Below are 144,179 nucleotides of genomic sequence, written 5' to 3'. Positions count from 1 at the left end.
ACAGATAAGTTCTGTCCTCCGAAGATTTCACTGGTGAGACGTTACGTCCGGCCATTCTATTATTTCATACCGTTTTTCGGCCTCCCGTTTCGCGTTTTGAGACGCAACCACTGACGACACATCTTGTCAAAGCAGAGATCGTGCCCCTTATTACGGGATTCTCATCAATACGGGTATGGAAAACCCAACCGTGCCGTTTCGCATGACCCCTTGAAAATAGGCGAGCTTTAAGGCTCGTAGGGGACTCATGGTATTTACTGCCTTTGTAAGGAGATAAGATTCCCCCCTTTTACCCCACGCCTTCCCCTTCCTAAGTCCACCCGCCCTCAAGCTCCAGCGCTAAAGCTTCGATCCACTCCGTTCCTAGAAAGTACTCCAGCCATGTCTGGATTTGGAGCGCAGGGCAAGTGGACGGCCTCCTCCGTCACGGAGAAAAACATGAAGGAACTTCGGGAAGTAGGGTATCTGGCCAAGTAAATCGCCCACCGGCTTCCAACCAAAAAGCAGATCATCCCCACTCCAAAGCCCGGCGAGAGGGTAGTGTTCATCCCTCATTTTCTTCGCGGACTAGGGTTTCCCCTTCATCCTTTCGTCCGCGGCGTCAAGTTCTACTACGGGTTAGATTTTCATGATCTAGCCCCGAATTCTTTCCTCAACATTTCGGCGTTCATCGTCGTATGCGAGGCCTTCCTCCGTGTTTCCCCCACTTCGGCCTATGGCTCGAGGTCTTCAATGTGAAGTCGAAAGTGGTGGACGGCCAGCGTGCGGATTGCGGTGGCGCTATGGTGAGCAAACTTCCCAATGTCACTTGGCCCAAGGGCACCTTCGTGGAGACCGTTGATACGTCTCCAACATATCTATAATTTTTGATTTCTCCATGCTATATTATCTACTGTTTTGGGCAATATTGGGCTTGATTATCCACTTTTAAATTATTTTTGGGACTAACCTATTAACCGGAGGCCCAGCCCAGATTTACTGTTTTATGCCTATTTCAGTGTTTTGAAGAAAAGGAATATCAGACGGAGTCAAAACGGAACGAAATCAAGTGGAGAAGTTATTTTTGGAAGGAAACACACCTGATGGACTTGGACCTCATGTCAGAAGATACGGGAGCTGCCCACGAGGGTGGGGGCGCGGCCACCCCCTAGGGCGCGCCCCCTGCCTCGTGGTGCCCCCGTGGCTCCTCCGACGTACTTCCTGCACCCATATATATCATCGTACCCTAAAACTTCCAGAATGCACAATAGATCGGGAGTTCCGCCGCCGGAAGCCTCCGTAGCCACCGAAAGCCAATCTAGACCCGTTCTGGCACCCTGCCGGAGGGGGCAATCCCTCTCCGGTGGACATCTTCATCATCCTGGTGCTCTCCATGACGAGGAGGGAGTAGTTCTCCCTCGGGGCTGAGGGTATGTACCAGTAGCTATGTGTTTTATCTCTCTCTCTCTCGTGTTCTTGATTTGGCACGGTCTTGATGTATCGCGAGCTTTGCTATTATAGTTGGATCTTATGTTTCTCCTCCCCCTCTTCTCTCTTGTAATGAATTGAGTTTTCCCCTTGAAGTAATCTTATCGGATTGAGTATTTAAAGACTTGACAACACTTGATGTATGTCTTGCCGTGGATATCTGTGGTGACAATGGGATACCACGTGCCACTTGATGTATGTTTTGGTGACCAACTTGCGGGTTTCATGACATTGGGAACCTATGCATAGGGGTTGGCACACGTTTTCGTCGTGATTCTCTGGTAGAAACTTTGGGGCACTCTTTGAGGTCCTTTGTGTTGGTTGAATAGATGAATCTGAGATTGTGTGACGCATATCGTATAATCATACCCACGTATACTTGAGGTGAAAATGGAGTATCTAGGTGACATTAAGGTTTTGGTTGATTTGTGTCTTAAGGTGTTATTCTAGTACGAACTCTAGGGCTGTTTGTGACAATTATAGGAATAGCCCAACTGATTGATTGGAAAGAATAACTTTGAGGTGGTTTCGTACCCTACCATAATCTCTTCGTTCGTTATCCGCTATTAGTGACTTTGGAGTGACTCTTTGTTGCATGTTGAGGGATAGTTTTATGATCCAATTATGATATTATTGTTGAGGGAACTTACACTAGCGAAAGTATGAACCCTAGGCCTTATTTCCACACATTGCAATACCATTTACGCTCACTTTTATCATTAGTTACCTTGCTGTTTTTATAATATCAGATTACAAATACCTTTATCTACCATCCATATACCACTTGTATCACCATCTTTTCGCCGAACTAGTGCACCTATACAATTTACCATTGTATTGGGTGTGTTGGGGACACAAGAGACTCTTTGTTATTTGGTTGCAGGGTTGCTTGAGAGAGACCATCTTCATCCTACGCCTCCTATGGATTGATAAACCTTAGGTCATCCACTTGAGGGAAATTTGCTACTGTCCTACAAACCTCTGCACTTGGAGGCCCAACAACGTCTACAAGAAGAAGGTTGTGTAGTAGACATCAAGCTCTTTTCTGGCGCCGTTGCCAGGGAGGTTAGCCCTTGAAGGTATATCTTTAGATCTTGCAATCGAGTCTTTTAGTTTCTTATTTTATCACTAGTTTAGTCTATAAAAGTAAACTATAAAAAATGGAATTGAGTTTGTCTCATACGCTTCATCTTTTTAATATCTTTCGTGAGTATGATGGAAAGGAAAATTGTGCCAAAGTGTTAGAAGAAGACATCTATAAAATGTTTGGCACTAAATATTTGAATGATGAGCATGATTTCAATGTTGTTAGTATGAACTCCTTGAATATCTATGATGCTAATGATATGCAAAGCCACAAGCTTGGGGAAGCTATGTTTGATGAAGATGATATTTTTGTCCCCCAAGTTTTGATGAGCAAATTTATTATGATGAAAGCATGCCTCCTATCTATGATGATTATTGTGATGACATGTATGCTTTAAAGAGTAATAATAACAATGAAACTTGTCATCTTGATTTCAATTTTCAATCCCATGATAGTTACTTTGTTGAGTTTGCTCCCACTACTATTAATGAGAAGAATTTTGCTTGTGTGGAGAGTAGTAAATTTTCTATGCTTGTAGATCATGAAAAGAATGCTTTAGGTGCTGGTTATATTGTTGAATTCATTCATGATGCTACTGAAAATTATTATTAGGTAGGAATATATGCTTGTAGGAATTGCAATAATATCAAATTTCCTCTCTATGTGCTTAAAATCTTGAAGTTATGCTTGTTTTGCCTTCCTATGCTAGTTGATTATTGTTCCCATAAGTTGTTTGCTCACAAAATCCCTATGCATAGGAAGTGGGTTAGACTTAAATATGCTAGTCATATTATTCATGACGCTCTCTTTATGTTACAATTCTTATCCTTCATGTGAGCATCATTGAAATCATCATGCCTAGCTAGGGGCATTAAACGATAGCGCTTGTTGGGAGGCAACCCAACTTTATTTTTGTTCCTTGCTTTTTGCTCCTGTTTAGTAATAAATAATTCATCTATACTCTGTTTAGATGTGTTTTTATGCTTTTAATTAGTGTTTGTTCCAAGTAGAACCTTTGGGAAGACTTGGGAAAAGTCTTGTTGATCATGCTGTCAAAAATAGAAACTTTAGCGCTCACGAAAACTGCTGCCATTTTTATTTGGAGAGTGATATTTAGTTAATTCTTTTTGAAGATGATTAATAGATAAATTCCTCAGGTCCAGAAATTTATTTGAGAATTTTATGAGTTCCAGAAGTATACGTTTGATCCAGATTACTACAGACTGTTCTGTTTTTGACAGATTCTGTTTTTCATGTGTTGTTTACTTATTTTGATGAATCTATGAGTAGTATCGGAGGGTATGAACCATAGAGAAGTTGTAATACAGTAGGTTTAACACCAATATAAATAAATAATGAGTTCATTACAGTACCTTGAAGTGGTGATTTATTTTCTTATACTAACGGAGCTTACGAGTTTTCTGTTAAGTTTTGTGTTGTGAAGTTTTCAAGTTTTGGGTAAGGATTCGGTGGACTATGGAATAAGGAGTGGCAAGATCCTAAGCTTGGGGCTTCCCAAGGCACCCCAAGGTAATATTCAAGGACAACCAATAGCCTAAGCTTGGGGATGCCCCGGAAGGCATCCCCTCTTTCGTCTTCGTTCATCGGTAACTTTACTTGGAGCTATATTTTTATTCGCCACATGATATGTGTTTTGCTTGGAGCGTCATTTTATTTTATTTTATTTAGTATTGCTTGCTGTTTGAATAAAATACCAAGATCTGAAATTATTAAATGTTAGAGAGTCTTCACATAGTTGCATAATTATTCAACTACTCATTGATCTTCACTTATATCTTTCGGAGTAGTTTGTCATTTGCTCTAGTGCTTCACTTATATCTTTTAGAGGATGGTGGTAGTTTTATTTTGAAGAAATAGATGAACTATCATGCTTCACTTAGATTATTTTTAGAGTCTTAAATAGCATGGTAATTTTCTTAAAATCCTAATATGCTAGGTATTCAAGAATAATAAAATTCTCTTATGAGTGTATTGAATACTAAGAGAAGTTTGATACTTGATGATTGTTTTGAGATATGGAGGTAATAATATCAAAGTCATGCTAGTTGAGTAGTTGTGAAATTGAGAAATCCTTGTGTTGAAGTTTGCAAATCCCATAGCATGCACGTATGGTAAACGTTATGTAACAAATTTGAAACATGAGGTGTTATTTGATTGTCCTCCTTATGAGTGGTGGTCGGGGACGAGCGATGGTCTTTTCCTACCAATCTATCCCCCTAGGAGCATGCGCGTAGTACCGAGGTTTTTGATGACTTGTAGATTTTTGCAATAAGTATGTGAGTTCTTTATGACTAATGTTGATTCCATGGATTATACGCACTCTCACCCTTCCATCCTTGCTAGCCTCTTCGGTACCGTGCATTGCCCTTTCTCACATCGAGAGTTGGTGCAAACTTCGCCGGTGCATCCAAACCCTGTGATATGATACGCCCTTTCACACATAAACCTCCTTATGTCTTCCTCAAAACAGCCACCATACCTACCTATTATGGCATTTCCATAGCCATTCCGAGATATATTGCCATGCAACTTTCCACCATTCCATTCATCATGACACATTCATCATTGTCATATTGCTTTGCATGATCATGTAGTTGACATCGTATTTGTGGCAAATCCACCGTTCATAATTCTTTCATACATGTCACTCTTGATTCATTGCATATCCCGGTACACCGCCGAAGGCATTCATATAGAGTCATACTTTCTTCTAGTATCGAGTTGTAACCATTGAGTTGTAAATAAATAGAAGTGTGATGATCATCATTCAATAGAGCATTGTCCCAAAAAAAGGCCAAAGAGAAAAAAAGAAGGCCCAAAAAAACAAAAAAGGGCAATGTTACTATCCTTTTTTCCACACTTGTGCTTCAAAGTAGCACCATGATATAGAGAGTCTCTTGAGTTATCACTTTCATATACTAGTGGGAACTTTTCATTATAGAACTTGACTTGTATATTCCAACAATGGGCCTCCTCAAGTGCCCTAGGTCTTCGTGAGCAAGCAAGTTGGATGCACACCCACTAGTTTCTTTTGTTGAGCTTTCATACATTTATAGCTCTAGTGCATCCGTTGCATGGCAATCCCTACTCCTTGCATTAACATCAATCGGTGGGCCTCTCCCAAGCCCATTGATTAGCCTTGTTGATGTGAGACTTTATCCTTTTTTGTCTTCTCCACATAACCCCCTCATTACATTCTATTCCACCCATAGTGCTATATCCATGGCTCACGCTCATGTATTGCGTGAAAGTTTATGAGTTTGAGATTACTAAAGTATGAAACAATTGCTTGGCTTGTCATCGGGGTTGTGCATGATGAGAGCATTCTTGTGTGACGAAAATGGAGCATGACTAAACTATATGATTTTGTAGGGATGAACTTTCTTTGGCCATGTTATTTTGAGAAGACATAATTGCTTAGTTAGTATGCTTGAAGTATTATTGTTTTTATGTCAATATGAACTTTTGTCTTGAATCTTTCGGATCTGAATATTCATATCACAAGTAAGAAGAATTACATTGAAATTATGCCAACTAGCATTCCACATCAAAAATTATCTTTTTTATCATTTACCTACTCGAGGACGAGCAGGAATTAAGCTTGGGGATGCTTGATACGTCTCCAACGTATCTATAATTTTTGATTGCTCCATGCTATATTATCTACTGTTTTGGGCAATATTGGGCTTTATTATCCACTTTTATATTATTTTTGGGACTAACCTATTAACCGGAGGCCCAGCCCAGATTTGCTGTTTTATGCCTATTTCAGTGTTTTGAAGAAAAGGAATATCAGACGGAGTCGAAACGGAACGAAATCAACTGGAGAAGTTATTTTTGGAAGGAAACACACCTGATGGACTTGGACCTCATGTCAGAAGATACGGGAGCTGCCCATGAGGGTGGGGGGCGCGCCCACCCCCTAGGGCGCGCCCCCTGCCTCGTGGGGCCCCCGTGGCTCCTCCGACGTACTTCCTGCACCCATATATATTGTCGTATCCTAAAACTTCCAGAATGCAGAATAGATCGGGAGTTCCACCGCCAGAAGCCTCCGTAGCCACCGAAAGCCAATCTAGACCCGTTCCGGCACCCTGCCGGAGGGGGCAATCCCTCTCCGGTGGACATCTTCATCATCCCGGTGCTCTCCATGACGAGGAGGGAGTAGTTCTCCCTCAGGGCTGAGGGTATGTACCAGTAGCTATGTGTTTGATCTCTCTCTCTCGTGTTCTTGATTTGGCACGATCTTGATGTATCGCGAGCTTTGATATTATAGTTGGATCTTATGTTTCTCCTCCCCCTCTTCTCGCTTGTAATGAATTGAGTTTTCCCCTTGAAGTAATCTTATCGGATTGAGTCTTTGAAGACTTGAGAACACTTGATGTATGTCTTGCCGTGGATATCTGTGGTGACAATGGGATACCACGTGCCACTTGATGTATGTTTTGGTGACCAACTTGCGGGTTTCTTGACGTTGGGAACCTATGCATAGGGGTTGGCACACGTTTTCGTCGTGATTCTCTGGTAGAAACTTTGGGGCACTCTTTGAGGTCCTTTGTGTTGGTTGAATAGACGAATCTGAGATTGTGTGACGCATATCGTATAATCATACCCATGGATACTTGAGGTGACAATGGAGTATCTAGGTGACATTAAGGTTTTGGTTGATTTGTGTCTTAAGGTGTTATTCTAGTACGAACTCTAGGCTTGTTTGTGACAATTATAGGAATAGCCCAATGGATTGATTGGAAAGAATAACTTTGAGGTGGTTTCGTACCCTACCATAATCTCTTCGTTCGTTCTCCGCTATTAGTGACTTTGGAGTGACTCTTTGTTGCATGTTGAGGGATAGTTTTATGATCCAATTATGATATTATTGTTGAGGGAACTTACACTAGCGAAAGTATGAACCCTAGGCCTTATTTCCACACATTGCAATACCGTTTACGCTCACTTTTATCATTAGTTACCTTGCTGTTTTTATAATTTCAGATTACAAATACCTTTATCTACCATCCATATAGCACTTGTATCACCATCTTTTCGCCGAACTAGTGCACCTATACAATTTACCATTGTATTGGGTGTGTTGGGGACACAAGAGACTCTTTGTTATTTGGTTGCAGGGTTGCTTGAGAGAGACCATCTTCATCCTACGCCTCCTACGGATTGATAAACCTTAGGTCATCCACTTGAGGGAAATTTGCTACTGTCCTACAAACCTCTGCACTTGGAGGCCCAACAACGTCTACAAGAAGAAGGTTGTGTAGTAGACATCAACCGTGAAGGGATGGCAGCAGGGGTGGTTCTATGTCACAGAGCCCCGTGACTCCACATGGGCTGCTCCCACGGAGTTCAAGTCCGGGCCCCCAATGTGGCTGACATCCTGGCTCAACAAGGGCCTGGACTATGCGTCGCCTGATGAGGTAACGATTCTGGAGAAGCGCATCAAGAGCATGGTAGATAAAAATACCAGCCTCGCCAGTGTGATACAAGTGATGCTCTTCCGCCGGATACTCCCCTCTCAGGCGCATCAAGTGCCCATGTGGAAGTTCGAACCGGCCGGTCCCCGGACCCTGCAGCGGTTCTTCGTCACGAAGCACGAAGACATGTGGAAGCTGCTCTTCAAGAACCAGAAGTCATGGCTAGAGACAACCGAAGACCTCGGCTATGACAGCACCCATGCTGTGACCCTCGTAAGTTCTTTGCTAACATTATTTTGTGAGCCCAAGGAGTACACTAAACTCTCCATTTTCTTTTGCAGGGCTGGACCAAGAAAGCGGAACGGATTCACTGTCCGGCTCCGCTGCCCGAAGATGAAGGTATTCCTCTGTTGACAAGGATGCTAGTCCCGGCACCGTACTAGGTGCGGGAAAAGAAGGCCAAGGAAAAGGGTAAGGACGCCAAGAGTGGCCTCTGCCGTAAAGGTGCCTCAGACGTAGTGTCCGAAGACACAGAAACTCTCTCCTCCCCTAACGAAGAGGAAGAGGAGGAGGAAGAGAGCGATCCGCCACCCAAGGGGGAGAAGAAGAGGGCAGCTTCCGCCAATCTAGAGGCGGAAGTGTCCAAGAAAGGGAGGACCTCCCTTACGGATGACTCCGAGTCGGACGCCGATGACTGGTGCCCCAGGCCGAAGCCCCAGGACAGATCGTAAGTACTCACAGGTGTGTGTATATATATATATATATGTCTGGCTTTTCTGGCTTATAGTTGTAATGCATTTAAATTGTATGCTGCAGTCCGGTTAAGGTCCTTCCCCAACGATCCTCCTCTTCCGGGAATTCAGTGGGTTTGCATATGATGCAGAGTGATTCGCCTCCACCAGTTTCCTCCCCCACTGTCGCGGATAACACCAAGGTGTCGTCCCAAAGGACCCTTCCGGAACAGGGAGAGGTGCCGGAGGCCGCCAAGAACATGGGGGAACCGACCCCCATGGAGACAGGAGACGGGGGCCATGTCCTGTTTGGCCCCCAACCAAATGCCATTCCGGAAACCCACACGGTTCCGGAGTCAGAGGAGCAACCCTCTTCGCGAGAAGGGGGCGTGCCTACTATATCGGTGAGAGCACTTCAAAGCGCCACCATTGTGGAAGAACATCGTACCCTTATGGGTATGGTGATTGAAAAGGTTCGCTCCACAAAAAGCGGACTGAACGAAGCCTACACCAGCCTTTTAAGAGGCTTTGAGGTATGTGCTTTACAATATCTTTTAAAAGAATGCCTGTGTATAGATAGTAGCCCCTGAGATTCTGTTCGGTGTTCGGAAAGACAAACCGAACAGAGGATCTAATAACTCATGAGGGAGACTAACACACATATCTGTTTGAACAAGCAGGATGCGAAGCAGGCGTCAGCTGCCCATGCTGCCGAAGCATCCGAGCTAAGGCGGAAGCTAGAAGAAACGCAAGGTATGTAATACCGAATTACGTCTGCAATGATGCCAGCCATGATGTAGCATCTCAATGAGTTTCATAATTATGTTTGCAGCAGACACATCTGAGGTTGAGGCCCTCAAGAGTGCGTTGGCCAAGGCCAAGAAGGAGGCGGAGGAGGAACGAGCCTCTCGCCTTAAACATGAATCACGGGTGGAGGAAGTCCAACAAGAGCTCAAGGACGCCATAGGCAAATGCGAGTACTTAGAGCGCAAGAGTTCGGAACAAAATTCTGAACTTGCCAAGGCACTACAAAGTGCACAAGAAGCTCGTGCCAAACCCCAAAGCGCTGTCCGGGATGTCCAGGAGGAAAGGAAAATTGCGGCGGGTAAGGCCTTTAACATGCCGAGAAAAGTTGTGAAGAAAAGGTACATCTTTCTAACCCGGATTTGCCGCGGAGTGTTGCTGATGCCACGGAATTCTTCCAGGCCAAAGAGGGGAGCTCAACGGAGAAGTGATACGTCTCCAACGTATCTATAATTTTTGATTGCCCCATGCTATATTATCTTATGTTTTGGACATTATTGGGCTTTATTATCCACTTTTATATTATTTTTGGGACTAACCTATTAACCGGAGGCCCAGCCCAGAATTGTTGTTTTTTTGCCTATTTTAGGGTTTCGAAGAAAAGGAATACCAAACGGAGTCCAAACGGAATGAAACCTTCGGGAACGTGATTTTTGGAACGAACAAGACCCGGGAGACTTGGACCCTACGTCAAGCAACCAACAGGCAGGCCACGAGGTAGGCGGGAGCCCCTACCCCTCCCCCCCCGACACGCACCCTCCACCCTCGTGGGCCCCCTGTTGCTCCACCGACGTACTTCTTCCTCCTATATATACCTACATACCCCCAAACGATAAGATATGGAGCCAAAACCCTAATTCCACCGCCGTAACTTTCTGTGTCCACGAGATCCCATCTTGGGGCCTGTTTCGGAGCTCCGCCGGAGGGGGCATCGATCACGGAGGGCTTCTACATCAACACCATAGCCTCTCCGATGAAGTGTGAGTAGTTTACCTCAGACCTTCGGGTCCATAGTTATTAGCTAGATGGCTTCGTCTCTCTTTTTGGATCTCAATACAAAGTTCTCCCCCTCTCTTGTGGAGATCTATTCGATGTAATCTTCTTTTGCGGTGTGTTTGTTGAGACTGATGAATTGTGGGTTTATGATCAAGTTTATCTATGAACAATATTTGAATCTTCTCTAAAAAATTTTATGTATGATTGGTTATCTTTGCAAGTCTCTTCGAATTATCAGTTTGGTTGGCCTACTAGATTGATCTTTCTTGCAATGGGAGAAGTGCTTAGCTTTGGGTTCAATCTTGCGGTGTCCTTTCCCAGTGACAGTAGGGGCAGCAAGGCACGTACTGTATTGTTGCCATCGAGGATAACAAGATGGGGTTTTCATCATATTGCATGAGTTTATCCCTCTACATCATGTCATCTTGCTTAAGGTGTTACTCTGTTCTCTTGAACTTAATACTCTAGATGCATGCTGGTAGCGGTCGATGTGTGGAGTAATGGTAGTAGATGCAGGCAGGAGTCGGTCTACTTGTCTCGGACGTGATGCCTATATACATGATCATACCTAGATATTCTCATAACTATGCTCAATTTTGTCAATTGCTCAACAGTAATTTGTTCACCCACCGTAAAATACCTATGCTCTTGAGAGAAGCCACTAGTGAAACCTATGGTCCCCGGGTCTATCTTCATCATATTAAATCTTCCAATACTTAGTTATTTTCATTGCTTTTATTTTACTTTGCATCTTTGTCATAAAAATACCAAAAATATTATCTTAGCATATCTATCAGATCTCACTCTCGTAAGTGACTGTGTAGGGATTGACAACCCCTTATCGCGTTGGTTGCGAGGATTTATTTGTTTTGTGTAGGTGCGAGGGACTCGCGCGTAGCCTCCTACTGGGTTGATACATTGGTTCTCAAAAACTGAGGGAAATACTTACTGAAAGTGCTAGTGATCGACTAGAGGGGGGTGAATAGGCGATGTTTATGAAAGTCTTCTAAACAGGGAAGTTTTGAAGACAAACGATAGAAGTAAACCTATTACCATGCAGCGGAAGGTAGACTACACTAGGCAAACCTTAGTCAGGTAATCAACGAAGTGAAAGCACAATGACTTATAGTAGCTAGGCAGTAAGGATCAGGTAGGAAGATATTGTGAAGCCAACCAGAACAAGCAGTCACTCAGTGAAGACAAAAGATAATGCAATCATGCAATGACTTCACACGGACCAACAGTAAGTAAAGGGAAGGGAAGGATGAAACCAGTGACTCGTTGAAGACAATGATTTGTTGGACCAATTCCAGTTGTTGTGACAACTGTACGTCTGGTTAGGGCGGCTAGGTATTTAAACCTGAGGACACACAGTCCCGGACACCCAGTCCTGAACACGCAGCTCAGAACCCTTAGTCCTCACCGTATTCCCCTTGAACTAAGGTCACGCAGACCTCTCCCAATCACTCTGGTAAGTCTTCAAGGTAGACTCCCAAACCTTCACAGACTTCGTTCACCAGCAATCCACAATGACTCTTGGATGCTCAGAACGCGACGCCTAACCGGCTGGAGGATTCATAGTCCTCAAGTGTAATAAGTCTTCAGATCACACAGACAGGACGACTTAAGTGATACCTAACACTCTTTGGCTCTGGGTGGTTAGGGCTTTATCCTCGCAAGGAATTCTCTCTCAAAGGCTTCGAGGTGGGTTGCTCTCAAATGACAACAGCCGTACTTTAACTCTGAGCAGCCAACCGTTTATGGTTGTAGGGGGTGGGCTATTTATAGCCACTAGGCAACCCTACCTGATTTGTCCGAAATGAACCTGGGTCACTAAGGAACTGACACGTGTTCCAACAGTCAGATTTCAAACACACACGGCAACTTTACTTGGGCTACAAGCAAAGATGACTTGTCCAACTCTACACAAGATTCGCTCTCATAGTCTTCACTCGAAGACATAGGATTTTGGTTAAGCATCACTTCAGTCATTCTGACTGGTTCTCTTGGACCCCACTTAACAGTATGGTGGTTCCTATGACTCAGCAAAGAAGAAAAAGAACTATGAAAGATCTAAGTCTTCGAGCTCCATAGTCTTCATGCGATGTCTTCTCTTGTCATAGTCTTCAATGTGAATATCTTCACATACCACCTTTGACTTCAGTGTCTTCATACATTTTTAGGGGTCATCTCTGGTAGGAAAACCGAATCAATGAGGGACTTCTACCTATGTTATCCTGCAATTCTCACAAACACATTAGTCCCTCAACTAGGTTTGTCGTCAATACTCCAAAACCAACTAGTGGTGGCACTAGATGCACTTACAATCTCCCCCTTTTTGGTGATTGATGACAAACTAGTTGAAGTTTTCAACGGGGAATATAATATGTGAAATTGTAAAGGATAAGGAATTGTCTTCATAAGTTGTAAGGGCTCCCCCTGAAGATGTGCATATAAGTAATTTGCTTTTGGAATGCAAATGCACATGGCAGGTTGTACTTGTGGAGATCCTCTTCAACTTATGATGACAATTCATCATGCATGAAAAGTATGTGAAGATAATGACATGCATAATGGAAAATGGATGTCTGCAAAATGATCTAAGTGCGGAATTTATCATCGCATCACAAAGTAGCAAATGAGTAGTAGATGACCATCGAGTTTAAGTGTTACAACTCAAAGAACCAAATGTATCAAAATGAGAGTTGTAAACACTAGGCAAAACATAAAGTAACCGCCCATATGGACCCGCTTGAAGACTATCAAACTCATATGCTTCTCCCCCTTTTGTCAGTAAGGACCAAAAAGGTTTGAAGACATAGAGCATCTACTCGTTCCCATGAGGAGTAGGTGAAGTAGCAAGGTCGTCGGTGTTGTTTGGCGGTGCAGACGAGCTCGTGGCAGTGTCGACGCGTGCTGAAGGAGGGGCGGTGAAGTAGCATCGTGTTCGTCCTCGATCACTCTGGCATTCACGGTTGCCGCAGAGGAAGAGAACTCAGAGTCTTCAAGTGAGGGAGTTCGTCGCAGCACAGCCCTTCAGGGAGGTGTGGAGTCAAACTTGAAACGTTCAGAGAAGTCATCCTCTTGAAGATCATCCTCAGAGCACATAAGCGTCAACCCTTCCATGTACTCCGAAAAGTTTCATGGGCAACAAAGGCATTCTTGGTGGCAAGGTTGCGAATGCGGTTGACATCCACCAAGAGGCTGTGCATTTGGCGCTGCAGCCAGTCATGATGCCTATCCTGTTTCTGATGAAGAGCAACCAGAAGCTCTCAGTCATTGAGAACACGAGATCGCTTCTTGGGCCGTTGGGCAATAGTGCTTTCAGTGGCTTCAGTGAGGGCATGATGAGGTGCGTGTGTAGTGCCAGCCAGAGGATAAACACGAGTGACTGCTTCAACTCCTTCAATGTTCTGAGAGAAACTTTGATGCTCCGCATTCTGAAGACTAAGAGGCTCCTTGGCAGGCTCTAGATAGAGGGCTTCAACGGACATATCCACGTCAGGCATAAAGATCCGATGATTGTGAGCAGAGGGCTGATATGAGATAGCTGAGTGGAGTTTGATCGGCTGCATTATCCATGGAGCATAGAACTTCAAGCCAAAAAGATCAGATCCTGAAGCAGCAAGTTGGCGGATGAAGAAGTCTTGTGCGTTGAAGCATTTGCCGTGAAGAATATAGAAGACCAAAGTCTTCATTGCACCTTCCAGCTTTGCATATGAGGAATGTCCTTTGATGGGCCAGAGAGATCGCCTTAAAATGTGATAGATGGTCCTTGGCAGATACTCCAGGTCTTCAACAAGGAACTCCTTAGGATATGCAGCGTCTTGTGGCAAAGGCTTCATCATACTGAGCATCTGACTCATGTTCGGTTCAGGCTTCTGAAAGATGCTCTCCATAGCTTCACTGTGAAGTTGACATCCAGGTTCATAGAGATCTCCAGGAGTGGCCAGACCAGTGAGCTCAATGATATCAAAGGCTTTGGCTTCGTGATGAACATTTCCTGTCATCCACTCAAGGACCCAAGTCCTCGGATCTCTGTTGTAACCACGTATGTGAAGTGTGGCATAATATTGGAGCAGCAACTCTTCGTTCCAGTGCTCTTGGTCGGTGACGAAAGGCAACAATCCAACCTCTTTGAAGCAGTCTAGAGCTTCTTCCAAGCAGGGCAGACCAGCTATTGCTTCGGTGTCAAGACGCATATGTGGGAAGATGCGACCTTGATTGTACAAAATGCAGGAGTAATAGCTTCGCTGTGGATAGCTCCAGAACCGATCAGAAGATATTCGTTCCCTCGAGTAGGGGTTCTTGGAGCTATTGAAGAAGGTGTTGTCTGCTTTGAAGCTATTGACATTGAAGGATCCAAGTGCTGATGCAGGACCTGGAAACCTGGGCAACCTTGGCATTGGCTTCTGTACCTGAGGCCTATGCTCAATATGATAGTCAAACTGAGGACCAGCAGCAGGCGCAGGAACAGAAGTAGTAGCATCATTGGCTTCGCTGACTTCTGGTTCTTGGGTTGGTGTAGGCTCCACATTTGCTTCAGCCATGACAGCGTCAGTGGCTTCATTGGTGTTGGTGGTGGCAGCCTCAAGATTTTCTACCTCCACTTGATGAGCTGGAGGGTCAGGCACAGACACGTTCTCCTCGAGAACAGCTTCATCAGTAGTTGGGGGAGTGGGGACACGTTCTTTTTCTTGGGTGTCATCGGTTGATGCAGCCGGAATGTCTTCAGCAGCTTTAGCTTCAGATTCGGAGACTGGAGGCCTTGGTCCTTTGCGAAGCCTGCGTAACGTTGGCGACGCCTTTGGAGATGGAGTTGGCTGGGCCTCAAAGTCATCTTCTTCTTCTTGCTGGGGTGGTGTGACTTGTTGTTGTGGGTGATCAGCCCATGATGCATCCTGAGCAATTGGCGTCAGAGGACGACCAATGCTGATGAGTTCGTTGTGCGTAAGCACAGGCGATGATACCTGTTGGTGCTCGATCTGAGGAAGAACTGCATCATCTTCAACATGGTCATGGTGACCAATGTCTTCAGCGGCGATGGGATCAGCTGCTGGAATGTCTTCAGCTTCATGAGCCTCTGTGAAAGCAGGCTCATGGACAGTCAGTTGGCTCTCTTGATGTTCAGCGGCAGGGCGAACCATGGAGATAAGTTCAACAATTAAGGGCTCTGTGGGAGCAGCCCGTTCCTTCTTGGTCTTCTGCTTCTTCTTGGAGGGAGCAGCAGCAGAGGCTTCAGGATGTTTCCTCTTTCTGGCTTCAGCCTCAGCAGTCCTCGTCTTCTTCAGTTCTGAAGCGGTAGACCTGGATTTTGGCTTTGAGCCAGTCATGCTGGTTGGGAAGACAATGGGATGTGCTTCCTGCCTTGGTGCGTCGGGTTTGGCCATAGCGGGGTTCTTCTTCTTCTTCTGCTTTGCAGCCATCCTGGGGTCGATGCCAGGACGCCCAAGGGCCTTGCACTTCTCAGCCTCATTGTAGGCTTGCACACACTTGTTAGCCAGGCTCTTCATGCGCTCACGAGAACCTTGAGCTTCTTCATGCTTCTTGAGAAAGGCTTCTTTGAGCTCGTGCAGCATGATCTTGAAGTTCTTGACCTCTTGCACGCTGAGCTTGGCCATATGCTTCTTGGTCTGAGCTTTCTCAAAGCCAATCTTCTGCTTCAGTTCAACGATGCGCTGGGCTATAGCTAACTCTGAAGCAATGGCGCCATGGAAGGCAACACTGAGGCCAATGGGAAGTTGCAGATCTTCAAAGCTGAGGTTGGGCGTGTCAAACCACTCATCGATGAAGTCGTGGATGATTGCCACGTCAAAGAGAGGCAAATTGTTGAAGATTTCTGCTTCTTCTTTACTCTTGATTAGTTGCTCAAGAGCGTCATCTGCAAGATCTTCATCACTGGACAGATCAATGGCATCGTTGTGCAGAATAGCAGCAACAGTCAGTTCTTGGCTGGGGTGTGGCAGAGGCATCTTGACTTTCTGGGGCTTGGAGATGCGTGACAGATCTTCAGACTGCACACTGTCTTCAGGAGGTGCAGTAGCCAGTGGCTTCGCCCGTGAGATTTTTGGTGCTGAGGCAGGCTTTGAAGCTTTAGGCTGCTTCAGTTTCTTTGGCTTCGGCGCTGCAGGCGCTTCATCTGATTCAGCGTCATCTGCAGGCTCATCCACGGCTGTCCCTTGAACCACGATATGAGTGATGAGACCTTCTAGGTTGTAGAAGGGCCCAACAAGATTGGGTTCAGCTTCGCGGGTCCCATCGGCACGGGGAGCAGAGGGACCAGGGTTGAAGTCTAATCCCAAAGACTTCTTGTTCTGCTTCGCTGAATTCTGGGCAAACTGGAAGTTGCGCTTGAACAGATTGTCGTCACGACACCATAGCAGTGACGATGGGTCAGCATCCGCAGGCTGTGGTCCACGGACCATGCAGGGATAGAACCCTTGTTCAATGGCTTCATCTCTGGACCTGGGTTGAAGATTTTTGTATAGGATGTCTCCCCATGGTCTCTTGATGGCATTCTTTTCAGCATATTCCTTTGTCACAAATCTGTACTTGAACCACTGTTCTGCCCAATATCGTCGAATCCATTGGATTCGTGTCTTGCGCTGATTGTAATCCTCTTCTGGATCTGTCTTGTATAGTTCTGAGAGGTCATCGGGCAGATCTCTTGATGTCTCACCTCGACACTTTCTGCCACCCTTCCTTGCTGATTTCTCTGCAGCCATGAACTTTAAACTGAATGGCTTCAATACGTTCAAAGGCTTCAAGGGCTTTCGCTTGCTGGACAAACAGGAACTGGCTTCGGGAGGATTTATGTGATGCTGTAAGAATTCTGCAAATGAATGCAGACTATGAGAACCAAGGGATTCTCCCATGGACATGTACCTGTGACAGCATTAAGGTGCGAGGGAAGGGGAAGAGGTCATATGCATTCTCAGAAGATTTTGAAGATAAATTAGTTTAGAAGACATTGACCTCATCGTGCGAAGACATTCACTCATAGATAAGGAGTTGGTTCCAGATTTGTATGAATCCACAGATCAGTACAAGTGAGGAATCTAACTACTTTGTGAAGCATAAGTGAACATACTAGGCATAATATGAGATGCAGTATGAAGTGGATCCAACTTGTGTGAACAGAAACTGCTTGTGGTAGAAAGTGACGAATCTATAGGATCAAAGAGGCTGTAAAAAGGGAGTTTTATTTACCACACAAGAAACTGCTAGACAGAGTGGAAGAGGAGGCCGAGCAGTTCGATCGTCCGTGCCCTAACTTGGCGACGAAGGACACCTACGGCGACGGCGGAGAAGATGATGTCCGCGGTCGGCGTGAAGACGGCGTCGGAGAGGTTGCGGCAGCTAAGCGCTTCATCGCCGGTGTCTTCGAGGGCTAGCGGTGGCGCTAGGGTTCGTGTGAGAGTGGAAGAAAGGATAATGAATGAGGTGAGGCGTGTATTTATAGGGACAGGGACGGCTCAGTGTTATTACACAGGTGCCCCTGGCGATTCACATCTGAGGAACACGTGGCCATCATGCAGCATATCAGAGGTTGTTCCACGTTCCCACGCACGCCTGGATTGTCGGGTGGTCGTTCCCACTTCTCTGGGTTTCAGGTGAAGGAATTAGCATTGAAAACGGACTTAATGTTTGTCTCTGTATCTTCCGCTGACAAGGACACAGAGAAGACATTCGACAGTTTCAATAGAATGCATATGATTTGGAGAGATAGAGTTTGAGATAGAAAGCATAGAGAGGTTAGGGTCCGATCACATTCACTTAGTTCAAAAGATTCAACAAGAAGACATAGCTATAAGTGAATGCTGTAGAGGACAGAACACTAGTATATATATATATGATCAACATAATGAAGATAATCATGAAGACATGTTGAGATTGAAGTCAAACCAAATGTGAAGACACAGCAAATGTAACGCCATGAGTGAAATACTTCAAACAGAACATTGGGTGGTGGCGTTACCCACCGTACAGGAAGTATTAGACCTGGACACGGTGCATAATTATCGTGGCGCTCCGAAGTCAAATTCCTCATTAATGTATTCACACTTAGAATGTATGTCTTCATAGATTGAAGATATACTTTACTTCATGTGTTGCACATCTAAGTCATCAATACGCATAAGTGTTAGGATGTGTGCCTGATCACAGGACATTTGAGGATTCCAAGATATTTAGCTCACACCATAACTTGCAAAATCTCTTCTCATCCAAGGGCTTGGTGAAGATATCTGCCAATTGCTCTTCAGTGTTGACGTGTATGATATCAATATCTTCCTTCACAACATGATCTCTGAGAAAGTGATGACGGATCTCAATGTGCTTTGTATTCGAGTGCTGAACTGGGTTGTTGGCAATCTTGATGGCGCTTTCGTTGTCGCAGTAGAGTGGTACTTGCTTCAGATGAATGCCATAGTCTTTGAGTGTTTGCTTCATCCACAAAAGCTAAGCGTAGCAAGATCCAGCAGCAATGTATTCAGATTCAGCAGTGGAGAGAGATACACAGTTCTGCTTCTTTGAAGACCAACATACAAGTGATCGTCCCAGAAAATGACATGTGCCTGATGTAGACTTGCGATCCACCTTGTCACCAGCATAATCAGCATCCGAGAAACCAACCAGATCAAACTCTGAGCCATTTGGATACCATAATCCTAGAGTTGGGGTGTAAGCCAAATATCGAAGAATTCGCTTCACAGCTAAGTGATGCGATTCCTTTGGTGCCGCTTGGAATCGAGCACACATGCAAACACTAAGCATAATATCTGGCCTAGATGCACATAGATAAAGTAAAGAACCAATCATGGAGCGGTATACCTTTTGATCGAACTCTTTACCATTGTCGTCGGGACCCAGATGATGTTTGGCTGGCATTGGCGTCGTGAAGCCTTTGCAGTCTTGCATACCGAACTTCTTCAGGCAATCTTTGAGATACTTCTCTTGAGATATAAAGATGTCGTTGCGTTGCTGTCGTATTTGAAGACCAAGGAAGAACTTCAGCTCTCCCATCATGGACATCTGATATTGCTCTTGCATCATATTTCAAACTCTTCACTGTATTTCTGATTGGTGCAGCCGAAGATAATGTCATCCACATATATTTGGCACACAAACAGTTCACCATCATATGTCTTCGTGAAGAGAGTGGGGTCGAGGGAACCAGGTGTGAAGCCTTTGCTCTTCAGGAAGTATTTGAGTGTGTCATACCAAGCCCGAGGGGCTTGTTTGAGGCCATGCAGTGCCTTGTTGAGCTTGTATACCATGTCAGGATGTTTTGGATCTTCAAATCCAGGCGGTTGTGCAACATACACTTCTTCTTCAATCTTGCCATTGAGAAAAGCACTATTCACATCCATTTGATATAGAAGTATGTTATGATGATTTGCATAGGCCAGCAGTATGCGTATGGCTTGAAGTCGAGCCACAGGAGCAAATGTTTCATCGAAGTCAATCCCTTCAACTTGAGTATATCCTTGAGCAACGAGACGAGCTTTGTTTCTGACAACTTGACCATGCTCATCTTGCTTGTTGCGATATATCCATTTGGTGCCTATTATATTGTGCTTCCGAGGATCAGGACGCTTAACCAGTTCCCATACATTATTCAGCTCAAACTGTTGAAGCTCTTCTTGCATAGCTTGAATCCATTCAGGTTCCATGAAGGCTTCTCCAACTTTCTTGGGTTCTGTTATTGAGACGAATGCGAAGTGCCCACAGAAATTTGCTAGCTGTGTTGCCCTTGAATGAGTGAGTGGACCGGGTGCATTGATGCTATCAATTATTCTCTCAATCTGCACTTCATTGGCAACACGAGGATGTACAGGGCGAAGATTTTGCTCTTGCTGATCATTGTCATTGTTAGAGGGATTGTCTTCAGGCTGAGCATTGTCTTCAGGTTGATCAGGTGCGGAGATGATAAATTCCTCTTCAGGTTGAGCTTCAGAAGGTATGATTTCTCCAGTTCCCATAAGTTTGATTGATTCACTGGATGGAACTTCATCTAGCACATTTGGCAGGTGCTCTCTTTGTGAGTCGTGAGTCTCATCGAACCGCACATCCACTATTTCAACCACTTTATAATGAAAGAGATTGAAGACTCTGTAGGAGTGCGAATCCTTTCTATATCCAAGCATAAAACCCTCATGTGCTTTTGGTGCAAATTTTGAAGTGTGATGTGGATCCTTGATCCAGCACCTGGCGCCAAATACTCTGAAGTAACTGACATTTGGCTTCTTGCCAGTAAGGAGCTCATAAGATGTCTTGTTTAGAAGCTTGTGAAGATAAACACGGTTGATTGTATGGCATGCAGTATCAATGGCTTCAGGCCAGAATTTTCTTGGAGTCTTGTATTCATCAAGCATCGTTCGGGCCATCTCAATAAGTGTTCTGTTCTTGAGTTCGACGACGCCATTCTGCTGTGGCGTGTACAGAGCTGAGAATTCATGTGTGATGCCCAAAGTATCAAGATATGTATCAAGGCCAGTGTTCTTGAATTCAGTGCCATTGTCACTTCTGATGTGCTTTATCTTGGCGCCATAGTTGTTCATTGCTCGATTGGCGAAGCGTCTGAAGACATCCTGCACTTCAGTCTTGTAGAGGATTATATGCACCCAAGTATATCTAGAATAATCATCAACAATGACAAATCCATAGAGACAAGCAGTAGTAGTAAGAGTTGAGTAATGAGTGGGACCGAAAAGATCCATGTGGAGCAGTTCGAAGGGTCGAGTCATTTTCATGATTGTCTTCAAGGGATGCTTGGCCCTCGTCATCTTTCCTGCTTCACAGGCACCGCATAAGTGATCTTTCTTGAACTTGACGCCCTCGATGCCTATGACATGCTTCTTCTTTGCAAGGGTGTGCAGGTTCCTTATGCCAGCATGCCCTAGCCTCTGATGCCAGAGCCAGCATTCTGAAGCTTTTGCTAGAAGACATACGGCAAGCTGTGGTCCTGCTGAGAAATCTACCACATACAAATCATCTTTCTGATACCCTTCAAACACTAGAGACTTGTCAGATTCCATTAGAACAAGGCAACGATATTTTCCAAACATCACAATCATGTTTAAATTGCAAAGCATTGAGACAGACATTAAGTTGATGCCAAGGGATTCAACAAGCATGACTTTATCCATGTGCTGATCCTTTGAGATTGCAACTCTACCTAGACCCAATACCTTACTTTTACCAGTGTCAGCAAATGTGATGTGACTTTTGTCGGATGGACGTAAGGTTGAGTCCATAAGAAGGCTTCTCTTGCCAGTCATGTGATTGGTACACCCACTATCAATAATCCATTCTGAAGCTGCTGGTGTCGTACCCTACAGTGCAGTTAGGGGGATAGGCTTCACGAAGAGACTTGTGAAGCAAAAACATTTGACGAACCAGTGGGTTATGAAAGCTTAGATCGAGATTTGGACTGATAGGGCGAGTAGCAAGCGATTCAGGAACAAAGTACATAATAAGACCATTTGGGCATTTGATCTTGCGCCCTACAAGATGTTTAAGGTCCCCAGCAATAGCGTCAGATGATTTTGGTTTTCTGCTGGAGACCTTTCCCTGCAAAAGAGAGTTAAGCTTTCTTAGCCACCCACATCTTCAAGGGTGGCTTTGAAGCAATGAGTCTAAGTGCAGCATCTGAGAACTTTGGCTTTGGAGCCCTAGCAAAAAGTCTTGTAGGTGGACAATAGTACTCATAAGAATAAGCAGAATAGTTCTCGGTCTTATGAACATGGCAGTTTGATGAACCGCGCTCATATTCATAGGCCTGAGTATGGCTTCCCTGCAAAACATTTGCGTTAGTGCGACTCCGGTGAAGCCTGTGGACCATATGAAGCATGTGGTCTGGGGTTTGTCTTCTTCACCTGTGGTGTCATGATGACATTCACAGGAAGATTCTCCAAACACCTTTTCGGCACCCAGATCTTCTTCATAGGTGGTCCATTCCTACAGTTAGTACCAATATACCTGGCAAACACTTCACCATTCTGATTCTTAAACAGTTTGTAGTTTGCATCAAAGGATTCATCAATAACAATGGGATTAGCACAAGTGAAGCCAGATAGGGTGGATGGATCCACTGAAGGTTCCTTTGCAGCAACCCATGTGGTTTTGGGGTACTGCTCAGGTTTCCAGTAAGAGCCATCGGCATTCATTTTCCTTTCAAACCCAACACCCTCTTTCCTAGGGTTTCGGTTCAGGATCTGCCTTTTGAGGACATCACATAGTGTCTGATGCCCTTTGAGAATTTTGTACATCCCTGTTTCAAGCAGTGTCTTCAACCTAGCATTCTCATCAGCAATGGCAGTGGAATCCTCAGCAGAGGGGTTAGTTACCACATCAACAGGTGAAGATATTGCAACAATAGCAGCAGTAGAACATTCAGCAACAGAAGTAGCATTATCACGCTCAATGCATTTAAGACATGGTGGTTCAAATCCTTCTTGAGCTGAACTGATCTGTTTGGCGCGAAGTGACTCGTTTTCCTTTTGAAGATCTTCATGAGCCGCTCTCAATTTCTCAAGGTCTTGCTTCCTTTGAAGATAATCGTAGGACAGCCTTTCATGAGTTGTTGAGAGCGTTTCATGACGACTTTCAAGTTCCTCATACTTAACGTGAAGATTTTTTATGTCTTCAATTAAGGACTGAGATCGAGTCATTTCAGCGTCTAACAGATCATCGCTTTTGTCTAACAGTTTTTGAATGTGTTCCATAGCTTTCTGTTGTTCAGTTGCAATTTTAGCAAGTGTTTTGTAGCTAGGTTTGGAATCACAATCATATTCATCGTCACTGGATGTTTGATAGTGAGTAGTGCATGTGTTTACCTTGGCACCACATGCCATGAAGCAGTAGGAAAGAGCAGAGTAGTCCTTGTCATTTGCATCGGTGTCGGTGATGAAGTCATTGTCTTCAGTGTTGAAGATGGACTTGGCAACGTATGCTGTAGCCAGACTCGCAACGCCAGAATCGGACTCCTCCTCAGACTCCACCTCCGCCTCCTCAGAAGCAGACTCCTCCTCAGAATCCATTTCCTTGCCAACAAACGCACGTGCCTTACCAGATGAGCTCTTCTTGTGTGATTAAGACTTTGAGGAAGACTTGGAAGAAGACTTTGAGTATTTCTTCTTCTTCTTGTCGTCAGAGTCATACTCCTTGCTCTTCTTCTTCTTCTTGCTCTCATTGTCCCACTGTGGACACTCAGAGATGTAGTGGCCAGGCTTCTTGCACTTGTGACATGTTCTCTTCTTGTAGTCATGAGCAGAAGCTTCATCATTCCTTGAGCTTGATCATGAAGACTTTCTGAACCCTTTCTTGGTGAATTTTTGGAACTTCTTCACAAGCATAGCAAGCTCCTTTCCAATGTCTTCAGGATCATCAAAACTGCTGTCAGATTCTTCTTCGGATGAGGAGACATCTTTTGCCTTCAAGGCACGAGTTCGCCCATAGCTGGGACCGTAGATGTCTCTTTTCTCAGAAAGCTGAAACTCGTGTGTGTTGAGCCTCTCAAGTATGTCAGACGGATCGAGTGTCTTGAAATCAAGGCGTTCTTGAATCATCAGGGCTAGGGTGTCAAACGAACTGTCAAGTGATCTCAAGAGTGTCTTGACGACTTCATGCTTGGTGATCTCAGTGGCGCCGAGGGCTTGAAGCTCATTGTGATGTCAGTGAGTCGATCAAACGTGAGCTGGACATTCTCATTATCATTTCTCTTGAAGCGGTTGAAGAGGTTGCGAAGGACACTGATTCTCTGATCTCTCTGGGTGGAGACGCCTTCGTTGACCTTGGAGAGCCAGTCCCAGACTAGCTTGGAAGTCTCCAACGCACTCACACGGCCATACTGTCCTTTGGTCAGATGACCACAGATGATATTCTTGGCAGTAGAGTCCAGTTGAACAAACTTCTTGACATCAGCAGCAGTGACACCTTCTCCAGCCTTGGGAATGCCGTTCTTGACAACATACCATAGGTCGACATCAATGGCTTCAAGATGCATGCGCATCTTATTCTTCCAGTAGGGATATTTAGTTCCATCGAAGACGGGGCATGCAGCGGAGACTTTAATTATCCCTGCAGTCGACATAGCTAAAACTCCAGGTGGTTAAACCGAATCACACAGAACACGGGAGTACCTTTCTCTGATACCAATTGAAAGTGCTAGTGATCGACTAGAGGGGGGGTGAATAGGCGATTTTTATGAAAGTCTTCTAAACAGGGAAGTTTTGAAGACAAACGATAGAAGTAAACCTATTACCACGCAGCGGAAGGTAGACTACACTAGGCAAACCTTAGTCAGGTAATCAACGAAGTGAAAGCACAATGACTTATAGTAGCTAGGCAGTAAGGATCAGGTAGGAAGATATTGTGAAGCCAACCAAACAAGCAGTCACTCAGTGAAGACAAAAGATAATGCAATCATGCAATGACTTCACACGGACCAACAGTAAGTAAAGGGAAGGGAAGGATGAAACCAGTGACTCGTTGAAGACAATGATTTGTTGGACCAGTTCCAGTTGTTGTGACAACTGTACGTCTGGTTAGGGCAGCTAGGTATTTAAACCTGAGGACACACAGTCACGGACACCCAGTCCTGAACACGCAGTTCAGAACCCTTAGTCCTCACCGTATTCCCCTTGAACTAAGGTCATGCAGACCTCGCCCAATCACTCTGGTAATTCTTCAAGGTAGACTCCCAAACCTTCATAGACTTCGTTCACCAGCGATCCACAATGACTCTTGGATGCTCAGAACACGACGCCTAACCGGCTAGAGGATTCACAGTCCTCAAGTGTAATAAGTCTTCAGATCACACAGACAGGACGACTTAAGTGATACTAACACTCTTTGGCTCTGGGTGGTTAGGGCTTTATCCTCGCAAGGAATTCTCTCTCAAAGGCTTCGAGGTGGGTTGCTCTCAAACGACAACAGCCGTACTTTAACTCTGAGCAGCCAACAATTTATGGTTGTAGGGGGTGGGCTATTTATAGCCATTAGGCAACCCGACCTGATTTTTCCAAAATGACCCTGGGTCACTAAGGAACTGCCACATGTTCCAACGGTCAGATTTCAAACACACACGGCAACTTTACTTGGGCTACAAGCAAAGCTAACTTGTCCAACTCTGGACAAGATTCGCTCTCATAGTCTTCACTCGAAGACATAGGATTTTGGTTAAGCATCACTTCAGTCATTCTGACTGGTTCTCTTGGACCCCACTTAACAGTACGGTGGTTCCTATGACTCAGCAAAGAAGAAAAAGAACTACGAAAGATCTAAGTCTTCGAGCTCCATAGTCTTCATGCGATGTCTTCTCTTGTCATAGTCTTCAATGTGAATATCTTCACATACCACCTTTGACTTCAATGTCTTCATACATTTTTAGGGGTCATCTCTGGTAGGAAAACCGAATCAATGAGGGACTTCTACCTGTGTTATCCTGCAATTCTCACAAACACATTAGTCCCTCAACTAGGTTTGTCGTCAATACTCCAAAACCAACTAGGGGTGGCACTAGATGCACTTACACTATTTTGCTGCACCATCCTTTCCTCTTCAAGGGAAAACCAACGCAAGTGCTCAAGAGGTAGCAAGAAGGATTTCTGGCGCCGTTGCCGAGGAGGTCTATGCAAAAGTCAACATACCAAGTACCCATCACAAACCCTTATCTCCCGCATTACATTATTTGCCATTTGCCTCTTGTTTTCCTCTCCCCCACTTCACCCATGCCGTTTTATTCGCCCTCTCTCTCTATCCTCCCTCTCTTTCTCTATTTGCCTCTTTTTGCCCGTTTCTTGTTTGCTTGTGTGTTGGATTGCTTGCTTGTCATGATGGCTCAAGATAACACTAAATTGTGTGACTTTACCAATACCAACAACAATGATTTTATTAGCACTCCGATTGCTCCTCTTACCGTGCAAAGATGCTTTTATCTCTAAGTATTTTTCCTCTCGCTAAGATCATCTCTCTTAGAAACGATATTATGAACTTTAAGCAACTTGATCATGAACATGTTGCACAAGCTTGGGAGAGGATGAAATTAATGATACGTAATTTCCCTACTCATGGTTTGAATTTGTGGATGATTATACAAAAAATTTATGCCGGATTGAATTTTGCTTCTAGAAATCTTTTAGATTCGGCCGTGGGAGGCACTTTTATGGAAACCAGTTTAGGAGAAGCTACTAAACTCCTAGATAATATTATAGCTAATTATTCTCAATGGCACACTGAAAGATCTACTAATAAGAAAGTGCATGCGATAGAAGAAATTAATGTTTTGAGTGGAAAGATGGATGAACTTATGAAATTATTTGTTAATAAAAGTGTTTCTTCTGATCCTAATGATATGCCTTTGTCTACTTTGATTGAGAATAATAATGAATCTATGGATGTGAATTTTGTTGGTAGGAACAATTTTGGTAACAACGCGTATAGAGGAAACTTTAATCCTAGGCCTTATCCTAGTAATTCCTCTAATAATTATGGTAATTTCTACAACAATTATTATGGAAATTATAATAAGATGCCCTTTGATTTTGAATCTAATATTAAAGAATTTATTACTTCGCAAAAGAATTTCAATGCTTTGATTGAAGAAAAATTACTTATGATTGATGAGTTGGCTAGGAACGTTGATAGAATTTCTCTTGAGGTTGATTCTTTGAAACTTAGATCTATTCGTCCTAAGCATGATATCAATGAGTCTCTCAAAGCCATGAGAATTTCCATTGAAGAGTGCAAAGAAAAAACCGCTAGGATACGTGCTAAGAAAGATTCCTTTATAAGAGCGTGTTCTTCTAGTTTCCATGACAATAAAGATGAAGATCTAAAAGTTATTGATGTGTCCCCTATTAAATCTTTGTTTTGCAATATGAATCTTGATAATAATGGGACTGAATATGATCCACCTTTACCTAGAAGGCGTTGCAAAAATTCAGACTTTTTAGATCTTGATGCTAAAGTTGATAAAAGTGGGATTAAAGAGATCAAAACTCAAGATGTTAATGAACCTACTATTTTGGATTTCAAGGAATTTAATTATGATAATTGCTCTTTGATAGATTGTATTTCCTTGTTGCAATCCGTGCTAAATTCTCCTCATGCTTATAGTCAAAATAAAGCTTTTACCAAACATATCGTTGATGCTTTGATGCAATCTGATGAAGAAAAACTTGAGTTGGAAGTTTCAATCCCTAGAAAACTTTATGATGAGTGGGAACCATCTATTAAAATTACAATTAAAGATCATGAATGCTATGCTTTGTGTGATTTGGGTGCTAGTGTTTCCACGATTCCAAAGACTTTGTGTGATTTGTTAGGTTTCCGTGATTTTGATGATTGCTCTCTAAACTTGCACCTTGCGGATTCCACTATTAAGAAACCTATTCCGATGTCCGAATATAGTCATCCAATATATCAATATTTATGTCTCAACCAATTCGAGACTCCTCGCCATGTCCGTGATCATATCCGAGACTCCAAACTACCTTCGGTACATCAACACACATAAACTCATAATACCTATCGTCACCGAACGTTAAGCATGCGGACCCTACGGGTTCGAGAACTATGTACACATGACCGAGACACGTCTCCGGTCAATAACCAATAGCCGAACCTAGATTTTCAAATTGGTTCCCACATATTCTACGAAGATCTTTATCGTTAAACCGCATAATGATATACGTTGTTCCCTTTGTCACGGTATGTTAATTGTCCGAGATTCGATCGTCGGTATCTCAATACCTAGTTCAATCTCGTTACCGACAAGTCTCTTTACTAGTTCCGTTTTGCATCATCCTGTAACTAACTCATTAGTCACATTGCTTGCAAGGCTTATAGTGATGTGCACTACCGAGAGGGCCCAGAGATACCTCTCCGATACTCGGAGTGAAAAATCCTAATCTCGATCTATGACAACTCAATAAACACCATCGGAGACACCTGTAGAGCATATTTATAGTCACCCAGTTACGTTGTGATGTTTGATAGAACACTAAGTGTTCCTCCGGTATTCGGGAGTTGCATGATCTCATAGTCATAGGAACATGTATAAGTTATGGAGAAAGCAATAGCAACAAACTAAATGATCATCGTGCTAAGCTAATGGATGGGTCAAGTCAATCACATCATTCTCTAATGATGTGATCCCTCTAATCAAATGACAACTCATGTATATGGTTAGGAAACATAACCATCATTGATTCAACGAGCTAGTCAAGTAGAGGCATACTAGTGACATTTTGTTTGTCTATGTATTCACACATGTACTAAGTTTCCGGTAAATACAATTCTAGCATGAATAATAAAAATTTATCATGATATAAGGAAATATAAATAACAACTCTATTATTGCCTCTAGGGCATAGTTCCTTCAGTCTCCCACTTGCACTAGAGTCAATTATCTATATTACATTGTAATGATTCTAACACCCATGGAGTCTTGGTGCTGATCATGTTTTGCTCGTGAGAGAGGCTTAGTCAATGGGTCTGCAACATTCAGATCCATATGTATCTTGAAAATTTCTATGTGTCCCTCCTTGACTTGATCATGGATGGAATTGAAGCATCTCTTGATGTGCTTGGTTGTCTTGTAAAATCTGGATTCCTTTGCCAAGGCAATTGCACCAGTATTGTCACAAAAGATTTTCATTGGACCCGATGCACTAGGTATGACACCTAGATCGGATATGAACTCCTTCATTTGCTGCTTCCGAAGCAGCTATGTACTCCTCTTCACATGTAGATCCCGCCACGACGCTCTTCTTGGAACTGCACCAACTGAAATCTCCACCATCTAATAAAAATACGTATCCGGATTGTGACTTAGAGTCATCCGGATCAGTGTCAAAGCTTGCATCGATGTAACCATTTACAACGAGCTCTTTGTCACCTCCATAAATGAGAAACATATCCTTAGTCCTTTTCAGGTATTTCAGGATGTTCTTGACCGATGTCCAGTGATCCACTCCTGGATTACTTTGGTACCTCCCTGCTAAATTAATAGCAAGGCACACATCAGGTCTGGTACACAACATTGCATACATGATAGAACCTATGGCTGAAGCATAGGGAATGACTTTCATTTTATCTCTATCTTCTGGAGTGGTCGGGCATTGAGTCTGACTCAACTTCACACCTTGTAACATAGGCAAGAACCCTTTCTTTGCGTGATCCATTTTGAACTTCTTCAAAACTTTATCAAGGTATGTGCTTCGTGAAAGTCCAGTTAGGCATCTTGATCCATCTCTATAGATCTTGATGCCCGATATATAAGCAGCTTCACCGAGGTCTTTCATTGAAAAATTCTTATTCAAGTATCCTTTTATGCTATTCAGAAATTCAGTATCATTTCTGACTAACAATATGTCATCTACATATAATATCAGAAATGCTATAGAAGTCCCACTCACTTTCTTGTAAATACAGGCTTCTCCAAAAGTCTGTATAAAACCGTATGCTTTGATCACACTATCAAAGCGTATATTCCAACTCCGAGAGGCTTGCACCAGTCCATAAATGGATCGCTGGAGCTTGCACACTTTGTTAGCACCTTTTGGATCGACAAAACCTTCTGGTTGCATCATATACAACTCTTCTTTAAGATATCCATTAAGGAATGCAGTTTTGACATACATTTGCCAAATTTCATAATCATAAAATGCGGCAATTGCTAACATGATTCGGACGGACTTAAGCATTGCTACGGGTGAGAAGGTCTCATCGTAGTCAACTCCTTGAACTTGTTGAAAACCTTTTGCAACAAGTCAAGCTTTGTAGACAGTAACATTACCATCAGTGTTAGTCTTCTTCTTGAAGATCCGTTTATTCTCTATGGCCTGCCGATCATCGTGCAAGTCAACCAAAGTCCAGACTTTGTTCTCATACATGGATCCCATCTCATATTGCATGGCCTCAAGTCATTTTGCGGAATTTGGGATCATCATCGCTTCCTCATAGTTCGTAGGTTCATCATGGTCAAGTAACATGACCTCCAAAACAAGATTACCGTACCACTCTGGTGCGGATCTTACTCTGGTTGACCTACGAGGTTCGGTAGTAACTTGATCAGAAGTTTCATGATCATTATCATTAGCTTCCTCACTAATTGGTGTAGGAATCACTGGACCTGATTTCTGTGATGAACTACTTTCCAATTTGGGAGAAGGTACAATTACCTTATCAAGTCCTACTTTCCTCCCACTCACTTCTTTCGAGAGAAACTCCTTCTCTAGAAAGGATCCATTCTTAGCAACGAATATCTTGTCTTCGAATCTGTGATAGAAGGTGTACCCAACAGTCTCCTTTGGGTATCCTATGAAGACACACTTCTCCGATTTGGGTTCGAGCTTATCAGGTTGAAGTTTCTTCACATAAGCATCGTAGCCCCAAACTTTAAGAAATGACAACTTGGGTTTATTGCCAAACCATAGTTCATAAGGTGTCGTCTCAACAGATTTAGATGGTGCCCTATTTAACATGAATGCAGCCGTCTCTAAAGCATAACCCCAAAATGATAGAGGTAAATCAGTAAGAGACATCATAGATCGCACCATATCTAGTAAAGTACGATTACGACGTTCGGACACACCATTACGCTGTGCTGTTCCGGGTGGCGTGAGTTGCGAAACTATTCCGCATTGTTTCAAATGAAGACCAAACTCGTAACTCAAATATTCTCCTCCACGATCAGATCGTAGAAACTTTATTTTCTTGTTACGATGATTTTCCACTTCACTCTGAAATTATTTAAACTTTTCAAATGTTTCAGACTTATGTTTCATTAAGTAGATATACCCATATCTGCTCAAATCATCTGTGAAGGTGAGAAAATAACGATATTCGCCGCGAGCCTCAATGTTCATTGGACCACATACATCAGTATGTATGATTTCCAATAACTCTGTTGCTCGCTCCATTGTTCCGGAGAACGGAGTTTTAGTCATCTTGCCCATGAGGCATGGTTCGTAAGTACTAAGTGATTCATAATCAAGTGATTTTAGAAGTCCATCAGAATGGAGTTTCTTCATGCGCTTTACGCCAATATGACCCAAACGGCAGTGCCACAAATAAGTTGCACTATCATTATCAACTCTGCATCTTGTGGTTTCAATACTATCAACATATGTATCACTACTATCAAGATTTAGTAAAAATAGACCACTCATCAAGGGTGCATGACCATAAAAGATATTACTCATATAAATAGAACAACCATTATTCTCTGATTTAAATGAATAACCGTCTCGCATCTGTAACATCCCAAATTTTCAATTTGGAATGTTATACATTAGGTCATCATGCATATCATATTTTATTTTGCTTTTGGTTTTGATCCTAGAAAATCTTAAGCAACTCAAGGACCCACGGAGAGAGTTGGGGATTTCGTTATTTACATATTTGAGTTTTCTCAAATTATGTAAACAGGATCATTTGATTTTATTTATTTTATCATCAATTATTTCTATTACAAAAATATGAGAGAGGGAATAAAATGACTTTCCCAAAATATAGAAATATTGAGGATTTAATAAAAAAAATCAAATAAGATTTATTTTGGAGTTTTTCGGTATTTTTAATTGAATTTAGGAAAAATGCGCGTTTTTCAAAGTTGTAGTTTGGGCCGAGATAAATGTTCACTTTATCGGGCTTGATTTTAGAAACCCGGCAAAATTTATTTCGCGATTTTTGGAGTCCGTTTAGTATTTCTTTTTATTTTTCTTCCGAGCGGATTTATAAAAAAAACGCGTGGAACCGACTTTGGGCCGTACTCGGCCAGGACACCGCCGGCCAAGGCTATATAAGCCGCCGCCCCGGGGCCCTAAAGCCCAGCCGCCAGCCGCCCCAGCCCTAACCCTAGCCGCCGCCAGCCGCCGCCGCCGCCGACTCGCCAGAGTGCGTGCCGCCCGAGGTTCGCCGCCGCCCCGTTTTCCGTGCTGTTTTAAAAAAAAATTCTGTTCGTCGTTTTTCTTTTTTTTCATCGGATTTTTCGCGGTTATTTTCTGATCGCGATTTATGATCCGATTTTCGTTTTAGTATAACTTTTCACTCGTTTATCGGAATCAGGCGATTCAAGCGCCTGGAGTTTCGTCTTGAAACCCTCTTTCCGAATAATCAACTTAAACATGTTTTTGCTACTGTAAAATTTGACTTAGATCCAGATTACTAGAACGAAGTTGTTTTCTTTCGCCGTTTGATTTCTTTTGCTTCGTTCGATTTGATTCTTTTTGCAAACCAGGGTTCTTAAGTTGAACTTTCTGGTTAGATCTTCTATTTGAGTTTTACCTGTGCATTAGATGAGTACTTATTGTATGCTTGTTGTTTGTCTGCGATAGAATACCCGGAGTGCGCCGCCTGTTACTTCGAATCCCTAGGTTTCGTGGATCATCAGCAAGGCAAGTAACACTTTGATCATACCTTTTCTACAACCCAATTTTATTGCATTAGATCAATCCTCACACATTGCATGATTAGGATCTAATTAAATTGTGGGATGGGAAGTAGATGAGGTAGTACCTATTACCTGTTTATTATCAAACCTTTGGGAGTTACTTCTACATTTGCTTATTATGCCATGCTAGACGTGGATTGGGTGAGTGAAATCCATGACAGATGTGAGATTGTTAATTAATGGTTTATCTAAGGTGGAAACCTAACACACATCTGGGTGGATTGAGGCACCTGGGGTTTCCAGGACTTGCCTGTTTTCTTTGGACCGCCACCCAGGCTCAAAGGGATCATGGGATTATTCATACTAGAAACTTCCGTGTGCAGCCACAAGCCATTATGGGCTATGGCATAGTTGACTAAGTTGTGCGAACTCTTACAGTGGTAGACTAGCAGATGTAGGGGTTGTAGGTGGTACGGTCTACCCGATCGTAAGGTGCTAGCGCTTCTGAAAGACTATGTCTCGGTCATCCGTCTTCTCAAACACCATGTAGTGTGAGAAACCAAACGGAGGCGATCGAGTCTTGTGGGGAAAAGTGCGCAAACCTCTGCAGAGTGTAACAAACTAATCATGGTTAGCCGTGTCCCCGGTTATGGACATCTTGAGTATCTAGTACCTGGATTATCATGTGAATCTCAACATGTTACTCTAAATTAATTTGTTGGGTTTTAATGATGTTACTTAATTGGGATTGAGAATGCTGTCAACCATTCTCAATGTTTAACAACCACCATGATAGTAATTAAATTTATTCCTTTGAAGTAGGGAAAAATTGGCTTTATGCAAAAACTGTAACCATAGAGCTTTCCACCAGCCAAACATGCATATAGTATAGCTGTTTCATTCCATTATTCTCTATGTGTTATCTTGCCAGCATATTCCATGTGCTGACCCATTTTCGGGCTGCAACATTAATGTTGCAGACTTTTCAGACGACGATTAAGGAGTTTTTAGGTCATGGTTCTATACTCAGTGATGCCGTTGGAGTTGATGGACTCACTTATCTTCCAAGCCTTCCGCTGTTATCGTCACTAGATGGCCTTAAGCCATATTTATTGTAATAAGTTCTCTTTTGAGACACTCGATGTAATAAGTGTGTGATTGATACTCTGCTATAAATCCTTCGAGTACTATGTGGTGTCAGCATTACTGATCCAAGGATGACACCGGAGCACAGAGATCAGACTGTTTGAGGTCTGGTCGCTTAGAGATGGTATCAGAGCACACGCTGACTGTAGGACACGACCACTAAGCCAAAGACCTAGATCACTACTCACTCTCTTCTCTTCTGACTTCTTATCTTTTCTACTCTTTAGGATGGTGGATGCAAGGAACAAGTTCACCCAACCAGATGAGGATACCCCCTTTGGATGCCACTTGAAGGAAGTCACTAGATACCTGAACATAGGAGTACCAAGCTTCACGGGAACCTACAACGCCACTTTACCTGAAGAAGAGCGCTGGATGATTCAAGTTCAAGTTCCAGGAAGGACGTTCATGCCAGTCACTGAGCCCATAGAGTTTTCTTTTGAAGCACCAACTTGGAGTCTAGGAAAGAGTATGGCAGCTCACATCGCCATGGGACGCATTGGAGAAGTCTACCGCAAGGATCTTAAGGATACTATCTACCAGATTTGTGGGCACCGAGATGAACACTGGGAGATGATCAGCACTAGGAAAGATAGATCAATTGCAGCTTTTATTCAGGAGTTAAACCAGCACATTCGACGACAGGAGAATCAGATGTGCGCCGACATGATAGATCTGAAGAAGTTTAAGACTAGAATCAAGGAACTGGAGGAAGAACTCAAGGCTACACGCGAAGATTATGAAGAAGAAATTGAAGTATTGGTGGAGAAGAATGACGATCTGATAAAGAAGATAGGAATATTTATGGGAGGCCCTATGCCCATAGATGAAGACGAAGAAACCAAGGAGATTAGCCCGGAGGATTACATCATCATTGACGGCACCGACTCGGAAGCAGATAGTAGCGATGATGACTATGTTGATGAAGCAGGAGCAGATATCATGGAGTCTACAACCGTAGAATATTTCTAGTAGACCACGTCATTAGTAGTAGTATCCCACCATGTAAATATAGTAGTCCGAGCACTTTTGCGATAGTTAGATCGATTGTATGCCTTTGTTTGATTGATTGAAGTGAATTGTGTGTTTTTGCCTCATGTGCATATGGGTAGTGTTTTCTCTTTAGACCCCCTCTATTCTTATATCTCATCTTTTCTAAACCCTTAGATGCCTCCGAGACATGACCCCGGATTTACCATTAAGGATTGGTAACTATGTTTTTCCCTCAGACCTAGTAGTATTGGAATCTCAAGGATTGGATGTGATATTAGGCATGGATTGGTTATCAAAGTATGAAGGGAATATTGAGTGCGCTAGTAAGTCAATTTTGCTTACCACACCAGAAGGGAGAAGGATCAAGTATGTATCCCGGCATGTGCCAAAGAGGACACAAGTAAATTCCTTATCAGGAGTTGTGCAGGAGGAAGTACCAGTGGTAAAGGATTTTCCTGATGTATTTCCCGAAGAGTTGCCAGGCATGCCACCGGATAGAGACATTGAGTTTTTGATTGAGCTTTTGCCAGGCACTGGGCCAATATCGAAGAGACCATATAGGATGCCAGCAAAAGATTTGGTCGAAATTAAGAAGCAGATTAAGGAGTTACTGGATAAGGGATATATTCTCCCAAGTTCTTCACCTTGGGGATCACCAGTACTTCTAGTGGAGAAGAAGGATGGATCGTTAAGGATGGTTGTTGACTATCGAGGATTGAATGAAGTAACAATCAAGAACAAGTACCCACTACCAATGATCAATGATCTGTTTGATCGATTGGAAGGAGCTAAAGTGTTTTCCAAGATCGATTTGCGATCAGGGTACCATCAGTTGAAGATTCGAGAACAGGATATTCCGAAGACAGCTTTTACCACCAGATATGGGCTGTATGAGTATACCGTTATGTCATTTGGACTGACTAACGCGCCTGCCTATTTTATGAACATGATGAACAAAGTGTTTATGGAGTTTTTGGATAAGTTCGTCGTAGTGTTCATTGATGATATCCTGGTATATTCGAAGAATGAAGAGGAACATAAGGAGCATTTGCGTTTGGTACTTGGAAAGCTCAGAGAACATCAATTATATGCCAAGTTCAGCAAATGTGAGTTTTGGTTGAAGGAAGTAGGATTCCTCGGACATGTTATATCTGAAGAAGGTATAGCAGTAGATCCCACTAAAGTTGAAACCGTGACCAAGTGGGAAGCCCCAACAACAGTTGGAGAGATCCGGAGTTTTCTTGGACTCGCAGGATACTACCGGAGGTTTATTGAGAATTTCTCAAAGATTGCGAAGCCTATGACGGAGTTGCTGAAGAAGGATACTAAGTTCAAATGGACTGATGAGTGTGAGGCTAGTTTCCAGGAATTGAAGAACCGTTTGGTTACCTCACCAGTGTTGATTTTGCCAGATCAAACCAAGGATTATGAGGTGTATTGCGACGCTTCACGTCGAGGACTTGGAGAAGTGCTTATGCAGGAAGGGAGAGTTGTTTCATATGCTTCACGATAACTGAAGCCCCACGAATTGAATTATGCTACGCATGATTTGGAGTTAGCAGTCGTAGTGCATGCATTGAAGACATGGAGACATTTCCTCATTGGAAATCATTGTGAGGTGTACACGGATCATAAGAGTTTGAAGTACATTTACACACAGAAGGAGTTGAATCTCAGACAAAGGAGATGGTTGGAGCTCATCAAGGATTATGATATGAGATTGCATTATCATCCCGGGAAGGCTAATGTAGTAGCTGATGCATTAAGCCACAAGAGCCATGTCAATACACTAATGACGGGAGAAATACCCAAGGAGTTAGCAGAAAATCTTCGTGAGCTATGTTTGGAGATAGTTCCGAGAGGCTATGTAGCAGCGTTGGAAATTCAGTCAACCTTGATGGATAGAATCAGAGAAGCTCAGAAAACTGACAAAGAGATTGCCGCTATAAAGGAGAAAATGAGCCAAGGAAAAGCTAAAGGATTTCGTGAGGATGAGCACGACACCCTATGGTTTGAAGACCGTGTTTACGTGCCCCATGACCCGGAGATCAGAAAGTTGATTCTGCAAGAGGCACATGATTCACCGTATTCGATTCACCCAGGAAATACCAAGATGTATTTGGATTTGAAGGATATTTTCTGGTGGACCGGAATGAAGAAGGATATTGCGGAGTATGTAGCAGTTTGTGACGTATGTCAGAGAGTAAAGGCAGAGCATCATAAGCCAGCAGGATTGTTGCAACCATTGTAGATACCCGAATGGAAGTGGGATAAGCTAGGCATGGATTTTATCACAGGATTACCAAGGACTCGTTCAGGCTATGACTCGATTTGGGTTGTAGTCGATCGATTGACGAAGGTAGCTCATTTCATCCCAGTAAAGACCACTTACACCAGTGCTAGGTTGGCAAAGATATACATGACCAGGATCGTATGTTTGCATGGAGTTCCGAGGAGCATCGTATCAGATAGAGGAACCCAGTTTACCTCAAAGTTCTGGAAGCAGTTGCATGAGACTTTGGGTACTAGGCTAGAATTTAGTACAGCTTTTCATCCGCAGACAGATGGAAAGACTGAGAGAGTCAATCAGATTTTGGAGGATATGCTGAGAGCTTGTGCGCTAGATTATGGATCTAGTTGGGACGATAATTTGCCATATGCAGAGTTCTCTTACAATAATAGCTATCAGACCAGTTTGAAGATGGCACCTTTCGAAGCTTTGTACGGAAGGAGGTGCAGGACACCGTTGTCATGGGACGAAGTTGGAGACCGCCAGTTGTTTGGACCGGATTTGATTAAGGATTCTGAACAGAAGGTGAAGTTGAATCGCGATAGGCTCAAGGTAGCCCAGTCCAGGCAGAAGAGCTACGCAGATTCTAAAGGCAAGGAGACAATTTACGAAGTCAGAGATATAGCTTATCTTCGAGTATCCCCACTTCGAGGGATTAAGAGCTTTGGAGTTAAGGGGAAGTTAGTGCCACGATTTGTAGGACCATATCGAGTTTTGGAGCGTATGGGAGAAGTGGCTTACAAGTTGGAATTGCCAAAAGGATTAACAGGAGTGCATGATGTGTTTCACGTTTCTCAGTTAAAGAAGTGTCACGCGGAGATGGCTGACATACCTTTGAGAGACACAGTGCCATTGGAAGCAATTCAGTTGGATAACAATTTGACCTATGAGGAGAAACCAGTCAAGATTCTCGAGTTTGCCAGCCGAGTTACTCGCAGCAAAGTTATCAAGTTTTGCAAAGTTCAGTGGAGCCACCACACGGAGGATGAAGCCACCTGGGAGCGAGAGGAAGATTTTCTCAAAGACCACCCTCACCTATTTTCTAGCCAACCCGAATCTCGAGGGCGAGATTCATCTTAAGGGGGGTAGGTTTGTAACATCCCAAAATTTTAATTTGGAATGTTATACATTAGGTCATCATGCATATCATATTTTATTTTGCTTTTGGTTTTGATCCTAGAAAATCCTAAGCAATCTCAAGGACCCACGGAGAGAGTTGGGGATTTCATTATTTACATATTTGAGTTTTCTCAAATTATGTAAACAGGATCATTTGATTTTATTTATTTTATCATCAATTATTTCTATTACAAAAATATGAGAGAGGGAATAAAATGACTTTCCCAAAATATAGAAATATTGAGGATTTAATAAAAAAATCAAATAAGATTTATTTCGGAGTTTTTCGGTATTTTTAATTGAATTTAGGAAAAATGCGCGTTTTTCAAAGTTGTAGTTTGGGCCCAGATAAATGTTCACTTTATCGGGCTTGATTTTAGAAACCCGGCAAAATTTATTTCGCGATTTTTGGAGTCCGTTTAGTATTTCTTTTTATTTTTCTTCCAAGCAGATTTATAAAAAAACGCGCGAAACCGACTTTGGGCCGTACTCGGCCAGGACACTGCCGGCCAAGGCTATATAAGCCGCCGCCCCAGGGCCCTAAAGCCCAGCCGCCAGCCGCCCCTGCCCTAACCCTAGCCGCCGCCAGCCGCCGCCGCCGCCGCCCCGCCGCCGACTCGCCGGAGTGCGCGCCGCCCGAGGTTCGCCGCCGCCTCGTTTTCCGTGCTGTTTTAAAAATAAATTCTGTTCGTCGTTTTTCTTTTTTTTCGTCAGATTTTTCGCGGTTATTTTCTGATCACGATTTCTGATCCGATTTTCGTTTTAGTATAACTTTTCGCTCGTTTATCGGAATCAGGCGATTCAAGCGCCTGGAGTTTCGTCTTGAAACCCTCTTTCCGAATAATCAACTTAAACATGTTTTTGCTACTGTAAAATTTGACTTAGATCTAGATTACTAGAACGAAGTTGTTTTCTTTCGCCGTTTGATTTATTTTGCATCGTTCGATTTGATTCTTTTTGCAAACCAGGGTTCTTAAGTTGAACTTTCTAGTTAGATCTTCTATTTGAGTTTTACCTGTGCATTAGATGAGTACTTATTGTATGCTTGTTGTTTGTCTGTGATAGAATACCCGGAGTGCGCCGCCTGTTACTTCGAATCCCTAGGTTTCGCGGATCATCAGCAAGGCAAGTAACACTTTGATCATACCTTTTCTACAACCCAGTTTTATTGCATTAGATCAATCCTCACACATTGCATGATTAGGATCTAATTAAATTGTGGGATGGGAAGTAGATGAGGTAGTACCTATTACCTGTTTATTATCAAACCTTTGGGAGTTACTTCTACGTTTGCTTATTATGCCATGCTATGCTAGTAGACGTGGATTGGGTGAGTGAAATCCATGACAGATGTGAGATTGTTAATTAATGGTTTATCTAAGGTGGCAACCTAACACACATCTGGGTGGATTGAGGCACCTGGGGTTTCCAGGACTTGCCTGTTTTCTTTGGACCGCCACCCAGGCTCAAAGGGATCATGAGATTATTCATACTAGAAACTTCCGTTTGCAGCCACAAGCCATTATGGGCTCTGGCATAGTTGACTAAGTTGTGCGAACTCTTACAGTGGTAGACTAGCAGATGTAGGGGTTGTAGGTGGTACGGTCTACCCGATCGTAAGGTGCTAGCGCTTCTGAAAGACTATGTCTCGGTCATCCGTCTTCTCAAACACCATGTAGTGCGAGAAACCAAACGGAGGCGATCGAGTCTTGTGGAGAAAAGTGCGCAAACCTCTGCAGAATGTAACAAACTAATCATGGTTAGCCGTGTCCCCGGTTATGGACATCTTGAGTATCTAGTACCTGGATTATCATGTGAATCTCAACATGTTACTCTAAATTAATTTGTTGGGTTTTAATGATGTTACTTAATTGGGATTGAGAATGCTGTCAACCATTCTCAATGTTTAACAACCACCATGATAGTAATTAAATTTATTCCTTTGAAGTAGGGAAAAATTGGCTTTATGCAAAAACTGTAACCATAGAGCTTTCCACCAGCCAAACATGCATATAGTATAGCTGTTGCATTCCATTATTCTCTATGTGTTATCTTGCCAGCATATTCCATGTGCTGACCCGTTTTCGGGCTGCAACGTTAATGTTGCAGACTTTTCAGACGACGATTAAGGAGTTTTTAGGTCGTGGTTCTATACTCAGTGATGCCGTTGGAGTTGATGGACTCACTTATCTTCCAAGCCTTCCGCTGTTATCGTCACTAGATGGCCTTAAGCCATATTTATTGTAATAAGTTCTCTTTTGAGACACTTGATGTAATAAGTGTGTGATTGCTACTCTGCTATAAATCCTTCGAGTACTGTGTGGTGTCAGCATTACTGATCCAGGGATGACACCGGAGCACAGAGATCAGACTGTTTGAGGTCTAGTCGCTACAGCATCAAACAAGATCCAGATATAATGTTCATGCTCAACGCTGGCACCAAATAACAATTATTTAGGTCTAAAACTAATCCCAATGGTAGATGTAGAGGTAGCCTGCCGACGGCGATTACATCGACTTTGGAACCATTTCCCACGCGCATCGTCACCTCGTCCTTAGCCAATCTTCGCTTGATCTGTAGCCCCTGTTTCGAGTTGCAAATATTAGCAACAGAACCAGTATCAAATACCCAGGCGCTACTGCGAGCATTAGTAAGGTACACATCAATAACATGTATATCAAATATACCTTTCACTTTGCCATCCTTCTTCTGCCAAATACTTGGGGCAGCTTCGCTTCCAGTGACCAGTCCCTTTGCAGTAGAAGCACTCAGTCTCAGGCTTAGGTCCAGACTTGGGTTTCTTCACTTGAGCAGCAACTGGCTTGTTGTTCTTTTTGAAGTTCCCCTTCTTCCCTTTACCCTTTTCTTGAAAACGGTGGTCTTGTTGACCATCAACAGTTGATGCTCCTTCTTGATTTCCACCTTTGCAGCCTTTAGCATTGCAAAGAGCTCGGGAATAGTCTTATCCATCCCTTGCATATTATAGTTCATCACGAAGCTCTTGTAGCTTGGTGGCAGTGATTGAAGAACTCTGTCAATGACACTATCATCAGGAAGATTAACTCCCAGCTGAGTCAACTGGATGTGGTACCCAGACATTCTGAGTATATGTTCACTAATAGAACTATTCTCCTCCATTCTGCAGCTGTAGAACTTATTGGGGACTTCATATCTCTCAATCCGGGCATTTGCTTGAAATATTAACTTCAACTCCTGGAACATCTCATATGCTCCGTGACGTTCAAAACGTCGTTGAAGTCCCGGTTCTAAGCTGTAAAGCATGGCACACTGAACTATCGAGTAGTCATCAGCTTTGCTATGCCAGGTGTTCATAACATCTGGCGTTGCTCCTGCAGCGGGTTTGTCACCTAGCGATGCTTCCAGGACGTAATTCTTCTGTGCAGCAATGAGGATAATCCTCAAGTTATGGACCCAGTCTGTGTAGTTGCTACCATCATCTTTCAACTTAGCTTTCTCTAGGAACGCATTAAAATTCAATGGAACAACATCACGGGCCATCTATCTACAACAACATAGACATGCAAAATTCTATCAGGTACTAAGTTCATGATAAATTAAAGTTCAATTAATCAAATTACTTAAGAACTCCCACTTAGATAGACATCTCTCTAATCTTCTAAGTGATCACGTGATCCATATCAACTAAACCATGTCCGATCATCACGTGAGATGGATTAGTTTTCAATGGTGAATATCACTATGTTGATCATATCTACTATATGATTCATGCTCGACCTTTCGATCTCAGTGTTCCAAGGGCATATCTGCATAGGCTAGGCTCATCAAGTTTAACTCGAGTATTCTGCGTGTGCAAAACTAGCTTGCACCAGTTGTATGTTAACATAGAGCTTATCACACCCAATCATCACGTGGTGTCTCAGCACGACGAACTGTAGCAACGGTGCATACTTAGGGAGAACACTTATACCTTGAAATTTAGTGAGAAATCATCTTATAATGCTACCGCCGAACTAAGCAAAATAAGATGCATAAAGGATAAACATCACATGCAATCAATATAAGTGATATGATATGGCCATCATCATCTTGTGCCTTTGATCTCCATCTCCAAAGCACCGTGATGATCACCATCGTCACCGGCTTGACACCTTGATCTCCATCGAAGCATCGTTGTCATCTAGCCAACTATTGCTTCAACGACTATCGCTACCACTTAGTGATAAAGTAAAGCAATTACATGGCGATTGCATTTCATACAATAAAGCGACAACCATATGGCTCCTGCAAGTTGCCAATAACTGTGTTACAAAACATGATCATCTCATACAATAAAATTTAGCATCATGTCTTGACCATATCACATCACAACATGCCCTGCAAAAACAAGTTAGACGTCCTCTACTTTGTAGTTGCAAGTTTTATGTGGCTGCTACGGGCTGAGCAAGAACCGTTCTTACCTACGCATCAAAAACCATAATGCGGTATAGTGATTGCTTTTTGATCTTCAGAAAGAACCCTGTCAATTGAATCTGATCCAACTAAAGTTGGAGAAACTGATACCCACCAGCCACCTATGTGCGAAGCACGTCGGTAGAACTAGTCTCGCGTAAGCGTACACGTAATGTCGGTCTCGGACACTTCATCCAATAATATCGCCGAATCAAGAATCAACTAGTGATGGCAAGCAATATGTATATACCCACGCCCACAACTCCTTTGTGTTCTACTCGTGCATATAACATCTACGCATAGACCTGGCTCGGATGCCATTGTTGGGGAATGTAGTAATTTCAAAAAAAATCCTACGCACACGCAAGATCTATCATGGCGATGCATAGAAACGAGAGGGGAAGAGTGTTATCCATGTACCCTCGTAGACCGTAAGCGGAAGCGTTATGAAAACGCGGTTGATGTAGTCGTACGTCTTCATGATCCGACTGATCCTAGTACCGAAAGTATGGCACCTCCGTGATCTACACATGTTCGGTTCGGTGACGTCCCATGAACTCTCGATCCAGCTGAATGTCGAGGGAGAGCTTCGTAAGCACGACGGTGTGATGACGGTGATGATGAAGCTACCGGCGCAGGGCTTCGCCTAAGCACTACGATGATATGACCGAGGTGGATTATGGTGGAGGGGGGCACCGCACACGGCTAAGGGATCAATGATCAACTTGTGTGTTCTAGGGTGACCCCCTGCCCCCGTATGTAAAGGAGCAAGGGGGGAGGCCGGCCGGCCCTTGGGGTGCGCCAAGGAGGGGAGGAGTCCTCCTCCTAGTAGGAGTAGGACTCCCCCTTTCCTAGTCCAACTAGGAGGAGGAAGGGGGAAGGAAGGAGAGGGAGAAGGGAGAAGGAAAGGGCCCCCCTTACCTAGCTAGTCCAATTCGAACTAGAGGGGGAGGGGCGCGCGGCCCTGCCTTGGCTGACCCTTCTCTCTCTCCACTAAGGCCCATGTGGCCCATTAGTTCCCCCGGGGGTTCCGATAACCCCCCGGCACTCCGATAATTATCCGGTGACCCCCGGAACTCATCTAGTGTCCGAATATAGTCATCCAATATATCAATCTTTATGTCTCGACCAATTAGAGACTCCTCATCATGTCTGTGATCATATCCCGGACTCCAAACCACCTTCGATACATCAAAACACATAAACTCTTAATACCGATCGTCACCGAACGTTAAGCGTGCGGACCCTACAGGTTCGAGAACTATGTATACATGACCGAGACACGTCTCCGGTCAATAACCAATAGCGGAACCTAGATGTTCATATTGGTTCCCACATATTCTACGAAGATCTTCATCGGTCAAACCGCATAACGATATACGTTGTTCCCTTTGTCATCAGTATGTTACTTGCCCGAAATTCGATCGTCGGTGTCTCAATACCTAGTTCAATCTCGTTACCGGCAAGTCTCTTTACTCGTTCCGTAATGCATCATCATGTAACTAACTCATTAGTCACATTGCTTGCAAGGCTTATAGTGATGTGCATTACCGAGAGGGCCCAGAGATACCTCTCCGATACTCGGAGTGAGAAATCCTAATCTCGATCTATGCCAACTCAACAAACACCATCGGAGACACCTGTAGAGCATCTTTATAGTCACCCAGTTATGTTGTGACATTTGATAGCACACTAAGTGTTCCTCCGGTATTCGGGAGTTGCATGATCTCATAGTCATAGGAACATGTATAAGTTATGGAGAAACTTCTAGCAACAAACTAAATGATCATCGTGCTAAGCTAACGGATGGTTCAAATTAATCACATCATTCTCTCATGATGTGATCCTGTTAATCAAATGACAACTCATGTCTATGGTTAGGAAACATAACCATCATTGATTCAACGAGCTAGTCAAGTAGAGGCATACTAGTGACATTCTATTTGTCTATGTATTCACACATGTACTAAGTTTCTAGTTAATACAATTCTAGCATGAATAATAAACATTTAGCATGATATAAGGAAATATAAATAACAACTTTATTATTGCCTCTAGGGCATATTTCCTTCACATATTACATCCTCCTATCATGTGGTTGTCTAACATCAAAGTTCAGTTTATCTGTATCATGCATCAATTTGTTCTGAAGAACTAAATTGTTACTAGTGGTCAACCCGTGCGAATGCACGGGCTAGTTATCTTTTTTTTCAATCTATGTTATGAACAAATATGTTTTCTAATACGAAACACTATAATTGAGACGTTCGCCAAGCATATACGTTTAAAAACATGGAGATTTACCAAAGAAGTAATGGATATCAGTTAAATGAAATCATAATCTAAGGCCACAAAATTAATGTTTTTTCTAATAATATGGTATCACATTATATTGCTCAAAGCTCAGCACTTCAAGATGCAATCCTCTGTGGAAATTTAGGACAATGGAGCAATTTAATTTCAATTTGCCTATATATATGTTGTGTCAAATCAAGGTTGTGTGGGTGTCCTCTCATGTTCTATGCCATTGAAAATCATGCATTGGATGGATGCTTGGGCATTTAGAAGGAAGGGCCCTTACAGAGACGAACAACCATGGGCATACAGAGCATATGTGATCCATGGATCTCCGACCGGAAACCGTATCCAAGCTTTGTGGCTAGTCTGCGCTCTTTGTCACATATGGTAATATATCTTGAATGGTACATGGTAATGCAATATTAAGACTCGAACCACAGAAGAATAGAAATTTATGTTGGACTTCTTGTAGTAAAGGGATGGCACATATAAAACATGCTTGTAAAATCCTCTAACTTTGAATATTAATATATCGGAAGTTCTCAAAATCATCGAGTGATAACACAAAATAACAATAAATTTTCATTAAAATCAGTTTCATAATCTCATAAGGTTAAAATCCTTTGTGAACATCTATGTTTTAAATATAAAAAATCTAAGTAAAACATTGTTTATTCCACCTATGTACTCAACGTCTTGTAATATTCAAATGATGATACTGTTTTCACCGCCTGGTAACTAATTAGCATTTCGTCCAACTTCTCCCAAGAATACATTGAATTCATAACCTTATATATGGTTATATTCCAAAATATATATAATATACTTAGGCGTCTCAAAAAGAATGGTTAGTTCTAGAAATCCATGCTGACTAATGACTAAGAAATTTGAATGTGAAATATTATGCCAAAGAGCAGAAGATATAGGTTCCTTGATCAAAATGTAGAGTTACAAAAAGAATAACTTATGAACACTTGATAAAAACAAACCATGACGATCAAGGATCCAGCAGCAGTGTTGAACTTTGGCTAAATAAACAAAATAAGACACTCTGGAGCCGGTTAGAAGTAGGAAACAAAATGATTTACAGGATTGACGAACCCTCTAGACATATAAACTAATGGATTCTGATGAAACTATAAAAATCATTCGAGGATGAAAGAAAAACAGTATAAAAGTTTCAGTTGTTGGGAATTGTACGTTTGCAATCTAAGAGCAACATCATAATAGTGCTTTAGAATTTGCCAGAAAAATACTACTTTTGTTGTTGGAAAGGTTCCATCGAGGGAAGAGATAAGAGATATATATAGAAATCTCACAATCAGTAGCCATACACCATGATACCGGGCATAGGAAAATTGCATGCTATTGGGAAAAAAATTACTGACACGTATCAGCTTAGCAGCTCCTCGCCCACATGCAAGAAAACGAACGAAACAGGGCCAGTGTAATTTTTGAATATCTATGTTCGGTCAAAAAGAGCTTACTAAGGAACCCATGAGTGAAAGTAGGTTGAGAATAGTATTGTCAAAATATTAGAGTGCTACATCGAGCTTCATACACAGAATAGGAGGCTGCAACAACAATGTGTTCCTGCGTACTATCTCAAACTGGCTATTTCCAAACCCACTTTAAAATAATTGGTTCATGTGATTTAGCCAGTTTGATTCACATGCGTACCTTGTACATTATGTTATTTCCCATGAAATTAAGAAAGACGTAAGATTTTAATATGATTCAGGTGATGCAAGATCAAAGGAAGGGACCAAGTGATGTTTAGTGTTTACAGAATTAGGTGTGTGTACTACTGCCATGAAACAAAAGTAAATTCCCCATGTCCCAGTTCAGAAATTAATAATGGTACTGACAAAAAACATATCAACACATAATTGAGTTTAGAACCATCTCCTAATGAAGTGATAATTAGACAATGCACATCCTTGTGAAGCAGTTCCAAGCGAGCCGTGTGTTTTACGTACATAGCTAGAAGCAAATAATTCAAACTATTTAGAAAAGATATATACGTTTGTGCACTACAATAAGTAATGCAAGCATAATCTGTTTTCTCCCAATTGTCAAAATACTGGTGCAATAATACAAACCTCTGGTTGGCCAAGTATCCATTATTCTGACACTGAAAACAATAAACATAAAAAATTCTAATGTAATCATACTGCCATGCAGATAGCATGCAAAAAACATCATTCATTAGTGCAACCTCTATCGTTCCATTGGGAGCATGCTCACATTCGTTGAATGAGTCGATTTCTTCCGGTCGTACGTAGAGTCACGCACATACATGCTAGCTTGATTTAACCAAGATGGTCATAACTTTATGGCAAGGAAATTGTGTCCTTGTGTTTTATCCTAGATAATGTGCGTGTATTTTGCGGAACAGGTTGAAGACATTTTCTTTTTTGGCGAGAAGACGATTAGCTAACCAGCCTAGTGATAGGCTCCTACCAGACACAGGCTTTGCACCAAGCAGAAGAAGATTGACCAGGGATAATGGTGACAACCAACAGAATGCTCATGTTGATGTTGCTTAACTAAGATTTTTTTTTTTGAAACTATGATGATTTTTATAGCAAAATCGGAAACTATACACCCTAATGGAGAAAAATCAAAAGTATCACCCCGTCGGCCTCCTGTTGGCCGAAAAGGGACATTTCGGCCTCCTGTTGGCCGAAGAGGGACTTTTCGGCCAACCGTTGACCGTTGGCCAAAAAGTACTTTTCGGCCAACAGTTGGCTAAAGAGTCTCTCTTCGGCCAACACCTGCTCTACTGTTTAAAAAAATTCATATCAAATAGGACTTTTAGTATTTTAATTTGATTCTTTTTGCATTAGATTAGAAATTTTATGAAGTTTCTGTAGATATCAAGTTTGACTAGATTTGAAAGTTTGAATTTAATTTTTTCATGAATTTGCTCAAATAACTAGATTGCCTATAATTTGAGTTAGGAGTATTTTTTAAGATGATTCTTTTTGCTACTGGTTCTTTGTGAATTTGTTTATCAGTAGTAATTAATTGGCGAATTTTATAATTATTTAAAATTAGGTTTTTATGAAAACAGTTCTGTTTTAGTGTTTGTTAGGTTTTATGCTATTTCTTTTAATTTTAATTGCTTTAATTTTTTTCTTTAGTTTTTTGACATATTCTTTTTGTTTCGGTTTAGTTATCAGTAGCTATTTTATTTTTAGTAATTTTTTGTATTTTATTTCTTTTATCCTACTAGAAAACTTGTTTTGAGCTTCATAGGAGTTTATATTTAAAAGTGCCTTGTAAATCCTGTACAACCATTGCCGTTTTATACATGAAAAAAAATACTTTCCCGCAATCTTTTTCCCTCCATTTTCTTTGCTGCCATTTTATTTCCCGCCATTCTCTCCCGCCACACTAAAGAGTGCTGCATCGACGAAGGATGACGATGATGCCTTCATGTGGAGTGTGAAACACTGTGTGAGAGAAGTCATAAGTGTGAAACACTCTCCGATGATGATGACGAAGCTGCAAACACTTATGCCTTCTCTCAGACAGTGTTTCACACTCCACCAGCAGCACCGGCGCAGGAGACACAGACCGTGTTAGACGATGTTATCTACGATCGTGGACACCATGAGGCTCGTTTTATAAGTTGAGAAGTGAAGATGGAGAGAAAGAAGATGGCGGGAAAGAAGATGGCGGGAGAGAATGGCGGGAAAGAAAATGGAGGGAGAGAATGACGTAAAAACCTAATTTTAAATAATCCTAAAATTCACCAATTAATTACTACTGATAAACAAAGTCACAAAGAACCAGTAGCAAAAAGAATCATCTAAAAAGAATACTCCTAGCTCAAATTATAGGCAATCTAGTGATTTGAGAAAATTCATGAAAATTCAAATTCAAACTTCCAAATTTAGTCAAACTTGATATCTACAGAAACTTCATAAAATTTCTAATCTAATGCAAAAAGAATCAAATTAAAATACTAAAAATCCTATTTGATATGAATTTTCTAAAAAGTAGAGCAGGTGTTGGCCGAAGAGGGACTCTTTGGCCAACCGTTGGCCGAAATGTCCTTTTTGGCCAACTGTTGGCCGAAAAGTCCCTTTTCGGCCAACAAGAGGCCAACGGGGTGATACTTTTGATTTTTCTCCATTAGGGTGTATAGTTTCCGAATTTGCTATAAAAATCATCATAGTTTTAAAAAAATCCTTAACTAATGGTCATAGTTGTGCTCCGAGCCTATGTCCATGAGGTATACAAACATTGCAATGTGATAAAAATCCTGAGTGAAAAAAATAAGACCTAATTTGCAGTGATAAAACGCCTTTCAGGATGGACTCGGGCACAACTCGATCAGATCATGTCATACAATGAAATGAAATCAGATATTCAGGTATAAACCATCAAGAAAATAAATTCTGAAAAAACCGTGTGAGAAAATAAACCTGATCCACATGATCAAAATCTTTTTGTGGCAAGATTTTTTTATATCCCTGATTCTTGTAGACATGAGCTAGTTCTGCTTATTCTCGTGAAAATCTCGCCTCCTTCAGTTCCTTGTCCATCACATGGCGACCACAGGCATGTATGCAGCACATAGATCAAATTATCAAGAAATTGTTTGCTAGGGCACGTCACTGCATGCCGTTAGAGCTAATATTTAATCAATCACATAGCTTGTGTTTGTAGCACCATGTTTGGGCCAGCGAGCTCATCACCTGATATGGAGTCTGCGTTTCACTGCGGCATGGCTGTTTGCAAATTCCAACGATTGGCTTGAATAACCATGGCAGCGCGTGATTTGAATAGATAGAATCAGAGCTACACCTCAATACGCAGACATGTTTGAACAGGCGAGCTGGTCACCTGAGAGCGAGTCGGCGTTTGCACTGCAGCACGGCTGTGTGCTGGAAGTCTGGAACACATGTATTGTGTTTGAAAATTCCAATGATAGGCTTGAATAACCATGAAAGCGCATGCTTGGAACAGATCGGGTTGGAGCTTCACCTAGGGAGAGGATAAGAGCTGGGATCATCTCAGTACCCACGGGTTTGAGGCTGGAGCGCATGAACCTAGGTTACCAAGAGCTTGAGTGTGCGTCGTGTGATGCGAGGAGTCGATCCAGCAGCTCGGTAGCTTCATCGATCAGCTCCCAATTAATCCAGCACTGGCTTCATTGTCAAGGTTGATCCTTCAGCCTGAAAGAGATGGTGCGGGTTTTCCATGGGAAAAGAGAAAGACGATTTCCAAGTTGCAAGATTGCTTCGGAAGCGGACGATGCCATGGAGTATAATACGTAGAGATTTCTTCAGATTGTTGATCTTGACTAATAAAAAGGAACAGGTCGTGGAGTATTGTTATAGATTGCTTCAGGTTGTTGATTTTCCGTAAAAAGGAGAAGATGCCGTACCTGGAGCTTTTTCAACTCGGAGAAGATGTTGTGGAGTTTTAGATAGCTTGAGATTCCTTCTATTTTCAAACGTGAAAAGAGGTTGAGTTAGAATTGTTTTCCTACTTTTATTTTAACTACCAAGAGAGAATTTTGGGCTCGTGAGATACATTGAGATTCCTTCTATTTTGAACCGTGCAAAGAGATGGAGCTAGTTTTTTTCCCTACTTCTATTTTTACAACAGATAAAGGTCTTTGGGCCTTCTTGATTGTTTTTTGTCCCTGAAATTAATAGATTGATCTACACCGTAATAATTTGGTCCCACCAGATGAACGGCTCCTAATTTCTAATTAATGTGGGAATTATTAGGAAGTCTGTAATTAGTATAGGTATAGAAGATAGATAGATATAGATAGATAGATAGATAGATAGATAGATATAGATAGATAGATATAGATAAATAGATTCCTTCTATTTTGAACCGTGCAAAGAGATGGAGCTATTTTTTTCCCTACTTCTATTTTTACAACAGATAAAGGTTTTTGGGCCTTCTTGATTTTTTTTGTCCCTGGAATTAATAGATTGATCTACACCGTAATAATTTGGTCCCATCAGATGAACGACTCCTAATTTCTAATTAACGTGGGAATTATTAGGAAGTCTGTAATTAGTATAGGTATAGATAGATTCGTTTTTCTTGGCGGCTTGACTTAACATGTCACAGAGAAAGAGGAAGCAACACAGATTGACAGGGAAAGGGAAGCGGAAGAATCCTGCAGATTCTGCTGGTACTGATGGTGCAATAGAAGGTCAAAGTCTAACGGAAAATTGTACAACCAGGGTATCCCGTGCTACACGAGCTGCAGAACAAGCCAAACAGAAACAAATAGTTGCCACCAAACAAGCAGAGACATCCCTAGTTGTTGCAACACCTTCCACCGTACCACCAACTGCATGATTTACTCGTTGGTCAACTCAGCTAGCAGCACGTTTCCAAGCTCCCTTGCCACCTGACACTACTTCTGAAGCACTCTTGACACAAGATGAGTTGGCAAGATCAGATGAACTTTGTGAGCTTCAACGGGAAGAAGGTAGTTGGTGGGGTCAAGTTACAGTTGCATGCCTCTTTATATGTAGTCTCACAGTTTGATGTACACTAACACTTCCTATGTTCGTTGTCGGACTACCACCTAGGCGCAAGAGGAAAGAAACATCAGGGATAATGCTCGACAGGTTTACTAAATCTAGAGGAGGAAGAATGGAGATCCGTTTTGAGGCAGGTTTAAAAAGGCCACATGATGCTACAGAGTCAGCCAAGTTAGTATCAGAGGAAGCGGTTGCCGTTAGGTGTCATGTACGTATCCTCCCAACATGGATTCAGTACAGGAATGACAAAGACAAAACCCACTTCAACACCTTCCTCGACCATTTATCTGTAAGTATGGTTATGTATGGAAACTAGTAATATCGTCTTGCTCTGTCCCATACTTTCTAGGTTGCTGATAATGAGACTCCCATAATTTTCAACATATGAGGTTCAAGTTGGATAGACAAGATGATGCAACCAGACAAGCTTGCACCCATGTTTTCAAGTCTGCTCTACGACAGTATCGGTATAACTTGAGGAAAACTCACTTTGAAGGCAAGGCTAACAGTGAACTTGTCCAAACATCTCCAGTGGAAAATATATCGTATGAAGACTGGAGAGGCCTCGATAAACACTGGTCTGATCCGAAGTATCAGGTACATTATATATATGTGATCAGATCACATGTCGAAGTCCTATTTATGCATGTGCCACACAAATCTATCTTCTTGTAGGTGAAATGTTCAAAGAACAAGGCCAACCGTACGACAATGAAATTCCAACAGACGACAGGATCTCGTAGCTATATTGCACACTACGAGGCTCTTGTAATTAGTTGATGTTTTACTCTTTTTGTTGTACCATATTATCAGATCTATATTGACTTGTTCCAAATGCAGAGGAAAGCCTGCAAGGACCAAAAAGTACCTAAACCGAATGCTGTGGAAATCCTCAAGGACTGACACACCAGCAAGACGAAGGGCATGACTACACTAGTCAAAGCCGCTGTTGTAAGTCCTTAATCCTCATGCCTTTTAACTACTACTTACTCTGACTCGTGCCTTGAACTGCATGGTTTGCAGCCAATGTCTATTACTATTTTCAGTTTTGTACACAATTGTCTTAGCGTATCATTGCACCTTACAAGGTTTGAAAGAGAGGAGTGATTTTCCTTTGATCTTGACCTGTAATCTAGTTCCGTGCTGGACTTGCCCACACAATGTTACAATTGTCTGTTTGTCCGTTCTCAGTTGTTTTGTGATATGAATGATGTCATACTATGCTTATCGTATTATAAACTTTGTCTCTTTATCCTTAGATGTCAATACTATGTGCAGAAATAGACAATACATTAGCCATGGTACATGGTCATATGTTTGGAACCTAGTTTTATTATGTACTTTGCAGTAAAATACAACTAATACTTTACATGGGTTCACCAGAATAAGTTATGTATATAGACCAAAGCTATTTTGTTTGGTTTTGCTGCCTCCTTAATATCTTCAGTTCTGGTACTACTAATGTAAAAACTCAACTTTTCAGCAAGCTATGGAAAAAATGGTGGAACCGCCACCTTCTGAAGGTGGCGAGGCAACTATAACTGCAGTGTCAGCTGTTGATGCAGTGGGTCAGTACCTGTCCAGTAACAGTGCCAAAAGCATGTTCCTGCGTAATACTGGGTTGGTTGTTAAGGAAATCTCATCCAAACTGCCTCATGATCAAGATATGCAAGCTCAAAACAATGTTATATATGCGCTCCAAACACAAGTCCATTCCCTAACAGAGACCCTTAGTGAAACATGGACATACATTGTTCGATGTCGTCAAGATATGCATGGTTTTGAAACCAGACTATCACATTTGCTATGTTGTTCAGGAGCCTAGGAGAAATAAAGGCGAAGGTTATGGTGCTCCATCGGACAATACAACATGAAAACGTAATAGTTAGGTCAAATGAACTGAGCTTCTGAACTTCTGGTGGTGCATTTATCTACCAGACTGTTAACTTTTATGCCAACCTTCCTCTTGTTTTATAGTTGTAATTTGTTTTGTTGCGATACAAAATTTGTTCTTAATGTGCAGCCACTGGCTGAAGAAAACAGCAAGCCATTTTTGTATAGTGTAGGGTGTTCCCTATATTTGCACTGGTGGTGATCTTTGATGCCTAGTGGATGTAATCTGTGCAATCGCCATAATAGCCCCGCGTTAGTTTCGGGCTTATTTATTTCCTAGTCTTCTTTTTCCCTGGTTTGCTAGTGGCCGCAATATACGGATCATGGTAACCTTGACCTTGCTACGGGCGGTAGGATCCATGGGCCTCCTACGGGTCGTCGATAAATGGGCCTCCAATAGGGCCGTAGAATCTGTGGGCCTCGGGCTGTCGGATAAATGGGTCAACATGGTGTCAGGACCCCGATTCCAAGTCACATCGATCTAGCCGGTAACACCTCATATCACTTTGCGGCCTCACGCACGGTATCCCACGGGTGTCGCCTTACCATGGCCCGGGACCGTTTGCGCCTTTTGGCTCACGTATATGATAGTGTCGCTAGCATCCATATGACAGAGAACCCGGGCCGACATGGCTAGTCATGAACCCAAAGCGGCACAGACCTATGGAGACAGGCATACATGAATCACATCGAGCATGTCGGTCATCAGCGATTGATTCCGGGTTGTAGCACTGGGCTAACAGGACTTCGGGGAACCCGGGCTGTAGCAGGCTAGGCAGGACTCCGGAAGTCACAGCGTGACATTTCCCCGAAGGTACAGACATAGGAACGAAGTGAAACACATGCCGGCCAGTCAAGTGTCCTGAACAGTAGTGCTAGGCTAGCAGGACTCCGGTGAACCGGGCTGTAGCGGACTACTATGGCTCGAGGAACACTAGACTACATTTCTCCATAAGAAAGGCTGCCAAGGATAAACAACTAGATTGTCGGATCCCACTCATACCAAGCATTTCAATCATACACACAATATGCCCGATATGAGTACATACAACATGGCATCACAACAGAACTCTACAACTCAAGTACTTTATTTAAAGGCTCCAGGGAGCCATACATAACATGTTCATACAGATAGGGGTCACATGACCCGACACTCAAGTCATACAAACATACAAGCACATGCGGAAACAACTAGTCTGAGTACAGACTCTAGAAAGAAAGAAGGCTTCTCGAAGCCTGTCTATCTACATAGGGCCCTCCATGGCCAGGATCACCACCTGGGTGGCTAGTCACTCATCGACGTCAAGGTCTACGTAGAACCCATCGGAGGGGGCGGTGTTGTCGTCTGAAAACAGTAATTAAGCAAACATGAGTACAAAGGTACTCAGCAAGTCTTACATCAGAACCTACTATACATGCTTATTCTCAAGAAGGTGGTGGGGTTAATGCAGCAAGCTAGCTTTGACTCTTGGCTAAGCTATCCTACAGAACTTCAACAGTAAAATAGTTTTCGAACACGAGTCCACTACTCACCAACACAATACTCCACCGGGGATCCTCCCTCGTCATCCTACGAGAGGGCCATCCTCGGTACTCACACTTATCTTGAGTCTTTTATTAGTACCCATTAACTTGTCTATGAACTGTATAGGCAACCAAGTAGTCCTTTACCGCGGACGCGGCTATTCGAATAGTTTTATACCCTGCAGGGGTGTACTTCTTCATACACGCGTTCACCACATACCGCCGTTTACACGACATGTACTCGGCAACCTTCAAGCGGAAGCCCAGCGAGGGTGTCGACCACGGCCTACCTAAACACTTAAGTCTCTAGTCCAGGTTTATTGCCTATCCAGGTTCCATCCGCAGGGAGTCCGGCCGAGGTTTCCACATACGGCCCCGAACGATGTGAACAGGGATCCCAAGACACCAAACGGGTGACTCGGTACACCGTGCCACGGTGTATCTACCGCAACATAGCCCACCCCTAGGGTCAGCGCTACGCACGGCCGCCAACACATAACCTACAAACACCAGAAACTATTTGCAACTCCTGGACAGAGTACTAGGGTGGTTAAGAAGCCGAGAGGGTCAATTAAGGATCCCAATGCATGGTAGTAGCTGAATCTTAAATCACACATACAGATCTCAGTTTTTAGGGACGGCCTCAATGAAACAACCCACCATGTACTCCTACATGGCCTCTCATCGATACCTTTACCAAAACATGTTCAACACATCCCTCACATTACCGGCATAAGCATTTCACTCTGGCCCATCACCCAGATGAACCAGACCTGACACAACTCTAAGCATAGCAAGGTAGGAATCACATACATGGCTCAATCAACTCCTACACATGCTAGTGGGTTTCATCTAGTTACTGTGGCAATGACAGGTCATGCAGAGGATAAGGGTTCAACTACCGTAGCACACAGCAGTTTGAATCGCGTTGTCTTAATGCAGTAAACAAGAGCAGAAGCAAGAACATGGGTTTGTATCGGAATGATCAATGGTTGCTTGCCTGATGGAGTGGTAGTGGGATACTGCCCTTCAGTTGGATACTCGTGAATATCCTCGGAGGCAGAACCTACCACGACGAACACATCGGAACACAATCAACACATGACGATATGCAACAATATGATGCATGCTATGACATGGCAATATGAATGTGTCTTGGCCTAATGCAAGCTATAACAGAAAGGAATGAACTCATTTGAATCAAAGATTCAAATATTAGCTCATTAAACATGGCCTTAATAGTGCATTTCCTTATTATGCTTAAAAAGCAAGGTAAACTTGTTTTTGTCATGCATGAAACCACTACAGATGGATAGATTGAATTTTTCTGATCATTTTTCATATATAAATCTTTGCATTTGGAGCTATGGTTGATTTTCTATGATTTTTAGAAGTTTTAACTATTTTCTGGAAATTCTTGAATAAAAAATAAATCCAGAAAATGCATTACTGCGTCAGCATTGCGTCATGCTGACCTCAGCAGGTCAAAGGCGCCAGCCCAGGTCAAACCTGACTGGTGGGCCCCTTCTGTCAGCCTCTCAGCTAATTAACAGGATTAGATTAACACTAATTAGCTATCAGTGGGGCCTGGGCCCACATGTGAGTGACTGATTTAATTAAAATTAATTAAAACTAATCCTAAATTAGTTAGCAGACCGGCCCCACCTGTCATAGACTCAGGGGGGTCTACCTGGGCCCACCCAGGAGTCAAACTGGGTCAAACTCGTCGGCGACTCGACGCCGGCAAGGCCCGAAACGGTGGCGCAGCTCGGAAAACGCCCACAGGGCACGGGCGAGGCCGTTCTTGGGCTCGTTGGAGAGCTCTTGCAGTCACGCATCTAGTGGTGGTGGAGGCCGGGCCTACGATGGCCGGAGACGACGACGGCGAGCTCCAAGGCGGCGGCCGGAGTTCGGCCATGTGCGGGGAGTGGGCTGCAGCGTGTAAACACGGAAACTGAAGCGCTAGCGAGGCACTACGCGATGCGGCAAGCACGTTGCATAGCACGGAGGACCAAATGGTCGCCGGAGCGATGCCGGCGATGAGCTCGAGCGGAGACGACCTTCGGCCATGGTGGAACTATGGCCTAGAGGGTGCAAACGCGTGGGAAAGAAGAGGGGAAAGGCGGCGAAGCTCACAGGGAGGTCGATGAGCAGCTCAGTGGGCTCGGGGGCGACCGGAGCGAGGCGAATCGATGAACGGCGTCCGACGGGTACCGAGGTTGAAGACGATCCGATGGCGGCGATGCAGGGCCTCCGGCGATGCGTGGCTTGGTGGGGAGGGCGAGGGCGTTGCGGCGGAGCTTCTGGATACGTCAGAGAGGCGAGGGGGTGACGGAGAGCGCGACTACGGCGGTGAGACGGCGACAAGCTCGTCGGCCATGGTGCGGGAGAGGGTGAGGGAGACGAGGGGAGAGTGAGCGAGGATGAGAGGGGGACGTGGGGGGTCGCGTGGAACCCCTAGGCGTCTCCAGGCGTCGGCGGAAGCAGGAGGTGGCCGGCGTGTGGCCGCGGGCGCCGGCCACGCGCTCCGCGTCCTTCTGGCGCGAGGAGGACGATGACTGGCAGAGCCAGTAGGCTGGGCCGAGCCAGGTGGCTGTGCCAGCACAGGTAAGGCCCGGGTGGGCTTCCCTCTCTCTCTCTCTCTCTCTTTATTTGTTTCTGTTTTTCTAATTAACTGCAACTGTTGGGCTTTAAATAAAATACTAAAACGTTTCCAAAAATCCTGAAAATAATTGTGGGCTCTGTTTAGATTATTTCCAATAGCAAACATTTATTTCCAGGATTATTTGAGCATTTAAATTATTTTATAGCATTTAAATGCCCAAATTCAAATACTTATGGTTTAATTCAATGACCTTCTGTTGACCTAGAAAATTGTGCACCAATTTTGCCAGAGGTTTTAACCCAAGACAAGGAGGGTGAACTTTTTAGAAGGGCATTTCAGGTTCATTGAAAATAATTTTAGTAAACCCTAGTTGTTTCCAGGGGGTGTTGGGGGTTTCTGCTTTCCCCATTTCAAATTTAAGAGAAATTTAAACATGATGCACACTCTAATGCTTGAACTAGCTAGGGTGTGACAACTCACCCCCACTCAAAAGAATCTCGTCCCGAGATTTAGGATCCTCCGGGAAGAAGGTGGGGTACTCAAGTCGAAGACGAACCTCCCTTTCCCAAGTGGCTTCTTTCTCGGAATGGTGTGACCATTGAACCTTGAGAAACTTGATATTCTGACGTCGAGTGGTATGCTCGGCCTGATCAAGGATACGAACGGGATATTCCCGATAGGAGAGGTTATCTTGTAGATCAAGCGTTTCGTGGTCCACTCCACGGATAGGATCCGCGAAGCAACGCTTGAGTTGTGAAACGTGGAAGACATTGTGAACTCTGGAAAGATGCGGAGGTAGTTCCAATTGGTAGGCAACTTCTCCTCGTTTGGCAAGAATGCGAAAGGGTCCAATGTAACGAGGGGCCAATTTGCCTTTGATACCAAAACGATGGGTTCCCTTTAACGGAGTAACCCGAAGGTAAGCCTTCTCGTCGACTTCATAAGTCATAGGCTTATGTTTACGATCATATTGACTCTTTTGACGAGATTGGGCTGTTTTCAATTTCTCACGAATAACGCGAACCTGCTCTTCTGCTTCCTGAATCATATCCGGGCCAAAGAGTTGTCTTTCCCCGGTTTCTGACCAGTTAAGAGGCGTTCGACATTTTCGTCCATAGAGAACTTCGAAAGGAGCCTTGCCCAAGCTGGCTTCATAACTATTGTTATAAGCAAACTCCGCGAATGGAAGGCATTTCTCCCAACTCATTCCGAACGAGATAACAGAAGCTCGGAGCATATCTTCCAGAATTTGATTGACTCGCTCTACTTGACCACTTGATTGAGGATGGAAAGCAGTACTAAAAGAGAGACGAGTTCCCATAGAATTTTGGAAACTTTCCCAAAATCGAGAGGTGAAGAGACTCCCACGGTCTGAGTTAATTTCCAATGGAACACCATGAAGAGACACTATTCGGGAGATGTATAAATCGGCTAGCTGGCTAGCGGTGATACTCTCACGAATAGGTAGAAAGTGGGCTACTTTGGAAAGACGGTCGATCACGACGAAGATGGCATTATTCCCTCTCTTGGTCCTGGGAAACCCAGTGATGAAATCCATACTGATTTTATCCCATTTCCATTCGGGAATAGCCAAAGGTTGAAGAGTGCCAGCAAGCCGTTGATGCTCTGCTTTAACACGACGACAAACGTCGCAATTAGCAATGTATTGAGCGATTTCTCTCTTCATACTAGTCCACCAAAACCTCTGGCGTAGGTCTTGATACATTTTAGTACTACCGGGATGAATGGTGAGAGGGGATTCATGAGCTTCCTTAAGGATCAACTGGCGCAGATGTTGTTTCTTGGGAACCACCAAACGGTTCTCGAAGAAGACAGCACCTCGCTCATCCATGGAGAAACATTTAGCAACTCCGCTAGCGATGTTTTCCTTAATCCGGGATATGCCCTTATCATACCGCTGGGCGGTTATGATTTGATCCATAAGGGTAGGTTTCGCCACCAGGGTGGATAGGAATCCTCGAGGAACAATGTGAAGGTTAAGCTTACGGAATTCCTCATGGAGAGGTGGTTGACTCTGTTGTAACATCACGTTGTTACAATAGGATTTACGGCTTAGTGCATCAGCCATGACATTGGCTTTGCCCGGGGTGTAAGTTATTCCTAAGTCGTAATCCGAGATCAACTCAATCCAACGTCTTTGCCTGAGATTCAAGTCTGGTTGGGTGAAGATATATTTCAAACTTTGGTGATCGGTGAAGATCTCGCAACGATTACCGAGGAGGTAATGTCGCCAGGTTTTAAGTGCATGGACTACAGCTGCAAGCTCTAGATCATGTGTGGGATAATTTTCCTCATGTGGGTGTAATTGCCGTGAAGCATAGGCAATTACCTGACGATCCTGCATGAGTATGCAACCTAGTCCTTGTCGCGAGGCGTCGCAATAGATAATAAAGTCCTTGGAGAAATCTGGTGGTACCAGTACGGGAGCAGATGTCAGGCGTCTTTTCAGTTCCTGAAAGCTGAACTCGCACCGTGGAGTCCACTCGAACTTTTTATCTTTCTTGAGGAGTTCAGTTACAGGTTTAGCAACCTTGGAGAAATTCTCGACGAAGCGGCGACAATAGCTCGCTAAGCCAAGGAAACTCCGAACTTGCTTGACCGTCTCAGGTGGAGTCCAATCAAGGACGGCTTGAACTCGCTCGGGATTGACAGCAATACCCTTGCCAAAGATTACATGGCCTAGATAGGTCACTTCTGGCAACCAAAATTCACACTTGGAGAATTTGGTATAAAGGCGATGCTCTCGAAGTTTCATCAATACCAGCCTTAGATGTTCGGCATGTTCCTCTTCATTCTTGGAGTAGATGAGTATGTCATCGAGGTATACCACGACGAATTTATCCAAGTACTCCATGAAAACCGAGTTCATTAACCGAGAGAAGGTAGCTGGGGCATTGGTTAAACCGAAGGACATGACTGTGTACTCGTATTGGCCATAACGAGTAACAAAGGCCGTTTTGGGAATGTCCCCGTTTCTGATTTTGATTTGATGGTAGCCCAACCTCAAATCCATCTTGGAAAAGACTGAGGATCCAGCAAGCTGATCATACAGATCGTTAATCCTGGGAAGCGGGTATTTGTTCTTGATGGTGACCAGGTTGACAGGGCGGTAGTCCACAACCATTCGATCCGTTCCATCCTTCTTCTTGATGAAGAGGACGGGGAAAGCCCAAGGAGAGGAACTAGGACGGGTGAAACCCTTTTTCAAGGACTCATCGAGTTGGTTCTTAAGCTCGGCTAGTTCTAAGGGTGCCATCTTGTAGGGTCTTCTAGAAATTGGCACGGTTCCTGGAACAAGGTCTATCACAAACTCGACATCCCTGTCAGGTGGAACACCTGGCAGTTCTTCTGGAAAGACATCCGGAAAGTCTCGGACTATCGGAACATCCTCAAGGTCTGGAAGGGGGTTGGCATTTAGGGAGTAAAGCTGGCGCTTGGCCACTCGAGTTAAGACATTGACTGTCTTGCCCGATGGGTGAGTAAGCTGAACGGTTCTAGTGGCACAATCAATCTTAGCGTAATGAGCTGACATCCAGTCCATACCCAAGATGATGTTTATGTCCGTGGACTTGAGAGCTATCAAGGATGCAAGGAAGACAAGTCTATCGACAAGAATTTCGTTCCCATGACTTACTCTAGAAGTTTGCCATTTGGAACCCGGAGTTTGAATTACCATGGAAGTGGGCATGTCACAGAATGTCGTGTTATGCAATCGAGCATAGCTCTCGGATATGAATGAATGAGATGCTCCGGTATCGAAAAGAACAGATGCCGGATGGCAGTTAACAAGGAGCGTACCAAGGACGACATTGGGATCCTCATGAGCCTCCTTGGCTGAAACATAGTTGACATGGCCACGTGCAGTGGTGGCCGGCTTGGCGTAGAATGTTTTTCCCGTGGGCTTACCACGGCCAACGGACTTTCCAGTTTGATTGGGGTTGTTGTTCTGGGGACACTCTCGGCTATAGTGACCCGGCTCTCCACACTTAAAGCATGTCACCACATTGGGGCGTGGAGCAGCATTAGCAGCGGGGCCACCATAGGGCTTGGGCAGTGCAAATTGCTGGTTGGGACGAGGCGCCTCAAAGGATGGCCTCGGGATGAACCTGGGTGGCAGTGCCGTGCTTGGGATCCACACCCGGCGCTTCTGAGCTCCAGAGCCGGATGAAGAGCCAAAGTCACGGGAGTGCTTGCGTGAAGCGTCATAATCAGTCTGGCCTGTCTTAGCACTGATGGCTTTATTGACCAACTTCTGAAAGGAGGTGCACTCGTGCAGACGAAGATCGCTGCGAAGCTCAGGGCTAAGTCCCTTGCGGAACCTCGCTTGCTTCTTAGCGTCAGTAGATACCTCTTCGGGAGCATAGCGTGCCAGATTTCCAAATTCATGACTATAAGCATCCATAGTCAGTCTTCCTTGGGTGAAGTTGCAGAACTCCTCCCTCTTGCGATCCATGAGACCTTCCGGAATGTGATGCTCGCGGAAAGCCTCACTGAACTCAGCCCAAGTAGTAACTTGGCCGACCGGGCGCATAGCTTCGAAGTTTTCCCACCAAAGGCTAGCATGGCCTTCGAGGTGATAGGCAGCATAGGTAACCTTGTCGGCTTCGGCTACGTTGGCAGAACATAGCTTGTGAGTGATGCTGCGAAGCCAGTCATCCGCGTCGAGGGGTTCGACGGAATGGTTAAACTTTGGTGGGTACAGCTTGATAAAGTCATTGATTGACACCAAGTCATTTTGTGGGTGGCGTGCAGTGTTCTGCTCAATCCGCTCTAGCAGGCGGTTAGTCTCACGCTTGTTTCTTTCCGCCTCCAGCATTACTTCGGCCAGAGAAGGCGGGTGAGGCAGATTTTCACCTCTAGCTGCACTGGCTTCCCCCTGCTCCGAGGCAGTAGGGTTGCTGCGGGTGTTGACCATCCTAGGAGAAAACAAGACAATGGTTTAGATAAGGATGGCTCAAACTTAGCAAGGAGTGCAGAATGTAATGGATAACGCGGAATGCAGAGATGTTCATCCGTATGTCATGGTAATATAAAACTGCCATATATATACCAACGGTCATACACACATACACATCATACATAGTTTAGTACAAGCCAGGGCTACAGTACAACTATGATGAAAGACGTTACATCTCATCGGAGGCATTCCAAGCTCCTATACAGTATTTGTCTACACCTCCGGATTTGATTACACACAAAGTCATATTCCACAAGTCTCACAGGACAGTGGAGATACAACTACTACAATACTAGTGGTACTACTACTAACTCAGACAGCTCCGTAGTAGTCCTCATAGAAGTCACCTCCGTAGCCTGGAAGTTCAACGTGACCATCCGGGAACAGACGGTCCTGAGGAGCCTGTGGACCATAGGGGCTAGGATGAGGTCTTGGACCAACAAACGGTGGCCTGCGGGGACCACGGGGTGGGGTGATGCCTCCCACATCACGCCAATCCACCATGTCTGGCAGAGCTGATCTCACAGGATATAGATCCCTTGTATCCATACATCCAGCTTGCACCGCAGGTGCAAACCGAGTCAATGTGGCCCAATGATCAGCACGGGTATTGAAAAGCTCCAGCCTCAAGGCCCGATTCTCTCGGTCCTTATCTTCGAGCATCTCGGTAGTGGTACGAGTTAATGAGTCCTCCTGAGTGGAGTCAGCATAGATAGCCTGAAGATACCCCTGCGCTCCCGGAAGTGAAGCTGGCATGTAACGGAAGTCGGTGTTCCGAAGCAGGCCAGTCCGGACTCGCAAGATGGTCATCATGGAATAGGCAGCATCCTGCACAGCCATCTCAACAGTAACCCCGAGTCCATAGGAACAGTGAAGGGGCTTGGTAGATCCAGGATAAGAAGGAAATATCCTGACGGTGCAGAGATATTGGCTTTGATTAAAGTCGCGGAACTGCTCTTTGACGGTGTATTCGGGATACCAACGGTAGCCCGTCTCGATCATTACCCGGACTAACATAGCAGTATGACCGGGCACGTCGAGGCACCGGGTCAGGCGAACCACTTGGTTTTGAATACGGTTGGCCATCTGAAAGCACAACCACAATGCAAAGACATCAGAATTTCTAGGGAAAATTGGACAGCATAACAGCTGTAAATGCTCAGAAAAAGATTTGAGACATCCACAACAGTCTGCAATACCACTCAACAACATCATATCAAGATTCTGATCCAATTAGCAACATACTAAAATAGTAGAAACTGAACTGGGGCTTGTAGCATCAATCCTATAAGCTACTACGGATTAGTAACACGTGAACCTGATAGAAGGAGAGAGCCTAGTCCTTAACCCACGTTGAATGAGAAGAGAATGACTCAGATCAGAGGCATAGGGTAAAGGAGTAAAAGAGCCTTACGTTCCCTCCCACAATCAACTCCCCTACATATAACTAAAGCATTTCTAGACTCGACATCGACCAGTTTGGCTCAACGAACCTACAGGCAGTCCAGCTCTGATGCCAACGCTGTCGGGACCCCGATTCCAAGTCACACCGATCTAGCTGGTAACACCTCATATCACTTTGCGGCCTCACGCACGGTATCCCACGGGTGTCGCCTTACCATGGCCCGGGACTGTTTGTGCCTTTTGGCTCACGTATATGATAGTGTCGCTAGCATCCATATGACAGAGAACCCGGGCCGACATGGCTAGTCATGAACCCAAAGCGGCACAGACCTATGGAGACAGGCATACATGAATCACATCAAGCATGTCGGTCATCAGCGATTGATTCCGGGCTGTAGCACTGGGCTAACAGGACTCCGGGGAACCCGGGCTGTAGCAGGCTAGGCAGGACTCCGAAAGTCACAGCGTGACATTTCCCCGAAGGGACAGACATAGGAACGAAGTGAAACACATGCCGGCCAGTCAAGTGTCCTGAACAGTAGTGCTAGGCTAGCAGGACTCCGGTGAACCGGGCTGTAGCGGACTACTATGGCTCGAGGAACACTAGACTACATTTCCCCATAAGAAAGGCTGCCAAGGATAAACAACTAGAATGTCGGATCCCACTCATACCAAGCATTTCAATCATACACACAATATGCCCGATATGAGTACATACAACATGGCATCACAACAGAACTCAACAACTCAAGTACTTTATTTAAAGGCTCCAGGGAGCCATACATAACATGTTCATACAGATAGGGGTCACATGACCCGACACTCAAGTCATACAAACATACAAGCACATGCGGAAGCAACTAGTTTGAGTACAGACTCTAGAAAGAAAGAAGGCTTCTCGAAGCCTGTCTATCTACATAGGCCCCTCCATGGCCAGGATCACCACCTGGGTGGCTAGTCACTCGTCGACGTCAAGGTCTACGTAGAACCCATCGGAGGGGGTGGTGTTGTCGTCTGAAAATAGTAATTAAGCAAACATGAGTACAAAGGTAATCAGCAAGTCTTACATCAGAACCTACTATACATGCTTATTCTCAAGAAGGTGGTGGGGTTAATGCAGCAAGCTAGCTTTGACTCTTGGCTAAGCTATCCTACAGAACTTCACCAGTAAAATAGTTTTCGCACACGAGTCCACTACTCACCAACACAATACTCCACCGGGGATCCTCCCTCGTCATCCTACGAGAGGGCCATCCTCGGTACTCACACTTATCTTGAGTCTTTTATTAGTACCCATTAACTTGTCTATGAACTGTATAGGCAACCAAGTAGTCCTTTACCGCGGACGCGACTATTCGAATAGTTTTATACCCTGCAGGGGTGTACTTCTTCATACACGCTTTCACCACTTACCGCCGTTTACACGACATGTACTCGGCAACCTTCAAGCGGAAGCCCAGCGAGGGTGTCGTCCACGGCCTACCTAAACACTTAAGGCTCTAGTCCAGGTTTATCGCCTATCTAGGTTCCATCCGCAGGGAGTCCGGCCGAGGTTTCCACATACGGCCCCGAACGATGTGAACAGGGATCCCGAGACACCAAACGGGTGACTCGGTACACCGTGCCACGGTGTATCTACCGCAACATAGCCCACCCCTAGGGTCAGCGCTACGCACGGCCGCCAACACATAACCTACAAACACCAGAAACTATTTGCAACTCCTGGACAGAGTACTAGGGTGGTTAAGAAGCCGAGAGGGTCAATTAAGGATCCCAATGCATGGTAGTAGCTGAATCTTAAATCACACATACAGATCTCAGTTCTTAGGGACGGCCTCAATGAAACAACCCACCATGTACTCCTACATGGCCTCTCATCGATACCTTTACCAAAACATGTTCAACACATCCCTCACATTACCGGCATAAGCATTTCACTCTGGCCCATCACCCAGATGAACCAGACCTGACACAACTCTAAGCATAGCAAGCATAGCAAGGTAGGAATCACATACATGGCTCAATCAACTCCTACACATGCTAGTGGGTTTCATCTAGTTACTGTGGCAATGACAGGTCATGCAGAGGATAAGGGTTCAACTACCGTAGCACACAGCAGTTTGAATCGCGTTGTCTTAATGCAGTAAACAAGAGCAGAAGCAAGAACATGGGTTTGTATCGGAATGATCAATGGTTGCTTGCCTGATGGAGTGGTAGTGGGATACTGCCCTTCAGTTGGATACTCGTGAATATCCTCGGAGGCAGAACCTACCACGACGAACACATCGGAACACAATCAACACATGACGATATGCAACAATATGATGCATGCTATGACATGGCAATATGAATGTGTCTTGGCCTAATGCAAGCTATAACAGAAAGGAATGAACTCATTTGAATCAAAGATTCAAATATTAGCTCATTAAACATGGCCTTAATAGTGCATTTCCTTATTATGCTTAAAAAGCAAGGTAAACTTGTTTTTGTCATGCATGAAACCACTACAGATGGATAGATTGAATTTTTCTGATCATTTTTCATATATAAATCTTTGCATTTGGAGCTATGGTTGATTTTCTATGATTTTTAGAAGTTTTAACTATTTTCTGGAAATTCTTGAATAAAAAATAAATCCAGAAAATGCATTACTGCGTCAGCATTGCGTCATGCTGACCTCAGCAGGTCAAAGGCGCCAGCCCAGGTCAAACCTGACTGGTGGGCCCCTTTTGTCAGCCTCTCAGGTAATTAACAGGATTAGATTAACACTATTTAGTTGTCAGTGGGGCCTGGGCCCACATGTCAGTGAATGATTTAATTAAAATTAATTAAAACTAATCCTAAATTAGTTAGCAGACCGGCCCCACCTGTCATAGACTCAGGGGGGGTCTACCTGGGCCCACCCAGGAGTCAAACTGGGTCAAACTCGTCGGTGACTCGACGCCGGCGAGGCCCGAGACGGTGGCGCAGCTCGGAAAACGCCCACAGGGCATGGGTGAGGCCGTTCTTGGGCTCGTTGGAGAGCTCTTGCAGTCACGCATCTAGTGGTGGTGGAGGCCGGGCCTACGGTGGCCGGAGACGACGACGGCGAGCTCCAAGGCGGCGGCCGGAGTTCGGCCATGTGCGGGGAGTGGGCTGCAGCGTGCAAACACGGAAACTGAAGCGCTAGCGAGGCACTACGCGATGCGGCAAGCACGTTGCATAGCACGGGAGGACCAAATGGTCGCCGGAGCGACGCCGGCGACGAGCTCGAGCGGAGACGAGCTTCGGCCATGGTGGAACTATGGCCTAGAGGGTGAAAACGCGTGGGAAAGAAGAGGGGAAAGGCGGCGGAGCTCACAGGAAGGTCGATGAGCAGCTCAGTGGGCTCGGGGGAGACCGGAGCGAGGCGAATCGATGAACGGCGTCCGGTGGGTACCGAGGTTTAAGACGATCCGATGGCGGCGATGCAGGGCCTCCGGCGATGCGTGGCTCGGTGGGGAGGGCGAGGGCGTTGCGGCGGAGCTTCTGGACAGGTCAGAGAGGCGAGGGGGTGACAGAGAGTGCGACTACGGCGGTGATACGGCGACAAGCTAGTCGGCCATGGTGCGGGAGAGGGTGAGGGAGACGAGGGGAGAGTGAGCGAGGATGAGAGGGGGACGTGGGGGGTCGCGTGGCACCCCTAGGCGTCTCCAGGCGTCGGCAGAAGCAGGAGGTGGCCGGCGTGTGGCCGCGGGCGCCGGCCACGCGCTCCGCGTCCTTCTGGCGCGAGGAGGACGACGACTGGCAGAGCCAGTAGGCTGGGCCAAGCCAGGTGGCTGGGCCAGCACAGGTAAGGCCCGGGTGGGCTTCCCTCTCTCTCTCTCTCTCTCTTTTTATTTGTTTCTGTTTTTCTAATTAACTGCAACTGTTGGGCTTTAAATAAAATACTAAAACGTTTCCAAAAATCCTGAAAATAATTGTGGGCTCTGTTTAGATTATTTCCAACAGCAAACATTTATTTCTAGGATTATTTGAGCATTTAAATTATTTTATAGCATTTAAATGCCCAAATTCAAATACTTATGATTTAATTCAATGACCTTCTGTTGACCTAGAAAATTGTGCACCAATTTTGCCAGAGGTTTTAACCCAAGACAAGGAGGGTGAACTTTTTAGAAGGGCATTTCAGGTTCATTGAAAATAATTTTAGTAAACCCTAGTTGTTTCCAGGGGGTGTTGGGGGTTTCTGCTTTCCCCATTTCAAATTTAAGAGAAATTTAAACATGATGCACACTCTAATGCTTGAACTAGCTAGGGTGTGACACATGGGCCGAAACGGACGTAATTGGTATCGGCCCGGCACAGCAATGGGCCATTAACAGGCCGAAGGACAGCAAAGGCTTAATTCCGTCACAGGCATAACGGGTCGTTAATGGGCCAGAACATAGAACGGGCTGGAAACGGCGCAACGGGTTAACAAGCCAGAAACATGTCGACTCTTGCCACGGGCCGAATTTGGCCCATTAGGGGAACATGCCAATAACGGGCCGGAAGTAATCGAGGGCCGGAAAGGAGCCCAAGAACGTATGGGTCGTCAGTAGGCCGAAAGCTAACACGGGCTGGAAACAGCCCGTGTGAATCATGGGCCGTTAACGGGTACAAAAAAATTTACTATCCATTATGGGCTAGAGTCACCATGGGCCTCTAAAGGGCCTAAAGATACGAAGGCCTCATATGGACCGAAAGACGTCGTGGGCCATACATGGGCCGAAAGTGAAACGGGTTGGTGTTATATTCGACGGCCCACATGACGTTGTTGGGCCGATTTTGGGTAGGCCCTAACGGGTCGTGAATTACCGGGTCGTAAAATGGGCTATTTGCGAAGAGACCGTTAACAGGCTTTTCATGGGCCAGCCCGCTAACTTTTGACCAAGTAAAATGGGCCAGTGGTGGGCCATCACACGTGTCGACATATCATAGGTGCCTATCTGACCCACTGACGAGCTGACATGTGTTTCCTCCAGCCAATCAGAATTTTACATGTGGAAATTTCCCATTGGTCTGGGCTGTTAACGGGTTATCGGATCCAAAACCGGACCTGATAGCTTAACAGCGACCCGTTACGGTGGATGCCACGTGTCGGTCTCCCTTGAAAAAAGCACTTCTGTGACGCGCAATTTATCCTCATGGAAGTGGACACTTTCGTGATGACAATTTTGGTAATGTCTTGGAACACTTCTACGACAGCATAGGTATGACTATCTTACTCTGTCATAAAATCGTCATGGATGTACATGCATGACAGAAAATGTGGCCTACTGTGACAAACACGTATCATCATGGAAGTGTATTTTTTGTAGTGAGGGTATTACACCGCAAGGTGGCCCGAACCAGGGTAAACTGTTGTGTCTCTTGTCTCTTGGGTTCGTCGAGCTAGGTCGTGGAATCATTGAGCAGGCAGGCTGGGAATGGGAAGTTCTTCGCACGCACCCCAGTGTTCGAACCTCCCAAGGGTCTGCAGAACCCTGAATCCGACAATAACCAATAGCAGAACCTGGATGCTCATATTGGGTCCTACATATTCTACGAAGATCTTTATCAGTCGAACCGTAATGACAACATACGTTATTCCCTTTGTCTATCGGTATGTTACTTGCCGGAGATTCGATCGTCGGTATCTACATACCTAGTTCAATCTCGTTACTGGCAAGTCTCTTTACTCGTTCCGTAATACATCACCTCGTGACCAACTACTTAGTCGTTTGCTTGCAAGCTTATGATGTGTATTACTGAGAGGGCCCAGAGATACCTCTCCGATACTCTGAGTGACAAATCCTAATCTCGATCTATGCCAACTCAACAAACACCTTTGGAGATACCTATAGAGCATCTTTATAATCACCTAGTTATGTTGTGATGTTTGATGGCACACAAGGCATTCCTCCGGTATTCGGGAGTTACATAATCTCATAGTCGAAGGAATATGTATTTGACATGAAGAAAGCAATAGCAATAAAACTTAACGATCATTATGCTAAGCTAACGGATGGGTCTTGTCCATCACATCATTCCCCTAATGATGTGATCCATTATCAAATGACAACTCATGTCCATGGTTAGGAAACCTTAACCATCTTTGATCAACAAGCTAGTCAAGTAGAGGCTCACTAGGCACATAGTGTTTGTCAATGTATTCACACATGTATTAAGGTTTCCGATCAATACAATTATAGCATGAATAATAAACATTTATCATGAATAATGAAATATAAAATAACAACTTTATTATTGCCTCTAGGGCATATTTCCTTTAGTCTCCCACTTGCACTAGAGTCAATAATCTAGATTACATTGTAATGATTCTAACACCCATGGAGTCTTGGTGCTCATCATGTTTTGCTAGTGGAAGAGGCTTAGTCAATGGGTCGGCTACATTCAGATCCGTATGTATTTTGCAAATCTCTATGCCTCCCTCCTTGACTTGATCACAGATGGAGTTGAAGCGTCTCTTGACGTGTTTGGTTCTTTTGTGAAATCTGGATTCCTTCGCTAAGGCAATTGCTCCAGTATTGTCACAAAAGATTTTCATTGGACCCGATGCACTAGGTATTACACCTAGATCGGATATGAACTCCTTCATTTGCTGCTTCCGAAGTAGCTATGTAATCCGCTTCACATGTAGATCCCGCAACGACGCTCTGCTTGAAACTGCACGAACTGACATCTCCACCGTTCAAAATAAATATGTATCCGGTTTGTGATTTAGAGTCATCCAGATTAGTGTCAAAGCTAGCATCGACGTAACCATTTACGATGAGCTCTTTGTCACCTCCATAAAAGAGAAACATATCCTTGGTCCTTTTCAGGTACTTCAGGATGTTCTTGACCGTTGTCCAATGATCCACTCCTGGATTACTTTGGTACCTCCCTGCCAGACTTATGGCAAGGCACACATCAGGTCTGGTACACAGCATAGCATACATGATAGAACCTATGGCTGAGGCATAGGGAATGACTTTCATTTTCTCTCTATCTTCTACAGTGGTTGGGCATTGAGTCTGACTCAATTTCACACCTTGTAACACAAGCAAGAACCCTTTCTTTGACTGGTCCATTTTGAACTTCTTCAAAACTTTATCAAGGTATGTGCTTTATGAGAGTCCTATTAAGCATCTTGATCTATCTCTATAGATCTTGATGCCCAATATATAAGTAGCTTCGCCAAAGTGTTTCATTGAAAAACTCCTATTCAAGTATCCTTTTATGCTATCCAGAAATTATACTTCATTTCCAATCAACAATATGTCATCTAGATATAATATTAGAAATGCTACAGAGCTCCCACTCGCTTTTTTGTAAATACAAGCTTCTTTGAAAGTCTATGTAAAAACATATGCTTTGATCACCTCATCAAAGCATATATTCCAACTCTGAGATGCTTGCACTAGTCCATAGATGGATTGTTGGAGCTTGCACACTTTGTTAGCACCTTTAGTATTGAAAAAACCTTCTAGTTGCATCATATACAACTCTTCTTTAAGAAATCCATTAAGGAGTGCAGTTTTGACGTCCATTTGCCAAATTTCACAATCATAAAATGTGGCAATTTCTAACATGATTCAGACAGACTTAAGCATCGCTATGGGTGAGAAAGTCTCATCGTAGTCAACTCCTTGAACTTGTCAAAAAACTTTTGCGACAAGTCAAGCTTTGTAGACAGTAACATTACCAACAGCGTCAGTCTTCTTCTTGAAGATCCATTTATTCTCTACGGCTCGCCGATCATTGGGAAAATCCACCAAGGTCCACACTTTGTTCTCATACATGGATCCTATCTTAGATTTCATGGCCTCAAGACATTTATCGGAATATGGGCTCATCATAGCTTCTTCATAGTTCATAGGTTCGTCATGTCTAGTAACACGACTTCTAGAACAGGATTACCGTACCACTCTGGTGCGGATCATGCTCCGGTTGACCTACGAGGTTCAGTAGTAACTTGATCTGAAGTTTCATGATCAACATCATTAGCTTCTTCTCTAGTTGGTGTAGGCATCACGGGAACGGTTTTCTGTGATGAGCTACCTTCCAATTCGAGAGAAGGTACAATTACCTCATCAAGTTCTACTTTCCTCCCACTCACTTCTTTCGAGAGAAACCCCTTCTCTAGAAAGTTTCCATTCTTGGCAACAAAGATCTTGCCTTCGGATTTGTGGTAGAAGGTGGACCCAATTGCTTCTTTAGGGTATCCTATGAAGACGCACTTCTCCGATTTGGGTTCGGGATTATCAGGCTGAAGCCTTTTGACATAAGTGTCGCAACCCCAAACTTTAAGAAACGACAGCTTAGGTTTCTTGCCAAACCACAGTTCATATGGTGTCGTCGAAACAGATTTAGACAGTGCCCTATTTAACATGAATGCAGCTATCTCTAATGCATAACCCCAAAACGATAGTGGTAAATCGATAAGAGGCATCATAGATCGCACCATATCAAATAAAGTACGGTTACGATGTTCGGACACACCGTTACACTATGGTGTTCCAGGTGGCGTGAGTTGTGAAACTATTCCACATTGTTTTAAATGAAGGCCAAACTTGTAACTCAAATATTCGCCTCCACGATCAGATCGTAGAAACTTTATTTTCTTGTTACAATGATTCTCCACTTCACTCTGAAATTCTTTGAACTTTTCAAATGTTTCAGACTTGTGTTTCATTAAGTAGATATACCCATATCTTCTCAAATCATCTGTGAAGGTCAGAAAATAACGATGCCCTCTGCCTGCCTCAACGCTCATCGGACCACATACATCGGTATGTGTTATTTCCAGTAAGTCATTGGCTCGCTCCATTGTCATGGGGAACAGAGTTTTAGTCATCTTGCCCATGAGGCATGGTTTGCAAGTATCAAATAATTCATAATCAAGTGATTCCAAAAGCCCATCTGCATGGAGTTTCTTCATGCGCTTTACACCAATATGACCTAAACGGGAGTGCCACAAATATGTTGCAGTATCATTATCAACTTTGCATCTTTTGGCATCAATATTATGAATATGTGTATCACCACAATCGAGATTCAACAAAAATAGACCACTCTTCAAGGGTGCATGACCATAAAAGATATTACTCATATAAATAGAACAACCATTATTCTTTGATTTAAATGAATAACCGTCTCACACTAAACAAGATCTAGATATAATGTTCATGCTCAACGCTGGCACCAAATAACAATTATTCGAGTCTAAAACTAATCCCGAAGGTACATGTAGAGGTAGCGTGCCGACAGCGATCACATCGACCTTGGAACCATTCCTGACGCACATCGTCACCCCGTTCTTAGCCAATCTTGGTTTAATCCGTCGCCCCTATTTAGAGTTACAAATATGAGCAACCGAACCAGTATCAAATACTCAGGCGCTACTACGAGCATTAGTAAGGTACACATCAATAACATGTATATCAAATATACCTTCCTTCACTTTGCCATCCTTCTTAACCGCCAAATACTTGGGGCAGTTCCGCTTCCAGTGACCAGTCCCTTTGCAATAGAAGCACTCTGTTTCAGGCTTGGGTCCAGCTTTGGGTTTCTTCCCGGGAGTGGCAACTTGCCCCTTCTTTCCCTTGCCCTTTTTCTTGAAACTAGTGGTCTTGTTAACCATCAACACTTGATGCTCCTTCTTTATTTCTACCTCCGCATCTTTGAGCATTGCGAAGAGCTCGGGAATTATCTTGTCCATCCCTTGCATATTATAATTCATCACGAAGCCTTTGTAGCTTGCTGGCAGTGATTGAAGAACTCTGTCAATAACACTATTATCTGGAAGATTAACTCCCAGCTGAGTCAAGTGATTAGGATACCAAGACATTTTGAGTATATGTTCACTGGCAGAACTGTTCTCCTCCATCATGCAGGTATAGAACTTGTTGGAGACTTCATATCTCTCAACTCGGGAATTTGATGGAAATATTAACCTCAACTCCTAAAACATCTCATATGGTCCATGACATTCAAAACGTCTTTGAAGTCCCAATTCTAAGCCGTAAAGCATGGCACACTAAACTATCAAGTAGTCATCAGATCGAGCTTGCTAGACGTTCATAACATCAGTATCTGCCCCTGTAGCAGGCCTTTCACCTAGTGGTGCATCAAGGACATAATTCTTCTATGCAGCAATGAGGATAATCCTCAAGTTACAGACCTAGTCCATGTAGTTTCTACCATCATCTTTCAACTTATCTTTCTCTAGGAACACATTAAAATATAAGGGAACGGGTGCACGGGCCATTAATCTACAACATAGATATGCAAAAACTATCAGGACTAGTTGATGATAAATTAAGTTCAATTCATCAAATTACTTAAGAACTTCCACTTAGGTAGACATCCCGCAAGTCATCTAAATGACACGTGATCCAAATCAACTAAACCATGTCCGATCATCACGTGAGTAAATAGAGTAGTCATCAATGGTGAACATCTCTATGTTGATCATATCTACTATATGATTCACATTCGACCTTTCGGTCTCCAGTGTTTCGAGGCCATGTCTATACATGCCAGGCTCGTCAAGTTTAATCCGAGTATTCCGCATGTGAAAAACTGTCTTGCACCGTTGTATGTGAACGTAGAGTCTATCACACCCGATCATCACGTGGTGTCTCAACACGACGAACTGTCACAACGGTGCATACTCAAGGAGAACACTTATACCTTGAAATTTTAGTTAAGGGATCATCTTATAATGCTACCACCGTACTAAGCAAAATAAGAAGCACAAAAGATAAACATCACATGCAATCAAAATATATGACATGATATGGCCATCATCATCTTGTGCTTTTGATCTCCATCTCCAAAGCATCGTCATGATCTCCATTGTCACCAGCTCGACACCTTGATCTCCATCGTAGCGTCGTGGTCATCTCGCTAACTATTGCTTCTACAACTATTTCTAACGCATAGTGATAAAATAAAGCAATTACATGGTGTTTGCATTTCATACAATAAAGAGACAACCATAAGGCTCCTGCCGGTTGCTGATAACTTACAAAACATGATCATCTAATACAATAACATATATCACATCATGTCTTGACCATATCACATCACAACATGCCCTGCAAAAACAAGTTAGACGTCCTCTACTTTGTTGTTGCAAGTTTTGCGTGGCTGCTACGGGCTTCTGGCAAGAACCATTCTTACCTGCGGCAAAAACCACAATGGTGATTTGTCAAGTTTTTTGTTTTAACCTTCTTCAAGGACCGGCCATAGTCAAATTTGATTCAACTAAAGTAGTAGAAACAGACACCCGCTAGCCACCTTTATGCAAAACTAGTTGCATGTTTGTCGGTGGAACCGGTCTCATGTGCGTGGACATGTAAGGTTGGTCTAGGCCACTTCATCCCACAATACCGCCAAATCAAAATAAGACGTTGGTGGTAAGCAGTATGACTATCACCACCCACAGCTCTTTGTGTTCTACTTGTCAGGGATATACCCCGCGGCGTAAACTGGCCGGAAGTATAACCCGGCCGGACTAGGCGTTTCATTGGTAAACCGCCAGGGGATTGGCGGTTTACGTGTCTGGCGGTTCACTGGTATGACGATTCACGAGCCTGAAGACTCATTGGTGACCCGGCGCGTGTTCCAGATGGATGACAAGGCCCAAGGCCCAGCAGGCCGGTTTATGTTAATGGTAAACCGGCGGAGAGTTAAGACAGAGTCAAGACAGATGGTTAAGACAGACGATAAACCGGCTGGTGTTAAATCGGCAGACAATGTTAAACCGGCGGACCTATGTTAAACCGGAAAACGTTAAGAAGCCCAGGAAGGGAAGTCAAAATAGTTTAAGTTAAAGTCCGAGTTGGACTCCACATGTAAACCCGCCCCTTCAACATATATAAGGAGGGGCAGGGCTCCCCAAAAGGGGACAAGATTCACAAGTTTCACAAGTTGGACAAGTTAGGTTTAGACAATAGCTCTCAAGATAGAGCACTCTTGTAACCGTGATCATCATCATCAATATCAATGAAGCAGGATGTAGGCTTTTACCTCCACCGTGAGGGGCCAAACCTGGGTAAAACATCACGTCTCTCGTCCCGCTCAACCCCTCTCAAGCTACCACATAGATGCGTTGGCCTCGCGACTAAGTCCTGACACCTAGGACATCTGTCGTGACAATTCCACCACACTACTCGTGCATATCATCCACGCGTAGACCTAGCTCGGATGCCACTATTGGGAAACGTTGCATGGAAAACAAAAAAAATTCTACATGCACGCAATGATCTATCCATGGAGATGCATAGAAATGAGGGGGAGAGTGTGTCTACGTACCCTCGTAGACCGAAAGTGAAAGCGTTTGACAACGCGGTTGATGTAGTCGAACTTCTTCTAGCTCCGACTGATCAAGTACCGAACGTATGGCACCTCCGAATTCTGCACATGTTCTGCTCGGTGACGTCCCTCGCCTTCTTGATCCAACAAGGTGTCGAGGTAGTAGATAAGTTCTGTCAGCACGATGGAATGGTGACGGTGATGGTGAAGTGATCCGCGCAGGGCTTCGCCTAAGCACCGCGAGAATATGACTAGGGGTGTAAACTGTGGAGGGGGGTGCCGCACATGGCTAACAATTGATGTTGTGTGTTCTAGGCGCCCCCCTCCCCACATATATATATAGGTGGGAGGGGAGGAGAGGTAGCCAGGGGGTGCCCCAAGTAGGATTCGAATCCTACTTGGGGTTTCCCAAGTGGCGCCCCCTTCCTTATTTTATGGGAGAGGAAAAGGGAAGAGAGAAGAGAGAAAGGAAGGGGGGCCAAACCCCCCTTTTCCTTCTCCAATTCGGCCAGCTTCCATGGGGGGCACCCCTTGTGGGCTGGTGTGCTCCCCTCTCATGGCCCATATATTCCCCTCAGGGGTTCCAGTAACCCTTCGGTACTCCGATAAACACCTGATACATTTCTGAACACTTCCGGTGTCCGAATACTATCGTCCAATATATCAATCTTTACCTCTCGACCATTTTGAGACACCTCATCATGTCCGTGATCTCATCTGAGACTCCAAACAACATTCGGTCACCAAATCACATAACTCATATAATACAATATCGTCATCGAACGTTAAGCGTGCGGACCCTACGAGTTCGAGAACTATGTAGACATGACCGAGACACCTCTCCGGTCAATAACCAATAGAGGAACCTGGATGCTCATATTGGCTCCTACATATTCTATGAAGATCTTTATCGGTCGTACTGTAATGACAACATACATTATTCCCTTGGTCTATCGGTATGTTATTTGCCCAAGATTCGATCGTCGGTATCTGCATACCTAGTTCAATCTCGTTACCGGCAAGTCTATTTACTCGTTCCATAATACATCACCTCATGACCAACTCCTTAGTCATTCACTTGCAAGCTTATGATGTGTATTATAGAGAGGGCCAAGAGATACCTCTTTGATACTCGAAGTGACAAATCCTAATCTCGATCTATGCCAACTCAACAAACACCTTCGAAGATACCTGTAGAGCATCCTTATAATCACCTAGTTACATTGTGACGTTTGATAGCACACAAGGCATTCCTCCGGTATTCGGGAGTTGCATAATCTCATAGTCGAATGAATATGTATTTGACATGAAGAAAGCAATAGCAATAAAACTTAACGATCATTATGCTAAGCTAACGGATGGATCTTGTCCATCACATCATTCTCCTAATGATGTGATCCCGTTATCAAATAATAACTCATGTCTATGGTTAGGAAACCTTAACCATCTTTGATCAACGAGCTAGTCAAGTAGAGGCTCACTAGGGACATTGTGTTTGTCTATGTATTCACACATGTATTAAGGTTTCTGATCAATACAATTCTAGCATGAATAATAAACATTTATCATGAATAAGGAAATATAAAATAACAACTTTATTATTGCCTCTAGGGCATATTTCCTTCAGTGCCCACCTCGGGTACCTTCCGGACTCTGTTTTTCTTCCGTTTTCTTGTTTCCCAAGATAAAAAAATCTTTATGTACTCCCAGAACCTATTGACCACCGTATCTCAGAGAAATCTTCTATTCTTATTTCTTGTTATTTTCTGGCAGATATGATAATATGTCATCCCAAGACTCGGAGGGTGGGAGCTATCACTACAAAAAAAGACACATCCGTGACATTTTGGGCCGAACGAAAAAAATTCTGTCATACTTATGACACTTCTATGACGATAATTGTGAAAAAACCCGGTATCATCATAGATGTGGTGGGCTCCTACTTCTATGACAGAAAATGGGCTTTTCGTCCTTGGCGGGCCGGAGACGCGATTGCATGACATTCTTTGGGCCATCCATGACGGAAAAAAGCATGGTAGAAGCGAGGGCGTGGAAAATATCGGGGTGTTCCCGGTTAGGGTGGGTGGTCGGGGCCGAGCGATGCGTGTTTCTCTCGTACACGCACGTGCATGGGTGCGAGGCGTTGGGCTCTAACTGAACCCGAGCGAGGCGTTGGGCTCTAACTGAACCCGAGCGATTGCACTGCAGGCTACGCGTTACTGAACCCGAGCGATCGATCGATGGATGTTAACTGACCCGATCGAGCGATTCCTTCACTACTGCTGCTAACTGAAGCCGATCGATGCTGCCTCTGGATGAACAGTGAGCGTTGCTGGGGAGGTTTGGATGAACAGTTCCCGGTGGGGGTGGATGAACAGGACCCCGTGGTGTTGCCTCTGGATGAACAGGACCCCAATCGATTGAGCCGGTTGGGGCTGGATGAACAGGACCCCCGTGGAAGGCTGGATGAACAGGACGACCCCGTGGAGGGCTGAATGAATAGTAGCCCGTGGAGGGGTGGTTGAATAGGAGCCCGTCTGGAGAGGGCTGGTTGAACAGTAGCCGCTGGAGTAGCGTGCGGTGGAGGCTGGATGAACAGGAACCCGTGGATGAACAGTCGCAGGTGGAGGCTGGAGGAGGTCGACGGTGGATGAACAGTAGCCCGTGGAGGCTGGAGGGGGTCGACGGTGGAGATGAACAGTATCCCATGGAGTCCCATTTTGCGGAACGCCACACCCCTCCCAATGAACAGGACCCCCTTTTCGACCATAGCGCTCCAACACAAGTCTGTTTCCTCCGTTTTGCGGTACGCCACACCCCTCCCGATCAACAGGACCCCGTTTCGACTGTAGGAGGTTCGTTTCCTTCGTTTTGCGGTACGCCAGACCCCTCCCGATGAACAGGATCCCGTTTCGAACATGGCCGCTCGAACACAAGGCCGTTTCCTCTGTTGTGCGTACGCCAGACCTCATTTCCATCGGCTCTTCCGTCCAAGCCGGTTGGCTCCCACGCGTTCCGTTGCCTCCCGATGAACACGACGCATTCCGTTGCCTCCCCATGAACACGATGACGACGCGGTTTCTCCGTTCCGACCCAGCCATGTACATGAGCCCTGGTCGTACGTATGCGCAAGTAGGCGTTCGAGATCCCGCCCGTATGTACGTACGTGGCCATATTTTCTTTCTTGCACACTGGCCGATGTATGTACGTGTACATGCTACGTGCTCGCCTCTACTACGACACGTGCGCGCCTCTACATCAACCAGTATGTGCGTACACGTTCACGACCATAATGACAATGCTATGTACGCTTCGACCAGATGGGTCCCGACTGTCAGGCACTTCCTTGCGTGCGAAGATGTAGCTGGTGGGTCCCAGCAGTCAGGGGGGGCGAATTGTTTTTTTTTGCCCGAACGCACTTCCTTGCGTGTGAAGATGTAGCTGGTAGGTCCCAGAAGTCAGGGGGAAACATTTTTTTTGCGAAAAACGGTTGCCCGTCCAGTGGGTCCCTACTGTCAGGTGGAGGAATCATTATTTTCCGCGTAATAAGGAGGCACTTCCTTGCTGCGGTCGTGGACCCAGCTGTCAGCCTCTCCACGTACAGTCCACGTCCGATGGAAGCCGTTCCTTGACCATGTTGACCACGCCACGCCGAGAGCACCAGGGCGGTGGACGACGGCGAGGCCTAGGAAGGGGACGACGCGGAGCTGGGGAAGACGCGGCAGTGGATGCCCACGCGTAGAGGAGTATGAGGGTTCACTGGTTCGCTGTGGTGTGAGGTTGCCGTCGCCGTAGAATAAGAGGGGGTGTGGGTGAGTAGAGGGATGGACTGGCCAGTGGTGGGAGTAGTAGGGGCGGTGAGGCCTCCGCAGCATCGCAACCGGTCACGGGAGGTAGGAGCACGAGGCACGACCGGCGTTGGTTTGTGCGGCCGGAGCAAGAAGACCAAAGGTTGAAGAAGCACTACGGTCGTTGGATGGACATCGTACGGTCACTGGAGCTAGAATCGTGCATATTAACTAAGTTGATAAAGCCCTCCGCCCCCGTCAACTTAGTAGGCCCACAAGTCAGCCTCCCACTATACTGGGTCCCAGCTAGCATGGGGAGTACTCATTTTTTTGTGCATAATAAGGAGGCACTTACTTGCGTGCAAAGATATAGCTCGTGGGTCCGAGCTGTCAGCGGTGGTGGGTCCTAGATGTCCTTTCGGTGGGTCCCTGATGTCAGGTGGAGGAATCATTATTTTGCGCGTAATAAGGAGGCATTTCCTTGCGTGCGGCCGTGGACCCAGCTGTCAGCCTCTCCACGTACAGTCCACTTCAGATGCATGTCGGTCGTTGACCACGTTGACTAGGCCGCGCCGAGAGCACCAGGGCGGTGGACGACGGCGAGGCCTAGGAAGGGAACGACACGGAGCCAGGGAAGACTAGGTAGTTGTTTCCCACGCGGAGGGGAGTACGACTGTACGAGGGTTTATTGGTTCGTCTGCCGTCACCGGAGAATAACAGCAGGTGTGGGTGAGTAGAGGGATGGCTGGGCCAGCGATGGGAGTACTGTGGGGCGGTGAGGCCTGCGCAGCAGCACAGCCGGCCGCGAGGAGGAGGGAGCGGGCAGTCCCGTCGGCGCTTGTTTGAGCGGCTGGAGTAGGAAGAGCAGAGATTGAAGAAGCACGACGGTCGTTGGATGGACATCCAACAGTCACTGCTTATGCGTCAACCTTTTTTTAGGAAAGCCTCAAATCAGTGGAAAACAGCATACAGCTCATCTGCCATTATTTCTAATAATTTACAGCCCATTTGAGAATTCTTGAGGTTTTTTTTGGAGCCCGTATTATTTTTGTTAGCATTACAACCCATATTGTGGCCACGGTTAAAAAATATGCGAAATTTTGCATATTTCGGTGCGGTCCGAACTGTTTTTAATCCTGAAATTTTGAGTCACATTCAAACTGATTTTAAAAATAAATGTATATTAATATAAAATCCAACAAATTGTCCACGCATAAAAATCAATGCAATTTAAAATCTCGAAATGAAAAAAAGAAATTTGAAACTAATTGCCGGTTTGATGTGTTCTAAAAATGTACAACCCATTTCTCATTACTGATAGGCCATTTTCTCGGCCAGCCGAATGAAGCTCTCCTCGTCTTGAAACATTCACAACCCAACAGGCCTGACAAAGCGACTTACTTGGTAAATCACAAAAAAAACTGGGCTAGCCATTTTCAGAAAGAAAAAAAAACAACTGGGCTGGTCTGCGGTAAACATAAAAGAGAATGCTGTCTAGACAGGTCAGAGTGCCCCACACAACCCAGTTGACACCCTGCTTCCATCTCAAAAACAAATTATATAAATGCCACTCGAATTATGGTGATTCATAAAAATGCCACTGCAATTTCCAAACTTTGAAAATGCCACTGCAATTTTTGCAAACTTTGGAAAACGCCACTGCAATTTGCAAATTTTGAAAAACGCTACTCCAGACTTCGAAAAATGCCACTGGAAATGGCATGAAATGGCATTTTTCAAAGTTTGGAAATTGCAGCAACATTTCTCGGAAACACCAGATTTGGAGTGGAATTTATCAAATTAACCCAAAACAAAAATAATTGGGTGAGCTCCTGGGTCCCTGGTGTCAGCCCCTCGTTGTGCAATTCTCTCGTTTAGTGACTACGTTGACAGTGGCATGGGACCCAGATGTCAGAAATCCATTAGGAGGAGCCATTTTTTTATTGGCTTGAAATAAGGAGGCACTGCTTGCGTACTGACATGACCTTGGCGGGTCCCTGCTACCATCCTCTCCACGTACAATCATTTCCTGATTGTGTACACGTCAACTTGGTAGGCCCACAAGTCATCCTCTAAACCCGTGGAGGACAAATACAACCCATTTAAAAAAATAACAGCCCATTCCATACGTTCAAACGGAAAGTTCAACATTCAGAGCAAAGTAACAGGTCTGATCGACATATAGAGTACTGAGCTTCCACCTTCACAACCATCATAGACAAGTTAACTATCTACTCCCACTAATACTCTAGTAGCGTACAAGTACTAACTTACTCTTAGCTAACTAGACGATGCTGGCTGCCATCTGCGGTACACGCTAAACTACGGCACCGGCGTCCTCCGCCTCGCCTCAGACTTGCCGGAGGTGCGATAGGGCGCGTTGCTCGCGCGCGTTGGCCCTTTCCATGCCGGCGTGGTCCACCGAACACTACTGGAATCAGGTACTTTGCCATCTGCCAGCTCTTTGCCGTCAGCTAGCGGACGGCAAAGAAGCTATTTGCCATCAGCTACCAAAAAGCAGACGGCAAAGAACTGGCTGATGGCAAAGACCTAATTTGCCATCAGCCAGTTCTTTGCCGTCCGCTAGCGGACGACAAAGAGGGAGGGGGCCCCACTGACGAGCTGCTTAAAAAAACCTAACGGCCCCCCTCTTTGCCGTCCGCTAGCAAACGGCAAAGAGAAAATAAGCGGACGGCAAAGGGGGGCGGACGGCAAAGAGGGAGGGGCCCCACTAACGTTAACGGCCGCGCCCCACCCCGCCCCCCCTCTCTCTCTCTCTTTCTCTTCTTCACACGCGTGCCGCCGCCCCCAGCACTCGCCGCCGCCCCGTCGCCCCACCACCCCGCGCGCCGCCCCACCGCCCCCCACCCCATCGCCACTGTCGCCCGGCGCCCCACCGGCCCCCCGCCTCGTCGCCCCCGCCGCCCCCGCCGCCCTGTCGTCTGGGCGTCGCCGCGCCGCGCCCCCCCCCCCCCGCGCCCCACCGCCCCGGCCGGGCCCGGCCCCGTTGCCACTGCCGCCCGGCGCCGCCGCCCCAGGCCGCCCCGCCCCCCTCCTCCGCCGCCCCAGGCCGCCCCGCCCCCCTCCTCCACCCCAGGTGAGCTCTGCCTCCTTTTTTCCTTTTTTCTGTTTTTTTAGTTTTAGGTTTATGTTTAGTTTAGATTTAGTTTTAGTTTTAGGTTTAGTTTTAGGTTTATAGGTTTAGTTTTAGTTTAGTTTTAGGTTTAGATTTAGTTTTTTCCTTTTTTCTATTTTTTTAGTTTTAGGTTTAGGTTTAGTTTAGTTTTAGGAAAGAAGAAGAAGAAGAGAAAAAGAGGAGAGGAGGAGAAGAAGAAGAGGAAAAAGGAAAGGAAGAAGAAGAAGAGGAGGAGGAGGAGAAGAAAAAAGAAGAAGAAGAAGAAGAAGAAGAAGAAGAAGAAGAAGAAAGAGGAGAGGAGGAGAAGAAGAAGAGGAAAAAGGAAAGGAGGAGGAGGAGGAGGAGGAGGAAGAAGAAGAAGAAGAAGAAGAAGAAGAAGAAGGAAAAAAGGAAGAAAAGGAAGAAGAGGAATAAGAAGAAAAGGAAAAAAAAGAGGGGGGGAAACCCGACCCGACATGGTACCCCGACCCCGACCCGGCACCCCGACCCGACACCCCGACCCCGACACCCCGACCCCGACCCCGACACCCCGACCCCGAGCCTGACCCGACACCCCGACACCGACATGGCACCCCGACCCCGACCCGGCACCCCGACCCCGAGAACCCGACCCCGATCCTGACACCCCGACCCCGAGCCTGACCCGACACCCTGACCCCGACACCGACCCGGCACCCCGACCCCGACCCGGCACCCCGACCCGACACCCCGACCCCGAGACCCCGACCCTGACACCCCGATCGACCCCGAGCCTAACCCGACACCCCGACCCCGAGCCTGACCCGACACCCCGACCCCGACACCACACCCCGACCCCGAAACAGTACCCCGACCCCGACACGGCACTACCCCGACACCGAAACGACCCCCCGACCCCGACACGGCACCCTGACACCGACACGACACCCCGACCCCCGACACCTCCCAAAAAGGTGTTCTTTGGCCTTGCAGAGGCCGATGGGGTCATATATTTGTGAATTATTAGTTATGTCATATATTTTTCGATTTTGTTATGAAAAACATCATATCTAATTGCGTTGATCGGGTAGTTTTAAATGTGCAGTTGTTTCATCGCTGCGAGGTTTGGTGTTCGACGACCTCGCCGTGCGTTTGACGAGCTCTGCCCCTTCGTTCGTGGGTGAGCACAAATGACATGTCCTCCTCCCCCATTAATTATTTGATCTATTCCGATGAAACTTGATAGCTAGCTATATATGTGTCTCGAATCATCAGTATGTGTAACCAATATGTGTCTCCCGTTCGAAAGCGTCATAGTTATAAATATGCATGCATTTGCATATTTATAACCTTGATTCTTTCGAATTGTCCAACGCTATCCATGGACAGCCCGAGTATGTGTAGATTGGGTTCGTTTTCCCATATGCTTTGCTCCGGATCCGACGCATAAATTTCGTCAGTGCCTCCCCTGTTGTTCTCCGGGTACACATCCTCTCTGTTTATTGCAGAGACGTGTATCACCCACGGGAAACCCACTTGACGAGATGGTAGTAAAAATCAGCGTCGCGAACGTGTGCGTGCCCGATAGCCTCCAGGGCTATTTGCCGGGCGCCGACCTCCACGTAGTTGGCCCAGTTGCGGGCGCTCTGCTCGCGACTCAGAGCGTCGGTGCGCTGCTACTCCATATCCAGCTGGTGGTGCAAATCGGCAATACGCTGCTCCTCCGCCAGGCGGTCGTGCTCCAACAAATCCTCATAGTCTGCATTGCCATCTAAAGACCGATAGAATGCCTCCTCCCTCCGTCTGCCTTCCGGTGAAAAACCGAACACTAGTTCCGGCGGTGATCGGCTCCGGTGTCGCCTATGGCGGACAGGCGGGGGCATGGCGGACGTGGCGAGAGCGAGAGTAAGTGGCGAGCGACGTCGGGCCGGTGGGGGCTTATGAGGATAGGGCTAGTTGGGTAATGGTGCCACCGGAGAAGCCCAGGAAACAGTAATTATAGGCGGAAGGTAGGCGAACTAGCGTGTTGCGGGAAACATGACGGTCATCGCGGTCATCGGAATTCAATGCATAAGCAGGCATGGATTAGCGTGCCAGCTTGCCGTGGAAAACTAGAAAAACTGAAATTATGATTGTCCCATCCCGTCCCATCAATGGTGCGTCCCGTCCGTGCCGGGTCGCACGCCGGCATGACGGTCAAACGAGTGCACTCGAATCATCCAAATGAGGTACTCCCTCCTTGTCAAAAATGATTCCACCACTCATCATCTACCTTGGTTTGTTAGATTTTTGAATTGAGCCCTGCAAACCGGAAAGGAGGTAGTATCTGTAGGATCGAGTAGGTCGGATGGTGTACGTGTACGATCGCATTAGCTGATGAACGTTCGCTGGGATATAAGGCATTTGCAAACGTTTTTGTTGGCAATTTCTTCATATTCGCATGGCATTTTCTTCAGAGCTGCTTGTCAGTTTCTTCAGAGGAAGGCATTTTTATTCAAAAAACTACCACTTCGGATCTTGCGTCAGAACTAAAACTGCCAGGAGCGCATTAGTAGGCTAGCTAGTGATCGATCAGTAACATGTAAACGCTGAGCGAACGGAAATAAGGAACTGTTAGTAACTTGTAAACACTGAGAACACACAAATAAGGATCATGTTGTGCACAGCAGTAAGAGCTGATCCGTTCAAAATGTTCACACGAGACTCATAGGCCTGGCATTGTAATATGTTCACATTAGTAGCCCAAATTCAAAACCAACTAGTACGATTCCCATACATAAGATCAACATGTTAATGCATCTCAATGATTCACAGATCATATATAAATATGTAGCGCCAAAAGCAAAGATCTAGAAAAAACATATGTTCTTCCTACTAACATGGAAGCTTCTCTTGGCCAACATTCAGGACAGACTGAAAGAAAAATTTGTTTGTGAAGTCTACAACTCCTCTTGCAAACGTAAGTGGTTTCACCAACAGATGGAACCATGAGAATGAACCACACATGATGGAGGAACATTCACTGCAATATGATTTGGTCTTCTCTCGATCACACGGCAAGACTATTTTCGGAATACAAACTTTAACTTAGGCAAAATGATGCCCATTGTATAATAACACCAAAGCAATAAAGCACCTAGTGTTGGACAATAAATAGTACAGTACTACTTTTCTGCAGTCCATGAAGTGACTATCCAATCTTTTTGTGTCTATTTTCAAATGGCACTGCATGCAGTGACTATACTATTCTCTTGTGCAGTTCAACCAAAATTGCAGTCACTTTGTGTGTTTGCCAAATAGCAACAGGCAGAAATCTCTATCTGCACAAATATCAAGCGGCTAGTAAACATATACCCCACCTTGTATTTTTGGTTTATACATGTCTCTTCCGCTTAGCATCTGTCATGTTTTGCACTGGACAATTTGATACAGTCATGTTTTGCCCTGGATAATTTCATACTGAATTGATTTGCTAGTTCAGAGCAGAAATATAGCGCCTATTCTTCATCAGACCAAGGATATCCATGTTCGCAGTGATGGAAGAGGTGAAATCGATACAACCGAAATTGAGCATCCAATCATTGAATCCCGTCCTGCACCTCCAATGTAGGTCCACCCTGCCAGTAAATTCACATGCAAACCACTAGTATTATTATCTAATGACAGTACAAAAAGAGTAGCGAGATAGTAGCAAACCATGTACCTTCGTAATGAACAGCTCATAGTGCCACCAATTGGATATAAAGGTTTGGAAGAAAACAAGCTCCTAGTGTTGAACCAGTTGGACTTTTGTGCAGTTCCACTAAAATCGAGCATCCCTGTTTGCATAGATATTGAAAGTGTGATTACTATAAAAGTGGCACTAGTTGAAGCATAGACTCACAAATATAAGCATTCCAATTTCTTAATGGGAAAAGGTAGCAAGACTGTTTCTAACCACCTGTTTGAAGGAATAAATAAGGCAACAACGGCTGATGTCAGAAAGGCATATATAGTTATTTCTGAAAGAATGATCGATTCCTGACCTTTCCTCTTCTTTTAAGCATATTTTGTGCAATTCAACTAAAATAAAATGCCATCACCGCCTTGACAATTCAGTGACATTTTACAAAAGGAAATGACTTAACATTACATCATGATGTCAGGTACGTACTCGACCGGCATTAGACACAAACATACAGACCTCCTCCGATAACATAATGAACATTAATTTTGACAAAGGTGTCACTAGCTTTACCCAGATAATTTGAGTGAACTCTACACCCTCTGTTCCTTAATATAAGACGTTTTCGCAGTTCAATTTAAAGTACCCAAACGTCCAGTATTTAGAAAAACAGGTAGTAGTTTTGTTGAGCACATATCTGGGAAAGCTTGCCACACTTTATATATGTCCATACGCTAATGCAACACCATTCGAATAGTACAAATATACACTAATCTAGTGGCTAGTGCAACAGTAGAGTAGTTATTGTATTACAGGGTACAGTACAATGGTTTTACTGAATAGATTTCCATAAGCTCTAGCACGGGAAGATTTCTATAAGAATTAACAATAGAAAATGTAAAGGTAACAAGTTTCACAATCGGTATACTAGTTGTGCAAGAGCATTAAACCAAATACAAAAGTCTGAAGGTAACTAGGATTATTAACTAATGACAGTATTAAAAAATTGCAAACCATGTACCTTCAAGGTAAATATCATTTCGAACTCGAGTGGACATGGAAAATTGCTATCCCAATCTTGATAATCGATCAAACATAAAAACTTGATCGAACGAATCAATACAATAGCCAAAGGAGGATGTGCCCACTCTTGACCTTTCCTCTTGTCTTCATAATTTTTTATGCAGTTTAACCAAAATAAAATGACATCAGCGCCTTGGCATTTTGGTGACACTGTACAAAAAAATGACTTATCTCATGAAAGTGAGGTATGTAATCTATAAGCATTAACAGTGCAAAAATCTAAAGGTAGTAACAAGTTTCATCGTTGGTATACTGGTTGTGCAACAACATTAGAATGCCTTAGCTGAAAAATCATTAATACATCCACAATCAACAGCTAACCCTGAAATAATCCAGAGACATTAAATGGCATTGCTTAAATTTATCAGTGGCATTAGACTGAGTGCGGCATTAGTTAAATGTGGCATCACTTTAGTAGTAGCATTGGTTGACTTTACCGCTAGTGTTATACTAACAGCAAAAAAGTGGCAATAAGAGCATGGGAGACCCATTCGGACAGTGGGCACACCAGTACGATGTCCTTCCACGGACGCATAGAGTGGTGAGGGAGGTATGGTTGCCTAGAGCAACAAATATCCAGGTAGCATATGTGGATTACGTCCCATTATTGTTCTCTTTAGCCACCTTTTTCCTATGTGAGGACAACAAACCGATCGACCTGGTCATTCTCTAGTGCATTGTCATGCCTTTCTACCCTTCTTCAACCAAGAGACACGAGACTCATTCCTTAGCTACTGATTTTCCACTTTTCAACCTAGATGCGGGTTTGATGCCTACTCTCTTAGACAGTACAGTCTCCCTTCCTTTCCTTATTCAACCCATATATGGATTAGTCTGCATGAAGTAGGGTTTCCTCTAATAGCGAAAATTAAGGTTTTCGTCTGCGTGACCAGCAGAGCAGAGGATAGCAAATTGGGAAGATGGTGGAGTGGACAAAGATCCACATGCAGCGACGTGGCAGATGAGGCAATAGAACAAGGGTATGGTTCGAAAATAGGTAGCATACCTGAGGGTCAGCGGGAAGTGGCTTCGCTCGTGGTCATCGTCCTCTGCACGCACTACGGCGGTGAGCTTGGGGACGGAGGCCATCCCGCGCGGGTGCTAGGTCTGAGAGGATGGCCTTGTTGTCAGTGCGTGACCTCGCTCGCCGACGACGAGTGCGTCAATGCTGTACGTCCTTTTCTTCCCCGGCGGATCTGTGACCACCAGTGAGGAGGGAGAGAGAGGCCGTCTTTTTTAGATCTGGAGAGAGGGTGATAGTGTGAGAAGCAAGTGGGCAGCCCTTAGCAAGAAAGCTCTGAAGCTCCAGCCTATATATCTTTTTTATACTAATAGTACTAGAGGTGGAGTAGTGGTAGAGTAGTTTATATTTTCTCCAACATATCTATAATTTTTGATTGCTCCATGCTATATTATCTACTGTTTTCGACATTATTGGGATTTATTATCCACTTTTATATTATTTTTGGGACTAACCTATTAACTGGAGGCCCAGCCCAGAATTTCTGTTTTTTGCCTGTTTTAGGGTTTCGAAGAAAAGGAATATCAAACGGAGTCCAAACGGAATGAAACCTTCGGGAACGTGATTTTCTCAACGAACAAGACCCAGGAGACTTGCACCCTACGTCAAGAAAAGAAACAGGAGGCCACGAGGTAAGGGCGCGCGCCTACCCCCCCCCCCCCCCCCAGGCGCGCCCTCCACCCTCGTGGGCCCCCTATTGCTCCACCGACGTACTCCTTCCTCCTATATATACCTACGTACCCCCAAACGATCAGATACGGAGCCAAAACCCTAATTCCACCACCATAACTTTCTGTATCCACGAGATCCCATCTTGGGGCCTATTCCGGAGCTCCGCCGGAGGGGGCATCGATCACGGAGGGCTTCTACATCAACACCATAGCCCCTCCGATGAAGTGTGAGTAGTTTACCTCAGACCTATGGGTTAGCTAGATGGCTTCTTCTCTCTTTTTGGATCTCAATACAATGTTCTCCCCCTCTCTTGTGGAGATCTATTCGATGTAATCTTCTTTTTGCGGTGTGTTTGTTGAGGCCGATGAATTGTGGGTTTATGATCAAGTCTATCTATGAACAATATTTGAATCTTCTCTGAATTCTTTTATGTATGATTGGTTATCTTTGCAAGTCTCTTTGAATTATCAGTTTGGTTTGGCCTACTAGATTGATCTTTCTTGCAATGGGAGAAGTGCTTAGCTTTGGGTTCAATCTTGCGGTGTCCTTTCCTAGTGACAGTAGGGGCAGCAAGTCACGTATTGTATTGTTGCCATCGAGGATAACAAGATGGGGTTTTCTTCATATTGCATGAGTCTATCCCTCTACATCACGTCATCTTGCTTAAGGCGTTACTCTGTTTTTAACTTAATACTCTAGATGCATGCTGGATAGCGGTCGATGAGTGGAGTAATAGTAGTAGATGCAGGCAGGAGTTGGTCTACTTGTCTTGGACGTGATGCCTATATACATGATCATACCTAGATATTCTCATAACTATGCTCAGTTCTGGCAATTGCTCATCAGTAATTTGTTCACCCACCGTAGAATACTTATGCTTTCGAGAGAAGCCACTAGTGAAACCTATGGCCCCTGGGTCTATCTTTATCATATTAATCTCCTACTACTTAGTTATTTCCTTTGTTATTTACTTTGCCTTTATTTTACTTTGCATCTTTCTCACAAAAATACCAAAAATATTATCTTATCATATCTATCAGATCTCACTCTCGTAAGTGGCCTTATAGGGATTGACAACCCCTATTTGCGTTGGTTGCGAGGATTTATTGTTTTGTGCAGGTATGAGGGACTCACGCGTAGCCTCCTACTGGATTGATACCTTGGTTCTCAAAAACTGAGGGAAATACTTACGCTACTTTGTTGCATCATCCCTTCCTCTTCGGGGAAAACCAACGCAGTGCTCAAGAGGTAGTGTCGGTGTCAAAACCGGCGGATCTCGGATAGGGGGTCCCGAACTGTGCGTCTAAGGTGGATAGTAACAGGAGGCAGGGGACACGATGTTTTACCCAGGTTCGGGCCCTCTTGATGGAGGTAAAACCCTACGTCCTGCTTGATTTATTCTTGATGATATGAGTATTACAAGAGTTGATCTACCACGAGATCGGAGAGGCTAAACCCTAGAAGCTAGCCTATGGTATGATTGTATGTTATCCTACTGACTAAAACCCTCCGGTTTATATAGACACCGAAGGGGGCTAGGGTTACACAAGGTCGGTTACAAAGGAGGAGGTATACATATCCGTATTGCCTAGCTTGCCTTCCACGCCAAGTAGAGTCCCATCCGGACACGAGACGAAGTCTTCAATCTTGTATCTTCAAAGTCCAACAGTCTGGCCAAAGGATATAGTCCGGCTGTCCGGAGACCCCCTAATCCAGGACTCCCTTAGGTAGCAAGAGGGATTTCTGGCGCCGTTGCCGGGGTGGTCTACGCAAAAGTCAACATACCAAGTACCCATCACATACCCTTATCTCTCGGATTACATTATTTTCCATTTGCCTCTCATTTTCCTCTCCCCCACTTCACCCTTGCCGTTTTATTTGCCCTCTCTCTCTCTATCCTCCCTCTCTCTATTTGCCTCTTTTTGCCTGTTTGCTTTTTGTTTGCTAGTGTGTTAGTCTATTTGCTTGTTGTTATGGCTAGTCCTTTACCTTTTGCCTCCATGTCTGAAATTAGGGAAACTATTGTCGATAATAATTCTGATGCTCCTACTAAAGAACCCACTATCTCACATACAAAAAGATTCCGTGTTGGTAGTGGTAATATTATTGGAAAAGGAGTTATTCAAGATTTCTTTACTTGTGCTGGTGCTTGACCTTCTATGGGTAGTTCTATCCTTCATAGAACTAGAAGTCTTGCGGACGCTATTGCCATGCTTGTAGTTGAACTTTAAAGACAATTCATGCACATGCATCCTTCCATACAAAGGATTTTTTCTGGAATTTTCTAATATTGAGCATTCTTCTGTTAAGTGTGTCGCTACTATCTTTTTGGCTCATGAGTTTAGATTCATAATAAAAGAGGCCAAAGAAATCTTTGCACATTATAGGGTGGATGCTTGTCGTCCTCCCATAGAGGCTATCCTCTTTGATCAAGAAGAAATAATGCGTTTTCAATCTCTAGACTATGTTGCTTTCAATGAAAATCTTAGAAAAAGGGTCTACCAATGTTTCAGTTGACAGAATCTCTAAACTTAATGATGATTTGGCTATTCGAAATAATGAACTAGGATATTCTCTTGAATATAGGGTCACAAAGTTCTGTCAAAAGAATGCTTATAATGATGAAGTGGTTGTGCAATATGAAGGACCAAAGGAGGAACCTATACCTCCCAAGGTTGATCTTGGGGACTTTTGTCCCATTAAATTTAGCCCTTTTGATTACTTTTGCTTGCCTCAAAGAAAACTTACCGCTGAACGTAGAGAATATGAGAAGAGTTTTAAAAATATATCTTACTATTATGGCAATACCTAGATCTATTCTTGCTTGTTATGCCTAGCTAGGGGCGTTAAACGATAGCGCTTGTTGGGAGGAAACCCAATTTTATTTTTATTCCTTGCTTTTTGCTCCTGTTTAGTAATAAATAATTTATCTAGCCTCTGTTTTGGTTGTGTTTTTTGTGTTTAATTAGTGTTTGTGCCAAGTAGAACCGTTGGGAAGACTTGGGGAAAGTCTTGTTACACTTGCTGTAAAAAACAGAAACTTTAGTGCTCACGAGAACTGCTGCCATTTTTATCTGGAAAGTACTATTTAGTTAATTCTTTTTGAATATGATTAATAGATAAATTCCTCACGTCCAGCAATTTATTTTCGAATTTTTGGGGTTCCAGATCTTGCGCTAGCTACAGATTACTACAGATTGTTCTGTTTTTGACAGATTCTGTTTTTCGTGTGTTGTTTGCTTATTTTGATGAATCTATGGCTAGTAAAGTAGTTTATAAACCATAGAGAAGTTGGAATACAGTAGGTATAACACCAATATAACTAAAGAATGAGTTCATTACAGTACCTTGAAGTGGTCTTTTATTTTCTTTCGCTAACAGAGCTCACGAGATTTTCTACTTTAAGTTTTGTGTTGTGAAGTTTTCAAGTGTTGGGTAAAGATTTGATGGATTATGGAACAAGGAGTGGCAAGAGCCTAAGATTGGGGATGCGAATGGCACCTAAAATCCAAAGCTTGGGGATGCCCCGGAAGGCATCCCCTCTTTCATCTACTTCTATCGGTAACTTTACTTGGAGCTATATTTTTATTCGCCACATGATATGTGTTTTGCTTGGAGCGTCTTGTATGATTTGAGTCTTTGCTTGTTAGTTTACCACAATCATCCTTTCTATACACACCTTTTCATAGATCCATACATGATTTGGAATTTGTTAGAATACTCTATGTGCTTCGCTTATATCTTTTGAGTTATATAGTTTTGCTCTAGTACTTCACTTATATCTTTTAGAGCACGGTGGTGGATTTGTTTTATAGAAACTATTGATCTCTCATGCTTCACTTAGATTATTTTGAGAGTCTTAATAGCATGGTAATTTGCTTAAAATCCTAATATGCTAGGTGTTCAAGATTAGTAAAATTTTCTTAAGAGTGTTTTGAATACTAAGAGAAATTTGATGCTTGATGATTGTTTTGAGATATGGAGGTAATAATATCAAAGTCATGCTAGTTGAGTAGTTGTGAAATTGAGAAATGCTTGTGTTGAAGTTTCCAAGTCCCGTAGCATGCACATATGGTAAACGTTATGCAACAAATTTGAAACATGAGGTGTTATTTGATTGTCTTCCTTGTGAGTGGCGGTCGGGGACGAGCGACGGTCTTTTCCTACCAATCTAACCCCCTAGGAGCATGCGCGTAGTACCGAGGTTTTTGATGACTTGTAGATTTTTGCAATAAGTATGTGAGTTCTTTATGACTAATGTTGAGTCCATGGATTATACGCACTCTCGCCCTTCCATCCTTGCTAGCCTCTTCGGTACCGTGCATTGCCCTTTCTCACATTGAGAGTTGGCGCAAACTTCGCCGGTGCATCCAAACCCTGTGATATGATACGCTCTTTCACACATAAACCTTCTTATATCTTCCTCCAAAACAGCCACCATACCTACCTATTATGGCATTTCCATAGCCATTCCGACATATATGGCCATGCAACTTTCCATCATTCAGTTCATCATGACACATTCATTATTGTCATATTTCTTAGCATGATCATGTAGTTGACATAGTATTTGTGGCAAAGCCACCATTCATAATTCTTTCATACATGTCACTCTTGGTCCATTGCATATCCCGGTACACCGCCGGAGGCATTCATATAGAGTCATATTTTGTTCTAGTATAAAGTTGTAATCATTGAGTTGTAAATAAACAGAAGTGTGATGATCATCATTTTCTAGAGCATTGTCCCAAGTGAGGAAAAAAAGATAAAGGCCATAAAAAAGAGAAAGGCCATAAAAAAGAGAAGGCCCAAAAAATGAGAGAAAAAGAGAGAAGGGACAATGTTACTATCCTTTGCCACACTTGTGCTTCAAAGTAGCACCTTAATCTTCATGTTAGAGAGTCTCTTGTTTTGTCACTTTCATATACTAGTGGGAATTTTTCATTATAGAACTTGGCTTGTATATTCCAACAATGGGCCTCCTCAAGTGCCCTAGGTCTTCATGAGCAAGCAAGTTGGATGCACACCCACTAGTTTCTTTTGTTGAGCTTTCATACATTTATAGCTCTAGTGCATCCGTTGCATGGCAATCCCTACTCCTTGCATTAACATCAATCGGTGGGCATCTCCATAGCCCATTGATTAGCCTCGTTGATGTGATACTTTCTCCCTTTTTGTCTTCTCCACATAACCCCCCTCATTATATTCTATTCCGCCCATAGTGCTATGTCCATGGCTTGCGCTCATATATTGCGTGAAAGTTTATAGGTTTGAGATTACTAAAGTATGAAACAATTGCTTGGCTTGTCATCGGGGTTGTGCATGATGAGAGCATTCTTGTGTGACGAAAATGAAACATGACTAAACCATATGATTTTGTAGGGATGAACTTTCTTTGGCCATGTTATTTTGAGAAGACATAATTGCTTAGTTAGTATGCTTGAAGTATTATTATTTTTATGTCGATATGAACTTTTGTCTTGAATCTTTTGAATCTGAATATTCATACCACAATTAAGAAGAATTACAACTAAATTATGTCAAGTAGCACTCGGCATCAAAAATTCTGTTTTTATCAATTACCTACTCGAGGACGAGCAGGAATTAAGCTTGGGGATGCTTGATACGTCTCCAACGTATCTATAATTTTTGATTGCTCCATGCTATATTATCTACTATTTTGGACATTATTGGGCTTTATTATCCACTTTTATATTATTTTTGGGACTAACCTATTAACTGGAGGCCCAGCCCAGAATTTCTGTTTTTTGCCTGTTTTAGGGTTTCGAAGAAAAGGAATATCAAACGGAGTCCAAACGGAATGAAACCTTCGGGAACGTGATTTTCTCAACGAACAAGACCCAGGAGACTTGCACCCTACGTCAAGAAAAGAAACAGGAGGCCACGAGGTAAGGGCGCGCGCCTACCCCCCCCCCAGGCGCGCCCTCCACCCTCGTGGGCCCCCTATTGCTCCACCGACGTACTCCTTCCTCCTATATATACCTACGTACCCCCAAACGATCAGATACGGAGCCAAAACCCTAATTCCACCACCGTAACTTTCTGTATCCACGAGATCCCATCTTGGGGCCTATTCCGGAGCTCCGCCGGAGGGGGCATCGATCACGGAGGGCTTCTACATCAACACCATAGCCCCTCCGATGAAGTGTGAGTAGTTTACCTCAGACCTATGGGTTAGCTAGATGGCTTCTTCTCTCTTTTTGGATCTCAATACAATGTTCTCCCCCTCTCTTGTGGAGATCTATTCGATGTAATCTTCTTTTTGCGGTGTGTTTGTTGAGGCCGATGAATTGTGGGTTTATGATCAAGTCTATCTATGAACAATATTTGAATCTTCTCTGAATTCTTTTATGTATGATTGGTTATCTTTGCAAGTCTCTTTGAATTATCAGTTTGGTTTGGCCTACTAGATTGATCTTTCTTGCAATGGGAGAAGTGCTTAGCTTTGGGTTCAATCTTGCGGTGTCCTTTCCCAGTGACAGTAGGGGCAGCAAGTCACGTATTGTATTGTTGCCATCGAGGATAACAAGATGGGGTTTTCTTCATATTGCATGAGTCTATCCCTCTACATCACGTCATCTTGCTTAAGGCGTTACTCTGTTTTTAACTTAATACTCTAGATGCATGCTGGATAGCGGTCGATGAGTGGAGTAATAGTAGTAGATGCAGGCAGGAGTTGGTCTACTTGTCTTGGACGTGATGCCTATATACATGATCATACCTAGATATTCTCATAACTATGCTCAGTTCTGGCAATTGCTCATCAGTAATTTGTTCACCCACCGTAGAATACTTATGCTTTCGAGAGAAGCCACTAGTGAAACCTATGGCCCCTGGGTCTATCTTTATCATATTAATCTCCTACTACTTAGTTATTTCCTTTGTTATTTACTTTGCCTTTATTTTACTTTGCATCTTTCTCACAAAAATACCAAAAATATTATCTTATCATATCTATCAGATCTCACTCTCGTAAGTGGCCTTATAGGGATTGACAACCCCTATTTGCGTTGGTTGCGAGGATTTATTGTTTTGTGCAGGTATGAGGGACTCACGCGTAGCCTCCTACTGGATTGATACCTTGGTTCTCAAAAACTGAGGGAAATACTTACGCTACTTTGTTGCATCATCCCTTCCTCTTCGGGGAAAACCAACGCAGTGCTCAAGAGGTAGTGTCGGTGTCAAAACCGGCGGATCTCGGATAGGGGGTCCCAAACTGTGCGTCTAAGGTGGATAGTAACAGGAGGCAGGGGACACGATGTTTTACCCAGGTTCGGGCCCTCTTGATGGAGGTAAAACCCTACGTCCTGCTTGATTTATTCTTGATGATATGAGTATTACAAGAGTTGATCTACCACGAGATCGGAGAGGCTAAACCCTAGAAGCTAGCCTATGGTATGATTGTATGTTATCCTACGGACTAAAACCCTCCGGTTTATATAGACACCGAAGGGGGCTAGGGTTACACAAGGTCGGTTACAAAGGAGGAGGTATACATATCCGTATTGCCTAGCTTGCCTTCCACGCCAAGTAGAGTCCCATCCGGACACGAGACGAAGTCTTCAATCTTGTATCTTCAAAGTCCAACAGTCTGGCCAAAGGATATAGTCCGGCTGTCCGGAGACCCCCTAATCCAGGACTCCCTTAGGTAGCAAGAGGGATTTCTGGCGCCGTTGCCGGGGTGGTCTACGCAAAAGTCAACATACCAAGTACCCATCACATACCCTTATCTCTCGGATTACATTATTTTCCATTTGCCTCTCATTTTCCTCTCCCCCACTTCACCCTTGCCGTTTTATTTGCCCTCTCTCTCTCTATCCTCCCTCTCTCTATTTGCCTCTTTTTGCCTGTTTGCTTTTTGTTTGCTAGTGTGTTAGTCTATTTGCTTGTTGTTATGGCTAGTCCTTTACCTTTTGCCTCCATGTCTGAAATTAGGGAAACTATTGTCGATAATAATTCTGATGCTCCTACTAAAGAACCCACTATCTCACATACAAAAAGATTCCGTGTTGGTAGTGGTAATATTATTGGAAAAGGAGTTATTCAAGATTTCTTTACTTGTGCTGGTGCTTGACCTTCTATGGGTAGTTCTATCCTTCATAGAACTAGAAGTCTTGCGGACGCTATTGCCATGCTTGTAGTTGAACTTTAAAGACAATTCATGCACATGCATCCTTCCATACAAAGGATTTTTTCTGGAATTTTCTAATATTGAGCATTCTTCTGTTAAGTGTGTCGCTACTATCTTTTTGGCTCATGAGTTTAGATTCATAATAAAAGAGGCCAAAGAAATCTTTGCACATTATAGGGTGGATGCTTGTCGTCCTCCCATAGAGGCTATCCTCTTTGATCAAGAAGAAATAATGCGTTTTCAATCTCTAGACTATGTTGCTTTCAATGAAAATCTTAGAAAAAGGGTCTACCAATGTTTCAGTTGACAGAATCTCTAAACTTAATGATGATTTGGCTATTCGAAATAATGAACTAGGATATTCTCTTGAATATAGGGTCACAAAGTTCTGTCAAAAGAATGCTTATAATGATGAAGTGGTTGTGCAATATGAAGGACCAAAGGAGGAACCTATACCTCCCAAGGTTGATCTTGGGGACTTTTGTCCCATTAAATTTAGCCCTTTTGATTACTTTTGCTTGCCTCAAAGAAAACTTACCGCTGAACGTAGAGAATATGAGAAGAGTTTTAAAAATATATCTTACTATTATGGCAATACCTAGATCTATTCTTGCTTGTTATGCCTAGCTAGGGGCGTTAAACGATAGCGCTTGTTGGGAGGAAACCCAATTTTATTTTTATTCCTTGCTTTTTGCTCCTGTTTAGAAAAGGAATATCAAACAGAGTCCAAACGGAATGAAACCTTCGGGAACGTGATTTTCTCAACGAACAAGACCCGGGAGACTTGGACCCTACGTCAAGAAAAGAAACATGAGGCCACGAGGTAGGGGGCGCGCCTACCCCCCCCCCCCCCCAGGCACGCCCTCCACCCTCGTGGCCCCCTGTTGCTCCAGTGATGTACTCCTTCCTCCTATATATACCTACGTACCCACAAAATATCAGATACGGAGCCAAAACCCTAATTCCACCGCTGTAACTTTCTGTATCCACGAGATCCCATCTTGGGGCCTGTTCCGGAGCTTCGCCGGAGGGGGCATCGATCACGGAGGGCTTCTACATCAACACCATAGCCCCTCCGATGAAGTGTGAGCAGTTTACCTCAGACCTACGGGTCCATAGTTAGTAGCTAGATGGCTTATTCTCTCTTTTTGGATCTCAATACAACGTTCTCCCCCTCTCTTGTGGAGATCTATTCGATGTAATCTTCTTTTTGCGGTGTGTTTGTTGAGACCGATGAATTGTGGGTTTATGATCAAGTCTATCTATGAACAATATTTGAATCTTCTCTGAATTCTTTTTTGTATGATTCGTTATCTTTGCAAGTCTCTTCGAATTATCAGTTTGGTTTGGCCTACTAGATTGATCTTTCTTGCAATGGGAGAAGTGCTTAGCTTTGGGTTCAATCTTGCGGTGTCCTTTCCTAGTGACAGTAGGGGCAGCAAGGCATGTATTGTATTGTTGCCATCGAGGATAACAAGATAGGGTTTTCTTCATATTGCATGAGTCTATCCCTCTACATCTTGTTATCTTGCTTAAGGCGTTACTCTATTTTTAACTTAATACTCTAGATGCATGCTGGATAGCGGTCGATGAGTGGAGTAATAGTAGTAGATGCAGGCAGGAGTCGGTCTACTTGTCTCGGACATGATGCCTATATACATGATCATACCTAGATATTCTCATAACTATGCTCAATTCTGTCAATTGCCTAACAGTAATTTGTTCACCCACCGTAGAATACTTATGCTTTCGAGAGAATCCACTAGTGAAACCTATGGCCCCCGGGTCTATCTTTATCATATTAATCTCCTACTACTTAGTTATTTCATTTGTTATTTACTTTGCATTTATTTTACTTTGCATCTTTATCACAAAAATACCAAAAATATTATCTTATCATATCTATCAGATCTCACTCTCGTAAGTGGCCTTATAGGGATTGACAACCCCTATTTGCGTTGGTTGCGAGGATTTATTTGTTTTGTGCAAGTACGAGGGACTCGCGCGTAGCCTCCTACTAGATTGATACCTTGGTTCTCAAAAACTAAGGGAAATACTTACGCTACTTTGCTGCATCATCCCTTCCTCTTCGGCGAAAACCAACGCAATGCTCAAGAGGTAGCATGAGCCGAGGAACACTGTTGGAGAGACCCCCTCATAATTTTCCTACATTGGTCGTTTGATTCATAGGATAGAATGCTATAGGATTTTTCCCTATGTAATCATGTTTTAATTGGCAATCTAGCATCCACTCCAACTTTTGTTTCACTTCCTTTGTTCCTACGAAGAGAGTACTTGCTCTAAATGATGTGCCCCTGCAAGAGCCGCCTATATTAATTGACCATGCTCTAAAAAGGTGGACCAGCTTTGGCTATAGTAGTACTGTACTACTCCCTCCGTTCTGAATTACTTGTCGCAGGTATAGATGTATCTAGATGTATTTTAGTTCTAGATACATCCATTTCTACGACGAGTAATTTGGAACGGAGGGAGTAGGTTAGTAGGTGACCTTGCGCTTGGCTCTTCTCCTCTTCCGAAAGTCGAACAATGATGATGGTACTATAGTAGTACTTCTGGCAATCTGACACCAAATGAACTGCTGCACCTCCACCTCTTGTAAGCAAAAGTTTCTCCTCGTGCTGCGAGTCACCGCGCACGCGTTGGGGAGGGAGAAGGCGTAGTAAGCAAGCTTCTCGTCGTTCTGCGAGTTTACGGGACACATTAAAGTTATTTATTAGTACTCTTTTCAAAAAGGGCCGACCATGTCCATGGCTACCATCCCGTGCTCTGTCATTGAGTACATGCACTATTCACGTGCCATCGAGGAGAATAAATATTGCATAGTAGTACTAGGTGCCATCGAAGTGCACGACTCACTTACGCACTGCATATCTCCAGTTTCTTGCATGACACGCCACCTTGATGCTAGATGTCCCGCGTGTCATGGAGGCGTATGGTATGATTTTGTAAAATGGAGGCATATAGATGTCCCGCCTGTCGGCAAAAGAATGAACAAAGCTCATGTCTTAGACGAAAGAGTGGAAGAACATAGATTCCCGACGACCGAGAAGGAGCAACAAACCTCGGGGTGGAGCGTCTGCACTCATAATATTTTATATTATTCAACGATATAAAATCAACCAAATCTCTCCACATTCCTATATGATTCTATAGTATGAGAATAACTTTGAACGTAAGCCATTGATTCACTCTATCCAATGGTCATAGTTGGAAAATCCAAACAAAACCAAGCATTGGATCAACTCTTTTTTTCGAGATCAACTCTTTTAGCACTTAGATTGTTGCCGCCTGCCCACCTAGCCCACCTATATATCCGCTCATGTGTGATGACCACAGGAGCTATCCACTCAGATTGCATGTTAAAAAAATGAAGGTCGATAACTAATGCGGCACCTCAGGCCAACGCGGCCAGATCGCATTTTGCACGAGAAATTACACACCATGTTTCATTGACATGTGGTCCCATTCCAACATGTCAGTGAGATGACGGCGAGTCCTTTTGTACAATTTCCGAAAGTATGTGTAGGTCGGGGCGCCTCTTCGTGTACCATGGAGATCTGGCAACCGTCCACCGGCTCTTCGCCTTTCCCTCTCGATTTGGAAATGTTGTCGCACGCTCTTCCTCCCTCCTCCATTTTCCTTCACACTTCCTTCTACCATTGTTCGATCGTCTTCTCCATGGAGGGAACAAGCCGAAAACGACCCCGTTATTCTTGCCCCAATATGAAAGATGACATGGTGGGGGAACTCATTGATCGGTGCGACGTCATCACCTCGACTAGCATGGCAGGTTCGTTCAAGAGCATTCTCGACTCAACTAATAACATCATTACAAGGAACCCAAGGGTCCAGGAGCGGTTTGATCTCCCTTATCTTCTTCGCTATAAGCCTGTTCGCATGGGCACGGACGACGGAGGCCTCGCCTTGTGCGAGTTGATGCCGCTTGATAACGATACGTGTGATGTCAAGATGCCATCGCTTCAGGGTAAGGCATGGGCTGGCGCAAATGGAGGTTGGGTTGTTTATATTGGGTACAATTGCGAGTGGGAACTTGTGAATGTGTACACTCGTCAGTGGATTCAACCTCCAAAAATCTCAGAGTGCCATGAGGTTGAGCACACAGATGATCTAGGTACGTTCAAATATGATCATGGTGACTGTCATCTATGGAAGATAGCAATTTGTTGAGTTCCCAACCTCTCTTGGAATTACAAGGACTATGAAGTTGTTTCTATCTTCGACAAGCTTGTTGCCGTCCTTCGTGGTTCGACTGGATGGATATTGCTCAAAAATTAGTTTCTATACACGGATGTGTACTGTGATGCAATTCAATACGAGGGTCTTGTGTTTGCTGCCACCACTCGTGGCACTATTTTTGCATGGGATCCTCGTAGTTTCGGTACGTTTGTCTTCCACCGTAATTATAATTGTTTCATCCACATGCATGCGAGTTAGCAAGTTTCCCTTCTCTACTAATTAACCTTCTTCTTGTGTTTCCAAGGTCCTGTGAACATTCCACCACCTATACTTGAAAAATTTTATAACCAAGGGGGAGATGATGATGGTGATGATCACGAACATGAGGACGAGCAGGGCCCATATTCTCACTGGCGGCTGGCAACTAATTCCGATGGATCACCCCTTCTTGTCTATATACAGCCCACTGCTGATGTTACTACTGAGGGAGCAGGTGTTGTCTCCCATGGTCGCACTCTCCGAACCTATTCCAACACCCGTTGCATGGTATCCGGGATGGATACTAGTGTGCTAGCGCCAACACCTTCTCCCTGGTACAGTATTGATAGTCTTGGAGAAAACTCGCTCTTCCTTGGAAAAAACTATCCAATGATGGTGAAAGGCGATCCAACTGCTGTTGACACAACGTTACTACCATTTATGAGAAGCAACTGTATCTATACGTCAGACATTGCGGTGGTTCCCTACCCTGGTCGTGATGTAGTAGGCTGCTTCAGCATGGATGATCAGTCATGTGTTGGTCTCGAGATTGACAGTAGTTGGCCCTTCCTAGAGAATCACTTGTGGTTCAAAGCAACCGTTTCCAATGCCGAGGATTGGTTCAGTTGAAGTTCATTTCATTGCTTGTTATTTGTTGTGTGATGAAAACTTTAGTATTTATAATGAATCCTCGTTGTCGTTGTGGGTTGATGACCTATTGTATGTAATAAAATGATATGCTTGTGATAAACTTACTAAATTTATGCATGGCTTTCGAGTCGCTTCTCTGAGTGGGCGCTGTGACGAGGCAAAAAAATATTTTCCAAATACATAATTGTATGTGCATTGCAACAGGTTATCGTATGAGGCCAATCAACAATAGTAAACTATTTGTACTAGCTGCACATGCTGCACTATATCTACGTCTACGTACGTAATACAACAAGTTTTAAACTTGAGACAAGCCACCCATCCTCACAAAGAACACTTTTTAACCTAGCACAAACTCCAGGAAATTTGGCCATAGTGTGAGGTGGGCCATATGTTAATGTGTTCGATGTACGTAACCAGCACCTCGAATCCTCGATACTACTACTACTATAAGTAGTAGGAGTAGTAGGGTGGTATGGGCCAGAACAAGCATTCACGTCCAGGAGTACGGCACACGCCACCAGCACGACTTCCATCTGACACCATATTTCTTGGAGTCCGTGCTACATCAATCTCTTCAACCTCGTCATTTCTCTAACTCAGCCATCGCACGGCGGGCGAGGTGGGGGTTTGCCGATAGTCGGTTTCCTCAACTGCGGTCCCACTTGTAAGGCCAACTCCAACGCACGACCCCAAACGGACCTCCGTTTTTCCCGGATTCTGTCCGTTTGGGTAGGGCAATGGGGTCGTGTCCGGGCCATTTCTCGGATGCGGTGGCCGCGTACATTTTTCTTTGCAAACACATATCTTTTTTCATCATTGATTTTTTGGTACATGTAAATACATCACCAAAATTTTGACTAGAAAAGCAAGACCAAAGAAAACAAGAACCACAAGAATACATTTTAGAAGATATCCAACTTCCATAACTGCTCCTGTAAGTTGGATTAGTGCCTTCTCGATGCATTCATTATTGATTTGTGGAGGCTCGATCTTGCGTGCTTCTTTCTTCTTCGATTGTAAAGAATAGACGTGTCTAGCCTCTATTCTATCAACAAGTGCACTAGTCTCATCTCTAGCCTCTATGCTAGCTAAAAGTGCTAGAACATCTACTAAATTACGCTCTATCAATATATCGTTGTACTCTTCTTCCCAATACCAAAACTTGCATCCATTCTACACAATAAAATTTTAAGTTAGCACAACTAGTCTAATCCGAGAGCGCAACCGGAGATTTGGTCGAGTTCTTCCTCCTTTTGCCGACACGTGGGACATCCAGCATCCAGGTCGTGTCATGCAAGAAAATAAAGTGGTAGTTGAAGCCACGTGATGTGCATCTTGGGTTAAACTGTAAATAGAATCTTACTACTCTTGAGTAACTCCAAAAGCGTCCACTAAAGATGTGTATTGGATTTTTTTTCATCACCAGCACGTCGAGGTGAAAGATGTGCAGGTTTAGTGGGTCCTCTTGCGTTTTCACTAACATGTGGGACCGCATATGAGCAAACACACGATGGGCTCCACGCGTCTACTGGCTGGCTGAGAAGAGATATAGAGGAGGGCTGAGCACGGACTCCAGGAAATTTGTTCTCCGTAACCAGCACCTCGATATAGTGGGGTGGCATGGGCCATAACTAGCATTCATGTCTAGAAGTACGACACACGCCACCCACACGAGTCCAATCCGACACCAATTTTCTTGGAGTCCGTGCTACATCCATCTCTTCTCCCTCTTATTTTATCAGCCATCGTGCGGTGGGCGGGGTGGGGGTTTGCTGATAGTTGGTTTGCTCAACTGCGGTCCCACTTGTAAGTGAAAATGCAACACAGCATGCATTCCCCCTTGAGCGGCGTCCCGGACCAACCGTGTGGGGGTGCGACGCGAACACGGGAGGCTTGTCCTTTTGAACTTGTAACTTGTAAAATTTGGTTCTGCTCCATGGCGCGACCGATAGATAGAAATAACGACTTTCCCTAGAGTAATGAGAAGTTTGGTTCTAGCGCGGTTCATGAATGGAGTACGTACGAAAATTTATGAAGTTGATGCGAAAGGTGAGATAATGACTAGTAGTACCATATACTACTACATGGATTTGATGGAAAGATAAAGATACATACGGATCCATCAACGACATCCTCATGCTCTAGTGCACCGGGTCACCAACCGACGTGTGAGGAGCAGTGGCGTTGGCGGCAAGCTCAACGTGCTTCTGAACAATGTCTTCCAAGGTTGCCCTGCGGTCCAAGAAGGCCAGCGTCCTATCGTCCTCCTCTTGCATGTACTAGTCCTTGTGGACGATTTGCGCGTAGACGTGGGTGACTATGTCGATGGTGTCTTGCTGCGCCAGGCACTGCATGGCGAGCGCGACCTCGAGGTGGACATTCTCCGGCGCGACGGCGGGCAGTCGCAGGGCCACCAGTGCGTCAAAGAGGTTGTCACCATAGAGGTCGTTGAGGGTGGCAGGCATCGCAGAGCCTAGGCGCGTGGGCTGGAGGCGTACGTCAAGGTCATCCGTGAGCTTCTTGACGACGGTGAACTTGTCGAGGAAGCCGACGAGGACCTCATTGAACAAGGAGACGAAGCTGTCGTCCAAGCGGCCCCTCGCCCTAGCGGCCTCAAGCACTACTTGGAGACGTTCCTCGATGCCGGGCCGCATGCCGGCGTCGTAGACCATCTGGCACAGCCGGCTGATGCTCGCGCTCATCGCCTCCATGGGTCTAGCTTCTAGTCAACTGATCTTGTGATTGGAGTGATCACTCTTGCCCTTGGGTGCGTAGGTGCGTAGGATTTCATAGATTGGACTAGCGGGAGCCTTTATATGAGAAGTGCAGACTGCGTTGAATTCACATGCATGTTGTCCATCTAGTCCTCGCCCCTCTACTGCACCTGCCTTTGGCTGTATGACAGGTTGGCCATCCACCCGTTGGGCCCACGTGTCATACACCCAAAGGCAGGTGCAGTAAGTCAATGAAGTTGCGTCCCCCTCCGTGCCGGTGCAGTATAGTCATCCCACCAGACCTCTAGTTGGGGCCAAACGAGAGAACTTTGATGTTTACTGGTTTATTGGTCCCCTTTGCATTTTGCGCCAAGTTTTGACCTTTGATTTAACTAATAAAATGTTAATGCATGTAACCAAAAATGTTGTGTAAGTCACCTTACGAAAACCAAATAATCCCAAAACACTTAGGCACGGTACATTAACTCCCTCCTCGTTTCTTATTTCGTGACATATCAACCAATGAGAGATGTGGGCCGTGCATGCTTTCAATAACTTGAGACTACCAAACATCACATGCGGTGGTTAGTTCATTGCATGTAATCCTATTAAGTAGCAAAAAGACATTAAGTTATCTCGTCGATAGGAATAAAACAATACACCATGTATTTATTTACAGAGGGAGTAGTACATTTTTTGTGACATGCATTACTAGATATTGCTAGTCAAATACTAAATCTAGATGGACGTGGTAGTACTGCTAAATCCAGACGGTGGTGCTAGTACTAGTAGTAGTACTAACAATGTAGCAGCACTGTACTACCCGTTGGTCAAATTATTACGTGCTGCTCCTCAGAGTGAAGTGACAAGACCCTACGCCGGAGATGACACCTGAGTATAGGCGACGTGTTCAGCATACCATAGTCAGCCTCACCGTCTGCAGTCACTATCATCATGGCTGTAGACCTAGCCTGCTTACAACTAGCCGTGTTCGACATAATTTCCCATGCGTAGATGCACGTGCATTGCACGGAACACCAAGATTGGGGGGTGGACGGCGCCGACAGCGGCCATCGCGCCAGATTTTTTCATGGCCTTCTAGATGTGGTGGGGAGGAGATAAGGCTGATTGTGAGAGATAAGGAGTTGTTTGTAAATAGGGAACAAGTGCGGGCATCTTTTTGCAATATTAGCTACTCAAGGCATTCGATGAGATTGTTATAGTGTCATTACTCCTAACATCTGTAATGCAAAATAATGTTCGGGCCATGGAAAAATATGATAATGCTGCATCCACCTAAAATAGTTTGTACGAGACATTCATTGTTGCACTTGTTCCCTATTTTAGTTTGTACGATAATGCTGCATCCACCTAAAATAATGCTCCCTATTTAGGAGTAATGCAAAAATATGATATTTAGGCTTAGATGCTTGCAGTGATCAGCACACCATTCATTGTTGTGCGAGAGAATGCCAAACCTCATTACCTTGAGCACACTTGCCTCCAGAACAAAGAACCTGGCCAATTTAATCTCTGATGTGCTGCCTCGGTAGTCGATCAAATCAATTTCTGTAAGATGGAGATCAAGGCATTTGATGAGATTGTTATAGTGCAGCACATTTTTCACTTTCGGGTCTTTTTTATCTGCAAAAGAAGATAACATATTAGAGCAGTTGGCTGTATAAGATTGTCGTGTCATCAAGAGGTACCAATATCATTCGCTCATACGATAGGGTTGGTTGGCTAGTGATATTTTTTCACTCTCTCTCTCTCTCTTTCCTCACATTTACCTAGGAGTACGTGAAGAGCCTGGGCATTTGTTGCCTTCCACTATGTGGCTGATGCCATATTTCGCAAAAGTATGCCACATAATATGCATCGATGTCAAATCAAAAGATTCTCGCACCGCTCTCGCGATGTGAGAGAGTTGGCACCGCTGTGCACACAGACCCACATGTATAAACAAATCAATCAAACCAACTACACCAGCCTCTCACTCTCCCAAACAAGTGTTTTTTATTGCATCAGTCCTCTTTCTCTACCACGCAAGTGTTTTTTCATTGCGAGAGTTAATTTGGCACCGGAGCAAAGTAGGTGATCCAGATTGGGGCACCAGGTGAGAAATGGAGGGGCATCGATGCCAAATGCATCACAAGTGAATTTGGCACGTGTTTTGTCCCACATAGTGGAGGGACGTTATAGCCCATTTTTGTACTACCTCTTATTTAGTATAATATTTTGACCATAGATTTACGTAAGAAAATGCCAATGCAGGTCACTAAAAATTACACAATTTCAAATTATGTTCAAATATGAATCCAATGATATAGTTCTTAGTGACATGCATTAACATTTTGTCAGTTAAATCTATGGTCAAATTTTGATACTACAAAATAGGAAGAGTAAACCAGGACGGAGGTAGTACTTTCTCTTAGGGTAACCATAGAGTTACTGGAGTAGTCTAAGTTACTTTCCACTATGACTAGCCTAGGCTACTATAGTAGTACAACAAAAAAACGATGCAGGTGATCACGTGAGAAAAAATACTAAAAACATTTCTTTCGGTGCAGTGCGTAGATGTAGTTTTGAACACTACACTTGTCATTGTAATTTGGGAAAATTACGAAAAAATTGAGCTACGTTGTGATTACCGTGTACTAATAGGAAAGAAGTTTCACCTCGATGAGTAGCTTCTCCATGCACAGAAAGCATGTAAGGAATCCAACAACTTGATCCAGATTAGGGCCGATAGAATTTATTGCCAAGATCTTCACTGTGCGCATAGACTGAGTCGAGCTTGTGGGAATCATTTTCTGGAAGACGGTTGTAAATGCATCAGGAAGAAATTTAAAAATGTGAATTTCAAGAAGACGGAGAAGAAGATGAGTGATGTACCTGAACGATTGCGAATCCAATAAAGAGTTCGGAGAATTTGGCAGAAGAGTGCACCAACACTGTCAATTTCGGCGTGTCAATGACCCTGATTCTTGTTGGACCTTCTAGATCCGATATAAGCAATCTCTCAAGGAAAGGCGCATTCTCAATGACCATAACGTGGAACAGCTGGAGTGATCTCTTCCCAATTGATGTCTTGTTGCGGGGCCAGCAAGACACATAAATCCATCGGAGATTCGTCGAGGTGATGTGGAGGCTAATGAACCCGTGGATCTGCTCAAGACGAAGGTACTCGAGCGCAGTACAGCTGCGGAGCAGGTGCTCCATAGCCTTCTTCGAGATGACAATGTCGAAGAGGTCGAGCTGCTTGAGTTGAGGGATAAGAAGGGCGGGCGCGGCATTAATCTGGGGAAAATAGCAGGAGCTAAAGCTAGCGCGGCGCAGCGTTGGCGCGATGCGGAGCGTGGATGGCGGCAGAGAGCGACATCGTCCAGCTTCAAAGCTGAGCTCCTCAAGCTGATCTAGGGAGGGGGATAAAAACCACTCCTTGAACTTGGGTTGGACCTTGCAGTTGGTACTGAACATGCGGATGTCAAGGCGTCTGGCTGGCCCAGGGTGCGATGAAAGGATCTTGGAGACTACTGCCATGCGTTTGCAATCCCCATCGCAGAGGCAGTTGTAGACGGTGAGGTTGAGGGGGACGCGGCTCCAGAGGGGCGCCACCGCCGGGAGAGCAGGGCGGTCCGCACGGCAGATTTGGTGGGGAGGAGGCCGATGATGACGAGCAGCATGTCGTCGGGGAGGCTTCTAATGAAGTCCAGACTCGCCGGATGCGGTTTTGGCTCGAGCCACCTCCGCTTGTTGGCTGCCTCGCCGTCCATCTCAACCGGCGACGACGCCGGTCTACACGTGTGCTGGTGTGTGTTGCGTGTTGGGTGTGCGCGAGTGCGTCCTTCTGTGCATGCCGCCGCGCAGTGGTGAATTGTGTGCGAGTGCGTCCTTCACACGGAAGAAGTGTGTCCTCAATGTGCCCTCAATTTACTAGCGTGCGGGGTGCTACCCCGACTGGTTTCAACTTTGTTTACTTCACCGCATGTCAGATGGGCCTCTAGTTTACTTATTTTCACCCACTGCCACATGGGCCAACACATGAAGATACAGAACACGAGTTGACAAGGCGGCATGTGGACTGGTTGACCAGTCAACTAAACAATATATGGAGCTATACGCTGACACAATGAGCGTACAATCCATCGGTATAGAGTGTTCAAGTGAGAGGGAAGGCCCATGAGAGATAGCAGAGAGAGAAAGAGCTACTCCCTCCGTTTGATAATGTAGTTCCAACATTTTTTTAAAGTCAAACTTTTGAAACTTTGACCAAGTTTATAAAGAAATTACTTATATCTACAATACCAAAGATAAATGATAGTATGAAGTAAGTACATGTTGTGATGAATCTAATGATCGTTCCAGATGTAAATGTTTATCTCCACATATACCTAGTCAAACTTTTCTGAGGTTTGACTTTTCAAAACATCCATATGCTTATGGACGTGAGAGAGTCCCTAACTAGAGAGAGAGAAATAGAAAGAGTGAGTGAAAAAAGTGTGTGTGCATGTGTGAAAGAGACATGGACAACACTCGATTAAAGTCGAGAAAAAACGTGTGTGTCTTATGCAAACATATCACACATGCATTTTCGACAACGGAAGCAAGGTGAGGAGATAGTGTGTGGTTGTTTGCAACCGAGAGAGCAAGACCCATGGAACGTGGCCAAGAGGGGTCTGACAAACAAGGGAGAGAGGTCGAGAGAGACGTACGGAGAAAATGCAGACATGGGGAGGAGAGAGTGTATGTTTGTCATAGAGAGATCCCCTGGAGGTCATGATGGGACTACATGGGTGGGAGATCGAGTGACAAGGTGTGTGCGCAATAGAAGATACCCCGAGAGATATCGAGATAGACGTATGGATGGAAGGAGAAAATACGTGTGTTCCTGATGTCTAGTGAGAGATAATCATACATAGGGGGGAGTGCTTGCGCCTATGATGGAGTGAGGGGTTATGGTACTTATTAGGGGCGTGCGTGTCACATAGAGAGAGAACAAGGGCGGAGAGTGTTGGATGGGTCTATATGTATAGCGCGAGCGACACATGTGTATGTGTGAACCAGGGAGATATAAAGTTTGAGAGAGATTGAGGAGCCCCGATAAGGCTGAGTGGTGCGTCAGATAGCTGAGGAGGGGAGAGATATTCCATTCGCTCGATAATGCAGTGCATGTAAATTTTTTAGAAGTCAAACTTTGGAAACTTTGATCAAGTTTACGCAAAAATGTTATTTATATCTACAATACCAAAGATACATCATACAAAACTACATCTCATGGTGAATCTAATGGTATATGTTTGCCGTTCTAGATGTAATTGTTTTTCTCCACATACATGGTCAAACTTTGTAATGTTTGACTTTTCAATAAATCGATATGCTATGGACCGAGGAGAGTGCCTAAGTCGAGAGAGATCAAGTGCGTGTGAAGTAGAATGAGTAAGTGTGCAAAAAGAGTATGTATGTGAAAGAGAAAGTGAAAACAAACGATAAATTAGAGAGAGTGTGTGTTTTTTCGTTTCTTAGGTGAACATCTCACGCATGCATCTCTGAGATATCAAAGCAAGGCGAGGAGATACACGAAGATAGCTAGTGTGTGATTGTTTGCAACGGAGAGAGACACCCCTATAGCACATGTCCAATAGAGGTCTGGCCAACAAGGAACAAAGGTCGAGAGGGACACATGGAGAACATGGATGCATGGGGAGGGCGAGAGGGTGTGTTTGTGATAGAGAGATCCCCTCAAGATCGTGAGGAGACTATATGGGTGGGAGATTGAGGGAGGTGCGTGCGCGATAGAAAGATGCCCCGAGAGAAATCGAGATAGACCATGCACATCTTTCTGATGGAGACTAAGATTAGCTAGTCATATACATATAGGGGGGACTGCGTGTGCCTACAATTGAGTGAGAGACCATCATACTTGGCTAGCTAGGCATGAGATTGTGTGTGTGTGCATGTGAGATGGAGAGAGAATGAGGGAGAGAGATAGAGTTTTAGATCGGCCTGTCGAGTGCGAGTGAGATATGCATGTATATGTGTGACCCAGGTAGATGGAGAGTTTGAGAGAGGGGGGGAGAGCTCCAAGACGATAGAGTGGTGTGTGAGAGAGTTACGGGCAACGAGCCAAGGAATTTGTGTGTGTACGATGAGTGCACCCAAGATATCTAGCTTGGACTAGAGAATCATACATAGTGTACGAGATAGACCTATAGATGGAGTATATATGCATGCGAACTAGAAAGACCCCCCCCCCACCCACACACACACAAAGAGAGAGAGAGAGAGAGAGAGAGAGATGGAGAGAAAGCGAGAGGGACCAACAAGGTTTGTGTGTTGGATGCGTGCGACAGAATTGAAGATTGTCGGCAAGAGAGAGAGAGCAGGAGTCCGGGAGAGGGGGAGGTCGCATTTTTTGCATCAAAGACTGGTATAAACCATGTTTCGATATAAACTTGCATTCAAATATTTAAATTGGAGAACATGTTGTCTGCAATCCACACATGAACGGATATATGCGTATATCAAACAAGTTCATTAATTTGACTTTCAACATGTTCATGGAGTACTATAATATTGTACAACATGCTACTCAATTGAGGTGTTCAATTTTGGATTTAGTTCACTATTTTGACCTGGTGAACAAGCTATTTCATTGAATCAAGATATTTCATTTTGGGTTTGATTCCCGTTTTTGAGTGGGTCAACTATTTGTCATATAGTAAATCGCTAGCAATGAGCATGTAAAAACACATTACTCCCGAGCATCATCTCTCCATCTAAAAAAGAAGTGGCAAGCTAATATTTCAAAATTTGATTCGAATCGACTTGGTAAGGTAGACATGGATGCTCGTTCTCCCAAATTTTGAACTAACCGTTAAACATCCTCTGCTCGGTGGAATTCGCCCGAGCAAATAAATGGGAGACGCGAAATTACCGTCCAGTGTGGGACACACATCAATTGGCTTGTTGTACATCGAAGGTAGGTTCGTAACTTCATCCAAGCGTGCCTTCTCCTCGGCCGAAATGACATGTGCTGAATAATTCATAAACCATGGTCGGCAAAACACGCTCTCCTCGCCCGAAATAGCTCGCGCCCACTATTTCAAAACACGCTCTCCTCGCCCGAAATCGCTCGCACCCACTATATTTCAAAACACGCCCTCCTCGCCCGAAATCGCTCCTGCCCACTATTTGGGGAGAAGCAAAGTTACTCTACTATCCCCGACCCTCAGTACACAGACCCAAGCCAAGAAGCCTAAAGGCAGGGGTAGAACTGTTACTCCCCCTCACATTTTAGACAAATGCATCCATAAAACATGGTTCCACTCCCCTCCCAATTCCCCCCCCCATTCATACCACGTGGGCGGCAAATCACCTTCCCCGGGAAGCTCCCTTCTCCCAAGCCGTGAAACCTCAGCCCCTCCTCCATGGCGCCCCCACCGCACCAATTTCACAGCCGCCCTCCTCCCTAATGCCGGAGACGCTTTCCATTTGCCGTCGTGCACTGGGCCATGTGCCTCTTACTCCGTGCTGCCGGAGCTGCCTCGACGACGGCCGCGTGAAATGTACAGGAGCCGATTCACCCCCGCCATTGTTCACGGCGCCGAAGCAGCTCCAACTTCGGACCTGTCCAGAGTCCCTGTGCTGCTTCCCCGTAGCCGTCGACCATCGCGACATCGCTGTTTCCCTGCCGTCGGTCGCCACCGCAACCGCGCTGGCCTCACCGACTCGGCAGCTGGACCTGCCTACTTCACCATGCCGCCAGATAGGTCACACCCTCATCTCAAATCACTTTATTTAGGTGTCAGTTGTCTGAATTTTTATTCTGGGCCAATTGATTTCCAATGGGAAGTACCACCCCTCGAGGCGGCGGAGCTCCTAGGCTGCTGGTTGGCTGGTGTCTAACGTAAGGGTGCGGGGCCGCAAGTTCGCCATGAAAGCAACGCTTAGATGGCTATCTTAGAGTTGCGTGGGTTGAAGGTACTGCCGCCGCCGGATCTGGATGACTGGGAGTCTTTGTGGATTGGCCCGGGGGCGGCGCAACCACGGCAGTGCGGTGGGCGGGGTGATACGTCTCCAACATATCTATAATTTTTGATTGCTCCATGCTATATTATCTACTGTTTTGGACATTATTGGGCTTTATTATCCACTTTTATATTATTTTTGGGACTAACCTATTAACTGGAGGCCCAACCCAGAATTGTTGTTTTTTTGCCTATTTTAGGGTTTCGAAGAAAAGGAATATCAAACGGAGTCCAAACAGAATGAAACCTTCGGGAACGTGATTTTTGGAACGAACAAGACCTAGGAGACTTGGACCCTACGTCAAGCAACCAACAGGGAGGCCATGACGTAGGGGGCGCGCCTACCCCCCGCCCGCCCAGGCGCGCCCTCGACCCTCGTGGGCCCCCTGTTGCTCCAGCGACGTACTCCTTCCTCCTATATATACCTACGTACCCCCAAACGATCAGATACGGAGCCAAAACCCTAATTCCACCGTCATAACTTTCTGTATCCATGAGATCCCATCTTGGGGCCTGTTCCGGAGCTCCGCCGGAGGGGGCATCCATCATAGAGGGCTTCTACATCAACACCATAGCCTCTCCGATGAAGTGTGAGTATTTTACCTCAGACCTTCGGGTCCATAGTTATTAGCTAGATGGCTTCTTCTTTTCTTTTTGGATCTCAATACAATGTTCTCCCCCTCTCTTGTGGAGATCTATTCGATGTAATCTTCTTTTTGCGGTGTGTTTGTTGAGCCCGATAAATTGTGGGTTTATGATCAAGATTATCTATGAACAATATTTGAATCTTCTCTGAGTTCTTTTACGTATGGTTGGTTATCTTTGCAAGTCTCTTCGAATTATTAGTTTGGTTTGGCCTACTAGATTGGTCTTTCTTGCAATGGGAGAAGTGCTAAGCTTTGGGTTCAATCTTGTGGTGTCCTTTCCCAGTGACAGTAGGGGCAGCAAGGCACGTATTGTATTGTTGCCATCGAGGATAACAATATGGGGTTTTTATCATATTGCATGAATTTATCCCTCTACATCATGTCATCTTGCTTAAGGTGTTACTCTATTTTCATGAACTTAATACTCTAGATGCATGCTGGATAGCGGTCGATGAGTGGAGTAATAGTAGTAGATGCAGGCAGGAGTCGGTCTACTTGTCTCGGACGTGATGCCTATACACATGATCATACCTTGATATTCTCATAACTATGCTCAATTCTATCAATTGCTCACCAGTAATTCGTTCACCCACCGTAAAATACTTATGCTCTTGAGAGAAGCCACTAGTGAAACTTATGGCCTTCGGGTCTATCTTCATCATATTAATCTTCCAATACTTAGTTATTTCCTTTGCTTTTTACTTTGCTTTTATTTTACTTTGCATCTTTATCAAAAAAATACCAAAAATATTATTCTATCATATCTATCAGATCTCACTCTCGTAAGTGACCGTGAAGGGATTGACAACCCCTTATCGCGTTGGTTGCGAGGAGTTATTTGTTTTGTGCAGGTACGAGGGACTCGCGCGTAGCCTCCTACTGGATTGATACCTTGGTTCTCAAAAACCGAGGGAAATACTTACGCTACTTTGCTACATCATCCTTTCCTCTTCAAGGAAATCCAATGCAGTGCTCAAGAGGTAGCACGGGGAGCGGGTTTTGGCTGGGGCCACGGACGGCGGAGGCATGCTGCTCTGCCGTTGGTCGCTGGCTCTTCGGGGAAGATTCCTAACAGTGTTAGCCAGGAGGCACAAGACGGCCATCAAGCCATCCGGCGTAGATTGGACAGTACCAAAATAAAATAAAATCGTGTGACCCCAATTTAGTATTTAGTCAACAGACGTGTGACCACTCTCGTACCTTGCTGTTGATCTCTTAGTGTATTTCTTCAGATCAAAGAGATGTGCCATTCTTAACATTATGTGTTATCTGCATCTTCAGCCACACCGTCTTCCGACTCACTGCAGCTGCTCCAACAAGGGAAGCATGCACCAGAAGGGAGCTATAGTCCCCACTCAACAGTTCCCTGCATCGAATGTGCGTGCCCGACATGGACAGCCACAACAACTGCAGGGCCATCGACAAGTCGGCACATGATGCTCACTCCTATGGATGGCGGCCAGATAGGTTGTACCCTCATCTTACTTGTGTGCAACAGTTATGGCTTTGTTATTCATCTAAGCATGGAAAATAGATTATCACATTTCACTGTATATTCATGCTGATCTCTTACGGGTCATGTTCAGGAGTTAACGTTGTTCCATAGTTCAGCTAAGATACTTGTTCTTTAGGTAACGCTGTTCCATAGTTATCATCCATCAGCCAATGCTATCCCACGGGCTGGTGATTATAGTATTATACCACTTCTAGTACTACCTATGTTGTTCTTTAATACTTTTGTGTGCCATCTAGTTAATCTCGAGTACAAATGATACATATTCTGTAGCTTTCATCTGTGTTCTCCCTTTAGTTTTTGAGACCTGTTGCTGCTAGTTAACCCCAGTCCTACTATTTATGTCGTCTCCTACAGGCACTCATTACATAAATCTAACTACTAGTTGTCTTCCATGCATGTTAGATATAATTGCACACACTGATATATCCACAAGAACCTCACGGAGCAATGTAAAGGCCAATAAACTTGATGTCAATGATACCCAATATGATGGAACATGTAAAGGCAGTTCTTCAGAAGACTTGCAGAAAGATGTTGAATCCTCTTCACCCCACAAGGTCCTTGCTCTAACTTGGCCCGTGATATGGGTACAACATGCATATAATGTCCTGGAGTGTATCTACTCTGTTGCAATGCCATGTGCTTAGCATGTTGATCATGCATGTAAATATGTCATGCCTTCCTGTTTTTCAGTACCTATTCCATTCATGATAACATGTTTTCAAATCCAAGTACTGTCATTCTACTATATCGCAATGCCATCTGCTTAATTTGGACATCATGCTTCTGAATATCTTATGCATTGTTATTCATCAGTATGTACTTCATCTGTCTACCATACCATTTTTTTACATTGAAGTGATGTTCTAGTGTTCTGTTGCAATGCCATCTTAGTTTCCCAATCATACACGTATATGTTGCCTTAGTTTTTTCTGTACGTATTCCGCTAGCATACAGTTTTACATTCAACTAGTGTTTTTTTACTGTGTTGTCCTGTCGTATCCCTAGCTCTTACACCATACTCCCTCTGTCCGGATTACATGTTGCTGAAATGGATAAAAAGGATGTATCTAGAATTGAAATACGCCTAGACCATCCATTTTTTCCGGATGGAGGGAATACATGTCAATATGTCATGCCTTTCTATTCTTCAGTACCTATTCCATCTCTCTATTGTAGCATGTTTTATAATTGAAGCACCATTCTTCTATACAAGGCATGCAAGGGGAAGACGACTATGTTAGAATTTGAAGGGTTACAAACCAGGTCTTTGCAAAAGATCCAAACACCAGGAGATAATTAACCAAATCCAGTTTTTATAGATACTGCTCCAGCACAGAGAAACCCAACTCCTACTGATAATAAGCAGATTCCAGTGGCCAAAGAACTAGTCCGCTCCAGTTAAGGATGTAAATTTTACCCATGGGTACAGATACCCGCGGATACCGTACCCGCATGTGCAGGGTATAGGCACAATTTTATACCCATGGGTAGTACCCATACCCTATCCGTTAAGTCATGGGTAGGGCGCGGGTGTAGCCTCATACCCATGGGTATACCCATATCCTGCCCATTTATACTGACGTGTTACATCAGGATGTTATTTTGTGAGTTTGTGGACCTATTTTAAAGTTCTCACCAATTGTCAATTTGAATTGAGATTGTCTTATACTCATCAATTTGTTACCGAGTTTAGATAAATGTCATTTTGTCAATTGTGCTATGGATAAATATAAAATTATGAATAACTTGTGTACTATTTGATCTACCCATCGGGTACCCAATGGGTATGGCTACCCATCGGGTATGGGTATGGGTAAAGTTTCATACCCATGGGTACGGGTATGGATACAATTTTCTACCCATTAACTACATGGGTATGGGTATGGTATTGCTCTACCCGCCCCATACCCTACCCATTGCCATCCTTAGCTCCAGTCCAGTAAAAATATGTCAACTCCATTCTAAGAAGCGTGTGCGTATCCTTGCATCATGAAATTTTATAGCATGCTGATCATATTTTCTACATGTTTCCTACCCATCTCTCTTTTAGAAAATAAGCTTAACAGATAGAAGAATTCTGCACTGGTATCGTCTGTGAGGAAAGATTCTTGCGGGAATTCTCTGTGCTCCAATGCAAATGTAAGTACCTATTGTATATCACTATATTTTTACATCAGCATGTATTTTGTTAATCGGCGTGAATCCAACCTTTATCTGATCTAAATTTAGTTGTAGCAAAATGTATGATTAAAGGCCACAATGATTATTTTTGTAAGGAAAACTGCCTGGTAGTTTTGCATCCTAAGTTGCATGAGTGTACTATCTCATATTAGTGGGTTTGATTACTTTGGTTATGTAGTGGGTATTCAGTGTTCTTTTACTTTGTTGTCCTGTCGTATCCCTAGCTCTTACATCATACTCCCTCCGTCTGGATTACATGTCGCAGAAATGGATAAAACTGGATGTATCTAGAACTGCAATATGCCTAGACCCATTCATTTATTTCCGGATGGAGGGAATACATGTAAATATGTCATGCATTTCTATTCTGAAGTACCTATTCCATCTCTGTTGTAGCATGTTTTATAATTGAAGCACCATTCTTCTATATAAGGCATGCAAGGGGAAGACGGCTATGTTAGAATCTGAAGGGTTACAAACCAGGTCTTTGCAAAAGATCCAAACGCCAGGAGATAATAAACCAACTCCATTTTCCATAGATACTGCTCCAGCACAGAGAAACCCAACTCCTACTGATAATAAGCAGATTCCAGTGGCCAAAGAACTAGTCCGCTCCAGTCCAGCAAAAGAATGTCAACTCCATTCTAAGAAGCAGGTGTGTATCCTCGCATCATGAAATTTTATAGCATTCTGATCATATTTTCTACATGTTTCTTACCCATTTCTCTTTTAGAAAATAAGGTTAAATGATAGAAGACTTCCTTCTTTGGGATTGTATTCGAGGAAAATATCTTGTGGGAATTCTCTGTGCTCCAATGTTGATGTAAGTACCTGTTGTATATCACTATATTTTTACATTAGCACGTATTTTGTTAATCAGCGTGAATCCAACCTTTATCTGATCTAAAATTAGTTGTAGCAAAATGTTAAAGGCGCCAATGTTGATTTCTGTAAATAAAACTGCCTGGTAGTTTTGCATACTGAGCTGCATGAGTGTACTATCTCATATCATGCACATTACTGAATTGTAGTGTTGCTCTGGTTGCCCATTCATTCATTGTGTCAATGTTGCTTTCGTATTACCTTACCTGGCTGATGATAGTTGTGCCATATTGTGTTAATTTGGTCTTGGCTAGTTGCCCAAACGTTCGTTGTGCCAATGTTGCTTTCCTATTATCTGACTTGGCCAATGATAGCAATGCTAGTGTCTTAATTTGGTGCAGGCTGCTGAAGATAAGAAGACAAACTCTGAAAACAGCAAGGCAACCCCATTGTTTCTTTACAATAAATCTAGGCTAGGTAATATGGCAATAACTCATGATTAATCTGTTTGGTTCCCCTCCTAATTTATGTTATGATGCAGTGGTCGAGACACTCTCCACTATCAATAATACAAGCCTACCAAAATCGCCATCTAAATCTGTTCAGTATCCTCTGTCTCGAATGCAACGGAAAAAATGTATGTTTGTGAACCAATTAATGGCTGACGGAATGATGGAAATGGTGGAGGAACCAGAGATGCAGAGTCGTGCGACACAACAACTGATCAATGTTTTTAGAGACAGTGTAGCAAAGCAGCAAGAACTTGCCCACATGCTTATGGGCGGCATCCGTGCTGAGGTTGCAGATTGTGACGTTGTAGATCGTTAGGTTCTGTTCATTTATTTGCACTGGCATCAATCTTTGATTGCCCAGTGGATGTAATTTCCTGTAATATATGCTGGATGTGCAACATTTTTCCCTGTATGTCGTACATTTGCTTGATCGGTTTTGGTCCTGTGCATAATTGCTCGTCGTAATGGGCTCAAATTATCTAATTTGGCCTAAAGACATGTACGAACTTTAGTGGGCCCATTAAGTTAATGGGCTGTTACCAGGCCAAAAGTTAATGGTCGGCCCTCTTAACTCCCGGGTCGTTAACAGGCCGACATCGAAGCGGGCAATAGGTGGGCCCAATTGATTTCATGGGCCGTTACTAAGTTCGGGCTACATATGGCGCAACTATACTGTGGGCCTTTAGCAGGCCGAAAGAGACAGCGGGCTTGTACTGGACCATGAAGAGCATGGGCCGCTAAGAGGCTGAAAGTCAGGTCATATTGTAAATGGCCCAACTGTGTTGTGGGCCTTTAGCAGGCCAAAAGAGAAACCGGGCTGGTATTGGACCATGAAGGGCATGGGCCATTAAAAGGCCAAAACTCAGGTCCGACTACAAATGGCCCAACAGATATATGGGCCGTCAACAGGCTGAAAGACACACCGGGCTGAAAATTGGCCCAACACTTAAATGGGTCACTAAAAGGCCGAAACTCAGGTCCGACTACAAATGGCCCAACTGATTTATGGGTCGTCAACAGGCTGGAAGACACACTGGGACGGAAATTAGCTCAACATTTAAATGGGTCGCTAAAAGGCCGAAAGATGTACATCGTGAAAATTGGCCCATCCACAGAATGGGCCGTTAACAGGCCAAAATCTCATCGGGTCAATATTGAGCCCAAATATATAGCGGGCTGTTAACGGGCTCGAACTGACGATGGGATGCAATGGTGTCAAATCTTTTACGGGCCATCAACGGGCCAAATTGGCACATCTCGTATGGGTCGTGGGCTTAAATGGACCTGACACAAGTAGGCCTTATATGGGTCGGCCTGCTAATTTTTACTGGGCTGGCCTTTTTCACCGGAATGGGCCACTGTTGGGCCATGCCATGTGTCGACCTATCATAGGCACCTCATGTCCAATGAGTGGATGACATCTGTCCCAACGGTGAGGCAAACGTGTTTCCTCCGGCCAATGATGATTTTACACGTGGAAAATCCCCATTGGTCCGGGCTGTTAACGGGTTATCGGATCCAAAACCGGACCTGATAGCTTAACGGCGTTCCGTTACGGTGGATGCCACATGTCGGTCACCCTTGACGAAAGCAATTTTGTGACGCGTGATTTATCGTCATGGAAATGGACACTTCCGTGATGATAATTTTGGTAATGTCATGGAACACTTCTACGATAGCACAGGTATGACTATCTTGATTCTGTCATAAAATCGTCATGGATGTACATGCATGACAAAAAACGTGACCTACTGTGACAAACACGTATCATCACAGAAGTGTATTTTTTTGTAGTGTATGTTGCTGACTATATCGCAAACCCCAAGGCTTATGGGGATGTGGAGTACTATAGCTGGACCTCAGAGGAGGAAGAAGACTATGATCCTTAAGGGTAGGAGGAGACAAGCTCAGGCGAGGATGAACTTTCGTTGCCTCAGCCTAGGGATATGCATGTGGAATTCAAGAAGTCAAGCCTCCCCAACAAAGCGGAGAAACCTAAGATCCAGTTTATCCCCTTTCATATTTAGGAAAACAAGCAAGAATTATGCAAAAAGATATTAGAGCTCGAGCAGGAGGTCAGTGATTTAAAGGAGTAAAATTCCATCCTCAAGCGAAAGTTGAATAAGAAGGACAAACCCTCCACTTCATCACCACCACCTCCTTCTTCATCACCAAAGGAAAATCGAGTATCGGGTATGGGCACTCCCCTTGGCTTGTGCCAAGCTTGGGGGAGGTGCCCCGGTGTCATATCACCTCCACTATCTTTTTGCCTTTACTTATCTTAGTTCGATCCATAGTTATCTTTTGTTATAGATGAATAAAAGTTTAGTTTGATCCTTTATTTTCGAGTGTTTGCTTAGTTATCTATCCTTGTAATCGTGTGCGAGATATATAATAAAGTTTAGTTTGAAGTTTTGTTCTCTTTACTTTCATGTTCAATAAAAAGAAAGGAATTAAATGAAAAATATCATATGCTAATCTTATAGTAAGTAATGACATCGCATAAGGAAGAGTATAAGTAGAAAATTTATTGGAGATTTACAAACATAGCATTGGTCAATGATGCAATTCATGAAAGAACTAATGAGGGAAGAGAAGATTCGCATGAAAATACACTATCCTAGACATCTTTTGTGATTGTGAGCCCCCATCAAAATATTATATGCCAAAATTGTTGACGTTGGACAAGGAAGACAATGTAATGATTTATGTTTGTCCATATTCACATAGAATTTATATTGTCATAGTCCTAACATGTGGTGCTTGCTCCCCATCTTTGCTAGCCAAAAATTCCGCACAAAGTATAGATACTACTTGTGCATCCAAAACCCTTAAACCCAAATCTTGGTTTGAGATTCCACCACACCTACATATGGGTTGAGTAAGATCCTTCAAGTAAGTTGTCATCGGTGCAATAAGGATATAAAATTTTCTTCTATAAGTGTTGGATCATTTAGTGTAAGAGAAAATTGAGCGTTGTACGAACTTGTGATGGCAAAGAATAAAAGTGACATACTGCATAATGAAGGTTGCTATCATAAGGGGCAATATAATGTAACGTTCTTTTGCACTAAGAGATTGAGCATACAAACAAAAAGCACATGGCAACCTATGCTTCCCTCTGTGAAGGGCATATCTTTTACTTTGATGTATTTACTTTTATGCAAGAGTCAAAGTTTTTCTCTATATTCCTTTTTATTTTCTCTTTTGGCAAGCATCATCAAAACTTTCAACATGAAGAGAGGAACCTGGATATTATTGAGATATATAAAAGCATATGTTCCTTTCTCATAATAATTTTCAGTAGCATAATAAATTAATTCAACAATGTAACTATCACATAAATCATAATTTTCATGATCCACAAGCATAGAAATTTTATTACTCTCCACATAAGCAAATTTCTTCTCATCAATAGTGCTGGGAAAAATTCAACAAAATAACTATCATGATATACTTGATTGACATAACCAAATTGAACATTAAAATCATGATGACAAATTTCATGGTTAACATTATTCTTCATAGCATACATGTGATCGCAATAATCATCATACATAGGAGGCATGCAATCATCATAATAAATATTCTCATCGAAACTTGGGGGCTAAAAATATCATCTTCATCAAACATAGCGTCCCCAAGCTTATGCCTTTTCATACCATTAGCATCATGGATATTCAAAGAATTCATACCAACAACATTGCAATCGTGCTCATCGTTCATGCTAATCATTTTACTGAATTCTTCCTCTATCAATTGAGCACAATTTTCCTTTCCATCATTTTCTAGAAAGACATGATAAAGACGAATAATATAAGGCCACCTCAATTCCATTTTTTCTAGTTTTCTTTTATAAACCAAACTAGTGAGAAAACAAGAAACTAAAAGATTCAATTGCAAGATCTAAAGATATACCTTCAAGCACTCACCTCCCCGACAACGACGCCAGAAAAGAGCGTGGTGTCTACTACACAATTTTATTCTTGTAGACTCATGTTGGGCCTCCAAGCGTAGAGTTTTGTAGGACAGTAGCAACTTTCCTACAAGTGGATGACCTAAGGTTTATCAATCCGTGGGAGGCGTACGATGAAGATGGTCTCTCTCAAACAACCCTGCAACCAAATAATAAAAAGTCTCTTGTGTCCCAACACACCAAATACAATGGTAAATTGTATAGGCGCACTAGTTCGGCGAAGAGACGGTGATACAATCATAGTAATGATAGTAGATATTGATTTTTGTAATAGTAACAATAAAAAGCAGGAAGTGACAAAAGTGAGCACCAAGGGTATTGCAATGCTTGAAAATGAGGCCTAGGGTCCGTACTTTCGCTAGTGCAATCTCTTAACAATGCTAATATAATTGTATCATATAACTATCCCTCAACATGCAATGAAGAATCACTCGGAAGTTCCTATCTAGCGTAGAACATAAGAAGAAATTGTTTGTAGCTATTCTTTCCGATCGATCTATCCAAGAGTTCGTACTAAAATAACACCAAGTTATTCTTTCCGATCGATCTATCAAGAGTTCGTACTAAAATAACACCAAGTTATTCTTTCTAATCGATCTATCAAGAGTTCGTACTAAAATAACACCAAAATAAATTCAGATTCATAATACTCAATCCAACACAAAGAACCTCAAAGAGTGCCCCAAGATCTCTACCGGAGAAACAAAGACAAGAACATGCACCAACCCCTATGCATAGATTACCCAATGTCACCTCGGGAATCCGTGAGTTGATTGCCAAAACACATATCAAGTGAATCAATATGATACCCCATTGTCATCATGTGTATTCATAGCAAGACATACATCAAGTGTTCTCAAATCCATAAAAGTATTCAATCTGGTAAGAACGAAATCTCAAAGGGAAAACTCAATTCATCACAACAAGATAGAGAGGGGAAAACACCATATGATCCAACTATATTAACAAAGCCTGCGATACATCAAGATCATGCCATCTCAAGAACACGAGAAAGAGAGAGATTAAACACATAGCTACTGGTACAAACCCTCAACCCCGAGGGTGGACTACTCCCTCCTCATCATGGTGGCCGCCGGGATAATGAAGATGGCCACCGGTGATGATTTCCCCCTCCGGCAGGGTGTCAGAACAGGGTCTAGATTCGTTTTTCATGGCTAGAGAGGTTTGCGGCGGCGGAACTTATGATCTAGGGTTATTTCTGGGGGTTTATGTATTTATAGCATTTTTTGGCATCGGTTTCATGCGAGATAGGCCTCGAGGTGAGCATGATACACCAGGGCGCGCCTAGGGGGCCTGGCGCGCCCTGGTGGGTTCTGCCCACCTCGTGGCTCTTCTGGCCCTCCCGCGAAGCTTCTAGTGCCTCTTTTGTTCCAAAAAAATGTCAAAAAGTTTCGTTGTATTTGGACAACTTTGATTCTTGCACACAAAAAAACACCACGGTAGTTCTGCTGAAAATAGCGTCAGACCGGGTTAGTTTCATGCAAATCATATAAAATTGTTGTAAACATGGCATGAATACTTTCTAAAGTATAGATACATTGGAGACGTATCATGGTGCAGCGCCTACGGGCTAAGCGCTGCACTTTACAGGTGTGGCACCTAGATCTGAGGCGCTGCACTACTGGGTGCGGGCCCCGTGGGTGCCACAGATGTGCAACGCCTGAGAGCTAGGCGCTGCACCATAAGGTGTGGCGTCTGCGTGTTGGGCGCCACACAAAATGGTCAACTGAGTGATTTTTTTGGACCAGTTCAGTTTGTGAATTGTTTTTGTCCACATGTCAAATTTGTCAAATTTATCATGGATTTTGACTGGCCCAACTCCGTGCTAGCATTTCGGCGGCAGATGGTATCTTAGAGTCTATTGATGAATTAAACAAGTTGTGATCAACTTCTTTCTTGTCGTTTGGTGTCCAAAACATCACCATTTGAAGATCATGGTTGATTTTCTCGCTTGTCAGACTACTCTGATAGTGTTATATTCTTCTGTAACCCAGATATTGGTTCAGATAACGAACGGCTGTGATCATCTGGAGTCAAGTGAATCCAATGGCTCGCTGCACACTCGCCTTCTACCTTGCTTATTTTACCGTTGTCATCGCGCTATATAAGCAGAGCTATGTGGTTTCATTCTGTCATTAGGGTTATTCTAGAGAAAAATAAAAAACTCATATTTCTTATAGGAATGGATATTCACTAGTTAATTTTTATCTTAGCTCCCAAGCCAAACCTTAGCGAGACCGATCCTCAAATCTTCAATCGTAAACCTCTCTCGGCATGATGGTTGGTATCTAGAGCATAGTCTTTCCTTGACATCGAAATCGATTTGGGAAATAGAAGAAAAATCCCAATATCCTCACACTTTCTATGGCGGCCACGATGTTAGTTCTCGGTGGTGTTGGCGGTCGTAGTCGCGACAACTCACGGTCGTATAACTGGTTGCCGGAACAATTTGGATGGTCAAATCCCAGGATCTGCAACAGGTGGTGATGTGCTTCAGTGGTGAATTAATGGGGTGGAAATAGGAATTGAGTTCTCTACATGGGTTACATTTTGGCTATAAAATTCCTCTCAAATAACTCAATACATGATGAGCATGCAAAACCTAGCACCGATGAGGCAGAAGTAGCGGATCTGCTAGCCACGAAGACTAATGCGGTGGAAAATCGGGTAAAAACAACTGAACTGAAGTAAGACTTGGATATGCTTTGCAAGGACGTCCAATCCATCAACACCATGAGCAATGTCGGTAGTGTCCAAGTGACAATGATGGCTTCTAGTTAGCAACTATTAGTGATACATATGTTCTTAAGTATCTGGTCTCCTATTTTGTTGGTTAGTGTCCAAAACATCATGATTTGACGATCGGGAATGATTTTGGAAAAAAACTTGGTGATCAGTTCATGAATCAGAGACCTGAAGATAAATAGGGATTTGTCTCTTGCATGATTGGCATGTAATTTCTTTTTTTCGAAATGGAGGCAAAATATTGCCTCATCCATTAATTAAGGAGTTTAGAATTACTTTTAAAAAAATAAAAAGATTATTACGAAACCATTACTCTCGCGGAATGATGTTTCCCAAGTGCTTCGCGCGGTAGTGACCCAAAGTGTAGCATCGCTTTTGATGTTGGAGAAGATGATAGACGGAAGCGTGGACTTATGCCGAAATACCCTAGCATTTCGTTCACACCCAATTGTTCGGCAAGATAGCATGGTGATCGACGCCATCGCCTTCCGGTTCCTCGTATTCTTCTCAGACATATTAATCCACCAATCCTTGATGGAACGCTCATCCATCCAACAAGAAGTATCAGTGTGGACGAGGTTGATCCAAGCTCTGATCATGCCCCAAACCCTCAAGGTGAACTAACACTTGAAGAATAGATGGCTCACCGATTGCTCGGCTTGCCTACAAAGAGGATATAGCCCGCAATTTGACCAACCGCACCTCTCGAGTCTGTCTGCAGTCCAAATCCAGTTTTGAATGGCAACCCAAGAAAACAATAACCTTGGGAGGCGCCCAAGTCTTCCAAACCACATATGTCATGGGCGAGCGGGTGGTGCCAAGGAATCGAGCTTATAAGCGGAAGTGGCAGGGTAGTGACCGCTTGCCGTAAGCTTCCAAGTGATGTCATCCTTAGTGTCGTACACAAGGTGAATTGCATGAGAGAGAGCCCATATATTCACAATTTGCTCTATGTGGTCCATCATCAAATTAGTGGAAAGCTTCATCTTGGACAGCCAAGGATCACCTTGCATGGCTTCCCTAACCTTCCATCTCTTTCTAGGGGAGGCCACAAAAATGAGTGGTGCCATATCAATAGGCCTTTATCCATTGACCCAATGCGAGTCCTAGAAAGGTTCCTGAGCCCCATTGGCAATGATAATGTGCATGGATGTGTAGAAGAGATCTCGGTCTAACTCGCCACATGGGTTTTCCAACCCAACCCACATCATCGTTGGCTCCTTCCATTCGCACCACAACATGATCAATGATGCCCAATCCTCCAAGGTCGGTAGGGCAACACACGACATGACAATTGACCTTTGCACTTCGCTATGTGGTCTTCTCATTGTCTAACCACAAAAAATCCTTTCAATTTTGTTGAAGTTATTAAGGGCGCTCGAAGGAGGGTTGAGAGTGATGATGTGGTAGATCACTTGCGAAGTGAGCACTGACTTGACTAGTACACATCAACTCAGTAATGTTTTACCATCCCATGACACAAGCCCTGCAACTGCCTTGCAATGATTTTGGCACGACATGGATGAGGCTTATAGGTTGGTAGTCGGTGATCCCTCCCCCCCCCCCCTCTTTCTTGGGAAGAAGCAGAACATTCGCCAAGTTGAGACACATAAGATTGGCCGAATGGAGGTTATTAATACAACCGATGACATGCATGATGTCCTCCTTAATGATGGGCCAACAACAGTTGAAGAAGGCACCGATGAAGCCATCCGGACCGAGGGCTTATAACTAGACATTTGATTTATCGCATCTTTAACCTCTTGATCGGCGATGGGAGAATCAAGGTCGACAAGTTCATGCTCCCCAAAGTCAAGCTCATCCCAATTGAAATCAATGGATGGAAGACTCCCATTTCCCAAAGCATTTGTGAAGTGTTTGCGGATCAAGCTTTCCTTTTGCTCATGGTCGGTGACCCATCCGTTGTTGTGTTGGATTCTAAGAATGTGGGTTTTTACTCTATCTCGTATTCACCCTCTGGTGGAAGGATTTGGTGTTGACATCACCCTATTTTAATGTGGATATTCCCGCACACACAACTTCTTCTTGCTCTTTCAATCACCGCCAAGCTCAGACCCCTTATTTTTAAGCTTTGTCTGTAGGTATTGCTCCTCAATGGAGAGGGGCACAATCCTCCTATGCGATGTCGAGACGTAGAATAACCAAGAGGGCTGCATGAGGGTGAAGTTTAGTGTAATGCCCCAAGACCGGAGCTTCAGATGCCTTTCAGGGTTTCCGGGTTTCGTTGTGTGATTTGTTTGGTTCTTTGCATTCATCATTGCATCATGTGCATTGCATCATGTCATCATGCCATCATCTCATAAATCTTCTGCATCTCAACTAAATAAATTGTGTGGATCTTCGATCCATTTAAATCGAGGGAAGAGTGACTTCTCTTTATAACATATCCTCCCGATATTAGGGAGCTATATTAAATATTTAATTTTCGGAATCACCCATAACACACATGCAAAATATTTTCCATGTCTATTCCTCTTCGAGTTTGACCTTCTAACACTGCCAATATATCTCATCTCTTTTATCGAGACCCCTCTAAAATCTCAGCCCATTTAGAGTCCTTTCGAATGGGTTTCAAAATTCAAACATGTTGAATTAAATTCAACATGTGCGAATCTATTGCTCTCCAAAAACCCTCTTGCCATTTTATTTAAGTTCCTCACATTTTTGTGAGTCCAGGAAAATTAACCCCATGCCCAACTTCTTCCCCTAACTTCTCCTTCCTTTTTCTTCTCTTCTTTGTTTTTTTTTGTTTTAGAAATAAGTAAGAGGGAGAAGAAAGCCCAGCCAGGCAGGCCCATCCGTGTCTAGGCGCAGCCGCCCTCTCTACTGGGCCGGCCTCTAAGGCCCACTTCTCCCGTAACCTAGCCTCGCCCGAACCCCTCTGCCTCTCGATCCCCAGCGCCGCCGCCATCTCCCTCGCACGCATCCAGATCCCCATCTCCCTCGATCTCTCTTTCACGCACGCAGCCACCCTTCTCCATCGATCCTTCCTCCCTCTCGAGCACCCACCAGCTCCTCCCAGCACGGCCCCGCGCCCATGCTCCCGCAGCCCCATCGTCCAGGAGCTCCATGAGGCGAGGAGCAACAGCGCCCGCGCGCTCCTCCTCGCGACCCGCCGCCCCGGCGAACCACCGCCGCCGCGCCTCCTTGCCATGGCCTCCTCCTCGCCTTGAAGCCCCGGCGCCCCTGCAGTTTCTCCTCCTGGCGCCACCACATCTATCTACAGCCGCCCCTGCAGCTCCTCCTCCCGCTCGCCATGGCCGCTGCCGCGGAGCTTCGAGCCTCTGGCAGCAGTAGCTGCAGGTCCGGCAGCCCTGCGTCCTCCTCTAGTCAAGGCACCCAGAGATTCTGGCAGCGCCCGAGCGCTCCTTGCCACGCACGGCTCCCTGCATCCGTGGTTTCGCCTCCTCTATTCGTCGCCTGCATGCCAGACGCCGCGCCTCCTCCTGGCGCCAGCCCCATCGCCTTCCTGCAGCTGCAGGCGCCATCCCGAAGCTCTCTGCATCGAGCAAGTTCAGGAGTGTAGCGAGGACGCCCGCATCGACCGTCGCCGAAGACCCGGATAGCAAAACGTCAAGTACCTATGACCGAAGAACGCCATGTACCTCTCCGAAGAAAACCGAACATGTACCACTACGTCCGGAGGCATCAGACCCGTCAAGTTCCACTACCGCCGTGAACAACTACCGTCGTCGAGATCGCAAGAACCTCTTCCGTCGACCCTAGAGCATGCGAGAACGACTACTTCCACTACGTACGTCCCGATAATGTCTACTTCCCCTACACCGCATCAAACTTGGTCCATTCCGACAACACATGCTTCGAAGGTATAACCCCGAGACGACTGCCCGTGAACGAATGCATGTGTGATGTATGAGATGCTCGTGCTTGCTTCGTGCTCGAATTGTCGGTGCACGTTGCCCCTCTTTTGCGTTGTCACCATCATCGACTCATGGGACACCCGGTATCCGGGAGTGCCCCACCATCTTTTGCCCGCATCCGCACATTTCTCTTTTGCATCAGTATCTCAATCGAGTTACCGGAACTGGAACGCTGCCTTGGCACCGTTTTCGTTATCGTTGCCGTGGCACCCCTTTTTCGTTTCCGCCATGATGACAAATGCTTCATAATGCTCTTGTCAACATTTTCTTAAAATTGCATAAAACTTGAACATGTCATCCGCATCATGTTAACAACATTAAGATGGTTTAAATTGTTGTTTGCATTAATTTACTAATGCATATGGGGATTTACCGGATTCGTTATTTGTTTTGTCTGGCCCCATTTAAATTGTTTAGATGGTGTAGTTTTGTTATGCTTCACCTCTTGCCATGTTTAACAACATTTAATATTGATGGGTACATAAACGAGATCGAACTAAATAACTTGTCGTGGTGTTTCGTCAATATGCAACTCGTTGCATATTGAGCTCCACTTAATTTGTAGTGTTGCTTGTGCTTTTTGCCATGCCATGCCTCATTAAACCGGACATGCATCATACTTGTTTGCGCACCGTGCCATGTCTATGTGGTGGTTGTTTACTATGTTGTTTGCTTCTTTCCGGTGTTGCTTCTTCGGGTTGGTTCCGATAACGTCACGTTTGTGAGGACCCGTTCGACTACGTCTGTTTGTCTTCTTCATGGACTCGTTCTTCTTCCTTGCGGGATTTCAGGCAAGATGATCATACCCTCGAAATCACTTCTATCTTTGCTTGCTTAGTTGCTCACTCTTTTGCTATGCCTATGCTGCGATACCTACCACTTGCTTATCATGCCTCCTATATTATTGAACCAAGCCTCTAACCCACCTTGTCCTAGCAAACCGTTGTTTGGCTATGTTACCGCTTTGCTCAGCCCCTCTTATAGCGTTGTTAGTTGCAGGTGAAGACTGAAGTTTGTTCCTTGTTGGAACATGGAGATGTTGTTTCCTGTTGGAACATGTTTACTTGTTGGGATATCACTATATGTCTTATTTAATTAATGCATCTATATACTTGGTAAAGGGTGGAAGGCTCGGCCTTATGCCTAGTGTTTTGTTCCACTCTTGCCGCCCTAGTTTCCGTCATATCGGTGTTATGTTCCCGGATTTTGCGTCCCTTACGTGGTTGGGCTATAATGGGAACCCCTTGACAGTTCGCCTTAAGTAAAGCTCTTCCAGCAATGCCCAACATTGGTTTTACCATTCGCCACCTAGCCGTTTTCTTTCCCTTGAGTCGGCCGGCTCAAGGGTCATCATTATTTTACCCCCCCCCCCGGGCCAGTGCTCCTCTGAGTGTTGGTCCAACTGAGCGATGTCCGGGGCTACCAGGGGCAACTCTGGGCTGGCCTACCCGACGTCTGGCTCATCTGAGTGTGCCCTGAGAAAGAGATATGTGCAGCTCCTATCGGGATTTGTCGGCACATTCGGGCGGTGTTGCTGGTTTAGTTTTACCCTGTCGAAATGTCTTGTTGTACCGGGATACCGAGTCTGATCGGAATGTCTCGGGTGGAGGTCTATTCCTTCGTTGACCGTGAGAGCTTGTGATGGGCTAAGTTGGGACACCCCTGCAGGGATTTGAACTTTCGAAAGCCGTGCCCGCGGTTATGGGCAGATGGGAATTTGTTAATGTCCGGTTGTAGATAACTTGAACCTTAATTAATTAAAATGAATCAACTGAGTGTGTTACCGTGATGGCCTCTTCTCGGCGGAGTCCGGGAAGTGGACACGGTGTTGGAGTAATGTTTGCGCAGGTTGCTCTCTAGTTTCTGGCACGCGCTTTGCCTCCTCTTCTCGCTCTCTTTTTCGAATAAGTTAGCCACCATACTTGCTAGTCGCTTGCTGCAGCTCCACCTCATACCTTTTACCTTACCCATAAGCTTAAATAGTCTTGATCGCGAGGGTGCGAGATTGCTGAGTCCCCGTGGCTCACAGATACTTCCAAAACCAGCTTGCAGGTGCCAATGAGTCCGTGCAGATGACGCAACCAAGCTCAGGAGGAGCTCGATGCAGATCTTGTCTTTTGTGGTGTTTCGTTCTAGTTGATCAGTAGTGGAGCCCAGTTGGGGTCGATCGGGGACCTTTTGTCGCATTTGGGGTTCTTCTTTTATTTTGGCTCCGTAGTCGGGCCTTGATTGTATCTGATTGATGTAATGCTTTATTCATGTAATTGGGTGAAGTGGCGATTGTAAGCCAACTATGTATCTCTTTTCCTTATTATATTACATGGGTTGTGTGAAGATTACCTCACTTGCGACATATGCCTTCAATGCGATTATGCCTCTAAGTCGTGCCTCGACACGTGGGAGATATAGTCGCATCGAGGGTGTTACATTTAGCCTTGGAGAACAACCTCTCACCACACTCATTAAGCAGCACCCCCTTCTTTTTAAACTTATGAAAGATTCTCTTGTAGGTCTTAACATAGTTGCGTTCCTCATTCCGAGCGTTTAGCACCACCTCATTAAATCTTGGCATTGAAGTCCAGGAATTCTCAAATTTGAAGCAATGAGGCCTACGAGGCCCGCTATCGTACGCGAGGAGTTGGGGGCAGTGGTCACACATCGATGAGGAGAAAGCGCATGTAGCATGTGAGTGTTGAAAGTAGTGTCCTATTCTACATTGCAGAAGGAGTCAAGCTTGCACATCATCTCATTTAGCTCGCAAGCATGCAAGGTGTTGCGGAAGCGATTGATCCGTGAACTATTAATGTTTCCTTTATTTTTGTCCCTCGCACAATAAATCTGATCAAAATCTCCTAGAGCAAGCCATTTGGTCGTTGGCTTTTGTCTACAACATCATGATTTTTACTGATGGGGTTGTTTCCCTCGCTACCATTTCTGTTGTTGATGTGTTCATTATTGGGAAACACGAATGCATAGAAATTGACTCATACAAGATTGACATGCAATTTATTCATGTTTATTCATGGGGCAGAAAGGAGCAACAAGTGTTTTTCTTTTTAAAAGGCGGCAGATGGTTTTTGAGACAACTATGTGTTGCCCGTACCAATATCTATGGGAGACCACTAGGGGGCTAGCGCATTTAGCGCGATAGTCGCTGCCTCTCGTAGCATTCGCTGTAGGTATGCACAATCCATTTTTCTTATTTTTTTTTCTTTTTTTCACTGCTTTCGTTCGTTTTTCTTCCTTTTCTTCTGTTTCTTTTTTTCATTTTACTTTGGTTTTCTTTGTTTTCTCACTGCTTTATATTTCTTACATTGTTATACTTGGTTTTCATTGCTACTTTCTTGGTTTTTCTTCAGGTTTTTGCTTTTCTTTTTTGTTTCTTTGTGGTTTTATTGTTTTTTTTAAATCATGTTTACTTTTATCTCGATATACAATATAGTACATTTTTAGAGCATACGTGAAACATTGTTCTCATACACGTTGTACATTTGTCCAAATACATGGTGTATATTTTACTATTAGATACATGTTTTGAACACACTACAAAGTAACATTTTCCAAACACGCATTGCACATTCTTAATGGCAACAAACATTTTATTAAGCTACGCAACATTTCTAATACGTTTTTTAAACTTTGTTGAAACTTTTACGGATATTTTTAGGAAACATGTGATTATTTATTTAAAATATCACGTACATTTTAACCTGCGTGAATATTTTTTTCAAAGTATATATAGAAATTTTTTAAAAGTCACAAACATTTTTTTGAAACACAGGAATATTTCTACAAAATTTCATGTACATTATTTGAAGATAAATTGATACGGGACTTTTTCAACACTACACAAACATTTTTTCATTACATTGTATATACATTTTTCGACATTTCTGCATACATTTGTTTGGAGGTGGGGACATTTCTGCATTTCACGAGCATTTTTTCGAAGCTGTCAACGTTTTTAAAAACTGTGGTAAAAAATTTGTTATACTATGGTGAGTTTTTTAGCCTATCTTTTTAAAATTTCTTATGTATATTTATGTTGTTAACATATGATTTTAAAATTTAAATAAAATTAGAAAAAAAAAACGTTGTCTGGCTTGGCCAGCCCACCAGCGGCGCTCTATAGGCGAGGAAGGCTTCTACCTCGCAGCAGGCGCGACATAGTGGGAGCTCCCATAGAGGAAGGCTTCGACCTCTTGGCGCTCTTGCGCGACGCTAGCGGGCCAGCGGAACAAGCTCCTAAAAAACCAGACGCGAAAAAGAAAAAAGAGTTTCAAAATAAATATTATTATTTTGCAAAGAATTTCCAGAATAAATATGGAAGAGGTGGGATTCAAACCCGCACAACAACCGACATCCGAAAACACTGCCAGTGTGGTGTGAAAAACGATCTTATATTATGGGATGGAGGAAGTACAACATTAGTATACCCGTATAAACCATTTGAATAAAAAAATTGTAATTACCCTTTTTTACAGATTTGCAATAAAAAAGTTCACTAGTATGCTAAAAGATTTTAAAAAACTGAAAAAGTTCATTGAGTTAAAAAAATGTTCATTGATTTTGAAAAAAAGTTCTTCAAATCCTGGAAAAAGTTCACGAACTTGAAAAAAAAGCTTCATGAATTTTACAAATGTTCAACAATTTTGAAAAAAAAGTTCATCGGTGCTTTAAAAAAAGTTCATCAATTACGAAAAGAAGTTCATAAATTCGAAAATTTTCATCAATTTTGAAAAACAAATTTCGCTGATTTTGAAAAAAAGTTAATTGTGATTGACAAAAAAATTCACAAATTTGAAAAAAAAAAGATGCTCAGCGTTATGAAAAAATAGTTCACGAATTTGAAAGAACCGATTTGTAAAGCCAAGTTGTGAAAATTGAAAAACATTCATGCATTTGCAAAAAGAAAAAGGAAAAAGTAAACAGAAAAAGAAAAGAAAACCCGTAAAAAACGTTGCAAAAAAAAGGTAGAAAAAAGAATCTGCCTTTGGAAGCTTCCCCAAACTTGGGGATTTTTGAAATAGTGACATAATAAAATGAGAAAAATGAATTTAGTTGTCACAGGACTCGCGATGTCCTACTGGTTGGCGCTTGTTCGGTGAAGTTTGAGGCCCAAAGTTTGATTGTGTTTGCGCGCAACTCTTTTTTTCTCTTTTAACATAAGAAGAGAGAAAAGCAAATGGGCCAACCCTTCGCACGGAGGATGCTATGCGCCTGTTTACAAAACACACGCGTCTGAAGCGAGCTCCTATTTGCCGCGTTCTGTGGCAAATAAACGCCCCGCCGCACAGGGCCCACCGACTGGACCGGCCTATTCCGTGCACTTCAAAAACCAGTCTAAAAAATCGCAAAAAAGGGGGGTTGTGCGCGGTGGCTAGGAATTGAACTCGGGAGAGTCTGCTTGCGCGACCTCGGTGCTAGCCTGTGCGATAGAACAGACATGTCGACGAGAATACAGCAGAACTCTACAAGAAACAAACCAAGCACAGTTCTGGACTTAACACTATTTGACAAAATCTCATTTTTTTCCCTAAATTTTGAGTAATTTTTTGAATGTACGATATTTTTTCATAAAACGCATTTTTTATGAAAACGGACAAATTTTGAACTTCCCAAAAAATTAGAAAACATGGACATTTTTTTAAATTTGTGAACAATTGTTTTAAAGCACGAACATTTTTTGAATCTTCAGAACGAATTTCAAAATGGAGAACAAATATGGAAGCACGAAGAATTTTCTAAAGCACAAACATTTTTTGAATCTTGAGAATTTTTTTTGAAACGGAGAACAATTTTGAAAAATCCTGAACAAAATTGGAAGCGCGAACATTTTTTCAATGCGTGAACAAAAAATTGAAATCAGATATATTTTTTTAATTTTGAAAGTTTTAAACTTTTTGTGTAATGAGAACAATTTTTGAATTTTGAGAACATTTTTAGAAATCTGAACATTTTCTGGAAACACGAACAAAAAATTGAATATTTTCAAAAAAGTGAAAAAAATGAGAAGAAAAGAAAAAGAAATTAAAAACCAAAGAAAGAAAACAAACAGAAAATACGAAGAGGAAAAGAAAAGAAAATAACAGAAATAACTATAAACGAAAAGAAGAAATAAAATATAAAAAAACAGAAAATATGGTTCAAGAACCTTCTGGAAGGTTCCCAAAACCGGAAAAAAGATCCCACGTGAAAAAGGCCTAACTGGGCTGGCCCAGTTATTATCGAACTTGTGCGGTAGGTTGACAATTCGCCTCAGAATGCGGCGAATTGGGTTTTCCAAATGGGGAATACCCGCCATAGCCGCACACACTATGGACGTTTCTGCTGAGCAGGCCGTCTCAGTTCTTCTACGAAAATCTGACTCACTAGGACTCCGTCCGTCTCGTAGCAAGCGAGCGCAAGATGGCCCAGCCAAATAGGGGGTTCCACTGAGCGGACTTTTGCTCTGGGTGTTTTTTTAAAGCGGTTGTCTTTATTTTATTCTTCTTCTGGTTTTTGGATCCCCATGTTCCTTTTAAGATTTTATTTGGATAATTTATTTTAATTTTGCTAACACATGTCTACTTTTTCAATACACATTGCACATTTTTCAAATGCATGTTCTGAACATTTTGCAGGATACTTGTTATATCTTTTTAAATATACGAGTAAATATAATTTTCAGTGGTATTAAATATTTTGTATCTCCATGATTTATAATACATTGTTTAAATATTTTCAAAAATATGACAAACCTATTTACGAAATGCATAACAGTTAAATAAATGTCAATACTTTTTTGAATGGTACAAAATATTTTCGTAATTTTTCGCAAACATTTTTGAAATTGCATATTTCTGTTTTAAAAATGCACAAACATATTTTTTAAATGCACCATAATTTTTATCAATGTCACTGACACGTTTTGGAATGGCAGGAAACATTTATTTTGAATTATGAAAACATGTTTTGACATCATATAAACATTGTACAGAAATTTCATGGACATTTTTTCACGAGCATCTTTCATGATTTTTTGTGTGAATAGTAAGTGTATTTTTATAAATTTCCCAGATAATTTTTTTAAGTAAGATAATGTTTAAGAATATATATATTTACAATATATATAATACAAACAAAACAAAAAATGAACGAAAAACAAACTAACAAAACAAAGGAATAATAAACATGCTATTGGGCCGGTCTACTAATGCGTCGTTTGAAGGCGAGGCAGCGATACCTGGGAGCAACTAGTGACGGGTGCTCCTTCGGAAGCCTCGCCATGATCACTTGTGGGTGGGCTGAGAGCACGCGCTCTCAGCCGCCGCCACGTGTCGTGCTCTGGGCGCTCCCTTCAGAATTTATTTTATTTTTACTTTATCGCATGAGTTTTTGGCTTTTAAAGTGGTTTTTCCAGGGGGTTTTCGACTTTTCGGTTTTTCACCTGTCTTCCTTAGCTTTTGGACCAATAAAAATTTAAAAAAATCACGAAAAACGTGCTCTATTTTTGCTTCCGCGAAAGGTATGGTTTTGCTTCCGCGAGGCAAATGATGATTTCATAAGGACAAGTTCATAGATGTTATGGTTCTCATGGAACATACCTAGTGACGGGTGCTCCTTCGGAAGCCTCGCCATGATCATTTCCGAGAGGCACAGCCGTGTTTCTCGCGGAAGAACAAAACAGAAAACGTGTTTTTTTTGTTCATTTCGCGAGAGGTACGGTTTTGATGTATCATCATAACCATGGTATGTTCCATGAGAACCATAACATCTATGAACTTGTCCTTATGAAATCATCATTTGCCCAAGTGTGCCCAAAGGTTCTTAAGTTGAGCATAAGAGACTTCAACCTTCGGTACACCTCTTCCGCTGACTCACCCTCATTTCTTACAGATATATTGACTTCTTGCTTGAGGAAAGCCAACCGAGATCTTCGAAATGCTTCATCTCCTTCCAGAGCCTCCTCAAGGAAATCCCAAATTTCCTTGGCGGTCTTGAGAAGAGCAATGGAGTCACTATAGTCGTCGGTCACCGTGGTGCGCAACATGTTATGGGCGGTTGCATTGAGTTGGTTATCAACCGCTTCCCTTGGAGTGAGATTCATTGGATCCCTGAATCCATTGACCACAGTCGACCATAGTTGAGTAGAGGCACTGCGAATATGAGACTCCATATCTAGCTTCCACTTAGCAAAGACATTAGCTTTCAAAGGGGGCGGAGGCCCAACAGGATTGATGCGAGGGTGTTGCAAGGGTTGGGGTGAGTAAAAGGTACCACGACATTGTAGTTGGGAACTTGGGTGCGGGTAGGAGATGCAAGGGGTTCTCTCGAATCATCTGCATCAGGAATGGCATTTGGATCAAAGAGTTTGATGCAAATGTCGAGGATTTCAGGCGAGCATCAATTTCCTCCTTGACCAAGGAACAAACTTCTTTCAACATAGCGGTTTTGAGGTCCGCAAACATTGAAAGGATGCCGCCCGCGGTTAAGGGGGCACATGGGTTAACGGGGATGGCGGGAGCAACGACCGGGGCAACAAGTGCATCGGGCACAACGGCGGAGGGGGGGGTAGGTTTTCGCCATCCTCCACAAGGGGTGTGACACCTCCCACATTCCCTAGGTCGTCCATATCCTCTAAGGTTGTAAAACCTTATATGAGAGCACTAGGCCCTGATAGCAGTTGAAAGGATCCATAGGTCGGATAGAGGGGGGTTGAATAGGAGACTGCAAATTTTAAAATTTCTTATCAATTTTAAGGTTTAGCGGATAAATAGGGTTCTATAGATATGCAACTAGGTGAATACAACCTATATGACAAGCAAGCTTAAAGCTAAATATGCTAACAATAATATAATTAGCAAGCCAACAAGTATACAAAGAAAAGTAAAGTGTGGGAAAGGATTAACCACAAGTGAGACGAGGACGTGGATTTTATCCCGAAGTTCACTCTTCCTTGGGGAAGAGCTACTCTCCGTTAAGAGCGCTGCCAGAGCCAAAGCTTGCGGAACGCCATCGAAGGCTCACCATAATCTCTTTCGAGTCACCCCTAGTGGATGAGCCTCGAATCACTCAGGGTTGGTCTTGAAGGCGACAACCACACCTTTACAAACTTCTCCAGAGCACACCACAAGCAAGGAAGCTTTCGGAGGAACCCCTAACCACCTAGGAGCCCAAGCTCCAACAGTAACAAGTCAATGGTGTAGAAATGTTGCAGGGAACGCGATTTGGTTTGGCAAAGTGTAGATCGTGTCTTGCTCTTCCAATCCCCAAAGTTTCAACAAGTTTGGGTGGAGGGATTGAGAGTATTGAGCAAAATGAGGTGTAGCAATGGTGGAGCTCAACAAGACATTTGAAGGAAATATGCCCTAGAGGCAATAATAAAGTTGTTATTTATACTTCCTTACATCATGATAAATGTTTATTATTCATGCTAGATTTGTATTAATCGGAAACTTAGCACATGTGTGAATACATAGACAAACAGAGTGTCCCTAGTATGCCTCTACTTGACTAGCTCGTTAATCAAAGATGGTTAAGTTTCCTAGCCATGGACATGTGTTGTCATTTGATGAACAGGGTCACATCATTAGAGAATGATGTGATGGACAAGACCATCCGTTATCTTAGCATAATGATCATTTAGTTTATTGCTATTGCTTTCTTCATGACCTATACATGTTCCTATGACTATGAGATTATGCAAATCCCGAATACCGGAGGAACACTTAGTGTGCTATCAAACGTCACAACGTAACTGGGTGATTATAAAGATGCTCTACAGGTGTCTCTGATGGTGTTTGTTGGGTTGGCATAGATCGAGATTAGGATTTGTCACTCCGTGTATCGGAGAGCTATTTCTAGGCCCTCTCAGTAATGCTCATCACTATAAGCCTTGCAGGTAATGTGACTAATGAGTTAGTTGCGAGATGAAGTATTACGGAACGAGTAAAGAGACTTGCCAGTAACGAGATTGAACTAGGTATGATGATACAGACGATCGAATCTCGGGCAAGTAACATACAGATGACAAAGGGAACAACGTATGTTGTTATGCGGTTTGACCGATAAAGATCTTCGTAGAATATGTAGGAACCAATATGAGCATCCAGGTTCCGCTATTGGTTATTGACCGGAGATGAGTCTCGGTCATGTCTACATAGTTCTCGAACCCGTAGGGTCTGCACGCTTAACATTCGATGACAATTGGTATTATGGGTCATGTGATTTGATGTACCGAAGGTTGTTCGGGGTCCCAGATGAGATCACGGACATGACGAGGAGTCTCGAAATGGCCGAGACATAAAGATCGATCTATTGGAAGGCTATATTCGGACATCGTAAAGGTTCCGAGTGATTCGGGTATTTTTCGGAGTACCGGGAGTTACGGGAATTCACCGGGAGAAGTAATGGGCCTTATTGGGCTTTAGTGGAGAGAGGGGAGAAGGGCCAAGAGGTGGCGCGCGCCTCCCCCCTGCCCAAACTGAATTGGACAAGGGGTGGGGGCGCGACCCCCCTTTCCTTCTCCCTCTCCCTCTGTTTCCTTCTCTCCTACTCCAAATAGGAAAGAGGAGGGGAATCCTACTTGGACTGGGGAGTCCTAGTAGGATTCCCCACACCTGGCGCGTCTCCTTAGGGCCGGCCACCTCTTCCCTCCACTCCTTTATATACGTGGCTAGGGGGCACCCCAAAGATACACAAGTTGACATTGTTTAGCCGTGTGCGGTGCCCCCCTCCACCATAATCCACCTCGATCATATCGTTGTAGTGCTTAGGCGAAGCCCTGTGCCGGTAGCTTCATCATTACCGTCATCACATTGTCGTGCTGACGAAACTCTCTCTCGACACTCAGCTGGATCTAGAGTTCGCGGGACATCACCGAGATGAACGTGTGTAGATCGCGGAGGTGCCGTACCTTCGGTGTTAGGATCGGTCGGATTGTGAAGACGTGTGACTACATCAAACGCGTTGTCATAACACTTCCGCTTACGGTCTATGAGGGTACATGGACAACACTCTCCCCTCTCGTTGCTATGCATCACCTAGATAGATCTTGCGTGTGAGTAGGATTTTTTTTTTAAATTACTGCGTTCCCCAATAGTGGCATCCGAGCCAGGTCTATGCGTAGATGTTATATGCACAAGTAGAACACAAAGGAGTTGTGGGCGTGGGTATATACATATTGCTTGCCATCACTAGTTGATTCTTGATTCAGCGGTATTGTTGGATGAAGCGGCTCAGACCGACATTACACGTACGCTTACGCGAGACTGGTTCTACCGACGTGCTTCGCACACAGGTGGATAGTGGGTGTAGGTTTCTCCAACTTTAGTTGAATCAGATTCAATGAACATGGTTCTTTCTGAAGATCAAAAAGCAATCACTATACTGTGTTGTGATTTTTTATGCGTAGGTAAGAACGGTTCTTGCTAGAAGCCCGTAGCAGCCACGTAAAAACTTGCAACAACAAAGTAGAGGACGTCTAACTTGTTTTTGTAGGGCATGTTGTGATGTGATATGGTCAAGACATGATGAGATATAAATTATTGTATGAGATGACCATGTTTTGTTAAAGTTATTGGCAACTGGCAGGAGCCTTATGGTTGTCTCTTTATTGCATAAGATGCAAGCGCCATATAATTGCTTTACTTTATCCCTATGCGATAGCAATAGTTGCAAAAGCAATAGATGGCGAGACGACCATGTGACGACACGTTGATAAAGATTAAGATGATGGAGATCATGGTGTCAAGCCGGTGATGATGGTGATCATGAGGGTGCTTTGGAGATGGAGATCAAAGGCACAAGATGATGATGGCCATATCATGTCACTTATATTTGATTGCATGTGATGTTTATCCTTTATGCATCTTATTTTGCTTAGTTCGACGGTAGCATTATAAGATGATCTCTCACTAAATTTCAAGGTACAAGTGTTCTCCCTGAGTATGCATCGTTGTGACAGTTCTTCATGCTGAGACACCACGTGATGATCGGGTGTGATAAGTTCTACGTTCACATACAATGGGTGCAAGCCAGTTTTGCACATGCAGAATACTCGGGTTAAACTTGACGAGCCTAGCATATGCAGATATGGCCTCGGAACACTGAGACCGAAAGGTCGAGCATGAATCATATAGTAGATATGATCAACATAGTGATGTTCACCATTGAAAATTACTCCATCTCATGTGATGATCGGACATGGTTTAGTTGATATGGATCACATGATCACTTAGATGATTAGAGGGATGTCTATCTAAGTGGGAGTTCTTAAGTAATATGATTAATTGAATTTAAATTTATCATGAACTTAGTCCTGATAGTATTTGCAAATCTATGTTGTAGATCAATTGCTCGCGTATAGCTTCCCCATTTTATTTATGACATGTTCCTATAGAAAACTATGTTGAAAGTTGATAGTAGCAATGATGCGGATTGGATCCGTGATCTGAGAATTATCCTCTTTGCTGCACAGAAGAATTATGTCCTTGATGCACCGCTAGGTGACATAACTATTGCAGGAGCAAATGCAGATGTTATGAACGTTTGACAAAGCTCGGTGTGATGACTACTTAATAGTTTAGTGCACCATGTTTTATGGCTTAGAATCGGGACTTCAAAAATGTTTTTGAACGCCACCGAGCATATAAGATGTTCTAAGAGTTGAAATTGGTATTTCATACTCATACCCGTGTCGAGAGGTAGGAGACCTCTGATAGTACTTTGCCTACAAGATGGAGGAGAATAGCTCAACCAGTGAGCATGTGCTCAGATTGTCTGGGTACTACAATTGCTTGAATAAAGTGGGAGTTAATCTTCCAGATAAGATAGTAATTGACAAAGTTCTCTAGTCACTATCACCAAGTTACTAGAACTTATTGATGAACTATAATATGCAAGGGATGACGAAAGTAATTCCCAAGCTCTTCGCGATGCTGAAATCGGCGAAGGTATAAATCAAGAAATAGCATCAAGTGTTGATGGTTAACAAGACCACTAGTTTCAAGAAAAGGGCAAAGGGAAAGAAAGAGGAACTTCGAAGAAGAATAGCAAGCAAGTTGCTGCTCCCATGAAGAAGCCCAAAGCTAGACCCAAGCCTGGAACTGAGTGCTTATACTGCAAAGGAAATGGTCACTGGAAGTGGAACTGCCCTAGATACTTGGCGGATAAGAAGGATGGCAAAGTGAACAAAAGTATATTTGATATACATGTCATTGATGTGTACTTTACTAGTGTTTATAGAAACCCCTCAGTATTTGATACTGGTTCAGTTTCTAAGAGTAGTAACTCGAAACGGGAGTTGCAAAATAAACAGAGACTAGTTAAGGGCCAGGTGATGATGTGAGTTGGAAGTGATTCCAAGGTTGAAAAGGTCACCATCACACACTCCATTTACCTTCGGGATTAGTGTTGAACTTAAAATAAATGTTATTTGGTGTTTGCGTTGAGCATAATATGATTGGATCATGTTTATTGCAATACGGTTATTCATTTAAGTCAAAGAATAATTGTTATTCTGTTTACATGAATAAAACCTTCTGAGGTCATACACCCAAAGTGAATGGTTTATTGAATCTCGATCGTAGTGATACACATATGAAGGAAATATGCCCTAGAGGCAATAATAAAGTTGTTATTTATATTTCCTTATATCATGATAAATGTTTATTATTCATGCTAGAATTGTATTAACCAGAAACTTAGTACATGTGTGAATACATAGACAAACAGAGTGTCACTAGTATTCCTCTACTTGACTAGCTCGTTGAATCAATGATGGTTATGTCTCCTAACCATAGACATGAGTTGTCACTTGATTAACGGGATCACATCATTAGAGAATGATGTGATTGACTTGACCCATCTGTTAGCTTAGCACGATGATCGTTTAGTTTGTTGCTATTGCTTTCTCCATAACTTATACATGTTCCCATGACTATGAGATCATGCAACTCCGAATACCGGAGGAACACTTAGTGTGCTATCAAACATCACAACGTAATTGGGTGACTATAAATATGCTCTACAGGTGTCTCCGGTGGTGTTTGTTGAGTTGGCATATATCAAGATTAGGATTT

This window comes from Triticum urartu, chromosome 2A (genome assembly GCF_056163025.1).
Source record: "Triticum urartu cultivar PI428250 chromosome 2A, HENAU_Tu73, whole genome shotgun sequence".
Taxonomy (NCBI): domain Eukaryota; kingdom Viridiplantae; phylum Streptophyta; class Magnoliopsida; order Poales; family Poaceae; genus Triticum; species Triticum urartu.
The sequence above is the reverse complement of the archived record's forward strand: the minus strand, read 5'-3'. Positions refer to the sequence as shown.